Source organism: Pipra filicauda, unplaced genomic scaffold, assembly GCF_003945595.2.
Source record: "Pipra filicauda isolate LSUMZ 115617 unplaced genomic scaffold, ASM394559v2 scaffold33_size4404698_pilon, whole genome shotgun sequence".
NCBI lineage: Eukaryota > Metazoa > Chordata > Aves > Passeriformes > Pipridae > Pipra > Pipra filicauda.
The window spans coordinates 62,342-176,311 of record NW_024104465.1 but is presented as its reverse complement, the minus strand read 5'-3'; the positions used below and the strand labels follow the sequence as shown (position 1 = coordinate 176,311).

At 54.8% G+C, this 113,970-nt stretch overlaps 11 protein-coding genes and 1 long non-coding RNA gene across 20 annotated transcripts; 8 read left to right on the top strand and 4 right to left on the bottom strand.

Moving 5' to 3' along the window:
• Window positions 1-1,663: 1,663 nt before the first annotated feature.
• PEBP1 (phosphatidylethanolamine binding protein 1) lies at window positions 1,664-4,113 on the bottom strand. The gene is made up of 4 exons (XM_027714382.1): window positions 3,926-4,113; window positions 3,489-3,598; window positions 2,794-2,894; window positions 1,664-2,493 (listed from the first exon to the last, which is right to left on the bottom strand). The coding sequence occupies exons 1-4, from the start codon at window positions 4,058-4,060 to the stop codon at window positions 2,276-2,278; spliced, it is 564 nt and encodes a 187-aa protein (XP_027570183.1). The 5' UTR covers window positions 4,061-4,113; the 3' UTR covers window positions 1,664-2,275.
• Window positions 4,114-4,366: 253 nt separating this feature from the next.
• Window positions 4,367-11,860, top strand: VSIG10 (V-set and immunoglobulin domain containing 10). Its single transcript, XM_027714380.2, has 9 exons — window positions 4,367-4,448; window positions 4,577-5,005; window positions 5,220-5,504; window positions 9,021-9,302; window positions 10,089-10,382; window positions 10,520-10,630; window positions 10,892-10,904; window positions 11,024-11,184; window positions 11,305-11,860. Exons 1-9 carry the CDS (start codon window positions 4,367-4,369, stop codon window positions 11,373-11,375), a joined length of 1,728 nt encoding a protein of 575 aa, XP_027570181.2. The 3' UTR covers window positions 11,376-11,860.
• Window positions 11,861-12,509: 649 nt separating this feature from the next.
• Window positions 12,510-15,329, top strand: CFAP73 (cilia and flagella associated protein 73). 2 transcript variants are annotated; one of them, XM_039384193.1, is made up of 7 exons: window positions 12,510-12,984; window positions 13,467-13,602; window positions 13,770-13,874; window positions 13,941-14,132; window positions 14,244-14,465; window positions 14,837-14,905; window positions 15,001-15,329. In XM_039384193.1, the coding sequence occupies exons 1-7, from the start codon at window positions 12,908-12,910 to the stop codon at window positions 15,094-15,096; spliced, it is 897 nt and encodes a 298-aa protein (XP_039240127.1). In that variant the 5' UTR covers window positions 12,510-12,907; the 3' UTR covers window positions 15,097-15,329. The 2 variants fall into 2 exon arrangements, with proteins under 2 accessions (XP_039240127.1, XP_027570182.2); XM_027714381.2 differs by having other exon boundaries at window positions 12,511-12,984; window positions 14,747-14,905.
• A 97-nt stretch (window positions 15,330-15,426) lies between these two features.
• Window positions 15,427-21,249, bottom strand: DDX54 (DEAD-box helicase 54). Its single transcript, XM_027714379.2, has 20 exons — window positions 21,208-21,249; window positions 20,563-20,710; window positions 20,406-20,476; window positions 20,138-20,323; window positions 20,008-20,057; window positions 19,856-19,897; window positions 19,529-19,624; window positions 19,305-19,426; window positions 19,056-19,117; window positions 18,800-18,931; window positions 18,284-18,494; window positions 17,712-17,846; window positions 17,256-17,477; window positions 17,093-17,166; window positions 16,814-17,011; window positions 16,502-16,647; window positions 16,314-16,427; window positions 16,123-16,227; window positions 15,825-15,928; window positions 15,427-15,739 (listed from the first exon to the last, which is right to left on the bottom strand). The coding sequence occupies exons 1-20, from the start codon at window positions 21,247-21,249 to the stop codon at window positions 15,516-15,518; spliced, it is 2,484 nt and encodes an 827-aa protein (XP_027570180.2). The 3' UTR covers window positions 15,427-15,515.
• Window positions 21,250-21,310: 61 nt separating this feature from the next.
• On the top strand, window positions 21,311-25,472 carry RITA1 (RBPJ interacting and tubulin associated 1). Its single transcript, XM_027714384.2, has 3 exons — window positions 21,311-21,543; window positions 21,822-22,722; window positions 23,198-25,472. The coding sequence occupies exons 1-2, from the start codon at window positions 21,311-21,313 to the stop codon at window positions 22,363-22,365; spliced, it is 777 nt and encodes a 258-aa protein (XP_027570185.2). The 3' UTR covers window positions 22,366-22,722; window positions 23,198-25,472.
• Window positions 25,473-27,383: 1,911 nt separating this feature from the next.
• TPCN1 (two pore segment channel 1) lies at window positions 27,384-73,008 on the top strand. 4 transcript variants are annotated; one of them, XM_027714331.2, is made up of 27 exons: window positions 27,384-27,398; window positions 27,686-28,348; window positions 47,340-47,461; window positions 49,918-50,094; window positions 51,375-51,488; window positions 51,729-51,859; window positions 52,381-52,469; window positions 53,037-53,071; window positions 53,670-53,728; window positions 54,535-54,634; window positions 55,530-55,646; window positions 56,505-56,629; window positions 57,864-57,912; window positions 58,118-58,181; window positions 58,829-58,873; window positions 59,876-59,932; window positions 60,022-60,075; window positions 61,474-61,546; window positions 61,754-61,861; window positions 63,078-63,149; window positions 63,996-64,085; window positions 64,811-64,926; window positions 65,597-65,643; window positions 66,194-66,347; window positions 67,783-67,919; window positions 69,107-69,187; window positions 70,313-73,008. In XM_027714331.2, exons 2-27 carry the CDS (start codon window positions 28,237-28,239, stop codon window positions 70,433-70,435), a joined length of 2,451 nt encoding a protein of 816 aa, XP_027570132.1. In that variant the 5' UTR covers window positions 27,384-27,398; window positions 27,686-28,236; the 3' UTR covers window positions 70,436-73,008. The 4 variants fall into 4 exon arrangements, with proteins under 4 accessions (XP_027570132.1, XP_039240100.1, XP_027570134.1 ...); XM_039384166.1 differs by lacking the exon at window positions 27,384-27,398 and having other exon boundaries at window positions 27,601-28,348; window positions 67,786-67,919; XM_027714333.2 differs by lacking the exon at window positions 27,384-27,398 and having other exon boundaries at window positions 27,602-28,348.
• Window positions 73,009-74,032: 1,024 nt separating this feature from the next.
• On the bottom strand, window positions 74,033-79,996 carry SLC8B1 (solute carrier family 8 member B1). Its single transcript, XM_027714317.2, has 15 exons — window positions 79,369-79,996; window positions 78,708-78,860; window positions 78,556-78,608; window positions 78,393-78,450; window positions 78,039-78,144; window positions 77,749-77,916; window positions 77,553-77,660; window positions 77,414-77,470; window positions 77,052-77,182; window positions 76,730-76,871; window positions 76,220-76,341; window positions 75,867-76,020; window positions 75,698-75,778; window positions 75,090-75,154; window positions 74,033-75,003 (listed from the first exon to the last, which is right to left on the bottom strand). Exons 1-15 carry the CDS (start codon window positions 79,519-79,521, stop codon window positions 74,803-74,805), a joined length of 1,752 nt encoding a protein of 583 aa, XP_027570118.1. The 5' UTR covers window positions 79,522-79,996; the 3' UTR covers window positions 74,033-74,802.
• A 1,784-nt stretch (window positions 79,997-81,780) lies between these two features.
• Window positions 81,781-85,950, top strand: PLBD2 (phospholipase B domain containing 2). Its single transcript, XM_027714318.2, has 12 exons — window positions 81,781-81,986; window positions 82,182-82,275; window positions 82,381-82,539; window positions 82,972-83,072; window positions 83,503-83,717; window positions 83,795-83,889; window positions 83,960-84,120; window positions 84,238-84,333; window positions 84,659-84,730; window positions 84,845-84,997; window positions 85,131-85,293; window positions 85,425-85,950. Exons 1-12 carry the CDS (start codon window positions 81,781-81,783, stop codon window positions 85,590-85,592), a joined length of 1,683 nt encoding a protein of 560 aa, XP_027570119.1. The 3' UTR covers window positions 85,593-85,950.
• A 2,431-nt stretch (window positions 85,951-88,381) lies between these two features.
• On the top strand, window positions 88,382-91,829 carry LOC113984348 (serine dehydratase-like). The gene is made up of 8 exons (XM_027714319.2): window positions 88,382-88,503; window positions 88,804-88,990; window positions 89,094-89,133; window positions 89,217-89,356; window positions 90,742-90,830; window positions 90,937-91,164; window positions 91,271-91,395; window positions 91,541-91,829. Exons 2-8 carry the CDS (start codon window positions 88,823-88,825, stop codon window positions 91,732-91,734), a joined length of 984 nt encoding a protein of 327 aa, XP_027570120.1. The 5' UTR covers window positions 88,382-88,503; window positions 88,804-88,822; the 3' UTR covers window positions 91,735-91,829.
• Window positions 91,830-96,971: 5,142 nt separating this feature from the next.
• On the top strand, window positions 96,972-98,265 carry LOC113984349 (L-serine dehydratase/L-threonine deaminase-like). The gene is made up of 3 exons (XM_039384210.1): window positions 96,972-96,989; window positions 97,508-97,693; window positions 97,784-98,265. Exons 1-3 carry the CDS (start codon window positions 96,972-96,974, stop codon window positions 98,081-98,083), a joined length of 504 nt encoding a protein of 167 aa, XP_039240144.1. The 3' UTR covers window positions 98,084-98,265.
• A 1,792-nt stretch (window positions 98,266-100,057) lies between these two features.
• Window positions 100,058-107,486, bottom strand: LHX5 (LIM homeobox 5). 5 transcript variants are annotated; one of them, XM_027714094.2, is made up of 6 exons: window positions 107,244-107,486; window positions 105,225-105,448; window positions 104,471-104,656; window positions 103,693-103,970; window positions 102,335-102,500; window positions 100,058-101,309 (listed from the first exon to the last, which is right to left on the bottom strand). In XM_027714094.2, the coding sequence occupies exons 1-6, from the start codon at window positions 107,414-107,416 to the stop codon at window positions 100,942-100,944; spliced, it is 1,395 nt and encodes a 464-aa protein (XP_027569895.1). In that variant the 5' UTR covers window positions 107,417-107,486; the 3' UTR covers window positions 100,058-100,941. The 5 variants fall into 5 exon arrangements, with proteins under 5 accessions (XP_027569895.1, XP_039240150.1, XP_027569893.1 ...); XM_039384216.1 differs by having other exon boundaries at window positions 103,693-103,955; XM_027714092.2 differs by having other exon boundaries at window positions 104,471-104,524.
• Window positions 107,487-108,626: 1,140 nt separating this feature from the next.
• LOC120323770 lies at window positions 108,627-111,496 on the top strand. Its single transcript, XR_005564598.1, has 2 exons — window positions 108,627-108,892; window positions 110,963-111,496. It is a non-coding gene; the product is annotated as an uncharacterized LOC120323770 (long non-coding RNA).
• Window positions 111,497-113,970: the final 2,474 nt, after the last annotated feature.

Here is a 113,970-nt window from a genome sequence, read left to right as displayed (position 1 = left end):
CAGGGGCAGCAGGGACGAGCCCTCGCCCCCCTCGGCATATTCTTGATTGTATCATAATCATTTTCTGCTGTCGCAGAGAATGTGAATACACTTAAATGAGCCCACAGGATCCCAGTAGCACAAATTGGGCTTTGTCAAATCGTGTATTTTGTGTATAGAAGGAATTTAAGGAGAGCTTTTACTTATTTTCATATTGTATTTTAACTGTTTCTCTGATCAGAAATTTTTTTACTTCTTTCCCCCCCTCCCCTGCTCCCTCCTGCTCCAGCCACCCCCCACTCTCCAGTTCCGTTCCGGAGCTCAACACTGTCTGTTAGATCATCCCAGCCCTTTTGAGTTTCTCTTTTATTTTTTGGGGTTGTTTTTTTTGTTTGTTTGTTTGCTTTGTTTTTGTTTTTTTTTTTTTGTTTGTTTTTTTTTTTGTTCCTCCCCCAAGTCCACCCCCAACCCCATGATCTTGGTCATAAATATTGCATTATTCACACTTTCAAACTGTGTATTTTCTTACAATAAAAAGAGAAAAAAAAAAGGCTTTACTTCTTTTGCATGCACTTTAAAAAAAAAAAAAAACAACAACAAAAAAAAAAAAGGACAAAAAAACCAACAAAACAACAAAAAACATTTTTCAGGTTCCAGGGAAGAGCATGAATAACTGTCAGAGCTTTTAATTATATTTGTAAATAAAAGTGTTCATCACAATGCCTGGCTGTGTCATTGCGGGAGGGGCGGCTCGTGGCCCAGCACAGGTGTGGGGAGAGGGAGGTGACACATTCCACAGGTGTCCCATTCCACAGGTGTCCCTCAGCCTGGTGCTGCAGGAACCTCAGGGCTCCATTCCAAGCCCGTTTTCCTGACAGTGGAGGTTTTCAGGGTAATGGATTGTGGCTTGTTTTTGTCCTGCTTCCAGCCTGAGCAGTCCCAGGATGGATCAGCCCATGTGAGCACTGCTCCAGCCTTAGTCTTGTGGGCCTTGGTCTGGAGTAGTTGGGGATGTTTTCCTGAAAAACCATCAATCCTGTTGAAATGTTTTAATGGCTGAGCTGAAAAACTGCCCTGGGGCAGACACCACCCACCTTCTGGAGTTAGGAGTCCCCAGTTGTCACAGGGCCCCTGATTCTGTCAGACCGTGTCAGTGCAGACCCTTGAGACAGCAGCTTGAAAAAGGGGAGGGAGGCTCCTGGATCCACAAAGTTGAATTGCACTGTCTTCACCTTTTTTACCTCTTTATAGCCATCAGGCTGGACCAAAGGCTCATTTCTGCTCTAAGTACTCAGGACACACCCCCAGGCCTCAGTGCAAAGCTGCTGGAGGAGCAGGAAACACCTGGGATCTGCAGCTTGGCTGGGACTTGGCTTCAGGTCAGTAAAGCTGGTGGAGGCCAAACTGCTGTTGGGGTTCAGACTGGGGGGTTGATGGGGCTCCTGCAGAGGGAAGGAGCCTCCACAGAGCCAGGGGGATCCTTGGGACAGGGACTAAAGGTAGGTAAAGATGGAAAGACATGACTGCTTTGAGCTGTGTCACTCCAGCCATCAGCATATTCCAGGAGTGGGGAGTCCCTGGTACAGGGTCCAGCCTCTTCCCAGCAGGACAGGAGCCCTACAACATCCAGCTGCTCCCCTGAGCACTCCCCTCATCCCCCAAGAAGACAACCAAGCACACCACACACCTTGGTAAGTTTTTAATTGCACTGTGAGCAAAGAGCACGGTAAGATCAGGTCACCACAGGACTGAACAAAACAAAGTGGTCTCAGCTTTGAGTGGCAGCAGAGAACAGAAGTGGTGTAGACCATCTCCTGCCTCCCCCTCGAGCTGCACCTTCACTACAGGAGCGGTGACAGGGAGGCACTGGCCAGAAGTTGAGGGGGGAAAAAAAAAAAAAAGAGGGAGGAGGGAAAGTTTCCCTTATGCCCTCTCCTCTCCTGAAGAGGGAGTCTCCACAGCCAGCACTAGCCCAGAAGTGGTGCTGTACCCACACCCCTGACATCTAAAGCCATCCCAGGACAGCAGAGACACCCTGAATTGACACTAATTAACAAAGGCTTTTGTTTCCCTTAAGCAGATCAGTTTGGAGGGAGTGGCCCTTCCAGGGACACCTGTCAGCAGCTCTAGCTAGGATCATCTGTACCACGGCAGTCAGCACAGGCCTGCACACACGGACACGGAGCAGGGACAGTGACGGGGTTACAGCTCCAGCGGTCAGAGCGGGACACTTGGGTTCAACTCACTAATCAAACAAAACTACAGCGCCGTGCCCGAGCCGTGGGTGCTGCACACCCTACTTCCCCGACAGCTGCTCGTAGAGCTTGGGCACGTAGTCATCCCACTCTGCCTGGTAGCAGGTGCCCGCCACCGGCGCCCCCAGCCCGTACTTGCTGCGGAAAGCGGCCACCTTGAACTTGCCTCGCTTGTCCCCGGAGCGGTTGGACAGGACGGGCTCGTTGCAGGAGAGCTGCTTGGGCTGCTCGTACACCAGCCACACGTAGCGGTGCAGCCCTGCGGGGAGGGAGAGCGTTACCACACCGGGCACCCGGAAATTCCAGGTCCGAGGTGTGCTCTGAAGTGACCCCTGGAGGTGCCTGCGTGCTCCAGGATCGGGAGGCTGAGGATGATGGAGCTTAAGGCAGCTTAGAGAAGATGCACTAGATATGCTCCGTACGTGCTCCTGCTGGGTGTGGCTTCATGCAGCCACGGGCAATCTTGCACGGAGCCTTTCCTGCTGGCTTCCCCCCACCCTTGTGCACTGTGTTTGATCCATGTAGCGCTGCTTGGGAACTGCTGCAGGCAGGTACCAACCTGTTCCCTTGGGAGGCCCGGAGCCAACATAATCCGACATCACGGTCCCGCTGCCCACATTGTTGCCTTTCATGTTGGTCACCAAGAAGTGATGCCACTCCCTGAAAGGAGAGGGCAAAGAACAATCAGATTGTGGCACAATCCCTTTATCACTCCAAGCTGCTGCTTTTCCACAAGGCTGTCAGTGAAGGATAAGCAAACAGCTGATTCCTGGATTGCCAAACCCAAAGAGCAGTGGTCCCAGAGCAGGTACTGCTCCTTTGGGATGCACAACCTGCCAAACCCAGCTCCATTGGCCTGCCTTGTGGCCGTGGGAAAACTACAGCCTGACCCCCAAGAGTGGATGTTCCACAAGCTTCTGAGCTGACCTGAGAAAAGTGAACTGGCCCCAGGTTTAAGACTCTACCACCAACACAGACAAGCCTAACTCCAACTCACACATGGGCCAAATTAGAGCAAGCAGCAGATGCTGTGCTGCTCTAACTGCAACAGATCTCCCAACACCCCTGGAAAGAGCAGCTGCTCCTCCCCATGCTGTCCCTGGCTGAAGGAGAGATGCAAGGACACCGTTTCTATGCCAAGCCACAGCCCCATAGCTGCACCTTAGGAGAAGCACAGTCCCAAACTCCTCCTAATCCTCTCAGCCCAAGAGGGATGTTCCATTTTCCTCAGGCAACCCAGGCTCACTCCCATACCTGAACTTTGGGTCCTTCCTGCTGGGCGCATCAGGATCTGTGAGAACCAGGGTGTAAAGCTTCTGGGGATCGCAGCCATCCCACTCGATGCTGGTGGGGCGATGCTGGACCTGCAGGAGTGACCGCGTTAGCACCGGCCCCGCTGCCCGGGCCAGCCACCTGCCCTGCACACAGGGCAACCTGCGACCAGTGCCGGTTGCGACATCCAAAGAGTTCGAAGTTCATGCCAGCTCGCCCAGGCTGTGAGAGCCACGGGCCTCTGCCCGCGACACGTCCGTCCCTGCATCAGGGTCGACAGCAAAGCTCAGCCCCTCTCTGTCCCCCCGCACCAGGTGAAGCTCCGGCCGGAGCTGCCGCAGAGACGGCGCAAGAGGCCCGGCCGCCTCCCGCCATTTTGCTGCGGCACCCCCCCGAGCGGGGGGCCGGGCGCTGCTCACCTGAGTGGGCGTGAGCACCTTGCCCAGCTCGTCGATCTCAACGGAGCCATACTTGACCCGCAGCGGCTGAGCCGGCTTCTGCTCCACCTCGGCGAGGCTCAGCGGCCCGTCCCACTGCCCCAGGTCCACCGGCATGGCTGTGGTTGTGACTGCGGCGGCTGCGGCGGCTGCGGCGGCGGCTCCGCGCTGCCCGCCCCCCGCGCCCATTGGCGGAGACGCCGCCGCGCTCCGCTCCCATTGGTGAAGACGGACCGCTGGCCCCCCCCACTGCAGCTCTATGGCGCCCCCCGGCGGGACGGGGCCGCAGCAGGCTGTGCCGCCCAGGGAAGCGGGACCCGAGCTCCGGTTACCTGGGGCAGCCCTGCCGCCAATTAGGTTAATTAATAATTAATGTGCCAGGGCCCAGCGGGACAACGCTGTGGGCTTTGAGCGCTCTATGTGATGGCCACGTGCCTTCCCCAGGTGAAACATGTCCTGGAGAAACCTAAAAGATACCTGAATGCTTTACAGGTCTTGCTGCGGGGTTACATAGAGGGGTGATCTTTTATCACTGCTCTTCACGCTGCACTGCCTGTGGGGTGTCTCTAAGCGGGTGAATTACAGAAGCTCTCCGGACGTGGGGTTCGCTTACCCGTTTGGTTTTGCCCTCAGGAAACACCATTTTCCTTGTGTCAAACATTCCCGGTCCATGGGCGGCACCTGAGGGCAACGCCCCGGCCCCGCGCCGCCCTGAGGGGTCCGCCCGACATGGCGGGGGGGGGCGTGAGGTGACCCCAAGATGGCGGGCGGGGCCGGGGGGGCGCCCAAGATGGCGGGTGCTCAAGATGGCGGTGCTGGAGCGGCGGGAGCTGATCCACGACCCCCTCACGGGCCCCGGCGGGCGGGCGGGTCCCCCCGGACGGGTCCGCCCGCTCTCCCTGCCCTGCCCTGCCCGCTCGCCAGGGCGGAGGCCGGGCGGCACCGCCTCCGCGGGGCTGCAGCAGCGGCACGCAGCCATGCAGCTCCCCGGCGGGACGCCGCCGGTACGGTTCTTCCTCGCTCTTTGCGTCTGGAGGCTGGTGCCGCGCAGGGAGGCCGCAGGTAGCACGGGCTGAGGGGAGGGGAGCAGGGAGCTGTGTCCCTTTTCCTAATCTTGTGTCTGCGCTGGATGTTTTTGATCACCTTGGAGATCCCTCAGCAGTCCCCTAACAAGCACCTCAAAGCGTTGATGTATATCAGATATCCCGGTCTTTGCTGATAAAAGGCAACTTCGCCCCTTCCCTACATCCCTAACACTGTCCCTTCTCTTTTCCAGGAACAGATGAAGTGGTGTTTGGGCAGGTCGGAGGAAGCATCCTCCTTTTATGCCGCAACGTCTCCAAAGAGGCAACCGAGGTGACCTGGTTCCAAGGGGACCCGCGCTCCTTCCCGCCTCTCTTCTCCTCGAGGCTCTCCTTACCCCCGGACGTCCGCTTTTCCCTGGTCAACAACAGCTCCCTGAGCATCACGGGGCTGCGAGTGCAGGACGAAGGCAACTACACCTGCAAGGAAGTGCTGAACAAGACGGACCACGAGCACAGGGTCCAGCTCCTGGTAGCCAGTAAGTCAGTCCCACTGACTGAACCTCCTCCCCTCGGTCTTGCAGGTCCCCAAATCCGTCTGGCACAGGTGGAAAAATAATATAAAAAAGGCACAAGGTGGGTTTATCGTGCAAAATCTCTCACAAGCACCAAAACGTGAGTCCAAATGGCCTGTCACAGATCAGGTGTGCGCAATGCCAGCTGTTAAGTCCTCACTATGTCTCTTCAGTTCTTCTTCATTGCTGGTGATAAGTTTTTGGGTAGATCTTTCCCTGTAGCATGTTCCAGGGTGTAGCTGTTCCCTTTGCCTCAGAATCTGGCTGACTTGAGCCTTCATAAACCTTAGGATGGGGGCTGCTGCTCACTGTCTTTTTTTCCCTTGATTGGAATACATGTTGGAAGTAGATGTGCTGTGCCATTCCTTGGTGCCATGGTTTTGGTGGGAGAATGGAGGGTCCCCAGTTGTTGAGACTTACAGGGCAGCCTTCTGCTCTCAGTGGAAGCACCACATTCCTTGGATTTATTGCTGGCAATATTGTCCTGGAACTGCCCCTATTATCAGCACAGGGTAGTCCTTCAGCCCTGTTGTGTCTTTTGGTGTTCTCTTCTATTTCCATCTCTATTTGGTTCATTCATTCTCAGAAATCTTCAGAGCACGTGTGGAAGTTCAGGATGGAGTGTACTCAGGTGGATTAGTTTGCTTACAGCTGCTGCAGGTCCTTCCTGCTTCTGCCAGGGAGCTTTATCTTGCCTGGATTCCTCACGTATTCCATGGAAACAGCCCCCTCCGGATTAGCAGGGAGCACAGGTCCTGTGGCTGGTGCCACTCTTGGTGACTTCAGGATTGAGAAGGAGGAAAATCTGCTGCCAGTTTGCCTGTTTCACTGACCCTCTGTGCCCTCTTGGCCCCTTCCTTTGTTCTTGCTCTTTCTGTCAGCACCTGCCTTGTGTGACCTGTTTGCTGTTTGCCTTCGGGGTGTTCCTTCCTTCTCCGTGTATGTAAATGTTGTGCCTGTTTTGTACAGATTAAATCTCTGAAAGTTTACAGGATTAAAAATTTCCTTCCTGCAGCAAGGAACATTCAGATTGAGTGTGAAAGGTCACACAGAGGTCTGGAGTGAAGGAATCAAACCCCACACTGCTTCAGGGAATATATCACGGGCATGGGTCTTAGGAGGTGGGAGCCCCAAATCTGGAGCACTGGGGCAAAACACTCAGGAGCAAACTGTATTTATGATGTGCCAGGTGTTGGTGCTGCACTCTGAACTTCGTTTATTAGCCTGGAATGAATGTGCCAACTAATTTCCAGCCATGACAAAGGTGATGTGGAACACTGGAATACCCATAAACAACTTAGCTTGGGCTGGAGTGAACCTTTTTGGACACAGACTTGTCACCGCTGTAAACCAACCTCCTGGGACCTGTAGGGGCTTTGTGTGGGAATTACCAGCTGGCAGTCTTCAACCCGTCCCGTGGGTGGTACCCAAAAGTTCTCTTTTTGTTTAAAACTGCACTTAAAAAAACCCCCAAGCAGTAGAGTAAACATTGTAGTGACAGGACAAAGGTGCAGCCCTGCCTTGAGCTGCGGTTCTGTGTTTGTTTTGGATGGGAAGCACCTGGTGTGAAGGAGACTTGCAGTTCCACACCTCCCAGGGATTCCTTGGCGTGTCTGTGTGTGGTTTGATACAAGCACTGTTGGCTCTTCTGTGGGTCAAACAACAGGTCCTTTTTGCCCGTGGTTTGTGCGGTTTTATGGTTGGGGGGGTGGAGGTTTTTAGGTTTTTGGTTTGTTTACGTTTTGGGGAGCAGATCTCTGTTATGTTTAGTCAGAGTTGTTGTGGGAGAGCCTGGAAGTTCAGGATGTAAAGCTGGTGGCTTCAGGAGGTGTGTTCCTGGGGCCAGCCCAAAAAGTGGGCTCTGGCCAGCTCTGGCTGGACATCCTGGAAGGGCTCTGTCCACGTGGACATCCTGGAAGGGCTCTGTCCACGTGGACGTCCTGGAAGGACTGTGTCCACCTTGATGTGGGGCACTTTCTGGTGGTTCAAACTGACAGATTGTTCTATTGACCATACCAGGATTTGGGATCAGTTATGATCCTCCCCAGAGCTGGGACAGAGGAGGTGTTGCAGAGAACTTTCTTGCCTGAGCTGGGTGGTTTCAAAGATCACCCAAGATGTGTGTGTATAGTTCCTGGAGAGCCAAGCCCCAGGAAGGTATGTCCTTATAGCTCACCTGGGGGTTTGCCATGATTTTTTTTTTAATCATGTCATTTGAAAGTCACTTGAATAAATGCTTCCCAAAATAAGCCTCAGGCATTCCTCTGCAACCTCATTGGGGCTGCAGACCTGGTGTGGGGCTTGCTTTGGTCTCATCTCTCAGTGGGGTCTTGTTCAGCACTGGGTTAGGCACACGCAGGGGCACAGCATGTTAAATCTGCCTGGATCAGAGTCCAGGATCTTTGTGGCAGTTAACCAAGCACATGTGTGTGGATCTGTGTGTGGAAGGAGCAGATGGGACTGTGCCTGAAACGTGAGCCCTGCTCTGCTCTGCCTGAGGGGACTGCGCTTGGCTCTCTGTTGGCTTCTGACCCACTCCCGTAGGTATTCCTGTGTTTAATAACATACCTCTCCATGGTTGGGAAGTGGCCCTGGCACAAGGCCAGCAAGGACCTGCCCTACCTGTGTTCTTGGCTGGAGTTTGTCCCCACTGCTGGCTGCCAGAGGTGTCAGGACGGAGGGGAGCACACCTGGTTTGGCCTCATTGTCACTGACTCTGGAGTCACCAGGATCCCTGTGGGCAGAGCTCCTTGTAGCCAGGAACAGCCAGAGATGGGCTGGTGGCTCTGAGAAGCTGGTTACTTGTCCCTGGACAAGAGCCCTGCTGTTTTCCATGTTCCCTTGGGAAATCACAGGATTGTTAGGGTTGGGGGAGACCTCTGCAGATCACCCAGTCCAACCCCCTTGCGAAGACAGGGTCACCTGGAGCAGGTGACACAGGAACTCGCCCCGCTGGGTTTGGAATGTCTCCAGAGAGGGAGGGTCCACACCCTCCCTAGGCAGCCTGTTCCAGTGCTCTACCACCCTCAATGGAAAGTTCTTCCTCGTGCTGAGGTGGATTGTGTGCTTGTATCAATGACAGGGAGAGGCAAAACCTTGTTCTCAGAGAGTTTGCATCAGTGTGACCCCCTTGTAGCTGTGACATGAGGACCAGAGCAGTGTGGAGTTTTTGTTGTCCCACTGCATTTTTAGGTGTTTATCTCATTTCCATTGGATAAAGCTATAGCAGTGATTCTTTTCCTCCCTCAAGGCTTGGCTGTGGGGGCTGTGACAGCCCCTTCTTGGTCCCTGTCGTCTGTCACCCAGAGCTGTCCTCCCCTGGGACTGTGGGACATGGGTCAGGTAGCAAGATTGGCAGGGAAACCAGGAAGATTTTCAAGGGGAATGATGACAAATGAACACTTGCTAGAGTCCCAGCCCTGAGATGCCGAGAGCAGTGACCTGGAAGTGTTTGTGACCGTGTGCTGTTCTTGCTGACAGACGCACCACAGTCAGCCCCGAAGTGCTGGGCTGAGACCTCCTCATCGGGGCTGATGCTGCAGCTGTTTTGCAGCTGGCCTGGGGGATACCCCCACCCCACCCTGCACTGGAGAGAAGAGGGGCACGATCTGGAGAACTCCAGCTGGGTCATCAGCTCCACGAACTCCTCAGACACCCACGTGGAGACACTGAACAGCTCCCACCTCTCCCACCGCAAAGTCTTCAAGTGTGTCGGCAACCATGTGGTCAAGCAGGAGCAGCCTTCATGCACTGTGGAGATAAGTGAGTTGATTTGCTGCCTCATTAACTTAATTTGCCTGCTAACAGTTGGGCAGGTGGGTACTCCAGTCGTTCCCTGCCCTCTGGAGCACTGAGGTGGTCGGGAAAGCCAGGAGGCAGCATGGCAGGGCTTGGCTTGGGCAGGGGTGACAGCATAAGGCACAGACATCCTGCAGCTGAGATCCATCATGGCATAGTTGCAGGTGAACTGTGTTTTGGGTCCAGCTTCAGGGGACTCCAATCTCAGCACAGCAGGGTTTTCACCTGTGGAAAGCTTTTGCACATGCCTGTGTGAAAGTGAGAGCTGGCTTTAGTGCCTTGCTCAGGTTGAGATTAAGTTCGGTAGAGCTGGGGATACAGAAGGGTCGTGTGTGCCCCCAGACTCCTTCAGGCATCTTAGGGATCTGTCTAAAGTGGCTTTTGAAAACCCAGGCTGTATTTATCTCCCAGGGGTTGTCAGGGCTTCACAAGAGCTCTTCTGATCCCAAGGAAACTTCCTGGGCTGCCTTTCTCCTCTCTGCCATCTTCCCTCTGGCTACCCTCAGACCATTCTTCCCTGGGGATATAAAGACAGATGTCAGAAGGGACTGAGCACCATGGAAGCTGCTTCAGGAGGCTCCTGAGTGAACTGAATGCTGAACCCACAGTGCTCACCTGCCAGACTCCTGCCTGGCTCCCTTCTGTTAATGATTATTAATCAGTCAGATGGCTGATTGCTTGTTATGTTAATTGCCTCCATTCCCTCCTTGACTCCTGTTTTTCTTTTCTTTTTCCCCTTGGGCTGTTCAGAAATCCCTTCACTGGAGTCAGAGCCCCCCAAGACCTGCTTTGTGGGTGACAACGTGACCCTGACATGCCGTGTGACTGAGAGCACGCCGGCGGCACGGATCAGCTGGCTGCGGGACATCACCCAGCCAGAGGTGGAGATCCAGCCTGGAGGGAGGTTCCTCATCACCCAGGAGGGCAACGTGTCCCAGCTCACCATCCAGAACTGCTCCCAGGACACTGACGGGGGCTGCTACGTCTGCAAGGCCCAGAACCCCGTGGGGCTGAGGGAGCTCTTCGTCTGCCTCACGGTGAAGGGTGAGTGGGGCTGCCGTGGCAGGGAGTCGGGAGGGGGGACACACCACATTTGCTACTAAGAACCTGCCTTTTCACTTGCACTGGGAATTCCTCATCCATCTGTGTCCTGGTGACAAGCCTGTGTCCCCTCTCCACAGAGCCAGTGAACATTGTTGGGATCGTGGGTGCTGTGGTGGTCCTGTCCCTCCTGGGTATTCTCACCATCACTGGGGTTGTCTTGTACTACAATCCCCTCCTGTGCCTGAGAGGTAGGGATTGGTTCCTCCTTCCTGGTTTATTCCTAACTTGCCTGTCCCTCCAGGTATTCTGGAGTCAGTCAGGGTTGCATGTGTTGTCAGGTCACCTTTGTGTCTGTGCCTTTGTGTGGGGACTGTCCGGTTGCTGGCAGCTCCACATGGAGGCACAGACATGGAGACAGGACTGGCAGGGGTTGTGCAGCCCAGTAAAACCAGTAGCACTGCCCAAGGGGGCTGGTTTCTAACCCTGTCTTTCCCTTCTGTCCCATTCAGGTGCTGCATTCAGGTGAGTGTTGACATTCCTCAGCCCAGTCTGCGTGGCCTCACTAGTCTGCCTTCCTGAAGGGCAGGGAACAGGCTCTCCTTAGCCTTTCAGCCCACCTCCACTTGCTCTGCTGTTCCCAGGCATCCAGACTCAGGTGATGTCTTAGTGCTGGTGGACTCTGAAGATGACGAGGAGGGGAAGGGGGATGAGGAGGCCATGAGCAGCTGCACCAAGCAGGAGGTGATGGCGCTGGTCGATGGGAACAGTGCCCAGGCTGCTTATCTGAACTACCTCATGGAAGGTGAGCCCTGGGGCAGAGCCACCTTCTGGGTGGGTCTTCCTGGAGCATCTGCCAGGGAGGGAGGAGTTCCTGTTGCCTGTTGGCTGTAGCTGAGATGCTGCTGGTCTGTGCCTTGCATAGGTGACGATGGAGAGCTGCACGGCAGGGTCTCTCTACAGGAAGCAAGGGGAGAAGAGACACGAGGCTCATAACTTCCATCCCTCCTCGAGGAAGTACATGGAGCTCCAGCTGGAATCCAGCATCAAGCACGTCCTCATTTGCGTGTGGCTGAGCACAGGCTGTCGATGTCCTGCGACAGGCCAGTTCAGTCAGAGCCTTCCCACTCCTTTCTCCACTCGCCCCTTCCACAGTTTCACTCCGTCCTTCCCCAGCCACGTTTCTCTGTTTCTCTTCTCTCTTCTTGTTCCTCTTTGTCTCGGATGTCCTTAAAACAAGGTGACACCCAGCACGGGCAGGGCATGGGAACAGTAACCCACTCACCTTGGTGCCTGTGACGGACTCGAATTCCAGTGTGGGATTCTGGCTCAGTCCCCATGAGCAGTGCTGGGATGGGGAAAGTCACCACAGGGCCACAGTGGTCCCAGGATAAGGGAAGAAATGAGTGTGCAGGCAGGACCTGGCTGATGCTGACTCTGGGGAGGCTGAGTTGTTTTTATTATAAATATTTTTTCCCCTATTCTGTCTGAAATGTTGCTCTGTATCTGAGTCGGGAGTTAATCTGTTCCTTGCGAGGTGGCTTTAAGGGGGATGCCTGGTGGAAAGGCATGGAAAGCACGATGGAAAGCATGGAGGGAACTTATACAGGGAGGGGAAGAGGGAAGCAGGGTCCACACAGAGGGGATCAGGAGAGCTGTGGGGTGCGTGACAGAGGGTCGGGATGTGCAGGAAGGGTGCAGGGACTGGTCCAGTCTGAGCACCCTGCGGGGTAAAGAGAGGGGTGAAAAGGCACAGAGGGGAGCAGGGAGGGATCTGAATGTGCATGGAGGGAGTAGAGGGATCAACACACTCATGGGAATGGCCAAATGGAGCAGGATGGGGTGGGATGGGGGAGCAGAGGACTCTGCAAGAGGGGACAGGAGTAAACTAAAGTGGGGAGTGGTGTGAGAGAGTGTGTAGAGTGATGGAGGAGGAAGGGAGTGCACACAGGGGGTCTGTGTGTGCAGGTTAATTGGGGGGCATGAGCACTCACATGAGGATGAATGGAATCTGATGACACATGGAGTGGAAGGGAAGCACTCCCAGGGCATGTGGGGAGGGTCATCGTGGGCACTGGTGAAGTCAAGGGGGCTGAGCCATCCCTGGGATGTAAGAACAGTGTGAGCTGGGGGGCACGGGGGGGGGCATACCTGAGCACTTGGTGGGATGGTGGTTGGAGTCTGGCTGTGCACAAGTGGTCTCTGAAGGGCTGTGGAACCCAGAGAGTTCTGAGGGGCTGGAGCAGGGTCTGAGGGCTGGAGGGAATGGAGTGTAAGTGTGAGGGTGGACTGTGGTTAGAGGGCTGAGGGTGGGACCCACCTGCAGCTGTCCCCAGGCAGCCCTGGTGCATTCCTGGTGCCCAGCACTGAACCCTCACAGCAACGCTCAGAGCCATGCCAGGAAAATCCCAGGGAACCGCAGGAGCCTCCGGCTGCCCCTGGCAACAGTGTTGTGTGCTGCTGCCATCTCGTCTGCCCTCTCCCAGCTCCTCCACAGGCCCCGGGGCGAGGAGGAGCCACCGGCTGAGATGGACTTAGACCTGGAGGAGCAGGACCTGGAGGAGCATTTGCGTGAGGCTTTCCAGGACAAGCTACGGCTGCTGCTGTGAGTGAGACCCCTCCGTCCTCCTGGGGACGGGCAGCTGCTCCCACGGTGGGTGCTGCTGGCTGGAGCAGAGCAAGGGGGGTTGGAAACGGGGCCAGCATGTCCTGCGTCCCTGGGGGTCTCAGTTTGTGTTGCTGCTGCCAGGGTGGGTGTCACTGGGTGGGTGCTGTGTCCCTAGGGAGGAGGGCACCCCAGCTGTGGGCTGGGAGGAGGCAGGGGGGTTTGCCAGGGTCTAACCAGAAAGCTGAGGTTGTGCCGTGACTTGTCCTTCCCTGGGGGGCAGCGCTGGCGCTGGGGGTCTCCAGGTGAGGGGAGGCTGAAGCAGAAGTGGTGGGCAAGAACCCGAATGCAGGTAGAGATAACCCTGTGGGGTCTCTGCACACGCGGGGGGTGGCCAGGCTCTGCAGGCAGTGGTGGTCCATGGGGGTCCTGCCCATGCCACAATGGCAGATGCCCCTGCCCGGGTTCTCTTTTCCCTCCAGCCATGCTGAGCTCCGTGCAGCCCGTGGCAGGACGGTGCCAGCGCGGGATGCAGCCACTCTGATGCCCTCCACTCGCGTGCTGCTGAAGAGGCGGGAGGTGGCAGAGGTGGAGCAGGAGCTGCAGAGCCAGCGGGAGGTAAGGGCGGCCCCAGCCTGTTGTGTTCCCCCTCCCCAGGGGTTGTGGCGTGCCCTGGGGACGAGCAGAGAGCCGGCATGTCCCCAGCCGTCCCCAGGCTAGCACCCACCCCTGCCTCGGGTGCGCCAGCACAGCGTGATGCTCTCAGCACCCGGTTGGTCCCGCAGGAGTTTCGGCAGAGGATGGAGCGCCTGGCGCAGCGCCGGGAGCAGCTGGCCCGGAGGGAAGAGGAGCTGCGGGATGTCGCCCTCAAATTCGACGCCTTCCTGAAGGTGCCGGGGCGGGGGCGGGGGCCGGGCTGGCCGCGGGGGCCGCGCTGACCCCGTCCCACCCCACAGGCTGTGGCGGCGAGGCGGGAGCGGAGGGCGGGTGAGGAGCGGGCGTGGGCGGTGGCCCTGGGGGCCGAGGCCGCCCGCCTGCACCGGGAGCTCGAGGGGCTCCTGCAGCACAGGGAGCGCCTGGCCCGGCGCCTGCGGAGCCTCCGCCGCTTCGGGGACTACCTGCGGGACGCGCTGGCCAGCATGGGGCAGGTGAGCCCTGCGGTGCCACTTTGGCGTGTCCCAAGCCCCTTGTGGCGGGGGCCAGCCCTGTCCAGGGCAGCAGCTCCCGCAGCCTCTCAGCCCCCCCCTCCCACTGCCCAGTTCCAGGATGTGCCGGCCATGCTGGCACATTTCGGGGTGCTGGCGGAGGCACGGGCAGCCCTGGCACAGGAGGCAGAAGCTGGGCAGGAACGGCTGGCCCAGGGCAGGGCACGGCTCCAGCGGTACCAGGAGGAGATGAGCACTGAGCTCCTGAGCACCAATAATGAGCTGGCCCAGCTCCACACGCGCCTGCAGGCCGCCCGCCAAGACGTGCTCCAGTGGGTAAGAGGGGATATGGGGTGACCCAGGACCCCCCACCAAGGGAAAGGAGCAGCAGTACAGATCCCTGGTGTCTGCAGAGGGGAGATGACCAAAGTGGTGGTGGTATGCTGGGTTCCACCCCCTGGGCTGAGCTGAGGGTCCCCACACATGCCCAGAAAGCAGCAGCTCTGCATGGGGGGATACACAGCCAGGACTGCTGGGTCCCCCATCCTGGCCTGGGGGGTGCAGGAGGACACAGGGCAGTGGTGGTGGGGAGCCAGGGCTTTGTTTCTGTCCCCTAGGAGTCCTGCTGGGCCCGTGTCCAAAGCACAGCCACCCAGAAGACCCTGTTGCTGGGGCAGATCAAGCTGGCTGTGCTTAACCTCTTCCAGCTCTCCACTGCATGGCTCAGGATCCCCATGGATGTGGCCCTGGAGGACACCGAGGCCCAGTTGGACATGGTCAGTGCAGCCCTCTCCCCTGGGCGGCAGGGCTGGGGGACACAGGGACATTCATGTGCCCGAATGGCTGTGGCATCAGGCTCCCATCTCTGCAGTTGCTGCTCTGCCTGCGGGACCTGACTGACATCTGTGCCATCAGCAGGCACCCACTGCGCCACAGGGGTGCCAGGCTGTCTTGGAGCCAGGAATAGCCCCTGGGAACACCTGGCTGCTCCCAGGGCTTGGGGGAGGCTGCCAGGGCCAGTGTGGAGACACAGGACCCCTGGGGATGGAGGTTGCTCTCTGGTTAACTCCACCACGAGAGGCAACGTGGACAGCTGTGGCACAGGCACACTGGGGTGGCACTGCTCTGGGGCAGGAACAGGGAGTTGCTGTTGGTATCTCCAAAGGTGTCTCCCATCAAAATACATCCCAGCTGTGGAGATGCAGGACTCACTTGTTTTAAGACTGCGCCTGGGGGTGGCCTGAGGGAGGAGGAATTACCCCAGGCATGATGCTTGGAGCAAGGTCAGAGAAGAGTCGGGAAGCAAAACCAGCCAAGTTTTTAATGTCTCCTTCCCTGATTCCCAGCCCAGGTGTGGGGGGAGCGTTGGGGGCACAGTCCCCTCCCCTACATCCTCTTCCTCAGCTTGCCCTTCTTGGTGGTGCCCGCCCGGCGCCCGAAGGCCATTTGCCGCAGCTCCTGCACCCGCTGCCGGTTCCTGGCCTTGAGGCGCTTCAGGCCCCCGCTCTGCAGGAACCGCTGCTTGGCCGCCTTCTTGCGCTGCTTCAGGATCTGCTGCTTGTTCTTCAGCTCTGAGCGCACCCTGCCCTGGGCTGGGGGTTGTGTGGGCCCTGCAGAGTGACACGGCCATGCTCAGGGCGGGGGACAGAGCCAGGGGGGTGATGTCGGGCTCCGTCACTTGCTCTGGGTACTCACCGTGCCCGCGCCTGTGCTTCCCTCTGAACTGCTCCCTGCTGTGCTGGCCTTCGTCATCCTCATCCCGCTCGTCAACCTTGTACTTCTGCTTCCACTTCTCATAGCTGGGATGGGCAGGTTAAGGGAATGTGTGGAGACTCTCCTCACTTGACCTGCTGTGGTGTCTGACTGTTCTCCCTCCCCGGCCCCTGCCCTGGCAGGGGATGGATCCTCAGGAGCAGAGCCCAATGCCACGTGGCTGCCAGTGGGTCCAGCCCCACGCCCCCAGCCCAGGCAGCAGCACCCACAGGCAGGATACAGGTTGTTCTTGTAGGAGCTGCTGATGTAGCGCCCGCTCTCCGTCCGCACCTTCTTCTTGTCCTCCTGGCCTGTCTGCCCCACAAACCGCTTCTTCTTGCGGTCCCTGCGAGAGAGGGGAGTGCGGTGAGACCAGGTGGTGGGACCCCCAGCCCTAATTCTGCCCCCAGCCCATGGCCAGACCCCACTCACCACTTGAGCAGCTGCTTGCTCCTGTTGAGGTTGTGGTTCTCGTCGCCCATGAGGTCCAGGACAGCCCCGGCTGCCTGCTGCTCGAAGGCGCTGCCCTCACCACCCACGCTCAGCCTGCAAGGGGGGTCATGAGAGCGGCCCCTGCACAGGCTGGGACAGGACAGGAGCAGGAGCCCCCCCAAACTCACCCCCGCTCGCTCTCAAAGTCCTTGGGCCGGTATGGGATGTAGAAGTCCTCGACCTGCTGTGCCGGCGGCTGTGGCTTTTTCCTGGGACCATCTTCTCCCCTTTGGCCCCGTTTTCGCTTCTGGCCCACCACATTGGAGAACACGTCCTGCATGGGGACAGTGGAGGGGTTGTGGGAGCCACAACCCCCCCCCAGCCTCCCTGCAAGTCTGTGCACCATCCCCAAGCCATGGCACATTTTGGGGGCACAATTTTGCTGCCATCACCGGGCCAAAGCCACTCTGCAGCAGCTCCTGTGTCCATGACCCTGTTACCTGGAGGTCTTCCTGCTCTCCTTCTCCTTCCCCATCCTGGGGCCCAGGCAGGGCAGGGCACTGCCCTTTGAGTGCTGCTGCCCTCTTCTCCTGCTGCCCACGCTGGAACTTCTCGATCAGGGCACTGTCGTGGCGCCGCTTGGACCTCATGACGGTGCTGGCCAGCGTCCGGGATGTGGCGTTGATCTCGAAGATGGTCTGTCCCCCAGGGTAGGAGCATGATTCCCAGTGAGCCACATGGACCTTCCCTCCCACCCAAACCCAGGCATCTCAACTCACCGCTTTGGACTTGTAGGTTTTAATGCTGTCCACGAACTTCAGCCTCTCCAGCTCAGTGTCTTCGAAGCGAGTGCCTGGGGAAGGTGAGCACGGAGAGGGGCATAGATCAGTTCCCTGGCAAAGGCAACGGGGTCCCCTCCCTTGTCACCCCCGAGGCACTCACTGAAGAGCGGGTGCATGCCCAGCTGGGACACATCCAGGTCCTTGGCCCTCTTGATGGACTCGGGCGAGGGGCCGGGCCGGGAGCGCAGGTATTGCTTCTGGGCGTTGTCGGCGACGCGGCGCAGGCTGCGCAGCTCCAGCGAGCCCTCGTGGTCCGTCAGCAGCAGGCACTCCTCATCATCCACCAGGCTCTGGGGGACACGGCCCAGGACCCCACCAGCGTCTGCAGCACAGGGGACACTGTGTCACCTCCCCAGCACCCACCCTGGATTTATCAGAGCAGCCCCACGGTGCTCAGCAGTGCTCAATCAGCACCCCCAACACCCCGTTTTCCGCATCGCCCCTCTGTGTGAGGGCCAACCATAAGACCACAGACTCCAGCACCGGCCAAGGGTAATGCCCCAGTGGCCCCGTGGCCACTGTCCCAGCTTGGCCACGCAGCCACTGCCTGCCTCACCAGCGGGCATCTCCTGGGCTCCGGCGAGGACGAGGGGGCGTCCCAGGAAGAGGTGCAGGTCGAAGACATAGGGCATCTCATCAGGAGCCACCAGTGAGTAGGCAGTGCCACTCCGGCCAGCTCGGGCCACGCGACCTGGCAAGGGGAGGAGGAGAGTGGGAAACCAGACCCCGTGCCAGCCCAGCCTGTCCCCACCCAGACAGGGACCCACTGGTGTCCCTGGGAGCCCATGCACGTGACAATTACCAGGTGGGCATGGCTGGGGAAGGGGCAAAAAGGAGCCCACCACAGTGCCATCCTAAAGGGAAGGTGCCAGCTCTGCCCCCAAGAGCTCCCACAGTCCAACTGGGACATCGGGGACACTCCTGACACTGCTTTGTCTCCAGCCTGTCCCCTGTTGTCATGACATGGCCACCTCCTGCCCCAAAGGTACCACCACCAAGCCAGGGACACCGGTGCCAACTCAGCAGGCCACAAGGATGGGGAAAACAGAGGACAAGGCACAGCCCACTCACACCCTCCCCGTCACCCTGAGGGACCCCCAGAACCCTGTGTGGGGCACTGGCACCCACCAACACGATGCAGGAACAGCTTGGCCTTGGCAGGGAAGCTGAAGTTGATGACGTTGTCCAGCATGGGGATGTCCAGCCCGCGGGCGGCCACGTCGGTGACCAGCAGCACCGGGCACTTGCCCTGGGAGAACTTGGCAATGTTGATCTTGCGGGCGGTCTGGTCCAGAGAGCTGTAGATGTGGGTGCAGCGGATGCCCTGCGCTGTCAGCAGCTGGGGAAGGGGAGGAAGAGAGACGGGATCCCACCTGGGCATGTGCCCTCAGCCAACAGACAGGGCCTGAGGCTCCAGGTGCCCACTCAGACACCCAAATCCCAGCGTGCTCCACCTCTTTGAGGGGTAGGTGGATGCAGCACCTCCACAGTCATATATGCTGGGATTTCTTCTTCAAGCCACTGAAACAGTGGCAGAAGCTCCAGCAGGGAGCCATATCCATGGCTGAAGACCCCATGTGGGTCTGGAAAGGTATCCTAGGCACCTCCAGGGGTACATTCTGGGCACCTCCAAGTGCCGCTTACCTCCTTCAGATACTCCGTGTGGTGCTTGGTGGCCACGAAGACGACGGTCTGGTCCTGGGGCTTCACCACACTGCGGAGCAGGTGGAGCAGCACGGCCGGTTTGTCGTCCCCGCGCACGTGGAAGAACACCAGCTGTGACAAGAGGGCAGTGCTCAGCCCTGTGCCCCACCCTGTGCCAGCCCTGCCACCCTTGTCCCCTCCTCAGGAGCAAGTGGCTTGTAGGAGGTGCGGGCACAAAGCACAAGGCCCGTCTCACCTTGAGCTGCTCGCTCAGCTTGGACTCCACATCCAGGCGGATCAGCATCGGCTCGGTGAGGCCTGTGGGACACGCGGGACACGGGTCACACGTGGGATGTGCTACTGGGACCAGCCCCACTGAGGGGCTTGGGGACACCAAGCGTTAATCCAGCTCAGTTTTGTCAATGCTGGGCTCAGCCCAGCTGTGGGACCGTGCCGTGTCCCTGTCCCCGGGCTCCCCCAGTGCCACCTGCCCCCTGCTCCTCACCGGCCCGGGCGAACTCGACGAGCAGCTTGGGCAGTGTGGCGGAGAAGAGGACGGTCTGGTGGCAGTCTGGGAGCCGGGCAATGATCTCGTGGAGCTGCTCAGCAAAGCCCATCTCGAAGAGCCTGCAGGGCAGGGGACGTGGGATGTGGCAGGTCCCTCACTGCCACTGCAGGGACACATATGGGGACACTGCCAGCCTCGGGACCCCCCTGTGCCCCACTGACCTGTCGGCCTCGTCGAACACCACGTACTCCACAGTGTGCAGCTTCAGCTTCATCTCCACTGCCACGTGCACCAGGCGCCCGGGGGTGGCGATGATTCTGTGGGGACAGAGGGGGTGACAGGACTGGGGAGGCGACAGTGTCCCCACCCCATGCTGGGAGCAGATCCCGAATCCAACCCAAAGAAGTTCCACAGGAAGATGCTCCAAGGGAACACCAGGACACGTCCCTCAGGCACACTGGCTCTAAACATCAGTGATATCCCTAGAGAGGAGATATCATTTCCAGGGGCCATTTCCCCACCAGATCCCCTCCCTGTGCCCCACTCACATGTCCGGGTTCTCGTGTAGGGCAGCAAACTGGTCCTCCATCCTGTGAGAGAGGGGAGAGGATGGAGTGGTCCAGGGCAGCTCAGCCCCTCACAGGGTTTTGGGGAGGTTTTAGGGAAGCAGGGACCAGTGGGGGGGACAGGGATAGCTTACTTGTCTCCTCCCAGGATCAAGGCTGTCTTCAAGCCTGTGAACTTGCCCAGCTTCAGGGTGAAAAAGAAGCATGTTGGAAACCAAACCCATCGCTCCCATTGTCCCCACTCGCCCCTGCTGTCCCCTGTACCTCCTTGGTGAACTTGAGGGTCTGCAGGGCCAGCTCCCGGGTGGGCGAGAGGATGAGGGCACGTGCCCCGGCCTGGCTGGGCGCCTTGAGCCGCTCGAACATGGGGATGAGGAAACAGGCCGTCTTCCCGCTGCCCGTCCGTGCCATCGCCACCACGTCCCGGCCGCGCAGGATGGCGGGGATGGTCTGTGACACAGTGCCATCACCGTCACTGCCACTGCCCCCCTGCCACCCCTCGGGGAGGGGACCCACCGCCCCCCACGCACACCTTCCTCTGGATGGGGGTGGGCACCTTGTAGCCCTTCTTCATGATGCCCTTGAAGACGGGGTAGCTGAGGCCTGAAGGGACAGGGACAGGTGAGGGGGCGTGGGCAGGAGGGGACAGTCCCCATCCCAGGGACAGCTGTCCCCCGCCCCACACGCACCCATGGACTGGAAGCCCCCGGATTTCTTCTTCTTCTGGTTCTGGGCCCGAACCATGGCCTGGGTGTCCAGCTCGGCGTCAGCGCCATCGTCCTCCTCGGCGGCGGTGGGGAAGGCGGGCAGGGCGGGCGCGGGGACCTGGGGACACGCCTGTGGGGATGGGTGTCACAGTGGGGCCAGGGCACTGCAGCTCTGCACTGCCGGCATCCAGGGCAGGGACATCCATGCTGGGGACAGGGGGTGCCAGGGACACTGGCACTGGGGACATCGCCAAGGGGGACATAGGTAGGTACTGGAGACACTGGTACTGGGGACGTTGGCAACGAGGACTTGTACTAGTGATCCTGGTACTGGGGACACTGCCACTGGGGACACTGGCACTAGAGAGACACTGGCATTAGGGACACAGGTAGGTACTGGGGGCATCGGCACTGGGGACAGCCGTACTGGGGACGCTGGCACACGGCAACTGGCGACATAAGGACGGGGCACACGGGCACCGGGAACGCTGGTGCCGAGGACGCCAGCACCGGGCGCAGCGGGGACACCGGCCCGCGGGGACACCGGCCCACGGGGACGGGCACGGCGGTACCGCGGACACCGCACACGCCTCGGGGCCCTCCCCGCTCCCCCCGTTCCCCCCGTACCGGCGCTCCCCGGGGCTGGCGGCGGCTGCGCGGCGGCGCCATGGCGGGACCGGCGGCGGAACCACGTGGCGGGGGCGGAAGGGGCGGGGCCGGGGCCGCGGCCATGCGGGCGGGGGGAGCGGCACCGGGACCGGCCCCGGGCGGCGGCTCCGCTCCCGCCGCCGCCCGCCCGCCGCGGGTGCCCCGGGGCCGCCGCCGGGCACGGGCCTCCTTCGTGGACGAGTCGCTGTTCGGGCGCCCCGCGGGGGCCCGCCCGCCGCCGCCCGCCTTCGCACCGCCCTGGGCGGCTCCCCCGGCTCCCGCTGCCGGCGGCTCCCGGCCGAGGAGTCAGTGCAGGTGAGCGGCGGCTCGGGGTGCTCCCCCGCTCCTGCTCCCCACGCCCCCGCGGCCCCCGGTCCTGGTCGCCCCGGCCCCGCAGCCCCCGGCCCGCTGTCCCGCATTTCGGGGCTCACCACGCGTGAAGGGGGTCGGTGGCTCCCGGGAGGGTCTGGTGGGCGATCTCAGCCTCCCACGGGGGTCTCTCCCCCCCCCTCGTGAATCCCTCCCCATCCCGCTCGGGTCCCGGTGATGCCGCTCTAACCAACACGTGTCTCTCCGCTTGTCGCCCCGCCAAGGTCCCGAAGCCACGCTCCGTCCTTCTGCGACGAGTCCCTGTTCGGTGCCAAGCCCCAGGGTGCCGCTTGGGCAGCTCCGTGGATGAGGAAACAAGACATAGCCAAGCTCCATACGCTGCTCTGGAGCCCCCCGCCCGCCCCTCGAAACCAGCCCGGCCTTTCCCCCCGCTCCAGGGGGACACCCCTGAGAGCTTTGCACCCGCCAGCCTCTGCCCCTCCGGCCACAGCGGGCTCAGAGCCCGGCCACAGGGGCAAATCCGGTGGCTGGAAGTGTCCCGAGAGCAATCCTTGCTCCGAAGGCTGGGGACCTCCTGTCAGAGGACGTTCCCAGTCTGTCAGCCGGCTCAGCGCCCCCTTGGAGAGGCTTCACCTGGCTTCAGACAACCTCGGGACAGAAAAGTGGAAAAACCAGAGTGCTCCGACAACCCCTGCCTCCTCCGGAGGCCCTCTGATGAGGGGCAGGTCCAAAAGCTTGTCCGGACCTCCTGTGGCCAGGAATGGCAAGGCAGCAGGTGGCTGCAAGCCCAGACCACCCTGGAAGTGATGCCAAATGTCCCTCTGGATGTACATAACAGCCTTAGAACTACCTGAGACCTCCCAGTGACCAAATTTGTGAGGACCCTGCGCTTTTCTGTGGCTGGAAACAAAGGATGGGGCTGTTCCATGCTGGAGGACAAGCCAGGAGCTGGAGGGCAGTGGAGGGCACAACCCCACAGTACCAGAGTGGGGTGGCCTTGGTGGGAACAGCCACTTCCATCAATGTCCAGTTGTCATCAGATGAGGTGTGGTAACGAGTCGGGTTCCTGCTGTCTGCGAAGTCCAGCTGGGAAGTCAGAGCAGCAGGAGACAGGAGTGCCCACAGGGTAGTCCAAGGCCCATCCAGGAGAAGGACCACGCACAGGTACAGTGACAGCACAGAGCGGTGGGGACAGGCAGGGCTGAGCTCATGGAGCTCCCAAAAGAGGGAGCAGGGGGTGCCACCGGGGTGGGGGTCCCAGGTGAGGCCAGCCAGGGCAGCTGAGGTCTGAGGGTCCCAAAGGGGTCCTTTGCTGACCAGTTCTGGGGAGAGGAGTCCTGCTCTGTCCTGCCTGTCACGTGCAATCACAGGATCGCTCGTGGTTGTGGGAATGCAGGTGATCCCTATTTCGACCTCCTGCTTGTGGCAGGTGAGCTTTGGCTTTATCCAGTCGGGTGCTGGAAACCCCCAAAGGTAGAGGCTGCACAGCCTCTCTGGCCCCTCTCCCACTGCTCCACTGTCCTCGAAGCAGAAACTTTCCCTTTATATCCAGTCAGAGCCTTTGTTGTTTCAGCTTGTGTCTGTTCTCATTCTGAGCACAAAGCTTGGCCCAACCCTCATGGACACCTCCTCTTCGCAGGTACTGGGAGGCTGCTTTTAGCCCCCCCCAAAACATTCCCTTCTCCAGAGAAGGAGCCCCATTCCCTCTGCCTCCGTGCACAGGACGTGTGCTCCAGCCCTGACGGCCTTGGTGTCTCCCTGCTGTCCTTGCTCTGTGTCATCGACGCTTTAAGGTCTCCTCTGGCAAGTCTGGAGAAAGGAGGACGAGTTTGGAGATGAGGAATGGCATCACCCTGCATCCTGCTGGTGGTGAGATGGCCCCAGGCTGGGTGGGGTTTGTGACAGAGGAGGACCAGCTGCAGGGATTTTGGCAGCTCATGGTGATGAGCTGCTGAGTGGACACGTAACCCTATGGCTTGTGCTGAGGGTTGTTCACAGCAGTGCCATGCTGTCACCAAATAAATGATCCAAGACAAATCTGGGACCTCATGTATAGTCTGTGGGATGCTGCTGAGCCATCTGGGCATCTCCAAAGACTGAGTAAAGCAGCTCCTCAGTTTCCATCCCTGAGGTGGGAAAGAGCAGCTTGATCTGTAGGAATGTAGGTGGGGAGGCAGATAAAGGACATGGGCTGGGTGACTTGGGGTTTGCAGGCACTGCTCCCTGGGGAGGGAGGCTGTGGGGAGGAGCCCATGAGGTTCAGGGAATACAGGAGAGTCCTGGCAGTTTGGTAACTCCCTCCAACGCAAAGGGAAACACTCCAATACACCCCAGGACACACTGAGCCAGGTTAAGAGCATCATTCTGCCCCCAGAAATTATTTTATTGCATCTTGAGCAGCAGCAGGATTCTGCCTTGACCCACTCCAGCACGTGGAGCTGGAGCCAGCCAGGAGCCTGCCCTGCAGGGATTTTGTGCTTATTTCTTGGCCTTCTTGCCCCCTCCCTTTTTCTTCGTCTCCGGCGTGAGGAATGTCTGGAACAGGCAGCTTTTCTGGATGTGGGTGTTGTGGCTGTACAGCTCAGGTTGTGGCTGTATCCCTCCCATTCCACTCATTCTCCTGCTGTGTCCAGGAACAGCAGGTAAGCACGGTGTGTTTCTCCTTGGGGACAAGCCCTTTCCTGGGTGCAGACAGCACAAAGTACCTCTGGTTCAGCCTGCCAAGGCAGCAGGTACCAGTTCCTGCAAGCTTGAGGGCATTGAGCAGGTTCCTCCTGCACATCCCTACAAAGGGATCCTTTTACCTATCCCAGATCTGGGTAGAATTGCCCCTGGCTGCTGAACTGAGCCTTCCCAAGGGACCAAATGAAGGAAGTGTGCCTGAACGGGACTTTTCAAGAGGTGCCAGGTCTAAATCCTTTCATGCTCCTTTGAACCTCCCCCAGAAAGCCAGGGACAGTTGTGTTTGGGGACCCAGCATTCCTGGGCCTGGTGCTCCACCCACCTTTGGCAGGTAGAAAGCAAGAATAGCCTGATGTTGTTAAAACCTGAGAAGGTGAGTGAGGGTCCTTGGGATTACCTTCAAGCTCTAGGATCTTTCCCTACACTTCCCATTGTGGCAGTCCAGCAGCTCTTCTCCACCTGGGTAAAAACTGGAGGGACATGGAACAACTGGGGCCTTCTCAGAAGAGGGGTTGTGGGTGAACCTGAGCCTGCTCAGCTTAATTTGGAATGTGGGCGCAGTGATGTGCAACCTGTGAAGGCTGTGGGCTGGGAGAGAATCCGGGTGTGATTTGGACACTAGATGGAGACAAGAGGGTTGAGGATAGACAGAAAAGCAGGAACACTGTTCCCCAGCAGCAGGGGGATGAGTTGGATGCAGTGGAGTGAATCATCAGCCCACTGGGGTAACTGCCCCAAAATCTCAACAGCAAAGAACTGAACCAGTGCCATACTGGGGAGCTGGAAACCTTGAAAGGTGGAACCTCTTAAAATGAAGAGAGATTTAATCTGAAAAACAAGTTGACAGGGGCTTGTATGGCCAGTTTGCTCCTACTGTTGTGTTCAGGCTCCAAGGAATCGGCAGGGAAAACTCAGAGCCCATCACATCAGCCACACGCTCTCCTGTCCCAGGGTGTCACCGAGGGCTTCCAGGAGGACAGACCTGGCAGTTCCTCACTATTTACACCACGAGGACAATGTTGGTGGAATAGAAATGGGTTTATATGGGTTGTTTGCATTTTGTTCTGCGATTCTCACTCACGTGGGTGCTTTACTGTTGCTCTGTCTTCTTGTTCTGCCAGGGCTGTGCAGCCCAGCACAAGAGCAAAAGCTGCTCCATTACTGCTGGGCCTGCCCTGCCTGCTGGAACTGGTGCCTGTGTGGAAAAAAAAATTAAATCTGTATAAAACGAGGCAGGGGGAATGTTCATTTTTTTCCTAGCTCCAGATCTACCCTGTCCAGTGTCACTGATGCTTGGCTCAGGCAGGAGTTGTTGATACAGAGGCCTGAATCAAGCTGGGACTCCTGCCTGCTGCTGCTCTCATTTCTCTGCCTGTTCAGCACTGCTATAAATTTCACTTTCCACCTTTCACTCAGCCCTGGCTCCTTTGATTTGAGTCTCTCAGCAAAGTACCAGCTGCTCTGGGAGCTTTCAAAATCACCTGTGCCCAGCCCTAGGTGCTACAAACAACTATGAAAGACGTTTTGGTGTGTGGGCAGTGTTACCTTTGCTCTCCTTGGCCCAGACCAGCTCCCTTGTTTCTCTACACAGACACCTGTGTGTGTGGAGATCTGCAGCAGCTGGTGTGCAGCCCCTCCGACTTGGAACAGTGCTTTGAGGAGCGGGTTTTGGGGCTGAGGCAGGGGATGGGGAGAAAAGGTGGTCTTGTGAAGAAGCTGCTTGCTTGGGGGTTGCAGTTGTGTTGCTGCAGGGCTGCCTTCCGATGAAATCAGCAGAGTGATGAAGTGGAGCAGGGGCACCCCAAAAACCAGCATGTGCACCCTGCCAGGAGCTGGCAGGAGCCAGGGGGTTGCCTGGCACGAGGAACAGCCTGATCTGCAGCACTACAGCAGGTTTAATCTCCTGCAGGACCTTCCTGAGAGCCAGTGCTGCTTCTCAGTGCTCCTGTACAGGTGTGTGGGGTTGTGTCCTGTAGGTCAACACCTCTGCTGGGGAAGCCTGTGGCTCCCATTCCTAATGATGCATCACTTCCCGCTTGGTCTGGGATCTTGAACTTTGAGCCAGCTCCTGCAAGCTGTTGTTGGAATCTCACATCACACTGTCTTGGTAAATCCAGCCCTGGAGGGTGAAGGAAATACCACCGAGAAGGAGAGGGCACATCGAGGAATCAGGTGGGCTGCAAAGGTGTGGGTTGGACAGCTTTGCTCTGGTGTCAAGGGGGATGCTCCAGCCGGACAGAGACTTTTCCTACCCATTCCTAACACTGACAGGAGTCCTGCCGGTGTCAAAATCCATTTCAGCCACCGGGCAGAGCCTGGTGGCTTTACCACTAGGACTGGGTACAGAGGGACTGTCCTGGGGGCTGCCTGTGGGAGAAACGCTCAGCCTGGACCACTGGAACAGGTTTATTCATTATACAGGCTGCTCGCTTCCAGCTTGGGAATCCTCACCTCATCAGGCATGGATGGAATCCCGGGGCCTTGGGATGTGTGTTCCATGGTGGGGCCCTCGCAGCACCTGCTCTATCCGCGGGGCTGGGCTGGGGCGTCCTCAGGGCCGCAATGATCCCTGCAGCCAACGGGAACTGGAACCTGGGAACAGGGACGTCCCTCTTGGAGCAGGGGGAAAGGGGTGGCCCAGCCCAGAAGCTAGTGTGGGGGTCCCGGGGGGAGTGTCCTGGCCCAACCTCGGAGCGAGAAGGGTCCCCGAGGGGGTTGTCCCGGTCCAGCCCAGGAGCGGGGGTGTCCCGGGAGGATCCCGGTCCGAGTTCCCCTCCAGGCTCCCTGGGCCGCTCCCGCCGTTGCCCGGCAACCGCTCCGCTCCCTCTGACCCCCGGGGGCGGGGCCTCAGTGCAGCCAATGGCAGCCTGCGATCTTCTCCCCGAGAACCCACCCCCACCACCTCGGGCCAATCGGCGCCCCCGCCTGTCCTGAGGGACAGCACCGCTACCCAATGGTCAGGCGACATGCGCGATGGGAGGAGGAGAGAGGCGGGATCAACAGCAGGGAGCGGGGCCGGCCTCGGCGCGCGGATTGGCGGGAGATGCGAACGCTCCGCCCTTTAGGGCGGGGCCGTGGGCGAGGCAACCAATGGAGAGGCGCGGGGGGCGGGGCCGCGCGCGCGGGGCGCTGAGGAGTCGCGGTCGCTGCGGGCGCCGGTTCGGAGGGGCCGGGACGGGCCAGGGGGTCCCGGAGGGTGTTCGGGGGGCTCGGGGTGTCCGGGAGGGTCCCGCGGGCACGGGGGGCTGGAGCGGAGCCGGTTTACGCGTGGGTGAGGAGGGCGGCGGGGTCGGGGGGGCTCGGGGAGGCGGCGAGGCCGGGCCGGGCTCCGTGACAGCCCCGTGCCCGTGTCCCTCCCGCCGGGCAGGGGCAGCTTGTGTGGGTTGTCCCCGCGGCGCTGCCCTGGGCCTGCTTGATTTTTTTTCCTTTCCCCGTCACCTTTTAGAGAAACCCGTGACCTTGTGGGGCATCGCGCAGTTAAAAATATCCCACGGGAACTTCATGTGTGCGGACTCCAAGCGGCCTCCGGGGCTCCCTGTTTCCCGTCCCCAGCTGGGACCGAGGCGCGCGGGCTCGTCGGGGGACAGAGCCATGTGTGACGGGGACACTTAGCACCATGCTGGCTCCGGATGCGACAACTCCCGCTGCCCCTGGTGCCGAGGGGTCAGGAGTTTGCCAGGGAACGCTTTTCCTGCTTCCCTGCTGCCCTGCGCTGGCTGGGATAGACAGCCCGGACCTGGCTTTTTGAGTTCAGCTTTGGCATAAATACATCGAGCCCGGCGTCCTGCGTTTTGCTTTTTGGAAAGCAGATAACTCGATCTCCTTTTGGAACTGTGGTATCCAGAGATGGGTGCGTGTAGTGTTATGTCCCTGTGTCCAGAAGACAGCCCCGATGGAGGACTTTCTCGGGATAGGTTTTGACACAAGCGTTTCACAAGTGGGACTGCAAAAGGCGTCATTTAAAGCTCTGGGAGCTGCAGCCTCTGGAGGGACGGGATGGCTGTGAGCATGGACGATGACGTTCCCCTCATCCTCACCCTGGACGACAGCGGGAGCACTGCCTCAGCCCCTCTGGATGACCTGGATCGGGAGGAGCTGCCTAACGAAAGTAAGATCCCTTTGTCATTCCCTGCCCACTTGTCTGTCTCTTTTGTGGTGGCTGCTCTTCCCGGTGCTTGCCAGGGCCTGAAACTCTCGGAGTTGTCTCTCGGCATCCCGGGGCTGCCTGAGAAAATCACATCAGGCAGTTGCTGCTTGTGTTGGTTGTTTGCTCACAGCTCCATGTGACACCGAATGGGCTGGATGGGTCCTACCAGTGCTGTTTCTAGCACACATTTTTGGGTTTCTGTGTGACCTTAAGCCCAACCCTCCTCCACGTTGTCCCTGAGCATCTCCTTCCCTTGGCACTGCCCCACTGCAGTTACCTCATGTAGTATTTTCCTATAAACATTTGTCCTTTACGACTGTTGTTTTGCTCATTTCTTAGTTTACATTCTGATTTTTGCAGTAAGAAAAGTGATAATGGGCCGATAAATGCCTTTAACATTTTTACTGTGTTCTTATCAAACAACCTGGAGTACTTTTGGACAATTATTCCTGCTGGTGCGAGCCCCAGGTGTTCGGTGGGGCAGAGCCAGTCTGTGAGCACTGGGAGGGGAAAAACAAAAGCCACCATCCCTCACCAGCTTTGGGTTTTTTTGTATCTTCATTAAAGCCATCACCCTGCAGCAGGTTGGATGGGTACAGAGATGTGTCTGAGCATGTTCAGGGAGTTTCTGGTTTGCACTGTGTCACTGGACGTATCTGAGCAGTTTTGTTCCCCCCATCCCTGTGACTTCCAGCTGACATTGCAGGTGCATGCACAGGTCTTGTGATCCTGTTCCAGCCCTTTGTGCCACAAGCTGAACATTTGTAACAAAGAAATCGTTTCCTGGCCTGGCATCCTTTTTTTATCCACTTTATTATTCCTCTGTGCCTCTGAGATTTGATTCCTCTTGTAATCAGATGGGTTCCCTTAATTTGCTCCTTCTGTGACTTCCCAAATCAAGAGTCTAAATTTATTGTCTAAAACTAACACTATTTTAGACAATAAAGATTCTTCCTCCCTCCTCCCCCTGTTCTCCCACCCCTGCAGTTGACTTTCCCTAAGCTCTGCTGCATCCTTGCTCCATCCCATCTGTTTGTCTTTTAAAGTTTAGCTCTCTATTTTTAAGTTAAATAAAAGAGGTAATTCTTCCTCCATCCACTGGTGTATTTATAGGATTCCTTGTGACTAATTTTAATCACTCTTCTCTCTTTCTTCCCCCCTCCTCCCATCCCTTCAAAGAAGAAGTGGGGTGAGGCTTAACGTTTGCTTAAAGCCAACACTACTGTGTTAAAGCACAGGCATGAGAATGGATCTATTAATAAATAAAAATACTCCACAATCTGCTTCCCTGGAAATACAGGGAAGTTGTTTAGGGGCCAATTTTGCGCTTCTTAAAAGATTGTGTGTGGGTTCTGAGACTTCATTTCCTGGGATTCTCCGAATGAAACGTCTCTTATTTTGCCCTATGTTTTAATCGCTGTTAAAGTTGGATTTGCTGCAAAAATATAAAGCTTATTCTATGGAAGTGATAGGGAAGGAGCCTTCTGAAGTCAGGGTGGGATGGAGGATTAGAGGAGGAAGGCTGGCATCGACAACTTGAAAGGCGAGTTTATCTCTGAGAAGCGGGAAGCTTAAATGAGTGAGTGAGCACAGTGACACCATCACTGGCAAAAGTAAGCTTGTTTGAAAACCAGGACGTGTGGTGCAGCTTTTCCTCTTTGCCTGCATGGAAAATCTGCTGTGAAATGCAGCGAATTTGTATCTCGTGGAGGCTGTGAGGAATCAAATGTGTCCCTTCTGCTCTGCATCCCCTTTGCTGCTGAGGGCTGAAATGGCATTAACAGAACTGTGTAATGTCGTGTTTTCAGTCAGAAACTTGTCTTTCCCAGGGAAAAAGAGTATGTGAGGAGTTCTTCTGAAGAGAGGCAGAGCCTCCCAGGGTGATGATGAGGACATGGAGAGAGGGAAGCTCAGGAGGCTGTTTCCTTCTGGTTTTGTCTTCCTTTTGCATAAACTCTGCTAATAGAACATTCAGCCAGAATTTGGAGGAACAGCTCACTCGTTACAGGGCCTCACCATCAACTCCTGAGGATTCAGTGGTGGGTTAAACACAGAGCTTTTATTTCAGTGTGTCCCCAGAACAGGCTGGGACTGTTTGCAGTGAAGGACCCATCGTCCTCTCCCAAGTGACACCAAGGGAAAGACAAAGTCGCTGTAACTGCCCTCTGTTAGATCACACGTGTGTGGTTGATCATAATTTTCACTCTTGTTTTGTGTTGCTGCATCCACAAACCTCTCTTAAGTTTTAATCCGTTTTCCTGTCACAAGTGCCTCCCTAAGTGCTGTGTACCTGTGTGGTTCAGTGTATCAGCTCTTGTGTTATTTAAGGAACTTGTTGTGCTTTTAGAAGAAAAAAACCTACCCATGGTGTGGGTTTGTTACAGTCGGGTCCTTGGGTAGATGAATTTGTAGTTTTGGACTCTTGGTGTTGACTGTCTGGAAGTGCAGACAAGTTGCTGGGTTGAAATAAGTAGAAACAGGGTTTTCCAAAAGCAATAGCAGATGTAAAAAGAAAGGACCAAAGTGTAGGAGTGGATATTCTTTTCCAAAGCTTTCAAAAGAGTCCTCTCCTGGGTAAGCGAATGTCTGGGGGTTAGAATAAAAGGAAGCTAAAGGAGAAAATTGTGTGGAAAATTACATTCTTAGGCAAAATGTCCAGCTGCAAAAATTAATCTCCCCAATAATCCAGCTCTTAAGCACTTAATGGGAGAAAATACTTGCATGGGGAGGAATGTTAAACCTCTGCCTTGCTTGGCTTGTGCTGGGATACAGGGCTTCCAGGGAGCTCCCGTTTGCAGCCACCACAAAGGATCAGAACCCTGCAAAGCTGACAGGAATTCAGACCACAGCCAGAGAAATGTGGTCCCTGTGGTGCTGGTGGTTTTCTGACTACACCATGTAGGACTTCAGTGCTGGGTAATTCTTCTTTCAAGCTCCGGCAGCTGAAGGAGACAGAGAGCAGCTCTTTCATCACTGAGTCCACGCTAATGAATGTGACGCTGCCCTTCCCTGGAACATCTTATCTGAGGATCTCTGAGTGCTGTACACGCTCTGATTAAACTTCCCAGCACCTTGCCTGAGGTGAATGACTAACATGAAACTGCATTTCTGTGCCAGGCAAAAAGGGAGCTGCGATCCTCGCGCGGCCTCTCCCGAAATCGTGTTCTGAGAATGATGAGAACCTGCCAGGGTTTAGTGATATCCCATCCCTCACCCAAACTCCTGGGAAGTGTTCAAACAGAGTTCTCAAAATATCTCAAAGTGCAATGTCTGTTTTCCATCTACAAAGGCAGCGTGGATAGCCTTGAAACTCCGGGACAGTGTCTCTCCTTGAGCTGATGGGAACTATAAGCAATAAATGAGTGCACATTGATTTATCCTGTATTAGATCAGGTACAAGATTCTCCTTTACCTCCACATGGAAATTGCTGTGGGCTCAAGTGGAGTTTCAGTGTGTTCAGAGCAGAAAGTACAGCTCCGAGTGTCGGAGAGGGAACAATGGGATATTGTCTGTTTTCCCACACAATAGGTGATGGCAGGGGGAAGAAGTCATCTTTCAACTCTGGGTTTTTACAAGAAAGCAACTGCTTCTGCTATTGAGGTAAAAATTAATTATTGGGGAGGTGGGGGAGCAACTGCAACAGCCAAGAGAGACGTCTTCTAGAAGGATTGCTGGAAAATGGGAAGTTATAACTTTGAATGGGGTTTCAGGTGGGCCTTTGCAATCTCACTTCCTGCTGTCTAAGGAGTAAATTGTCAGGAAAATTAGAGCCAGCCTGGCCTTTTGGGATTGTTGACACGTGCCCCTGTGCCTGTCACTGCTGGGAAGGAGCAGGTAGCCCCAGCTGTGTAAAGAAAAGGAGATTTCTCTGTTGGTGAGGCTGGGGGGGGTGCCCCAGGTTTGCTTGGTGAGGAATGTGGGTGAGGAATGCCCAAAGACTGTTGGTTGTGCCTGTGAAAGTGTACAGTGTGCTGTGCTTCCCAGAATGCTGGAGGGGGCCTCTGCCCTTGCCTGGTGTCTGCACAGTTCCCTGATGGAATGTGTGAAAGGGCTTTCAGCAAAGCTGTTCTTTTTGTAATTGGCTGGTGGAGACCCATGTGATGGTTCTGAACAGTCTAATTACAGAAGTAATGGATGTTGTGTACACTAAACTTGTCTTCTTTAAATAAAACTCCTTTACTAATCCCCAGGTAGACATTTGCTTTTGGGAGTGGCCCAGGATTTGGGGCAGTTAATGTTCTTTTGAGGCACGTGAGCCACCTGGATTTTGAAGTATTTGGTAACCAATGCAACCTGAAGTGATAAAAGTCTCTTCTGTGTTGGATCTGGTTCCAGAACACATTTGTATCAGCAGTGAGAGGGTAAGTCTGTCCATGTAGCTGTCCACAGCTTCAGCTCATCTGAATCGTCCCAGAGAACCACAGAATGGTTTGGGTTGGGAGGGACCTTAAAGCTCATTTCATTCCAACCTCCTGCCATGGGCAGGGACACCTTCCACTAGCCCAGGTTGCTCCAAGCCCTGTCCAACCTGGCCTTGGACACTTCCAGGGATGGGGCAGCCCCAGCTTCTCTGGGCAACCTGTGCCAGGGCCTCCCCCCCTCCCAGGGAAGGATTTCTTCCCAATACCCCATCTAACCCTGCCCTCTGGCAGTGGGAAGCCATTCCCCCTTGTCCTGTCACTCCTGGCCCTTGTAAAAAGTCAATGAATCTCTGCTCTTCAGATATCCTTGTTGCCTTCTTCCTACTGCCACTTCCTTTAGTGCCATCTGTGGATGAAAGAGGTTTCCAGGTGTAAAACAATTCCTAATGGGCTGAGGAAACAGAATAAATACCTGACCTTTGGGGAAATGTTGCAACCACACAAACTCTTAGCTGCTGTGCTTCTTGAGGAACCATTTCAATTGCTGTGGAAGCATTCTGGCTTTGCTACCTTTGGAGGAAAAGAGGCATTTTAAAAGTCAGCCATCTGGCAGATTTAATAAATCCTACAGGATCTGTAGGTTTTGGTCCTTGTGTGGAAGTAAGGGTTTTGAAGGTGGTGATTTGGGCTGGGGCACTGGGTATGAAATGCTGTAGTTAATTAATGTGAAGAAATAAGGGATGAGGGAACAAGCAACTGCTTGCCATGGACCTGGCAGATCCCAAGATTTCCAACAGCCAGGCTCTTAAACAGCCTTTTGGATTATGTGGCGGCTTTCTTGGATGCTGTGCAGGATATTTCCTCACGTCATGGCCCCCAGTTCTACCGATTTGCCTTTAATTAGTTCCAGCAGCAGTGCTTCTGCTGCTGCCTTCAGAGGTGAAGCATGGCCAGACCACAGGACTGGGATCTCATTTTGGGAAGCAGTCGGGTTCTGCTGCTGGAGCAGCTCCTCCCTGTACCTGGGGTAAGTCAGTTAATGTCACTGTGGGCAACAGTCTCACCTGGAAAGCACCAATTACACCTGGTGTGGGAGTGGACAGACAGGTAGGCTTCATTCCTTTGTTATGAAGAGGTGCTGTTTTGCATTGCTGTGCATGATTCGTTTTTCTTAATATGTACCTGCTTAAAATTTATAGAGAGAGGAATTTTTTTCCAGAGCACAAGTGGTAGTTTCGTGCTGGATTGTTGTTTATGCCTCTGAAAGTCTCATTTCTCCAGCCTAACAGCCTTGAATTCTGCAGCTTCTGCCAGGGCTTCTCTAATCCTTTCCTGGCCTAGATGAGTTATAATGAGTGTTTTAAGCAAGCAAAGCGAAGCAAAACTGCCTCTGAGATGAGTGAGGGGTGAAAATCTTGGAAAGGGAAATGAACACCCTAAACATAAGGAGATTATTGTTTTCTCCTTCAGTACAATTCGTTTCCCTTGGTGATGAGCTCTGTAAATACAGAGGAAGGAGGGAAATGCTGCTTTATGGGAGATGTTGGTGTTAGAAATAGTGAAAAATGTGTTCCTGCTCTGGAATCTCACTTGACCTGAGAATTCAGGTTTTTAAGGCAGGACTGTGCTTAAATACTTGCCTGAGAGGGTAGAGCTGGTACCTTTCATTCAGGAGAAACGGCACTGTATTGTCCAAAACTCAAAAGCATTTGTGTGGACACATCCTCACCGTGGCTGTGGGAACGTGCTGCCTGCAGAGGCAGAACCAGGAGCCCAGTGCAGTACCAGGAGGCATCACGGGCTGCAGTTACCGAGGGTATTTTTTTCCAAGCCTTCCTTGTTTTCTGAGCTCTGCAGGAGAGCGGTTTGCACAATGCACACATTGTGTGTCTCACAGTAGGATGCTCTGTCAAACAGAATCTCTGCACTGTTGACTCTTTCACGCAGTGCAAAAGAAAAAATTCCTAGTGATTTCATCCTGAATGCCCCATGCTGTTCAAATCTGAGCCGGTAACAGCGTCTACAAGGTGGAGAAGACTTGGGTTAGTGTTCCATTATCCGGGAGTCAAATGGTTCTTTCTCCTTTGTCGTCTCCCAGAGCACTGGGGATGGAGATCATCTTGCCTGCATGCTCGCTGTAAATTAGGGAGGATGCTGCAGAGTGGGGACAAGGGGTCTGGAAGCTCCTCGCTGCCTTCCTGGAGACAGGAGTGATGACCTTAATGCTTCGAGGGAGGCAGCCTGGTGCCCTTTGTGTGCCTCTTTTCCAGCACACATCTTTTTGGGATGAGAACAGGACAGGGTATTCTGGGTGTTTTCTCCCCGAGCCGATTGCTCTCGTTGGAAGAGGTGGGATGAGGGCACGTGCCATGGCATGGGAGGGCTCTGCTTTTCGAGCAGGTGGTCCTGGAACTATAAAAGACGTTAAGGAGTCTGAAAGTGTTCGAGCTGCAGTTTTAAATCGACAACTTTCCAGCTCTAACCGGTCACTCCTCAGCCACCACAGCTGACTTGGGAACATTTGGCTCGGGAAGCGGAACAACAGTTGGAAACAAATAGTGATTAGTTTTTTCATGGCTTCCCAGGGAACGCGTCGGTTTGTTCGTTTTCCCCCCCTCATTTTTGTGATTCCTGTGGATTTTTAAGGCACCGTAGATGCAGGATGTTCGGTTTAGCCAAGCTTGCTTACTGGCAGATTAAAATGAGCAAAGGCTGAGCACGCTGAGTTCACTCATCATAACCAACATGATGCTTCTCAGAACTTCCTTTGCCCTTGGTATCTTCACCGAGGAATCCTGCCTGCTGCTGTCAGCCCCCCTGCGTTGAAATCCCATTTTACCCATTTGAATGCTGTAAGAAGTGCTGTATAAACTAAACAGGAGCATCTGTGAAGTGGTTAGAGTTGTTGTTGATTGCCTTTTCCTTATTGCCTTCGGGGGATTTAAGCTTGAGTTTGCTGGAAGTAGAATTTATGAGGCAGAACGCTCCATTTCTGATCCTTAAGCTGGGAAAAGTGCGGTGAATTTGATCGGTCTTTCTCTCACCTCCCATGTCTCTGGCTTGTGATCTGGACCTCGCAGGGCTCTCTCCCTGTGTCTTTTAGCATAATTGCTTTTTGCATGTGGAGAAGATGCCTGCTTTTCACATGGCTACTCTCACTGTGGAGAGCTGTAGGAGCAGCTTTAGGATTTCATCCATCTGCTCCCAGTGAGCAGTTCCGCAGGAAGCTCCTGCACCTGTCCTTCATCTGGGAGAGAGGGAAGCGGGAAAGGTGTGTTGGTGTTGATGCACAGCAGCACTGTGGGGTTGCTGAAAGATCCTGAGGATGACAAGAGGAGACTGCTGTGATTTGAATCACAGTGTGGGGGTTTGAAACATCCAGTGCTGCTTTCATAATCATGATCTAGTCGTGTCTGTTTGCAACAAAAGGCTTTTCTTTTCCTGCCCATGTGGGGGAATAAAATTTAGGATGTATCTCTCTGCACAGCCTCGTTAAACCCTCTAATTCTATGGGGCTGGACACTTTTAACTGCTCTTGCATTTCCTATATAATGTGTGTGTCTCTGTTGCCACCTGGGAATGTCTGACCATCTGTATTATATTCCAACTCTAACTGTTTTTCTGAGAACACTTTCACTATCCCTAGTGGATTTGGGAAAGTTTATGGCACACAAGCAATGTGGCCTGTTAACACTTTCCCTAAAATGCACAAATATGTTCCTGCTCTTCGTTAACCAAATGAAGAAATGTCTGCAGACCAAGTGATCAATCCTGAACTGGGAGCACTGAAAACTCCCCAGGGTCACATTAGACTGGTGAGTTGGCTGTGTCATTTGAGGAATAACCAGATGTGGGAGGAGGAAGGAAGGGATGCCATCACAGCTCGCTGTGGGCGTGGGCTCCAGAGGAAGAGGGTGAGGACAGTTTGGGCCAGAACAGTATTTCCAGTCTGTGCCATTTTTTCCATGTCACAGTCACCCTGGCTGGAGGGGATCTGTGCCTGGAGAGGGGCACGAGAGCTGTGGCATAATCCATCTTGTAAAGGCAGTGCTCCCACCACGTGAATCAGCAGGGCCAGCTGGTCAGTGAGTTGGGGAGTGGTGAGTCACTGCTGCTGCTTGTTGCCCATTTGGTTGTTTTTCCTGGTGCTGAAGAGGAACGTGGTCCTACCCGTGTTAAATAAATACTCACAAGCAACTTACTAAGGAGAATTTTGGCATTTGGGGCAGGAGGGTGAAGTGACCAAGGCAAAGCTCCTTTTTTTTTTCAACTACAAGGCTGGTGGCAGGACCTTATCTCAGCGTTTGCAAAGGGGAAGATTTCAAAACATTGAAAATGATTCATATACTGTGAGACAGCACAAGTGCATAGAAAACAAAAATGGTAATGGGAGCTTTAAAGCTGTTGGAGAGGCAGCAAAGAGTCACAGAACAGGCATGTCTAGACTGGCTAACACAGAAGATATATAGATAAATATATATCAAATGAAGACGTGGAAACTGGGACTGGAAGAAAATCAAAAAGAGAAATGTGGTCAGCAGAATTAAAGGTGCTCTAAAGGAATTGAGAAATAAAGACATGTTAAGTGATATTGGCCTGTCAGGAGTTCAGGGTTGAACACTACAGGGAAGCTCAAGAAATACCACATGTATTCTATATTTGCTGAAAAGCCAGGTGACATGGTCATCATGTGGCCTATTCATCCATCCCCACAGTAAATAAAGTAGAGATTAAACAGCTGATTCTAAAGGTCAGCATTTAAAAATCAACAGATGACTTCCTTAAGGCTGCAGCTGAGGCAGCCTGGATATGGCTGTGACAGGGACTTTCTTCCAGCCCCAAAAGGTATTTAGCACCAGGCAGGAGATTGCAGGCCAGCCAGCCAAAATTTCCAGGCAAAATAACGGGAAAACAGCAGTTGCCCTTCTAAAATCTGGATTAAAAGGACAGTTTTTATGTGTGGGTTTATGAAAAAGTGAACATCATATGAACCTGAAGTAATGAACTGACTGATTTTGTGAGGTCACAAGGCAGACTGACAGTGTTTTGGGAGGATGTTTGGTTTTGTTTGATGTGTGTGTGACCAGCTGTAGGGTCACACAGAGGTGGAGAGGGGCTGCCTTGGCCAGCAGAGAGGTCTGGTTTCATGAGCACCTGAGCTGAAAGTAAGCACGTGGGACACTTGTCCAGTGAGATGGAGAGTGTATTCCTTGGGCCTTCCAACAGGGATAATGATTAGGGTGAGTAGGTGATGTTGCCATCCGTGCTGGCTCTAGAGGGATCAATGTTCATGCTTGGCGTGTTTCTCGTGACTTTGCTCCAGCTCATCCAAGGTCCCAGAGGCTTGAAGGTAAGTGTTGGTTGAAGCTGGAGAAATTCAGAATAATGCACGTATTGACAGTGTGTTAAAGTTTGGAACCACCTCATAAGAGCCAGAGAGAGGGTTCTGCAGTGCTAGGAGACTTTTGAAGTCAAAGTTGTCCATTTTCTAAGGATGTGGTTCTCTATGGGGGCTGTAGGACTTGGAATTAAGGAGCAGTTGAGGGAAAACCCTCTGGGAGCTGTTTTGCAGATGTCAAACTAATGGATTAACTCCTTCCTTCCTCTCCAGCCGTTCCACATAACCTCCAGTTCCTGCCAGCAGCGGTTTCCACCAAATGTGCAAAAGTCTTTTTTTTATTAGTGGAGAACAGTTCCACAGCACCAGAGGCTGGGGTTTTCCCTATTCCTTTACATGTGTCCTCCCCTGAAGTTGGCAGCTTCTCTTTCCTGGCTGAACAACAAGGCAGAGGAGATGTGGCAGTGCTGTATTTCAAAAGAACCAGTGTGGTGGAGTCGTGTTCTAACACCACAAAACGCAATTACCTCCTTATTACCACTGTATCACAACAAATAACTTTAATTGGTCTCAGCCTGTCATGGTAAGATATTAAGAGTTTGTTATTTAACTTTTAAATTCATGTCATTTTCTTGCTATCCCTCTCTCTTCAGGGGAAAAAAAAACATCAGTAAGGCACATACCTTGTTTGTGCCTTCTCCATTCTGGTCCTGCTCCAGCACTAGGTGGCTGTGCAGGAGGTTTGTTGCCCAAATTATTATTGGTTTCTCCCATAAGGGAAGCACTTCCTCTCTGCTTCCCACTCCTAACTTTGTGGCTTCCCTGGAGAACTGCTGGTGGCTGGAACTGGCAGTCAGACCTGGCAGCACACTGCTTTTGTTAAAGAGGCCAGATTGCAGCTTAATCAAACATCTTTCCAAACCGCACCAGGGAAATCCAAAGGCTCTGCTTTGGAGAATTGAAATGAGGAACATGCTCTTAAACTGCTGACATTGTGTTGTTACCGATGCCAAAGCAGATCTTTAATGTGTTAAAAGCAAGTTTCCCTTTATGGAACAAAAAGAGGAAATTCCTTCATGTAACAGGATGCGTTAAAGAAATGCTATAGCTGAGGGTTTGTGATATTGTCTCTTTCCCTTTCCGTTAATTCCTCAAATATTATGAATTAGAAATGTGTGTGTGTGTGTATTTCATGTCTGGCCTCTCTCATGAGCCAGAGCCTTAGGCTGGGTTGTCCCTTTTTCATCGAGTTCAGCAAAAACTTCACTATTTCCAGTTGTTTTTTCCATTCATTAGTTGTTTCACAGAGCCCCTCAATGAGCTGTCTCAGTGTGTGTAAAGCCTTTGTTGCTGTGATATGATCGGACTGACGAGATTATGGAGCACATTAGATGCTAAAAAGATGGATAATGTAAGGTTGTAAGTGATCCTTCTGTTGTGGCTTTGGCTTCTCCTTTTTGTGGTGAGGTGGTTCATTTGTTAAGATGAGAAATAAAGGATATGAAACCGGCAGCAATTTGGCTTAATACAAGTGAGATTCTTAATTATATTTTCCTAATGCAACCTAATGCAATCCTTTTGTGGGAGTTTTGCTGATTAAAAACGCTTTGGGTTTGACTTTGCAGCTTTGTTAAGAAGGAGGAACTCTGTTGTTACACAGTCTCGTTTTGAAGGAGTTCCAGCCTGGTTCCAGCTCTCCTTATTTCATGGACTTTCATGTGCAGGATTTAATCCCACAGCTGTCAAAAAGCAGCTTTGTGGAACAGGGTTTAGGCAGGGGGATGGTTTGCATGAGCTGCTGGAAGGCAGTGCAGCTGGGGAGCAAGAGGTAGTGGGGTAGGGAATGTTATCCCTGCAGGAGGCAGCTCTGTGGATTGAGGAGCGATCTTGGGTGATCTGGTGACTCTTGCAGCAGCTCCTGAGCTGTGTGATCTGGTGTATGAGTGAGCCACGAGAGGCTTTTGGGGGTCAGGGCCTCTCTGAGGGTGACAAAGCATCCATCAGTTCATCTTCAGCCACTGAAGTCCCTCATTAACCTAACTGTGGATTCCAAACATCCCCAGACAGGAGGGATCCGCCCCTCTGCCTCTTGCTGCTGCATACTCAGGAGGGAAAATTGTCCTGTGATCAAACAGTTCTTGGTCAAAACTTCCTACGTAACATTTCAAAAGGAAAAAAAAAAAAGTCCCAGAGTGACTCAGGGATGAGATCAGAGGAGAGCAGGTGTCCTGGAGAGACAAGGCGGCAGATGAGGATCTCCAACCAACCGAGCTTGGCTGCTGTAGATGGGTAAAATTATCCCTATTTTCTTAGAAGCCTTTGATTTTTTTTTTTATTTTCTTTTTGTTTTTAATTCTTCCTTACAAATGGCTCTGTTTGTCCCCAGCAGGGTGGTGCAGGAAGTGAATGTCTGAGTGAATCATCCTGGCTCACCTCCCGAGCCGTGGAGCAAACGGTTAATTGGCTCTGCCCCACTCAGAGCAAGAGCTGGCTGGAGCTTCTGCTGGGACAAAACCATTTCCTACCACGCTTTAGCTCTTCTGGCATCGTGTTTAGCTCGTGCAGTGGGAGGTTTCTACATGTGTGCAGTGCAGATGTTAGCAAGGATACAGCGGTCCCCTAATTAAACAACGCCGGGCTTAAGCTGTCTTCGATATAAGAAGCTCAGCAGCACGATTGATAAGAGGCAATGATATATAAAATGTGACTTACCATGCTGAGGGACATCTGCTCCTCCTTCACGAGGACTCAGCTCCCTGTAGCGTGGTGATGAGAGCATGAAGTGAGCTCGTGTCGGTGCCGTAGGAACTCGCTGGGCTCTCGGATCAAGGACGGTCGCCTCGTACCACTGACGGGAAGTGGCAACGTTCATAGTTGGTTTTTTTTTTTTTTTTTTTGAGAAACTTTTCTGTGTTAAATAGGAAGCTGAAGTGACTTTATTTGTTGAGCTTCACAGCAAGTGAGTGCTGTGAGAATACAGTAAAACAAAGAGCCCCAAGGCCTTTGCATATGTTTCTGCTGTGCCGTTGTCTCCAAGGAAGAGCACAACTCAGTGAAGCTGCCTTGAAATATTCCAAAGTATTATTATTTCTCTTGCAACAGAAGGGCTTGGCACTGCTCTCTGTTGGAGATGCCCTTTTTTTTCCTAGGCAACAAACTGATAGCAAATTGTTTAGACTTCCCCAGGGCTCTTAAATTCCTTCCCACAACATCCCCTGAAACAGGACAGGCACTAGGATATTTTGGGCTACAAAGATCATTCCTGTGATGCTCCCGTTGGCACAGCGATGAACTGGCAGTCAAGCAGCAAAGGCAGTGATTTCCCTGTCTGTCTCTCTCACCTCTGAGATGTGTGGCCCAGTGCCAGACCAGCTGTGCTTCCAGGCAGCTTCCAGCTTTTTTTCTCCCGGGGTAGGTGAGTCTGGCTTTGAAGAGACAAACACATGTTCACACCTCAGCACTTGGAAAGGAGCAGTTTCTTATCAGCTATATTGGAGCAGGGAGGGAAGATAAATCCTCTGGAGGTGAAGTTACATGGCATGTAAGCCCTTGGAAGGGAAAATGCCACCACTGGTGCTGGGACAACTCCAACATGCTCGATTAAAATCTTGTCTTTGGGACTGGAGGTGCCTGCACAGCTTGTGTTGGGGAAGGGGAGGCATCTACCATGTTTCCATGTTTTTTCATGGATTTGTGTCTTCTGTAGTGAGTGTCCCATATGGTTCAGATGATGAGAGCTTTCCAAGAGAGAGGAGTGCTTTTGGATGTCTTTGACAGTTGAGTGCTGTCATTCTGCAGCCTTGTTCATCCTCACTGCAGCCTCAGGGAGCAGAGTCACTGAGGGAGCTGGAAACTTCAGCCAGCACAGGGATGCTGCACTGGGACAGGTCTTGTATGTGAGGTCAGGAGGTCCAGGAACCCCGAGAGCACCTTTGATCCTGCTGGGATCTGCCTTCTTCCATGGGCTCACGTTTGGTGCTGTGGAACGCCTGGTTATGTTTGTATTCAACTGAAAGCTTGGGCTCTGTGACTGAGTTTGGGAATTAAATACAGATACAGTCAAGCTGGAGGGTGTAAGAAATGGAGGTGCTGTGCCAGTGAGGAATGCACAGCCTGAAAAGAAATGGCTCCAGTTGAAAGGTGCCACAGTTATGGAATTATAGAATGGTTTGAGGGACCTTAAAGATCATTTTGTTCGACATCCCCTGCCGTGGGCAGGAACACCTCCCACCAGACCAGATTGCTCTGTCCAACCTGGCCTTGGACACTTCCAGAGATGGGGCAGCCCCAGCTTCTCTGGGCAACCTGTGCCAGGGCCTCCCCACCCTCACATGGTGATGAGGGACTGGGACTGAATGGATCACAGAAGGGTTTGTGCCCTTCTCCCTACTCTGGAGGCTCTGGCACCTACCAGCAGGACCCTCGTGCTGGTCAGGTTGCACGGCTGTGTGGGCTCTCCCACTAAACTTGTAAAGGATTTGCTCCCTTCCAGGAAGTCACATTTGCCTTGGACAGCCTGTGCTCCTGCAAAAGAGAAAAATACATTACTCCTGTGAAAAACCATAGCTGGCAAGGTGTTCCCTAACAGGGTTCATGGCTCTGTCCAGAGCCAGGTAAGTGCAAGACATCAGTTCCTACAACGTTGCAGGAAGAAAAGAAAGGGCAAAGTTGGTGCCAGAATATACTTAATTAAGAAGGAATCTGATGGTTAACTGACAATTAGGCCCTCTCTTTCCCTGTCCTTCCCCTTCTCTGTGGCTGGTAGCTGGTGCTCTGTGGAGTCCTGTAGCTGGCAGATAACCAGCTGTCCAAGACAGTGACTAGAGCTGCCTGGAACACAAGTCCTGGACAGCCTGAGCTTTCCCAGCTGCAGGAGGTAATGCCTTCCTTGCTTTTCTCCCTCACTGCTCTGTTTGGTGAATCCCCCTTGCAAGGCCATGTGAATGAAGGTGTGTCCCATCTCCGAAGCCGTGTGTCCTTGGCATTTCTTTTTTTTGCCTATGGAGAGAAATATTACACATGGAACTCGTTAGAGGAACTCACATCTTGCATCTTACATGCACACGTGAAGTGTAAACAACATGAATGACAGGTTTAGCTATGAGAATATTTTTGCTGATTTGAGTCACCTGCCCTGCCTTCACACAGATTGCAGCGTTCTGTCATCACAGGTGTAACTGCTAAAACAACATTACCTGAAAGAGCATTATTTTTCAGCCTTTTAGGAGAAAGCCCCGGTAAGTCCAGTAAAATTCTTTGGAGTCAGTCGAGGAGGTAATTAGGGAATCTCAGTCTGTTGCAGTGTAAGGCCATAAAAAGTGTGTGCTATCTAGAAAGCAGAACATCTGGCAAACAGGCTAATGAGAGCCAGACTGGGGGAGCTCCGAGGCAAATGTAAGAGCTACCCTGTAGAGTTGGGTTATAACTCTTTGAATTTTTAGGAGGTTACTGGTTTGTTGGATAATTTTTATAACTGTTATTTATTTAAACAAGTGCAGTCACCAAACCCCATGAAATTCCGGAGTGACTTCAGTTTGACATACAATAGCTGGCTGGGAAGGGTAATTTATCCCTGGTTCCTCTGGATGTTTTCTGTCCCTTATTCCCCTCTCTGCTCTGCCCTCCAGGTCCCCCATGGCCTCGAGCTCCTCCGAATGAGAGGAATTTGTTTGCTCTCAGCCCATGGAGGGTTTTTCCTTCCCCTAAGCAGGGAATTTGTTTTGCAGAGGGAGAGGTTTGGGCTCTGGAAAGTTTATGCTCCTTCTCTTTCTTTCTTATTTTTTTTTGTTTTGTTTTTTATTGTAATGATGACATATGGAAACTATTTACACAGGAGCATGCTCTGCTGCACTGAATGGAAATGCTGGAGTCCCGGCAGTCTCGTTCTGGATGCCTTGTGTAAGCAGCCAGCTGGTTTTGCTTTTCCTTTTTCCCCCTTTTCTTTTCTTTTTTTTTTTTTTTTCCCCCTCCCTTTCTTTTCAGGGAACGCCTGGGATAAGTTACACGAGTGTGGAAGGAAGTTTTTGCCATCTGTGAACAGCTCAGTCCCTTTCCTTTGTCATGCCCCTTGTACCGCGAACTTCACAAATATCTGTTTTCTTTTTGCGCGCTGGAGATCCCTCGCTGTGACTAACTCAGCACTTTCACTCCTTCCCCGTTCGCTGGTGAGCAAGTTCTGCTAAATGCCAAAAAAATAAAAGAGAGCACTGCACGTGAAGCTTCGCTTTGCCACCACCAAAAGCTCTTTGTGTCCCGCAGCTGAACCTTCCAAAAACTTGCCCCTGGGAACACCCCACTGCTCAGACAGCGAGAGGGAAACATCTCCCTGAGGTCTGAGCCACCTTCCTCAGAGGGGAGGGGAGAAAACGTTCCGTTCTGCAGCGAGCAGAGGAGAAGCTTTTTTTTTCTGCGCGTAGCTTTCCCTTGAGGAAGCTGCGAAATCGAGGATCGGCTTTCGGAGGGGAGGGAGGGAGGGAAGGGAGGGAGCGACTTCGGATCTGCCTCGTCTCCCTCTGCCCGGCTGCGAGCACAAGCGGCTGCCATGCAGTGGAGAGAGCTGCCTGCCATCTACTTGGAGGATTCCGGGAGCCCTGTGGAGAGATCCTCCTATCTCATTGAGCTCCATACTGATGGTAAACGCCGTCGGGGATGTTCTGCAGCACGAGCGGAGCGGAGGTTGCATTAGTCTGTGTCATTGTTATCATGGGAGCAGCTGAGGAAATTAGCTGGCTGGAGGGCTGCCAAGCAAACAGTCAGAGGCTTGCTCTTCAAATTTATTATTATTTTTATTATTATTTATTACCCAGATGATGCTGCTGCCTCAGGGAGGGTAGATCAACCTTCTGGTACCTGATGGGGAAGGAGCTGATCCACAAAATGCAGCTCCCCACTGGAACACTTCACCAGAACGTTTTCTCCTGTCTGTGCCTGGAAAAAATGATGCCTGGTTTAGACAGGAGGAAAACATCTTGATTCCTGGAGTTATTTTTTGTTTCTGATTTGCATCTCTGAGTGTTGTTCTGTATTTGAAACGTTGGTCTCACTGGGACATCTCTTCTGTTTCAGCTGGGAGTCCTCAGTGGGAAGCACAGAGAGGGGTCCTGGTCCTGGGTTTTTGCCGTGGTGTGTCTTTTCCTAGTGTTGATCCTTTTCAGACAGGTTGATTTTTGCAGGAAAACTATTTCAGGGTTAGAGGTAGTTTTGGCACCTTTTGGCAGGGCACAGTGTGTTGGTGTTTAGGTTGAGGCTACAGACCTTTGCTGATTTGGCCACAGTGTGTTTTGATGTTCTTAAATTGTGCGTGTGCTGTAATTTAAAGTCCAGGCTCTGATGGTGATGATGTGCTCCTTTTCTGTAACTCTGGTAAGCATTAAATGTGAAAAGGTTTTGCTCTGAGGCTGCAGTGGGAGGGAGTCTGTGAAACACATCCACAACAAAAGCTTTGTAAATAATAACATTTACGAACTTTTTAGAGCTCTTAATATAACCCTTCTGATTTTTGCATATTGCTGTCATCTTTTAGCTAAAAAGCAGACAAACCAGATGACTGCCATTCCAGTTCTGTGGATAAATAAAAACTCCATCATTCAGTTTTTTTCAAGAACTGTGCTAAATCAAGAGGTGTGGGGGAGGAATCGGCCTCATTCAAACATTTGTCCAGATTTTGAGTGGTATTTTAAGGGTGTGGGGGAAGCAAGGAAGAGAAATAGACTTCATGCTACAGGATTTTCAGCAATCTGAGTGTGCAATCTGGAAAGTCTTCACAAATCCCAGAGAAATGCTATCTTAATTTGATTTGAGGGTGGAAGAGGCAGATGTGTCTCTGCGTTGGTGAAGGGGTTCTGATTTCTTCCCACTCTGCCTTTCTGCCAGAAGCACATGGTGCCATTTCTCTTGGTGGGTGCAGAGTTTTTGGCATGGACTCTTCCTCCACTCAAAGGGTGTTCTAGAAAGAGTGAATCAGTAATTCAGTGAGGATTATTTTGTCACAGCAAATCATCAACAGGCTGTCATGAGAGAGGAAAAGAACCTCATGGTAATTTTTGCCCACTCTCAGATAACAACTTCTAACACAGAGAGAACAAGCTGCCACACCACAGCTCCTGTGCTCTTAAAAAGGGGGAAATCAGCACTTCTGTGCTGGCAAGATCAATTTTACATGTACCCACTTCGGGAACATGAGACACTGGAGGAGGGAAGTCTCTACTGAGAGCAAGAACAACCATGTGGCGTGGGAAATGACTGAAACTCTGGAGAGCATGTGGTCAGCTCCACCACAGGTTTTATCCATGGCCCTAAGCAGGTCTCACTGCTCGGTATTTTTTGTCAAACATACAAAACAAAAACCCAAGTCCCAGAAGAAGAAACCAGGTGTCATTCCCTTTTTGCACAATAATTGTCTTCTGGCATATTTTTCATGTGTCTTAATAGCACTGGGGGCTGCAGCATGCAAAAAATGACAATTGTTGGGGAGTTTATATACATGCCCTGTGTATGTGTAGCTCTGCTTGAGAGTTGCTTTTTGCAATTGAATTGTATTTTTTTTAAATGAAATCTTCACTTATAAAATCTGGTTCAAATGTTCAGTAAAGCATTGCTTTATAATGCTTTGCTGGTGAGAAGGAAACTTTAGAAGTTTCAGAATTAATCTGTGGAATGTGAACAGAAAATTAATCTTGCTGTTTGTTTGCATCAGAGGGATGTTGGTACTTATCAGCATCTATGGGTGTTGTGAGGATGCATTATTTAGTGACTCTCAAGTGCTGTGAGAAATGAGGCTTTCTACTAAAAGTACTGACAGCTTCAGTGACAGTCCTCTACTCCATCCTTCCGTGGCCTCTCCTACCATGAGATGTGCAAAGGCAGTGCTCCTTCAGCAAACCTTCTTTTGTTTTGTGGGTTGGACACCCTCGGAGACTGGGAGCTGTTACCTGCCTGGTTATAGTTTATGAGTGCTGATAGCATGCTTCAAGCATGACAGCACAGATCTCCTGAGCCAGGAGACCTGCTTACTGCATTAAATAGGATGCTGCCTCCTTTGATGATCTTCTGGGAGCATCCCCGTGCTGAAGCGCCGAGTTTGAGTGTCTCTTAAAAGCTCCTGCCTGGGAAGAATCAATTTGTCAGTGTTCAAGCTGCCAGTTCCCTGGCTGCTCTGCCCTGTCCTGATGCCTGTCTCTGATCCCAGTGCCTCCTGATCAATCCCAGCTGGCCTGATTGTGACTGCACGTTTCTCCCTGTGTCCTGATGCAGATGGAGGCAGCTATGACGTTGTCCATGATGCCTCCAGCCCTGCGGCGGGGGACTGCTGCGCTCAGCAAAGCGCCCGGCACAACTGGGAAATGAACTACCAAGAGGCAGCCATCTACCTCCAGGTGAGCCCTGCTGCCTGCTGGACTGTGGGGGGAAATGCTCTTCAGGAGCTCTGGTGGTTCTTGGCTGTAAGGAATGAAGAGCTTCCATCCTGAGGTTAAAAATTTGGTGCTTCGCAAAGGATTCTGCTTGAAGAGTGGGGTGATGCTCCAGAGGGGGTAGTCATTTGGAGGCAACTGAACTACCCATCTCTCCCTGTGTCAAGGGCTGTAGTGGCTGAGGGATTCAGCACGTGTTCAGTTCTGTCACCTTGCCATGGAGATTTTTGTAGCTGGTCATAGATCATCATTTCACCTCTGCGGTGAATGGTCGGTGCTCCCGTGTTCTGGAAGTGCAGGTCCTGATCCTGCCTTGGCCACAGGTTGAGTGGGTGGCCCTGGGATGTTTGTTTAGTGTCAGTCAAGTCCTGCAGGTCATGTAAGGCAGGAGAGAAGGTAGAGGTCTTGTTTTCTACAGGAAGAAAGCATGCTGGGATTAGGATCAGCCCAGGAGGGAAGTTTACTGTATATAAAAAGAAAAAAAGACAAAACCCAAACAAACCTCAGTACAGGAAACACCATCCTTACTTCAGCAAAGGGACCATATTTTTAAGATCACTGTACAGCCTGGTGTAATGAATTAGCCACCAAAACTGAGCTTCTCCCGGAGGTGTCCAGTCTGAAATGATTGCTGGTTCCCTTACTGTCTGTCCCACTTCCTTCTCTTTGTTCCTTTTCAAAGCTCTGCGTGGCAGCTTGAGGTGTTGGACCCAGTTTAGTTCTTTGTTTAAGGCACTGCAAGGTGACAGAAACCATTTGTTTCTCCCTGTTCTGACCCCACGGGACTAAGAAATCTCACTTCCCACATATTTTAAAACCGTGTAGCCTGGACCTTGGCAATACTTGAGCTTCATGGTATGCTGGAGCAGCCCTGACAATGGAATGGTGGCTCCAGCCCCTCCTGGGCTTTTGTTTAAACTCCTGATTATTGGAGCAGCTCTGCAAAGGGTCATTGAGCTGCTGCAGCTCTGATGGTAATGGACACAGCAGGCCTGGCCCTTCAGATGCAGATGATTCTTGCTGCTGCCTTGACCAATGGCCACGATGACACCGTCCTTGAAATGAAGTAGAATCACTTAAAGAGCCTGCAGAGTGTTCATGTGAACAGTAGCTGCAGGCAAGTGTTGTATCTGGATAAGAGGGCTTTGCTGTCCAGCCACGTTTGGAATTGCCTGGCTACCAAGAGGCAGGATTTAGACTGCTTTTCATTCTGCAAGTGTGTTTTGCCAGGCGTGAATGAGAATGCCCTGCTGATCCCAGCCTGGGCTCTTTCAGGGGGGGGCTGGTGTTGATGGAACTCACTGCTGGGCTCTGCCCCGCTCACAATCTGGCTCCCTGACCCAGCAGGGTTTGTTCTGAAACACGAGATGAGCTGGAATAAATGAGAAACATTCGAAACCCTCTTCTGAATGAGTCTGGAGAATGCTTCACTTCCAAAGGAGAGCTTCCTGACCTCGTTATCCATTTGCAATCACAGTTATTCCGCTTTGATAGTAATAGTTTGACTGTCCTTACAGTAATTGCTTACCTCGAAAGATGTTAATTTAAAAAAAAAAAAATCCACCACTTCTTGTGCATCCTTGTGTCCCAGCTGGGCTAAAATGATCTCTTATGACGGTTCTCAAGAGGCAGCAAGTTTCCTGTGAGTGGCAAAGACTTCCTTGCCAGAACTCTTGACTCAAAAAAGAGAAGAAGCTGTTGGGTGGTTCTGCACGAAGAGCCTCTAAATTCTTCCCAAACTAAGTTTCGTCCTAGAGGTAAAAATACTGACGATGTAGCTGTTTGAAAATCAGTCGTAGGCAAAGTGTTGAGATGGAATATCTGACCTTTTAATGTTAATTAAGCTTTCTAGGTGAGAGGGAATGACAAATCAGCGTAGAGGCTTGTTAATTTTTCATGGAGTCTGTCTTACATTCCTGAAGCAGAAAACACTTTGTGGGCTTCAGTGTTTTCTCTCAGACATTTTGCAAGGCCGAGATAAGGAGGAGCAACTGTCAGCCAGGTGCCCTGGAGCTTATCTGGGTGTTTTTGTGTTCTCTTGGAGAAGTTTAATCAAATAAGTCTGTAAATATGTGGAAGTAGTTGCAAGTAAATGAAGTGCTGTGTTTATGTTGGAATGTTGACTGAAGTTTCTTTGCCTGCCTTTATAAACTCTTGCAGCTCTCTTCCTGCTTCTCAAAAGGCTCAAGGGTGTCTGAAGCAGGAGTTTGTGAATATTAGTTAAGTTTTATTACTGAGATATGCTTATGAACAGAAGGGAACATTCCTCAATAAACAGATCAATGGCAGGCTGTAAGTGGGAATAGTCTGTCGGGAATTGTATCTAATCCTTATAAAAATCTCTGTTCTTCATGTGGAAAACTCCGTTATAGCTCTGAGAGTCACTAATGCTGTTCTCTTCTTTATTCCTGCTGCCCTAGGAAGGAGAAAATAATGATAAGTTCTTCACTCACCCCAAAAATGCCAAAGCACTCGCTGCCTACCTCTTTGCACACAACCACCTTTTCTACCTGATGGAGCTGAGCACGGCACTGCTGCTCCTGTTGCTGTCCCTCTGCGAGGCTCCAGCGGTCCCTATGCTCCGGCTGGGCATCTTTGTAAGTACTCTGGGGCAAAATGAAGAACTCTGCTTGCTCTGCAGTGTGGGTAAGAGGAAAAAGGAGGTCAAACAGAGAGGAAGAAGGAGACGCTGAGAGGAATAAGCCCACCTGGCTTGTTCTGTAAGTGAGTTGTCAGCAGATAGGGGAGCCAGCAAAGCTTCCTTTTCCCATCTGATGTGCACAGACCACAATGAAAGCGACACGTATTTCGTATTATCAATTTGTACAGTTCTTAAGTTTTCCAACAGAAGTGTGTGGTTTTTCTTTTTTCTTGAGATAACTCAAGAATCTGCGTGCTTTGGGGTGGTTTTAAAGTCATTGTCAGGGTTGGTGCCGTTACCCCAGCCTAGAACACAAAGATGTCAGCCTGGGACAGGTTGCTAAACTTTCTCCTGTCCTCTCCTCCCAGTGTTGTGAGGACTCTTTTTAGTGTGTGAGTGACTTGAAGTGTTATGTCCAAGCTGCACAAAGTGCAGGTTGAGAGAAGAGGTAATACACAAACTGGTGTGTACCTCTGTGAGTCCACATCCTCTTCATGAGGTCCAACTGTCAGGCACAGTGCTCAGAGCTGCTGTTGTTCATGAGAGAATCTGCTGCTGCTTTTGGAGCTGTTATGGCACCTTAGGACCATGCCAGAGGTGTAAACCAGCCTTGATAACCCTGGGGTCCTCAAAATGAGTCAGGGCTGCACAACTCAGTTCAGGTTTTGAGCTGTGACTAAAACTGAGGTTGTAAGAAAATGCTGTTGTCTTCTTTGTGGTGGATTTTGCATCTTCCAACAGAGAAGGGGCCCTTCAGCACTGCACAGAGCAGCATTGTGATCCAGAGCTTGATCAGGACCCTCTCTGTGGTTGTCCAGAATGTCTAGTTCAAGGGAAAACCCTCCTCTGTGTAAATTCTCCCTGCCTCGGTTCCGGCGTTTCACTAAAAAAATTACAGTCTCAATCTTTTTTAAAAGTGTTTCTGCTCAAGTTACTGGTGTCTTGCCCTTGTGTTTCAAATGTATCAGTAAGTTTTTTGGATGTGTTGCTCAAGTCCAAAAGGGACAAGAATTTCAGGAAAATCTGGCCTGATTAGAGGAAAATTGCACAGGCTTTAATGAAAGCCCAAAGCAGTAAATACAGAAATTTTGAAAACCAGTGCTGTGCTAGCTTTAAAAGAGTGGCCTTGGGTTTTCCTGTGTGCTGTGCTTAGACTGTTGTGCTTCTTGAAAAAGGAGGGGCAGAAGCGTGGCCTTTGCTGTGCTGCTGTTTACAATCAAACCTGTGTTGTGACAGGTCCATGCAACCCTGGAGCTGTTTGCGTTAATCGTGGTCGTCTTTGAACTCTCCATGAAGATGAGGTGGCTGGGCTTCCAAACCTTTATCAGGCACAAAAGGACTATGGTAAAGGTAAGTTGTCAGCGTTTCCTCCTTCAGCATCCAAAGAACCAGATTAAATGTTGGCCTGCACTGCAGCAGAGCTGACATAGCCACGTGTCCCAGCTGCCAGATGATTCATGCGAGATCTCTCAGCTCTCGGGGACACCTCCCATCCCTTAAAGCATCCAAATAAACAGGTGGTCAACGAGAGCTTTGCTTTTCCCAAAAGGAGACTGCAGCTGTGCCTCTCATCACCCCCCTTTTTTGCAGACCTGCGTGCTGTTTGTGCAGTTCATAGAGGCCATCGTGGTGCTGGTGCGCCAGACCTCGCACGTCCGGATCACGAGGGCCCTGCGCTGCATCTTCCTCGTGGACTGTCGCTACTGTGGGGCTGTCAGAAGGTGATGCTCAGCTGGCTGGGTGTTCTGCTGTCGTGCCTGGGGCTGGGCTGCAGGAAAAGCACCCAGATCCTGCAGGCATCCCGGGAAAACCAGTGTCTTTCGCGGGCGTTTCAGATCTTGGAGATATTTTAGTTGTACCTCGTGTGGATTGCTCACAGCACGCCGTGCTGTCCTCACGTGTACAAACCACCTCACAGAGCCCAGCACATGAGTGTGGCTGCATTGCCTCTGCTCCTTGATTTGCCTGTAAGCTGCAGAATGAATCAGAGTCAATCTGAAGAAGGAGAGTTGACAGTGTGACATTAGTATTGTTTGCAGTACCTGAGAGCTGACTGCAAAGGACAGATGGGTAGCTTGGAAACCATCTTATTTTAGCAAGCCTTCTACTTTTAATCCTTGGAGGGAGTGGGAAGAAAACTCTCAAGTGTGATGTGGTGGTGGTTGGTTTTTTTTTTTTCCCCTGACAACCTGGAGGAGTAAACGTGCAAGTTTTAGTTTATTAATGTTTTCTTATTTTTCAGAAATCTGCGACAGATCTTCCAGTCCCTCCCACCATTTATTGACATTCTTCTCCTCCTCCTTTTCTTCATGGTGATTTTTGCTATTCTAGGTAAGTTGTATTTATGGAAGGTGAAGTGATGCTCTTAACCAGTTATTGTCCAAAATCAACACCAACAGCTTGGATGAATATAAAGCTGATCATATGCAGAGTCCTGCCAGGATCTTCCATTTATCCTATTTCATCCACGGTCATCTGGGAGGCAGAATTAAAGATCAAAAAAATCTGGAAGCTGGATTTTAAGGCAATCTGGAAGATTTTGACCTCTTTCAGAGCACAGTCAGTGGTGTGTGTTTCCAACTTCTGCTTCCATCACCTCTTCCTCAGTCTTGTTAGTTTAGTTTACATCCCCACAAATGCAAATGTCTGCAGTGTACCTGGTACAGTCACAACCATACCCAGAAGGTTTGTTTTCCAAAAGGATCAGTGACATCTATTGGCAAATCTCTGTGGAGAAGGCCTTTCAGATACTCCCATCTTCATGGTGTCAGAGAGGACTTACTGTTAGTGTGATCTTCCCTTTGGGAACTGCTTTGCTGCTTGACATTAAACAGACTTTATTTTTGTTTGTTCTTTCCTCCTGTCTCTCCTCTTCTACCCTCTCTGCTGCTTCTTTAGGTTTTTATTTGTTTTCTCCTAACCACTCCGACCCGGTGAGTATCTTGACTCTTTCAGCTGCAGCTTGAGTCTCATTTGACATACCTGAGGCTCAGACATTACTGTGCAGGCTTAGCTTATTCCATGTGATCCCTGGGAGACCAGGTGCCGGCTGCTCCAAGGCTGCCTGGCAGTGTCACCCTGCTTTACCCTCTGCTGGGAAGGAAGACTGTGCAGGGAACTGCCTCAAAGACAGGGTGTCCCAGAGGGGATGTTCACACAGAGTTGTTCCTTGTTCTTGATGTCTTAATTCAGTCAAAAGAGCCACCTGCCACTGTCCCCAGGGGAGGAGGTGTCTGGGTGAAAGCTCGGCTGCTTCCGCTGCGGCGGTCGGAGTCCAGCAGCCACAGGTTCCTGCTGCTGCCCAGGCTGTGGCTTGCTGGGAGTAACTACCACCAAAAAGCATAGATAAGCTTTTGTTTTAACCCTTAAACTTTGTCAAGGAACTTTAAAAAGGACCAGTGCAGAAGTACCTTTCCCTAGGGAAGGCATCGGGGAGTTGTGGAAGCGCGAGTGGGTGGGTTGGTTGTTTTTTGAACGAAATGTCCCCGTGAAATTCTGCTTGCATTTTGTCATGGGAGCTTTTTCTTTCAGTACTTCAATACTTTAGAGAACAGCCTCGTGAATCTCTTCGTGCTTTTGACCACTTCAAAGTAAGTTCATGCTCTTCTATCTCAGTCTTTCCCTTTGTCCAAAAGGAGTCTAGCAGAGCCCAGAGTTTATCTGCAGAAATGCTCTGTCTCCAAACGTGTGACCCCTTTCCTCTGTGTCAGAGATTTCCAGTGTCAGCCTGCATGAGAAGAACTGGTATTTCATTTTGCTTTAGGACACTGTGACCTCAGCTGCAGAGTTATCTCTGAGGACTCAGACTGCTTCATCACTGTGAGGGCAATAAGGGGGGAAACAGCTTTATTAGGCCTTGGCCCAGGAAGGGAAAGTTACTGTTTGTGCTCCTTTGTCAGCCAACAGTTGGCTGTTGAGAAGTAACTTCCTATCCCTCTGCTTCAGTTCACTTATCTGCTAGGAAATTGGTATAACAACAGTGGGTAAATATTGGTCTGCTGTCAGGGGGAGCTCTCATGATTAGGAAATTAGCAAAGGATGGAATGAATCTGAGGTTGTAACACACTGAGGCTCTATTGCTGTTGTTGTTAAGTATCAAAGCACAACCCTTAGCCACATCACAAATCCCGTTTGGTATTTGGGATGTGAAAGGAATTTGAATTTCAGAGTGCTTTCCTTATTTATTTCTTTCCTCGTGCCCCCATGTTCTTGCTGCTCGTTGCTGGGCACAGAGTTCTGTGTCATGAGCAATGACACGTTTTGCAGAAATGTGCAGATCTTTGGATGTGAGTTTACACACCACCCCCACCCCCCCGTGTCCTGTGCCTCTTGCCTGTGCAGTGGGAAGTGTAACATGAGCTATTTGGTGCTTAAACTTGTGTCCTTTGGGGTGCAGTTTCCCTGATGTGATGATGCCATCTTACGCCCGGAACCCCTGGTCCTGTGTCTTCTTCATCGTGTATCTCTCCATTGAGCTGTACTTCATCATGAACTTGGTGAGTCCCCAGTGAAGCTCCTGACTTCTCTCTGCCTGATTTTGGAGCTCATTGCCCAGCAGAGTCTTCCCCACTCCCAAAGAAGTGGCAGCTTTGCTACAGACAGGAATTGAACTAAATCACAGCAAACCAAATGATACGAGCATCTTTCAACTTCTCTCACATTAATATCGTGCTTGGAGTGACATACTCACTTGCATGGAATTTATTGTCCTTCTCTGTCTTAATTATTTATCATAAAATGGCATTTTATTATCTGGGCTCGCCTGAAATACTTTGTAAATCAGTTTGAAGGGGATGGAATTACTCAGTGGGGCAAGGCTTGAGTGCTGATCACTGCAGTGCGAGAGCACGGCTGCTCAGGGGAGGATATGAGTGGTGGAAAAGGGTTTGCCAAAGGAGTTGAGGAGTTCTGCAACCCAGGGTGAGGGATTTGATGCTTGTGGTGGGCTTGGATTTCACTGCTTGTGTCCTAGATAGAGGGTTAGCTTTGACAGTTGTTAGCCAGAGCTCCCTCCCTTGGCAGGGCAAGTGCAGAGAGCAGCCCTCAAAACCTGCTTTCCAGGAACGTTTTAGCAAACCTGACCCTGTTTTCTGTTGGCACGTGTGTGGTTTAGCCTTAGCTGTTAAAACCCACTAGCGAGTGTTGAGAGGCCAGAAACACCTGGACCTCCTCCAAAAAGTGGATGAGTGTGTGTGCAGGGAGCCTGAGGATCCCTTTGTGGGATCCCTTACGCCAACGAGACCTCACTGGCTCCGTTCTGCCTCAGCCAGCGCTTAGTAAATTCCTACTGCAGGCAGGCAGGATATTCCCACCTGTTTGGGAAGCCCTGGCTCAGGTAGCTGCAGAGCACAAGGATCAAATCACGACTTTCTCTCCTGTCTTCCCTCTCAGCTTCTCGCTGTGGTGTTTGACACTTTCAATGACATCGAGAAGAGGAAATTCAAGTCCCTGCTGCTGCACAAGCGCACGGCCATCCAGCACGCCTACGGCCTGCTGGTCACCAAACAGGTACAGGGCTCTGCCAGCTGCCTTAACACCACCCCTGGGCTGGAGTGGTTAAAGGGCACCTTCCAAAAAAGGTGATTTATGTCTGTTGGTTGTAATGATACTCACCAGGGGCTACTGGTTTTTGCATTTGTGTAACTCGGTACTCTGAATTTCAGCCCCGTGTGAGGTTATGGGGGTGGCTTGATAAAATCAGTGAGATTTTTTTCTGGAGTGAATGTGATCATTGCTTTCTCTCTGATTCGGTTTGGGTCACTTGAGGACTTGCTTGACTTACTCAGACACCAGTACTGAGGAGGGGTGGGTCACGCAAGTGAAGGTACAGTCCAGGTGCTGGATCCTGCACGAGTAAATGGTGTAGAAATAGAAGTAATTCACCTACAAACAACTTTTTACAAGCACTTGGGAGAGAAGGTTGATTTCTTGCTTAACTTGTGGAGCAGCATGAGAAATAAGGCCCAAAAATAACTAACCCACTTCTGGTAGATTAGTTCATGATTAGTTCACATGGCTGATAGTCTTTAAAAAGTGCTAGTAATGGGATCTGTTAGGCTGTCTGCTAATTGCCCAAGAAGAGGGGTTGAATTCTACTTGGGGTGCCTGGTTGGACAATTTTCAGGCAATGGGACAACAGGGAACAGTTCTGCTTTTGCTGGAGGGACCAGTTGCCAGGAGAGCTTCTGATCTCTGTGCCCTGAGATAAGTTTGATACGTTAAAGTAATAGCTTAGGGTACTTTGGGGGCTCAGTTATAACGTATGAAATCCTGCTTAAAATAAATCCACAGTGAGAATTAAATGCCCTTGCCTCTGCATACTCCTGCCTGATGTCACTGCTTATGACAACATTCCTTTGTTTCCAGAGGCCATCTGGAATTTCCTTCAGGCACTTTGAAGGGCTGTTGCGGTTCTACAAGCCTCGGATGTGTGCCAGGGAGAGATATCTCACCTTCAAAGCACTGAATCAGAGCAATACTCCTTTAGTCAGGTAGGATGGTGTTCCTGCTGCACCCAGAGCAGGGAGGTTGCTCCACTCCCTGACGTTTGGCTGGGCTTCCTAGCGGGTTTATGGAATGAGGGTTGTTGTCTGAGATGTGGGGACAGAGTTATGCGATCCAAGGGATTTGTCTGGGAAGCAGGAGGGGTGGGTACCCTGGGAGCTGAGGTTTTCCTTCGGAGGTGATGGAGTTCCTGCATGCCCTCTTGTGGATACAACGCTGTGCTGGCACTCACAGGCAGGATCTGCTTCCCATTCCTGTGCCAGAACAGAGGAGCCAGAAATTGGGGAACAGCACTAGAGCCTGCGAGGAGATTTCTTCACACAGCGCAGCCTCGCAGCTTAACAGGTTTTTGCTTTTTTCCAGCAACTGGCTGTTCCCCCCAGGGTTTTGTTAATTAGAATCTGGTTCTGCTGGTGCTTTCAGGGCTGCCATTCTCTGTGTTATGAGGCAGAGAATTGTCATTCTGGTGGGTGGGTGCAGCTGACACCAACCAGCAAGGAAGCAGAGGGAATTAGAGCAGGAGATCTTCTCCTCCTTTTCCTTTGTTCTGGCCACAGCCAGGCTTGGAGTGAGTCTCCTATGAAACTGGTGCTGATGCTTCTCTGTGAAGTCAAGTGCCACGGAGAAGTATTGAAAACGGCATAGGGAGAAAGGCTGGGTTCTTAAATTTAGGCACCTAATGACACCAGTAGGAGTCTGAGAAGTTCAACATCCTCGCTTTCAGACTCCTAAAAGCTGTTACAGGCCTGACCCTGAGCACCTAGACAGGCACTCATGTTCTATGAGTTTCTTTGCTTTTGTGTCCTTTTTTCAAACTTCATTGTTACCTTGAAAAGAAAATGTGCAAAGATGTTAGAAAAGGGCTGTATGAGTAATTAAGGCAATAGTCCAAGATGTCTTCGTGAAGAGCAGTGCAATCTCTATCCCTTGGAGTTGTCATCTAAGCCTCAGGTCTTTTCTTTCAGTGGTAAAATTCTGGAGTTCAGTAGAGTCAGAGTTTCCTTTAAGGGTTGAAGTGTTACAGAGAGGAGATTCTGGCTATTGTCAGTCAGGAACCTTTGGCCAGACCGGGAAGAGGTCAGTGTTGAGTTCTGTCAGTTGTGGCTGCAGTTCTAATAAGGAGTTAATAACTTCCAGGGACTCTCTGCTGATGATGACAAGGACACTTAAGAATCTAGTCAACCTCAAGGCTCTGATCAGATTTTTCTTTCTGTTTTGCAGTCTAAAGGATTTTTACAATTTCTATGAAGTTGTTGGCTTAAAATGGAAGGTAAGTCTTTGTTGGATGGAGAAGAGGGGAAGTGTGTGTGGGAGGGAGAGCAAAGGAGACCAGTGGTTAGAGAGAAGCTGGGTAAGAAATAAAGGCAGTTGAAAAGAAGCAGATGAAGGGGATAAGGTGGGTCTCCATCCCTGCCCTGGTTTTTTTGTGTGGATGTAGCACTGGCTGCTGCTGATCGTGGCTGTTCTGCTTCCAGGCAAAACGAAACCGCGAGCACTGGTTTGATGACCTTCCACGGACAGCATTCCTCATTTTTAAAGGTAACAGGCTGTGTTTTCATGGCAACACGTGTTCAACTAACAGGAAATCATTTATTTACAAAGACAGGGCGCTCTGAGGGGACTTTCTCTTATGTCCCTGGTAAACAGCTGAGGGAAGGCCTGCTAACCAATTCCCTGTGTATCCAGAGCCTCCAAGGCCAGGGCTTTTTAATCAGAGCCTCCAAGGAAGATTTCTGTCCTGTAAATATTCCCCATGCTCTGACCCAAACCCTGGCTTCCTGAAAATAAGAGGCTTCTTGGCAGAAGCTCCATAGTAAATCAGCCCCTGAAGTTGTGCAGGACTGTATTCCCTTCTCAGCACAGAGGTTAGGTGGGGATTTACAATTGCTGAATCCAGGAGAGTTTCCAGAGTTTCTCCATATTCCAGACAGCAGTGACTGTGGAGAGGGATTCAAAACTAGTACATAGGGACAAAAAAAGGCACAGCAGAGGTTAAGGATAGTGAGTTCACTGCTGCTAAAATTTTAGGGGACATTTGAACTTAGTCCCAAAGAAGTAAAATTTAATAATCTGCTGATCTGTTCTGCTGAGGATTGGTATGAAAAATATCCCTGGGGGAAGATAGAGGAATCTATGGTATGGAGGACTGTGCAAACATTTTTTTCACCATACTTTCCTTCATGCAGGCATCAACATCCTTGTGAAGTCCCGTGTGTTCCAGTACACCATGTGTAAGTAGAAGTAATGAGCTCCCTTGCTGATGTGGGTCTGGTGTGCTGTGTCTGTGTGGTGTGGCCTGGGCTGTGGTCTGAGCCATGGCTCGTGTACAGATTTTGGAGTTTTGGTGGAGAGGGAGGGAATTGTTTACTTGTACCAAGCTGCAGCCTGGGCTCTCAGCTCTCGCTCTGGAGAGGCTCCCAGGGTCACTGCACAGCACTCCCGTGGGTCTGGCATTTAGGTAGGTTGGTGGTTAGCTTTCCCAAGCTTGGGGGTTTTATCCATCAGCTGAAGGATGCTGGATAAGGAACTGCCTTGCCAGTCAACCACATTCTGTTTGCACTCCAGGAGGTGCAAGTGTCCTCACTGCTGGAGGGATTGCTTGGCAGCTGTGCTGCCTGTGAGGAGGAGTCTGTGCTCCTCTTCTCTAGAGGAGAAAAACCGCTTCCTCGTGGTGCTACCTGCTGTGTTGTAAATGATCTCTTCCTACTCAGTAATTTGGAGCTTTTTTGAATGTTGGAGGAGCAGTTTTTGTAAATTGGGATGCTAAACTAAAGAGGGGGGATGGAGTGAGGTCTGACTGAAAAGAAGTCCTGCAGCTTCAGATTTGAATGCTGGGGAGCAGTTACAGATCCAAGTGGAAAGGACTTTGTCCTGCACTGTTGGGGACCCAGTGGTTCTCAAGGTCTTGTTCCAGAACTAGGAAGAAACTGGAATACACAGCTAATAATGTGGCAGAATATAAGATAATTATGAGTAAAAATGATTGAACATGATTCAGACTGTTGTTTTGGCTTAGTTTTGTTTCCTTCTGAAGATAAAAGCAGTGCATCTGTTAATGGCCTGGGAAAAGTCAGGGTAGAAGACTCTCCCAGTTTATGAGTTCTGTTTGAATTGAATTGGAAACAATGACCTTGCCACTTGTCCCATAATACTGTACTTTTCTGTTAGGCTAGGAAATGGATGTCCTCTGGTCCAGGAGTGGCTTTGCTATGGGTTTTTACTTTGTTTTCCAGATACTGTGGTGGCTGTGAATGGAATTTGGATTCTCGTTGAAACCTTCATGCTGCAAGGTAGGAAACATCACAGCTTGTTTCTTGACTGGGATGCTGGGGGGTTGAAAAAAGGGAAGGCTAGAGAAAGCTGTTCTTTTGTCTTGCAGGAGGGAATTTCTTCTCCAGGAATGTCCCATGGAGCTACATAGTCTTCCTCACAAGTAAGCTGATGCCTCCCAACAGAACTGTGTCATTTCATGAGGATTTGGGAGGGGAATTGAAGTTATAAATTAACCACAGGCACAGAGCCTGCATCCAGAACAATGCTGTGCCTGGCAGGGATCACCAGCATCCTCTCAGCCCTCTGTGAGCACTGCTGCACTGCCCCACAGCTCTCTGTGTCACGTCATCTGGGAGCCTCTTACCCCTGCTGCAGCTCTGCAGAAGCTGCTGTGTGCCTCTTGGAGCTGCTTTGAGCCCAGAGAGCAGAGAAGCCTCATCTGTCAGGCACAGCGTGCAGAGTGAAAAGGTTTCCAGGCTTGTGATGGCTCTGTGGGAGGTTGCTCTGTGCTGCACCAGCTATTCCAGGAGGCATTCCCAGCTCTGATCTGGTTGCAGCTGCGAGCTGGCTCTCTGCCACACACAGCAAGGCAGGCCTGGTGGAGCACAGAGTACAGGGACGTGCTGAGGAGTCTGAAAGCACTGGATGAGCTACTTGACAAGCTGAATTTTCTAACTGAGCATCATCCCCTCCATGAACATGTACCTTAGTCTTCCTTTCCAGCCCAAGTATAAACAATTACATCTTCATGTGCTGGTTCATTGCACTGTGATGTGAATTCCCTTCCATGCTGCTGACAATGTCTCTTGTTCAGGGAGAAAACAAAGTATAGCTCCATTGAATCAAAACAGTGTGTACAACTGCAGCAGGAGGTTCTTTGGGAGGTTGCTACCTCTTATGTGACTGCTGGGGAGCTCTAGTGCTTCCCTGGCCATTAGTCTTCAAAACACTCGTTATGGAAGTTTGAAGGCAGAGGTGCTCTGCAATTCCTCTTTTCACAAGGATGTTGTCATCCAGCTCTTCCCTTTGCTTCTCACCCACCTCTGCTCCTTGGAAGCTGGAAAGAAAGATTTTGGGATGACATCCTTGCTGTTATGATGTTCTTTAACCTACAGGTCCTGCCAGAACAGAGTGTGAAGTAAATGGCTCTTCCTTGAAAGGATCTCTCTCTCCCTGTAGGTCAGGGTGAGGCTATGGGATGTGGATATGTTCCACAAAAATAGAAGGAAGTAATAAGGCAGGACTGAATTCCCAGCACCCCTTTCTGGCTTTTGCTACAGAAGCTTGTCCCTCAACATTTATAGCATGTTTTCCAGCTAAGTGTTTTGTGCACTGTTCTGGAGAGAAGTCACCACGAGGAACAGGAAAATGTGTTGATTTGGAGGGGAAATGTCTCTTTGGCACCTCACTGAGAATAAGGAGGGTGGGTGGGAGTCTGTTAAACCTCTGTCAGAAGTTCTGCACTAAAAGCACCACACATCCATGAGGACAAACCTTCTCATGAGCCTTCCTTGTGATGCTGCTCCTTCCTGACCATGGCTCTCCTCTTGTCTCACAGTCTATGGTGTGGAGCTGCTCCTGAAGACCACTGGGCTGGGGCCTGTGGAATACCTGTCCTCAGGCTGGAATCTGTAAGTGCACACTCACGTTTTTGGGTTAGAAAGACCCAACTTTTGAGTCTTTAAGCCTGTAAAGAAGGCCGTGAGCAGGCTTTTATAATTCTTCTGCCCTTGGCCTCGTGCATCTCGTTAGGCTGGAGCAGCACCAGTAGCTCTTCTCTGCAGAAACACTAGTGATAAATCACTGCTCTTACTTTATTTTATATTTTTTCTTTCCAGCTTTGACTTCTCAGTCACCCTGTTTGCATTTTTGGGGCTCATGGCACTGGCTTTTGACATGGAGCCGTTCTACTTCATCGTGGTCCTGCGGCCCCTCCAGCTGCTGAGGTGAGCTGGGAAGGCTGGGGGGGGATCCAGAGAGAAGGTGGGAGGAAACAGCCAGGCTTGTTTTCCATCAATCCCGTTGGGGACCGAGCTCCTTACCAGGAGAGGGCAAGGATTGCTCTGTGGGTATGTGACCATGGCAAGCAGGAATCGCGTGGGGTAATGAGATTAGCCAGAGTTATCAAAATGAACGATAACAAAAAACTTGGGATGGGATATGAAACCCCGTGCTTTGGAGCTTAAGCTGATCTCTAATAGAGATCAAGGGATTTACCAGGGGCAGATTATCCTGTGTCTGCCTTCGTGGGGTTCTTACACCTCCTCTAAATTGTCTGATGCTGTTCAGAGAAAAGCTCTTCTGTCAGGGTGAGACGGCCTGAGCCAGTTTAATAATTTCCATTGAATTACCAGAAATTACAGTTTTCAAAGGATGCTGCTTTCTAGGGTGAAGTACAAGCCCTGCTCTAACTGCACCTCACACTTTAAGCAAGACCACAGCCTGTAACCTCTCTGCAGCTCAGTGAGCAGGGGCTGATTAACCCTCTCGTGTCGAGGTACATTCACCTTCACAAACGCCTCAAGAGCCATAGAAGGAAGGGATTTGAGGCAAAATGTTTTGATAAAAACAAGCTAATGTAATTTAACTCTTCAGTGAGGATTTAAAGAACACTTTATGACACTCAAGGGGGAAAAAAAAATGTTTTCTCAGTTCGTCCCCTGCCAAGGCCTGTTTGGCAGCTGTGTTTCTCTGTAAAGGCTGATGGAGATGCCAAATCTTAAATTAGCAGGCACAATGTAGTTTTCTTTCATCAATTTTTACTGGGTCATGGGGGAAACACAGAAAAGCTTGTGTCTGAGGGAAGGAGGAATGAATCCTGACCCTGTACACAGGACTAGTTTAAGTTCTTATGATTTTTAGGTTTTTTAAAGAGCTATTTATGCATCGTGCTGTGTAAAAAGACACAGAGACTTTTTTCCTTGAGATCCTCAATCCTGTAAACACTTAGCTGAATGTGCCATAAACAGTCAGGTGGGGCAGCAGGGCATCATTAGGTGAGTGGAGACCACTTGAGCAAGAGCAGACCCCGTGAGTTTGGTGTTGGGAAACCTTGCTGTCGCTGAGCTGGGAGGAAGAGAGAGCTGGGATACCCCCTTTAACTGTTTCCCCTGACACCAGGAGAGCTGCAGGGTGGAGGTAACTCCTGACTTCTCTTTCCAGGCTGTTTAAATTGAAGAAGCGCTACAGAAACGTCCTCGACACCATGTTTGAGTTGTTCCCTCGGATGGCCAGGTACCAACTGCGTGTCTTTGGGTGGTGGTGGGGAGTGGAGGTTCAGTGTCCAGGGCTGGGATCAGGACAGGGAGCTGTCAGACCTGCTAAAGGGATTTATGCTCTGATCTGCTGGTAGGTCATTACTGATTCTTCACTGTGCTGCAATGGGGTGTTAAATCTTCCACTTTCTTGGAGCAGTATATGATAGGCAACACTCCAGCACCCTGGGCCTCCCCCTGCTTTTGTGTTAAGAGCATAACTAAGAGTGAATGCTTGTTTTAATTTTTCTCCCCCATCCCAGCTCTTGCTGAGAGGGGAGGCCCATTTGGGAGGAACGTTGGCATGAATGTACTGAGCCCCAGATGTTTCCCTGTCCTCAGCAGAGCCACTCCAGAGCATTATTGAAGTGGTGGGGCAGAGGGAGATTGGTGTTTGAGTGGGGTGTCCTCAGCCCTGATTCCCTTGCAAGGAGGTCTGAGCAGAGAGTGTTGGCTGGAGAGCCCTGCTCCTGGCACAGTCCCTGCACCCGAGGATGTGGAGAGGGCAGAAACAGTGTGTGGTGTTCTTTGTTAAAGAAACTGTGGAGAGACATTTTTGTAACAGAAAAGGACAGACTGGGAGGGAATCCAGGCTGCTCTTTAGTTTCTCTCTTCAGCAAGTGGCAAGTTCTTTGTCCAAGGACTTCTTGAATGAGAGCAGGCAAAGAACTGCAGAGCCACAGCAGTATGGGAAGGTTGTGTGGGGTTTTCAGTGCTGCTTCCCATCCCTTGGAAATTCCTTCCAGAGCAACCAGCCTGGGATTTTGTGTTTCCTTGCCTTAGCAACTCTTCAGTAGCACAGTACTCTTTCTGTTTTTGCCTCCAGTCTGGGTTTAACCCTGCTGATCTTCTACTATTGCTTTGCCATTGTTGGCATGGAGTTCTTTGCTGGCGTGGTCTACCCGAACTGCTGCAAGTGAGTACCTCAAATCCATCCCCCTCAGCAGTGCTTTTGGTGCTCAGCAAGCAGCAGTGAGCTCTGGCAGCTCTATTTCCCTGTGGAGAAGGGGCCAGAGGATGGGGCTCAGTGGGGTTTTTGTAGCTCAGGGCGACACGTGGTGAAAATGCAGGACATGCTTCACTTCTCTTGTTCCATCCCTGGAAGTGTCCAAGGCCAGATTGGATGGGGCTCTGAGCAACCTGGTCTAGTGGAAGGTGTCCCTGCCCATAGCAGAGGGGTTGAAATGAGATGGTCCTTAAGGTGGTCCCTTCCAACTCAAATCATTCTGTGCTTCTGTGATGCCAGAGTTGCTTGGCCAGATGTATTAAACATTTAGACCTCCCTTTGTACCAAGATGAATTCACCTGGTCCTGTAAGCTAAGCTGTCCTGTGCCCTTTTCATCTTAGATTATGACAAACCACTTGGGAATGCCAAGCTTTAAGGCTATGAGCCAGGGAGTCCAACTCAAACTCTCAGTTTCTCTGGTGTAATATTTGCAGAGTGGTTAGAAAGTCTCCATGTGCTCCCTGGGCTTGTGCTGAGCTGTGAAGGAAAGGGAATTGCTTTCAGAGGAAAAGTTCAAGAGGTAGAAACTGCCCCCCTGCTCACCACCTTCTAGGGGGGTTGGTATTTATAACCCTTGAGATTTTCCTTGCTTTTCCAGTCTCTGCTGATTCTATGTCCTGGTTTCTCCAACCAGCACAAGCACAGTTGCAGATTCCTACCGCTGGGTGAATCACACAGTTGGCAACAAAACAGTTGTGGAAGAAGGGTATTACTATCTCAACAACTTTGACAACATTTTGAACAGCTTTGGTAAGGGCAGTTTTGTGTGTAGCAGAGATTATTCTGTGTTCCTGCAGAGCTGGATGGCTCTGTAATGCTGTAATGCTCATGTGAGCCTGGGACTCTCCAAGAGTCCTACTAATGCACCTCAAGCACACAGCATCCTGCACTTTCTGTCTGGAGAACTCCAGCTGACTAATTGTGCCGTGACTGTTTTGCAAGGTAGGCAGATGTCTCTTAAAGCCAGCTGGAAGCCATCAGATCTGTTCTGGCTGGTGATCAGACCAGACTTCCAGAGGTGTTTAAGGAGGGCATTAAGTCACTGCCCTTCTAAAGAACCAAAGTGATGCCAATACATTTCTCTGAACCCACTGATGAAGAATAATTTGGATGTGTTGATTACTCTCCTTGATTTTTTCTAATATGTGAGCAGAGATGCTTATGTCCTGGAGATTTCAGAGGTCTCCGTGCTCCCTAGTGAAGAGAGTCAGGTCTGTTTCTGATTCTTTTCAGAAATACAGATTGAGCCATGCTGCTCGTTCTGTGGGTCTGACCCCCTTTGTCTGAAGCAAAGATGAGGGTTTGTGTTGTGTCTCCAGATTTGCTGGCTGTCTTGAAACTTTGGTGTCTAAAAATCACTGTAAAATAGGTCAGGATGGATAAAGCAATTGTCTGTATGTTTTCTCTCCCTTCTGTACAGTCACACTGTTTGAGCTGACAGTTGTCAACGACTGGTACATCATCATGGTGAGTAAACCTCACCTACCCTGTGTGCACAGACAGCACACACTCTGCCAGTTGAGCTGGGTTTTCCACACCACCACTGCTTCCTTCCCATGGTGATTGGAATGGGCTCAGTATCGTCACTTGTTGCCACTCAACTTTTGGTCCTGATTATTGGGTGGCATTTGACCTCTGGGATGCTGCTGGGCACAGTCTTGTGAATCTTGACCAGCCTTCAGGCCAGTTTTCACAGTCTGGACAGACAAAGTCGCTCTGTGCTCCAGTTTGTCACCCTGCTGTCTGAGCTGTGTTCTCATGGCACAGTGGCTCTCACAGCCACAAGCCTTGAATGATCTGTGTGTTTGTATACAGAAACTTCTCCTTTTTAGCTTGAGGGGCAGCTTATCTGCAAGGACCAGGTGGGACACTGAGCATTGCACAAGCAGTCCCTGGGGCCAACTGTGAAACCACAAAAGAGAGAGTGTGTTTATGCTGCTTTATGTCTGTTGTCCAGCAGTTAACAGTGACTCTCCCTTCTTTTGTGCACTGCTGATGTCTTCCCTCTCCTCTTCAGGAAGGGGTGACATCCCAAACTACTCACTGGAGCCGTCTTTACTTCATGATCTTCTATATTGTGACCATGGTGGTGATGACAATCATTGTGGCTTTTATTCTGGATGCTTTTGTCTTCCGCATGAACTACACTCGGAAGAACCAAGATTCAGAAGGTCAGAACTGGGGGCTGGTTAACCTAAAACATTGTGTCTTCTCTCTCTGGTGCCTTATACCTGTAGGAGAGAATGGGATTGGCCAGCAAACACCAGATATTATGTCTTAGCCTGGCTTCCTCAGCTAATTCTTTTGCTTTTGTGTGATATTTCTATCTGGTCTTTCTGCTCTGGCCCTCATCTCTCCCCCAGCCCTCCCCAAAATGTGTGAGTGGGTGGATGGATGTGTTTTTTTATATATATGTGTGTGTGTGCACACCTACAAACTTCAACTACTTGAGCCATTTCAACCAAATTACTTGAAAATTGGAAGTCTGTGTTCGTTTCATGAAAGAAACATTACAGCAATGATGTAGCAAAGCTCAACAGCAAACCTTACAGGAAGGGAAGATGACTTAATTTATTTTAAAACCAATTTCCCTTTCTCACTAATGTGCTCACTGGCAGCAGAATGTCTCCAAGTGGCTTTTCCAGCATCCAGGCTGATCCTGGTGGTTTGCCAGCTTTCTTTGCCATGACATGGAGGACAACAGACACTGCCTATCCGATTCTTTCCACACTGGTGCTGGTTTTGGACATGCCTTTCTGTACCCTTTAGGAACTGGCAGTGACTGGTCTCTCTCCATCCCCTTGCCCCTGTGAACCATCACTTTTACTCCCTGTCTTCTGAGCTGCAGGTGTGAAACTGCAGGTACCTTCATAACCTGCTACTTTAGGTGCCAAAACCACTGTCATCTCTTGTAGCCCTTCTCCTGCTGTTCCTTCAGGGAATCTGCACCCAGACTTTTCTATTAATTTTCCATGTAGAATAATCTTAATAATTCTTAACACCTTTCTGCAGGAAGGAGCTACAGCTGCTGCACTTAGACATTTAACAGCAGAGAATCTTCCCTGCAGAAATGTGATGAAGGCCCAGGACCCCAATTTTTTTAGGTGCCAGATCAAATTTGTGTGGTGCATGGCAGGAGCCAGGAGTTGGAAACACTTGTCATTGTGATCCCTCTTGCACCCAGTTTGAAAGGAACAGTGAAGGACATTGGTTAGCTCTGAACTCCCAAGCTCTTTTAGGCAGATGAAGGTCAAAAGGCAACAACTCCTGTGTGATTATTTGCTTTCTTAATTTACAGGCAAGCAAAAAGCTACAAGATTTATTTTTTTTTAAGTTACTGAGGAGCCTGATGATTTAAAAAGTTGAGAAAATGGTTTGGGCCAGAAAGTTTGCTGGCCCTACACACCAGTTAACTTTTTCCCTGCCTTGCTGGGGGTCAAGGACATACATGTTCTAGTCACAAGAGCAGGTACAGGCTGTACCTGACCTCTGACTCAGTCCTGTGTGCTTTAGACTTTGCCTTCCAGGGTTATCAGATTGGCTGATGAAGCAATGCTCATCTTGGAGACCTTTTTTCCCCCCTCTTTCTGTTTCTTGCCTGTCCAGAAGATAATGGCATCGTGCTGGAGAAGGAGATCTCCAAGGAGGAAGTGATTGGTGTAATCGAGCTGTACAAGAGGAGTTCAGCTGCCACTGAAACAGCTCAGCTGCAGAAGATCGTTTTGCAGATGGACAAATATGGGGTAGGAGGAAACACAGCAAGTTCTCAGCTTCAGGAGATGGGGGGCATGCCAGGGCCACAAGGGCCTTTTGCTGTCTCAAGAGAGAAAATCCATGTGCCTTCGAGAGCTGAGCCACTGGAGGGACTCTGCAGCATCACAAAGTTTTGCTGCTCTAGAAAAGTAGCAGCTGAGTCTCCCCTGCTTTCTGAACAGCCTTAGAAAGGGCTTGTCTCTAGTCCCTCCAGACTTCCCTTAGAGCTGTCCTGGCCCAGTGCTGACTGAAAAAAAAGTATATTTATTTTTACATTGTCTTGTAATCCTCCTCTGTGCCATCATGCACTGAGGCTTGGACAGCCCTGGAGAATTATGCAGTAATATGATGGCATCGATTCCAGGTTCTTTTCTCCATGGCATGACTTACATTTTCATTCTAAAACAGGATGGACAATTGGGAGAATGAGCTCTTGTCTCAGATCTGTTGTCTCATGCATCTGGGAAGAGCTTAAGTGGTTGTTGTAATAATAGCCATTATATTCCTGTATCACCATGACAAAGGGCAGGTGCTGCAGCCTCTCAGGTGACCTTTATTTGCTTTGATTGGATTGGTAGTTACAGGCTGGGCCCTTGTTCACAGACAAAGCTCAGAATAGGGATGGAAATACTGATCAGAAGCAGTTTTAAAGACAATAAACCAAAGCAGGAGGTTGTCCTCAGCCTTGCAATGACGATGCCAGACCTGAGGTTTCTTTTGCTTCTCAATCCTGCTCATATAATTTCATATGGTCAGAGCATAATTCTGACTTCAGCTCTCTGTTTACACAATTTCAGAGGTCCAGCCCCACTCAGTAAATGTTCTTAGATGAGATCCTCACTGGAAGGTTGGGTTTGAGCCTTGTTCCAGGCACTGATGTTTGTGTTCATCTAACTCAATTAAGCACCACTGACAGACACATCCATCCCAGCTACCTCTCCCTCTGTAGTCTCTGGGGATCTGCTCAGTGTGATTAGTCTCAGCTGCAGTGGGTGCCTGCATTTGTACCATTGATGTGCACCCTAAAATGCCTTTTTCCCTTGACAAGAGGAGCCCAGGATAACCTGAGTTCATCAGTGGGATGATGAAGGATGCCTGAACTTCCAGGACTGATCCTGTGAGCTGCTCAGATTAATGTCTCTTTTGTTTTTTCCTCCTCCTTCCCCCAACTCTTCAGCAAATGTCAACAGTGTTTCTGGGACGCAGATCAAGGACCAAGAGTGATTTGAGTATGAAGATGTATGAGGAGGAGATACAGGTATGTGGGCCTGAGCTGGAGATATTAACAGGTCTCTGTGGTGAACAAACCATTACCTGGAATAACAATCCACCCCTCTGAACACAGGAGACTGCCTTCCTCTGGGAGCAGGCAGCTGTGAGAAGGGTGGGCATCCAGGAAGTGTAGTTCAGGTTGATCCTTTCTTGCTCTCAGTGATTTTGTTAAACCACAGAGCACATCAGAGCCTCCTCAGTGGGTCCAGGTGCCCAGCTGGGCAGGTGTGTCACTGTAACCACACTCAGGGTGTGTGCAGGCACTCCAGCTTGGCTGAGCTCACCTGGGCTCCCCGGGTGTTTGCTGGGGCTGTGAGCACATGCCTGGTGCTGCCTGGGGCTTGGCTGCTGAGCACAGGGTTGCTAAACCCCTGGAATGTGTTTGAGCTTAGGTGTGTCTGTCTGACACAGAAACCAAAGGTTCTCCCAGGCAGTGCTGCCTGGTTTGCCTCCAGAATAGCAGGCTGAGCAAAATGGGAAACACGTTAATCAGCTGATTGCCTGGATAGTTTAGCACCTTCCTGCTTGTGCCCTCCGTGGTCAGGAGCTTTCTGCCATGGATTTGGTCACTGCCCTGCCAAAGGTAGTTGAAGGTTGTGGGCTAATTAGTACTGAAAGGATTAATCTTGTAACCATTTGAATCCGTCCTTTGTCGCCGGGCAGCCAGCTTGGGATGAGTCTTCAGTCTCCCTAAGGAAAATAAACATGTTTTTAAACATTATTTACCACGGGACTGAGTGATCTGCAGAGAAGCTCCCTGCCTGTTCTTCTTGGTCTGTGATTCAGGGATGTGACATGCTGCAACACAGGATTGGGAGCAGCTCTGCAAATCCCAGATATCACGGGAACATCGATACCAGAGCCCCTGGATGTTCAGGAGGGACATCCTGAGAGAGGGGTGTTTCCTTGCCCAGGTTTGCTTGGACTGTGGTTGGCAAGGTCTCAATGCATCCATCACAATTGGGCTGCAGTTAACAGGGTCATTCCAGGAGTATCCAGGGCTTTGGAAAGAGCCCTCTGTGCCTGAACAAATGTGCCCTCACACGGCAGAGTCACCCAAGGCCAGTGTGGGGCAGAGCCTGATCCCTGTGTGTTTGGTCTCCCGTTGCAGGAATGGTATGAGGAGCACTCCAGAAAAGAGGAATCTCAGACACCACTGCAAGAGCCTGCATCTGCTTCCAACAGCTCTCTGAAGCCCCTGAGCCTCCGACAACGCTCCCAGACTGTCATTTAGGCCTAGCTAACGCGAGCCGCCTTCTATGCAATAACCTAGAGTATCCCTTCACAGTATATTTTGGGATGATGTATATAGACCTGTCAGTGTACTGGTTTAGGGTTCAAATCTCTTCCCCAGCAGTGGGTTGCTGAAAAAACCAGAGGCCCAGGGGGCTCTGTGTAAGGCTGCTGCACACAGGTTGAGCAGGGTGAACATTTTGGACAGAACAGAGCCCTTGTCCCTCTGAGCCACTTCCCAGGCTCCAGCCTGCTGCCTGTTCCTGCTGCCTGTCTTACCACTAACAGACCGTGGGGAAAGGGATGTGTAATCTATTAACAGCAGGGAATTTGCTGGAGTCACCTGCTTAGTATTAAAACCTTGGCCCTTTTTGAAGATCCCTCTTGCTTAAAGGGTACCATTAACCTAGGAATAAAAGATCAGGGAGTGAGTTTTTCTTCTCCACCTTCCTTATGCAAAGAAAGGGGAGGTGGTGTGAAATCTCAGCACTTTTGGAAGAGCAGACTGCCTTCCCCCTCCTTTTTGGCACATGTAGATGCACTCCCTGTAGTATCTCCAGCTCTGATTATTGAATTTACCTGTCCCTGAGCAGTTCTGAGGCAGAGCCGAGGGCCAGCACCTCATCATGTTGTGACCATAAGTGGAATGGGGGACTGGGGACACAAACTCTGTCTCTGCTGTAGCCATCCAGTATCTGTATTGCTGCTGGTCAGTCCTGCCCGTGGCCCTGCCTGAGGTTGGGGTCTGCAAACCCCAAAGCTCCTGTCTCTGCTCTGGGGTGGGTTTCTGCAGCACGACGTGGCTGTTGGCCTCTGCCACTTGGCCACCTGCTCTGCAAAGGGCAGACCTCTGGCTGGTCCTTAGCTCAGATAAATGACTGGAAGGAAGAAAGCAAGGCTTTTCAGCTCCAAGTCTGGCTTATTTCTGCCTGGCTCTAGGCTAAGGAGAGCTTCAAACAGTCCTGCTGGTTAGTGCTTAGCCAGGTCCTTGCTCTGTGCAGGTGAGAGTCCCAGCACCAGCAGTGTTGCTCCTCCCTTGCTCTCACCCCTGCAGAAATGTTCCTCAGGCCAGCAAATGTCCACTCAGTGGGATCTTGGGAAGATCCACTGAAGAGTTTTACCGTTCCTCTGAATTTTGGACACAGGAGGAACATGGAAGACAATGATTCTTCTTGCCCATCAGCTTTTCTGCCGCTGGCAGGGAGGCTGCCAGATGTGGCAGCTGAGGGCTGGGAAGGAAGGGGGAAAAAGGGATCCCTTCCCAGCTCTGCCATGTTTGTTGTGTGATTGTGGCAGGTTTTGTCATTGCTCATGTTTCATTTGAACCTGTCTCTCCAAGTCCCTCTTTTCCCTGTCTTTTCCCTGTCAGCACAGAAAGTGCTGAGGGATAGAAGTACCCAGCAGAGGTTCCCCTCACCTCTTGCTGTTTGGTCTTTCCTCAGGTTTGGACTAAGAGCAGAGCTCGCTGGGGAAGCTTTCTCCTTCTGCTGGGTACCTCAGGCAGTGGGAGATCTGTGTCCCCATTCCCCTTGTCCCACATCCCTGTCTTTTCCTCACCAAGTGGCACAAGGGCAGTGGGAGAGGGCTGATCCTACCCAGGCAGCTCAGGAGCATTTCCTGGGTGGATGAGACAGAGGTAGGCAAGACAGAGCTGCTTCTGGAAATCTCTCACAGCACGGTGGGAGCTACGGGATGGAAGGAGTGGGTGAGCAGCTTTCCATGCAGCACACACCAGTGGCTGCTCCCAACCCTTGCCAAATTCCCTGGGTGCCTCTTGGCAACTCTTTGTTTCCTTTCTGTATACTTGCAGGTATGAAACAACTTCTGAACCGTGAAGGACCTTAAAGGGCTGTTTTCCAAACCATAAATTTGACCACAAATTAACGAGCAGTGCAGTTGTTGCTCTTGCAGTTGCTCTGCGTGGAGTCGCAGCCCAGGAGGTTTATCCAGATTAGTCCTGGGGCTGGAGGAGATGGTGTTTATTGTGCTTTAAGTTATGGGCGGGATGAATGAGCATTGTGAAGGTTAGGGGGTGAAAAATGTGGCTGTGTTTAATCTCCACATTCTCCTGGCAGGGCTGTCAGTGACTTTTTTTGGGGGGGGATGTTTTCTGGGTGTGAAAGGAGCTGTGGCTCTAAGCTGTACTGAGGGGGGCACTGACCTGCTTATCATGCAATAACAGGGCTCTGTGGAAGGCTTGGGGTCAGGGCACAGGTGCTGCCTCTGTGGCTTCATGCCAAGGTGTTGATCCACCCCCACGTACCCACTCGGTTAATTATTTTTGTAAACCAAGGAGGGTGGCAGGAGTTTGCTTCTTCCATATGACTTTGGAAGGAAACAAAGTTTGAGTACGGGGCATCCCCTTCTATTTATCCTCCTCTTTCCCCTCCACCCACCCCCACACACAGACTAATGATGGAGACAATCATTTTGTAGGGAGCACGGGAGGAAGCACTGCAGGATTTTGTATGCTGGTGTTTTGTTTATAAAAACGATTTTATGGGTATGTCTGTCAAATGTTCTCTAGATTTTTTTCAGGCGCACTAATAAAAAGCACCCTTGGCTTTGTAAAGGCAGCGGCTTCCTCTCTTCCTTCCCTGTGTTATTCCAGAAGTGGGGTTTGGCCAAGCTGAAGCATTTCCAGCGTTTGAAGAGGAGCACTGCCCGCCCTGCCCTCCCTCTCCAGTGGCAAGTGCTTGCATTGGGAATATTTTGCATGCGTGCCCTGACGAACTGCTCTGAATTCCTGTTCCAAGGCATTGCAAAGCCCGGCTTCCCTTCTGCCCTCCCCCTGCCAGTTTTTTCCCTAAACATCAGGATAATGCTTTCAGTTAAGTTTTTTAACTCTGCAGGGTTAAGGCCAGAAGGGGTGTTTGACCCTGTGCCTCTGTTGCGGAACGTTGGCCCCGCGGTTTCGACTGCTGTAGCCTTGCTGGGTGGAAGGAAGTGGGGGTTGTCTCCCAGATAATTCCGGAGCAGGTTCAGGGCAGAGCCAATAGCTGCAGGCACAGGGAGCGTTATTTTTTGTGAAAGCCCTGGTTAGAAAAAGGAGAAATGCTCCAGGGCTGCTGGCACCCCCAGAAGGGAGCAGGGACTGGGTCCGGCGGTTGTGCTGCTTGCACAACACCCCCACCTCTCCCGTGGGGCAGTGAGGTGGGTGTCCCTCTGGAACAGCACTTTGCTTTCCAGCCTGTGCTCTGTGGACGCTCCTAACTGGGAGCAGAACCACGAGCCCGCTCACTGTGCTCCTCCCCTGGGACCGCGGGCAGCCCCTCCCGTGTCCCTGTCCCCAGGGACTGAGCAGTGCCTCTCACCGCCCCTGCTGACCCCTGGCATGGCCGTGACACATCGACCGTGACACATCGTTTCCCAACGTGAGGGGACGTGTGACTGCTCTTGGGACAGCGGCTGCTGGTGAACCCAGAGGAAACCACTTTCCCAGACCCTGGGGAAAACCGCCCTGGGTGGCCTGGGGTGTCACTCCCAGCTCAGCCCCCACTGTTCCCTCTGCCCTGCAAAGGCTCCACGCTGAGTAAGGGCTGTGTCACGCCAGCACAGGGCAAGAGAAATTGCCCTCGCAGCAAACAGAAGCCAAGGCTGGGTTTGTGAGTTTTTTTTATTGCAATATTTTTACAGTGTCTAAACCTAGTCCTGCCAGAGGCTAACACTGTGTCGAAACTTCCAGGTCCTTTCCTACAGCTCTACCCGCCCCAGGAGGAGGAGGAGAAAAGTAGGATCTGAAACTCGGCTTGAAAAACATCTCTAAAAAAAGCAGGGGAAACCAGCCTCCCTTGGTTTGGTGTTTGTTTTTCCTCCAGCTTTGCTTGCACTAAACCCAGCGCTGCCCTGGAGCGCTGACTCACCTTAACCCTGTCTGGCTCTGCCCCAGCTGCTATTCCAGACCCACGGTGCCAACACAGAGTGTCCTTTAGAAGGACAAACATCTGCTTGGACTTTTAGAGTTACCCTGTGTTACACAACGGCCCCAGCCCTGTCCTGGACCAGCTGGATGGAGGTGAGGAGGGGAAGGTGAAGCGGTTGAGGAGGTAAAGCCTCTCTTCTTGTGCCCCCAAACCAGAGCTGCCCCATCCTCTGCCCCTGCCACTGGGACCAGAGGCAGCCAAGGTCTCGACCTTACTCCTGCCCAGGGCTGCCATGAGTTAAACAGATTAAACAGAGCGAGCAGAGGATGTGGCCAGTGACTAACAACTCCTCTCTCTAACCACAGCCATCCTCTTTTATGAAGTGAAGGCTGAGGGCTGGGCTGGCACCTCCAGCAGCTCAGCTGGGGTCAGGGTGCCCTTGTACCCCTGGCAGGGACAGGGGAGGGGCAGAATGAGATCCAGGGCTGGATGTGATCCCCTGGGGTCAGTCAGAGGTGGAGAGATGGATCACCCTGAACTCGGTCAGCAGGGCCACGCAGAGGAACACCAGGTAGTAGGTGATGAGGCAGACGCCGTAGGCCTTGCCCAGCTGGAAGCACTGAGCTGGCACCGACACGAAGGAGAAGACCAGGCTCAGCCCCAGGGCCCCTGCCAGGACCCAGACCAGGAGGCTGTCGGGCTCCAGCTGCCAGAGAGATGGGGAGTGATGTGGGGTGACACCGGGGTCCTGCTGCCAGCCTGACCCGTGTCACCGTGTCGCTGCAGCCTTACCTTCACCAGCGGCTGGCTGCTGCTCATCTGCAGCAGGCAGCCCAGTCCCACTCCAACCAGGATGTCTGGAGCACGTTCAGGATGGAGACACAGCACAGGAGACCTCGGGGCAGTGACAGAACCAGCCACATCCCTCCCGCCCTGGGGAGGGGCACAGCACCAGCCTTCCTCCTCCTCCTTTCTGCACCCCATGGTTGTTGCCTGGCCCCAAAGCATTCCCCTGCTTGTGGTAAATACAACCAGGAGCAGTTGAGGAGGAGAGGCTTCAGCCTGGTCTGGGGACCCGCCAGAGGGAGGCACAGGCTCTGTCTTCCCCTCTTTCCCTTTGGCAAATCCCAAATTTGCCAGACTCCAGCCCAAACTCCCACCCTTCTGGGGCTGGGAGAGCCACGGGGACAGTGTGGTGCTGATGGCTCCACCCTTGCAGCTCACAAATACCACACCAGTCCCCCCAGACCGTGAGGACACCGAGGAGGTTGCCAACATCACTGGGGCTCTGGGCTGGATGCTGCCCAGCTCCTCTCCAGGGGTCCCACAGGACCAGGGCCTCTCCTGGGCTGTAGGCAGGGAAACTGAGGCAGCCCCTGCCCCTGGCACCCAAAGGATACTGAAGATGATGCCCCCGAAGCAGGCGGAGAAGGCCATGCGGGGATAGCCCTGCCGTGCCATGGTGAGGTCGGAGAAGGTGTCTGCAGAGGGAGAAGGGGAGACCTTGGGGGATGGCAGGGGGACCCCAGGGTGTGCCTGGGGGGTACTGGGGCACAGCAGAGCCCTCACCACCGATGCTGTTGCCCCAGGCCAGCAGTGTCAAGCCCAGCACGGTGTTGCTCAGCTGGAAGATGATGCCCAGGGTCCGCAGGATGTTCACCAGCTCTGTGGCTGCGGCGTTGATCCACATGGCACTGGCCAAAAACCCAAGGAAGGCAAATACCTGCCAGGAAGAGGTGCAGGCTGGGCCCTGGGTACATCCCACAGGGCCCTGCCCACCTTCAGCCAGTCATATCCTTCCTGGGGACACTGGGGAATGGGAAAGAGGTCCTGGCTCCTGCTCTGCCCCCAGGACCCTCAGCCCAGACCAGAGCAGGCTGGGTTGGTCCCCAGTGGGTGTTCAGGGCTGGAGGACACCTTACACAGTGATATTTGGGCGGCTCCTCATTGCTTGTGGTGATGAAGATGATGATGGCCAGGACAGAGCCAACCAGTGTGACCAGTCCCCAGACTGGGAAGACGCCCTGGATCTGGTACAGCCCATCTGCACGTGGTGAGGAGAGGGGACATCAGAGCAGCTGGGGCAGGATCTGACCAAACTCAAGGTAGGAGGTAAAGCCTTGTCCTCTAAAGCCACCTCTATCCTAAGCCCTCAGAGGGCTGCTCCCTTCAGTGCCTTAGTTTCTCCAGACAGGCCAGGCCTGCTCCATTTTTACTCCAGGTCCTGGATGCTGGGGGGCCACCCCAGCCCTGTGAGGGTACATCCAGCTGCAAATCAGCTGCAAACCAGGCCCCCAGCTTGGCTCTTCACTGCCCATTCTCCCTCCCCAGAACAGGGAGCCAGCTCCAAGGGGCTCCTATAGTCCCCAGGGCTTTGGTGGCCATCTCAGTCCCGTCCCCTCCTGGGAGCTGGGAATGCCCTGGACTCTTACAGGCGCCCGACTTCAGGGTGAGGATGCAGAGCAGGGGGCTGGTGAGGATGTGCAGGCAGTTGAGGGGTCTCTTCCAGTTCAGGTCATCCTTGTCAGGGTCCACAACGGGAACAGTGAGCAGCAGCACCAGCTCCACGGGCACCTGGGGTGAGGGACCCCCAAGCTGAGACACCCTGTGAGGTGCCCTGTGACCATCCCCAACCCACCACACAACCCACCATCCCCACTCCAAAGCCTGGGGGGGTGACACAGCCTCAAGGGCCAGCAGGGTTGGGGATGCCCCGTGGGGGGGCTTCTCCTGGCTCATGTCCCCCCTACTCACCCTGAAGGCCTTGAAGAGCCGCCAGTACCAGGGCTTCCTCCTCCACTTGCGGTAGTCCAAGGGGCTGAGGGCCGTGGTGAGGATGCGCAGGGAGGTCTCCTGGGAGGGGAGCAGGGGCCGGTACTCCTCACCTGAGAGGGGCCACAGTGGCTGAGCAGGGTGAGGGGGGGTTCCCTGGGCTCCCCCAGCCCTTCCAGCGTGGGGCTGCAGTGCCCTGTGTGCCTCCAGGGGGATCCACCTGCCCCAGGGCAGCAGCACCCGGCCATGCCCACCCCATGGACTCAGTCACACATGCAACAGCCTGGAGGTCTCTGGGACCCCCGAGGACAGAGCCAGCCCCAAGCCCAGCAGGAAGAACATACCATAGTCACTGCTGTTTGTGCCTGAGGGCTCCGGCTCTTCGGAATCCGTCGGCATCTCTGCGGGGAGGAGCAGTGGAGGGGGACAGTGGAAGGAAACCCCGACACACCCGGGGTCCCACCACAGCCAGGTGGCCCTTACCTGGCTCCCAGGGCCCGGGGGGGGCCGTCCCGTCCCCCCGCTGCCGCCGGTGGATCCAGGTGCAGAGCACCACGGTGACGACGTAGAACACGTACAGCCCCAGGTAACCTGGGAGGGGGGAGTGATGGGGGGGGGGTTATGGCACCCCCAGGCTGCTTCCACCACTCCCCAGCCCCAGCACCCCCCCAGCGCTCACCCAGAGCCTCTCCCAGCCTGATCCTGCCGAAGTAGAGGACCATGAAGGTGAGGAAGACGGCCAACATGTAGAAGATGACATCCCTGAGGAAGGGCCTGGAGGCGGCCGTGAAGGGCTTGACCAGGGCAATGCCCCCGGCCACCACCGTGGTCACGAACACACCGGCACCTGCCAACGCCACGGGACCCTCTCAGTGGTGGGAACATCCCACGGCTCCACAATGTTCCCCCCAGACACAGGTCCCAAGCCAGCAGCTCCCAGGGAGGAGCTGGCAGTGGGGGTCCCCTTACCAAAGATGGCCCCGATGGCCAGCCCCGCTGTCCGGGGGTCGGAGAAGGCCACCACGGCACTGAAGACATCCGGTGCCCCATTTCCAAAGGCCAGGAAGGTGACGCCATGGAGAGGGCACGTCAAGGAAAAGGCCTGGGGGGTCTCTTCCCCTGTGGGGACGCAGGGGGGCTGCGCATTCCCACCCAGTGCCAGCACACGGCCGCTTGTCCCAGTGCCTCCTCCAGGTTCACGCTCCGAATTGATTTCCCCTGGCACGGTGCCAAGGGGACACAAAGTGTCACTGTCACCTCCTCTGCCCTGTCCCCACATCCCCCCCTCCCTGGATGAGGTCCCATGTGCTTTGCCAAGGATACTGCCACGTTGTGGGACAGCTTCAGGTTGGTGGAGATGGCCGACAAGTTGGGGCAGAAGCTGGAAAGGCAGAGAAGGAGGCGGAGAGGGTTGATGGGGCTGCTCGGAGACCATGGGGCTCCTGCTCACCCCGGGGACTGTCCCCTACTCTGCGGGGCCACTCACAACTTCTCTGCTGTCACACCGAGGATGATGAACAGGTACAGCAGCCAGAGAGCCTGTGGGGTCAGGGGTGGCACAGAGAGGGGTCAGTGGGGTCCCCACCCCACGCCCCCACAGCGGAGCATCCCCCAGCACTGCCCTGCTCCGGTCCTTACATAGAGGGTGACAGCGAGGGGCAGCAGCCGGGGGGGGAAGACGCAGAAGACCCCATTGAGGTAGTCGAGGAAGCCCCCGTCCATCCGGCAGTCGGGGTTGGATCGGATGAAGCGGCACCACTCGGAGCTGTTCTGTTTCCGAACCTCCCAGCACTGCGGGGCAGAGCGGGGACTGCTCAGCCGGGTTCCCCGAGCCCCTACCCACCCCGAGCCTCCCCTGCCCCCCCGGAGGGCTGCCATCGGGCACCCTGAGGTGCACTGCCCACCCCGAGCACCCTCCACTCCCACATCGGGCACCCTGCCCCTCTGCGGGGCTGCTTTCGGCAGGTCACCGTCACCCCTGCCTCAGTTCCCCCGTCTGTGCTACATGTACGTGGGTGAAGGGCTGTGCCAGGGCCAGCAGGGGTGGAAGCCCTTGCCCACACCCTTGTCCCTGTCCCCACACAGCCCCCACCCAACCCCGGCCATGGGAAGGCGCCGGCCTGGCAGGCGGTGAGGTTTTAGGAGGAGAAAAACAGCAGCGGAGGAAATCCTGGTGAGATCCCAACTGCGATGGCGGGGAAGGGCAATCGGGGACGGGACGGGACGGGATCCCACTACCCCGGCAACACCCAAATCCCTCCCGCTTCCCCCCAAACCCCACCGCAGCCCCCAGACTCACATCCAGGCCCCGTCCGTGGCTAAGAGCATCCCTCCCGGGAGAGACCGTGCGCCCCACGTCCAGCAGCAGCGGGGTCCCGGCTGGCTGTGCCCCGGCCAGGCTGAGCACCCCGGCCAGCCCCGCGGCCCCTTGCCCCATGGCCCCCTGCCCCATGGCGGGGGGCAGCACCGGGGGGCACCTACCGCCGGCAGCAGCCCCCGGGGGGAGCGATCGGGGACTGCTCCCGCACCCCCATCCCGCGCTCCACGTGCGGGGCGAGGAGGGGTTAAAAATTAACAATAAAAACCAGAAATTATTATTTAAAATAAAAAGAATTAAAAGGATAGAAGGCAGAGCCCCCCGCGGGCAGGCTGAGTCCTCGCCGCCCCGCCACGTCCCCGCCGGGGGGGGGGCTCAGCCCCGGGGCCGCCCCGAGCTCAGGGAGATGGGGGTGGGCACCCACACCCCAGGCAGGACCAGGGGACCTGAGGGCACCCCCCAAAGCGGGGGGGGGGGACGGGGAGACCCCGATGCGGGGGGGGACGGGGACCCCGAGGGGTGGGGGATACCGGGCAGGGATGCGGGGAGATGGATGCGGGGGTACCCGGGGACCCCACCCGCGGCGCGGACCCACCGTGTCGGCGCGGCCCCGCTGCCGTGCGCGGGCAGCTGATCCCCTCCGCGCCCCCCCCGCCTTAAAGGGGCCGCCACCCTTCGCCCTTAAAGCGACAGCGGCACTTTCCCACGCTGGTGGCGGGGTGGCGGCGGAGGGGGGACACGCGCGACTCTCTGCCCCATCCCGTCCCTCTCAAGCCGGGACACCCACCCTGGGTGCTGCGCCCACCTACAGCCCCCTTTGGGGTGACCTTCTGAGAGCGGGCGAACTCATCGCAGGCACGGCCGGGGATGGTGAACCGGTGCTGCGCAGATCCCTGTGCCGGTGGCTCGAGACAGAGGGGCCGGGGGTGCTGCTGGTGCCCCTCTCCGCCCCGGTGTCCCCCGCTCCGGGACACCCCAGCCTCGACCCTGCCCTGTGCAAGCCCCCGAGCCGTGTTTCTGGGGGGAGGATGTGCAGCTTAACCCCCATGGCTGGAGCCTCGATATCCTGATGGGATTCAAGGATCCATGTCCCACCCTGGCCAGCCTCCTCAAAGTCGCATTCTGCCCTTCTTTCCGGAGAGAGGGGAAAGGAAGGAAAATAAAAAACATAGGCAGTGCCCAGCTGTGGGAGCATCTCCCAGGGGTTCCCAGGTCCCCCCGCTACCCAAAGACCAGTGGCACCCACTGGTGGAAGCCTTGGCCCCGCCAGGAGCTGGCCCGGGGCATGGCCCCCAGACCCCGCTGGGACAGGGATGCTTTCTCAGTCGGTTTTTCTGGTTTTAGGTCAAATTTGGGTGCTCGCCGCGTGTCCCTGTGCTCCCCTCTTGGCTTCTGCACCCGGCCGGGTCTGGGTGCCCGGGGTGGTCTCACGCAGCGCTGAGCACAGGAGCGGGGACAGGTGGGCACTACTGGGAAATTAACCGCAGCAACTGGGAGCTGGTGGGACGTGCTGGGCCACCATGTGCCCACACGAGCGGTGCCTTTGAGGTGCCGCCCTGCCCAGAACAGCCCCGGGCGTGTGGCATCTTTTCCACCTCCACTGGGGGACTCTCCGGGGGGACTGTGTGCAGCCCACCGTGACTTCACCACGCGAGGCCGAGCCCTCTACCCCCGCCCCCCGGGACACCTGTTCCGCAGGGAGACTTTGCCCGCCGGAAAAGGAGGAGGAGGAGGAGGAGCGGGAGGCAGTAAACAGGTGCCGCCCGCGATTGCACAACGAGGGGCTGCGGCGGGGCTGCGGCGGGGCTGGGGCCCACAGGGGGACCAGCACCTCGTGTGTTCCCCTGCCCCGAACCCCCGTGGGGCCCAGTCCCCCCGCACCAGCCCCAGGTTTCACGAGCCGCCCTTGGCGGGCTGCACCGGCTGGGGCTGGACCCCACAGGGCCATGCGTGGTCCTTAATGGTGGGACATGACTGGGGCTGGGGGGGCGACCTGCACACATCTCCCGTGGGCGTTGGGGGGCGTTGAAGTGGGGGCGTGAATATGAGCGTGGGGTCATGTGGGAGTACGATAGGAGGGACGCAGGCTGTTGAGGGGCTGCGAGAGTCCCCAATCCCGCAGGGCCGGCTGGCGGGACCAAGGTCACGCCACAAGACACGCCCCAAAATCCGCCCCTACTCGACGTTCATCCCACGGAGGGCTCGCTGGGGGCGTGGTCACCCCGATCGCCCCGCCCCAACAGGACCCGCCCCATTCATGTCATGGCGGGACCGCCGAAGGGGGCGCGACCAAGTTTAAGCCCCGCCCCAACAACACACCGCCCCATTCATACCACGGGGGCGTGGCCTCGCCCTGGCCCCGCCCCATTGGCCCCGCCCCGCGGTGTCCCCACCATGGCGGCCCCGGGGGTGCTGCTGGCGGCGGCGGTTCTGCTCTCCCCGCTCCTCTCCGCCGGACCGGCCGGGGCAGCCCCCACCCCGGCGCCCCGCAATGTCTCCGTGCTGCTGGAGCCCGGCTCCGGGCGGCTGCGCGTCCTGCCCGGCCGCCTCCCCGCCGCCGTGGCCTGGGCCAGCCTCGATGACCGCATCCCCCACGTCGGGTAGGGACGGCACGGGCTGACCCGGGTGGGGACGGGCATGGAGCCCAGCGGGGATGGGTGGCGGGGCTGACCCGGGTGGGACGGGACGGGGGTGGCATGGAGCCGAGCGGGGATGGGTGGCGGGGCTGACCCGGGGGAGCCTCGTCCCACCCATCACCCACCCTTGACCGCCCTCCGTGACCGTGTCCCCCCCAGCTGGGCCTTCCTCGAGGTGACCACCAACGCCTCGTACAATGACAGCCTGCAGGCCTACGCTGCCGGGCTCGCCGAGGCCGCTGTCACCGAGCAGGTAAGGGGTGACCCCTCCAAAAATGGGGCCCTGGAGGACATGTCCCCTTCCCTTCCCTCTTTCCCCGGCTGTCCCCCGCCGGTGACGCCACGCTGTGCCCCCCAGCTGATGTACATGCACTGGATGAACACCATGGTGGGCTACTGCGGCCCCTTCAAGTACGAGAGCGAGTACTGCCAGAAGCTCCGGGACTACCTGGAGGCCAACCTGGGCTGGATGGAGGAGCAGATGGGGAAGGGGCAGGACCCCGAGTACTGGCACCAGGTGAGGATGGGGTACCCCCACCCCAGGAGAACCCCACTGCATCCTCCTGGGATAGCTGGGGCTTCAATTCAGAGGCGGGGACAGGGCAGTGAGATGTCCTGGCTGGGCTCCAGGCAGGATGACAGGGATGTGGCCACGTGGATCCTCCTCCCTGGGGCGAGAAGAAGCGACTCGTGACTTTCTCAGTGCTGGAGCTTCACGTGCTGCCTTTGGGGTGCCCAGGGGGTGACTTGGCCACCCTTGGGCACGGGTGCTGAGTCATGACCTTGCTGACAGTGACACTTCCCCCTGTGCCTCTTCCTGCCTTTGCAACAGCACTGGGACCCACTGGATCTGCTGCGTCCCCTGGGGGAATGGGGGAGCCCATCCCCCAAAATCTCTCACCCCTCTTCCTCAGGGAAGCCGGGTGCCAGCTCTGTCCCCTGTCCCCAGGTGCGCCTGGCCCTGCTGCAGCTGAAGGGGCTGGAGGACAGCTACAACAGGCGCCTGGACTTCCCCCGGGGCAGGTTCACCCTGGCACCCTTTGGCTTCCTGTAAGCTCCTTCTTGGAGGTGGTGGAGAGTGGGAGGTGGTTGTCTCAAGGTGTGGCTGGGGCATCCTGTGGGGACAATTCCTGCATGTCCAGGGACAGCCAGTTCTGCTCCCAGTTCACCTCATCCGTGTTCTGTGGTGCTTGTCCTCTGCTGCTGGGGCAGGATGGAGCCAAGGCAGTTTCTCCTCCTCCCCACACCGTGATCTGGGGAGTGGGTCCCCCCACAGCTCCTGCCTCAGTTTCCCCACTGCTGTGCTCACCCTTCCCTCCCTGATCTGACTGCCAAGGTGCTCCCAGCACAAGTGCCTGCATTAGTGTGGGATGAATAAATGGCTCCAGCCTGGATGGACAGACAGAGAGCTCTGAGCCAGCTCAGCTCGTGTGCTGGGATGTCCCCCACCTGGTACCTCATATATCTTGCTTCCCCTCAGGCTGCTGCAGTTGGGGGGTGACCTGGAGGACCTGGAGTCTGCCCTGAACCGCTCCTCCCCGCAGCGTGTGCTGGGCTCAGGCTCCTGCTCTGCCCTAGTGAAGCTGCTGCCGGGCAATCGGGATCTCCTGGTGGCCCACGACACCTGGAACTCCTACCAGTCCATGCTGCGCCTCATCAAGAAGTACACGCTGCCCTTCCGCGCCTCAGCCGGCGGTGCGTGGGCTGGGCTGGGGGGGCTGCACCTCACACCCCCCTTCTGATGCTCCCCTGCCTCTACATCCCCCCTCCAGGCAAGTCTCAGATCCCCGGGAGCATCCAGGTGTTTTCCTCCTACCCCGGCACCATCTTCTCGGCGGATGATTTCTACATCCTCAGCAGTGGGTTGGTGAGTGGCTGTGGCGCTCGGGGACCCCTCCCCGGCCCCGCTGCCCTGCCCCTCACTGCCCTCCCCGCAGGTAGCGCTGGAAACCACCATCGGGAACAACAACCCGGCGCGGTGGAAGTACCTGGACCCGCGGGGCAGCGTCCTGGAGTGGCTGAGGAACATCGTGGCCAACCGGCTGGCCCGCAGCGGGCCCGAGTGGGCCACTGTCTTCCGGCGGTTCAACAGCGGCACGTGAGTGGGGTGGGATGGGGCATGGGAATTTATCCCCAGGGTGAGGTGGGACTGGATGGAGAGTCCCTGGGAGGAGGCTGGCTGCCAGAGGGATGCAATTCCTGTTCTCTGTGCCAGTTACAACAACCAGTGGATGGTGGTGGACTACAACGCCTTCACGCCAGGCGGAGCGAGCCCGTCACCGGGCGTGCTGACCGTGCTGGAGCAGATCCCGTGAGTGACCCCCTTCCTCCCTGAGCAGCAACTCCTGCGCTGAGCTGAGCCACAGTGGAAGCATCTCCTCTCCCATCCCTGTGGGTTTGGGAAAGCCCTAGGGGTCATGTCTGCCCCAGCCCATTGGGTGGGCAGTGGGAAATGGAGATGTGGTTAAAGGCTCTGGGGATGCCTGTGTAGAGGTGATGGGTGCCCAGCTCCCCTGACTGGGGTGGAACACGGTAAGGACCTCCAGCATGTGTCCCAGCCTATCCTAAGGCATCTCTGCTTATCCCCACTGGATCTTTCCTCTCTGCTCTGACCGATGCTCTTCCTCCCAGCGCAGGGGCCTGGTGGTGGAGGCTGATCTGACAGAGCTGCTGTACCAGCAGGGCTACTGGGCCAGCTACAATGTACCGTGAGTGCCATTCACCCCATGCCATCCACAGCTGCCCCATAAAGGGAGGCAGTGCTGGGCCTTGCCACCCACCCCTCTGTTGAATGCTGACTCTCTGAGTCGTCCCCCCCCCAGGTACTTTGAGGAGATCTTCAATGCCAGCGGGAACCTGGAGCTGGTGAGGAAGTATGGAGACTGGTTCACCTACGACAAGAACCCACGGGCCCAGATCTTCCGCCGGAACCAGACACTGGTCCATGACCTGGACTCCATGATCCGCCTCATGAGGTCTGTGCTGGGGACCCCCCAAACCCGGCTGTTCCACACCCCCCAGGGCTTTGCGACCTTTGGGTATGATATTTTTCCATCGCTGTAAATTTATGTCTTCCCCGTGACTCACTCCTGGCCCCTCTCCTGGCAGGTCCAACAACTACCTGCAGGACCCTCTGTCACGGTGCAGGGGCTGTGACCCCCCCCAGAACGCCGAGAACGCCATTTCTGCCCGCTCTGACCTCAACCCCCCCAACGGCACCTACCCCTTCCCTGCCCTGCGCCAGCGCTGCCACGGCGGCACCGACATGAAGGTGGGGCATTCAGGCAGCCCCATTAGGGGGGATCTCCTCTTGCAGGGGGCACTTTCCCCTGCAGCTCCCCCGGACTGTGCTGCCCATTCCTCTGTGCTGATTCACACCCTGTTTTGTCTCCCCTGCTCCAGGTCACCTCCTCGGGCATGGTCCCCTCCTTTGGGCTGGTGGCTGCCAGTGGCCCCACGTGGGATGATGTGCCCCCCTTCCGCTGGAGCACATCCCCCTGCAGCTCCCTGCTCCACATGGGCCACCCGGACCTCTGGACGTTCCCCCCGGTCAAGGTCCACTGGGACTGAACAGGCACCCGTGGGCTGATCCTGTCCGTCCATCAGTGGGTGTCTGTCCTGTGGAGGGATCCCTTTAGGGGTCAGCTGGGTGTGGGGGCACCGCAGCTCTGTGATACCCCGCCCTCCCCTGGCTCTCTCTGCCTCTCAGGTCCCGGTTGTGCTGTGCAGGGGGCTGAGCCCCCCATTCTCCCTCCCCACCACGGGGCTCTCTAGGCCTGGGACCTGTCCCTGGGTGCTGACACCTGACTTAGGAGGCTCTTCCCAGAAAAAAGCAGGTCCTGGGATCCTGGGGCAGAGAGGAGGGCAGTGAGCTGGCGTGGCTGTGACAAATAAAGCGCTCTGTGGTGGTGGCGGTGCTTTGCTCTCTGCCGGACTCTCGGGTGGCTGCTCTGAGGGTTGGGCTCACACTGTGGTCTTGCCCCCCCCCCCATATTAACAGGGTGATCCTGTTTCTCTGAGGGTGGGAGGGTGTGTGCCCAGCCAGGCCGGGCTCTTTTGGGGTGCAGGCTGTGGAGGGTTCTCTGCTGCTGCCTCAGGCTGGGGACCGGTGTGGGGCAGAGCTGCTGAAATGGGGAAGCGCCAGCGCTCTCCCTGCAGGAGTGGGAGACCATCCTCATCCCTTTTTTCTGCCCCTCTCAGGCACCTGTGTGCCCCCATCCCCAAAAGCCCGGCTGCAAAATCCTCTTGGGCAGCAGGTCCCTTGATCTGCCTCGTTAGGAATAACGAGGTCATTAGTGGGGGATTAACGTGCTGGCTCGGCAGGGCTTTGAAGGTGTCAGATTCCCAGCAGGACTGGGAGCCCCTGGGGCTCCGTGGGGTCTGCAGGGGGGTGGGATGCAGCAGGTCTGGGCTGTTGGGGTGCTGTTTGGCACCCCAAAATCTGGGATGGGTGCACTGGACAAGGCAGGGTGTCCATAGCCCACTGTGTGGGGAGGTGCTGCAGGTAAGGCGGGGGTGGCAGAGCCTGTGTCCCCTGGTGTCCCCGTGGTGTGTGGGCTCCTGTGGCAGGGGGAGCTGCTCGAGGGATCCCTGTGCCTCAGTTTTGGCAGATAGGAGATCTCCATCACCAAATGAAGGAGTAGCAAGGAGGGACAAGCACACATGCTAAGGACAGGGCATGCTGGAATTGTAACAGTGGCTGGGTTGCTGCTTCCCCTCCGTTTTTGTGTTTTGGGTTTTTTTTTGAAGTGGAAACCCAAAAAGTTGTTAAATATCACCTCAGCTGCCATGGTGTTGTCACCCAAGGACTCTGGCCAAGGGAAGTGATGGGGTGACAGCCTGGCATTGCCTTCCTTGGGGCAGGGATAGAGTCAAAAGGTGGCAAAGGGGGGAGGAGGAAGTAGGTGTAGTGTGGAAAAGGACTCTGAAGCACCCCAGGGCTGAGCTGACACATGGTGGTCTCACCAAGGGGGTCCCCAGCCTCGTCTCTGTGAGCTCTTGGGAGCTCCTTGCACCCCTTCCCCAGCTCCTGCCACCAAGGGCCCAGCCCTCTCCCATCCCATCAGGAGTAGGGCTGCCCTGCAGCTCCCACTGCCTGTTAGCAAGAGTGTTCCCAGGGGCATTTGCAGCACAGTTTGGGTCAGGGTGTCACTGAAAATCAGGACTAAAACACTCTTTGTAGTATTAGAAAGCTTTATTTGCACTTTATTTTTGGTGCCAGGTGTGTGAGGGACATCTCTTCCTGTCACACACACCACGACTTTGAATCAGTGGTTTATTTACACTATAGAGATAGTCAACCTGTTTCTTATATAAAGGCTGGACTATGTCAATTATTTCCCAGAGATTATTAGCTTAATAATTATTTCCTTATATGAAGTTGTTCACCTTCAGTCACCTAACCAGAGTCCTGGTCCTGTTTGATATGGAGATGTTCATCTCCAGCCACAGCACTAAGACCTCTGGTTCCAGCCTGATATGGGTTTGATAAGCAAGCCCGTGCATTCAGATACCCAGTGCATTAACTGTATCAACTTTTAGCTACTCACTGGGTAACAAGGGGACCAAAATCAGATATTCTGTGCCTGTTTCATTGCTGTCTGCCCGGCAGTGAGTCAGAACTGAAGAGGGTGGGGATATTCCCAGTGCATCCCATTTGGCTGTGATGTGCATGTGCCAGCTGCTGTGCAGTGTCTCCCTGTTGGGATTCCCGTGCAACCTCTGCTTTCAGACTGTTCCAGCTTGGCCCTCTCCAAGGGGTGATCAGGGGGCACCTTTGTAGGGGGGTCCCCCTGACCCAGAACCCCTCCTGACCCTCTGCTGGGTGCCTGGCATGGCCATCTGAGGCTGGTGGCCTCATCTTGGGGGGCTCATACAGGCGGAGGGACTGAGCCTCCCTGGGATGTGCAGCTCAGACAGGATTCCGGGGCTGCTGTGGGGTGTGGGGCTTGGCAGGGTGGGCACAGGGGTGTGATGGCTCATGTGGAGGCAATAAGTGTTATCTTATGTGGGGGTTTGGGGTATGCAGGCTGCCCTGGGTCAAATGGGCAAAGTCCTAAAATCTGCTGGGACATGTTCCTGGTTGGACCTGAGAACAGCCAGTGCAAACCCTTAAGGACCCCCAAAATCATTTGGGAGCTGTTTCTCCCCTTCCCCATCTCCTGGGTGCCCACATCCCATCTCCCGAGCATTCAGAGGGATCTGGCTGGCAGGACCACACGTGCCTGTCCTGGCCAGGACACCCGGCAGCGCGCCCAGCCATGGCCAGGCGCCTTCGGCATCGGTCCAGCGTCGCGGCTGTAAAACTCCCACAGTGCTGAGCAAACAGAAGGGCCGGGGCAATGTCTGACCGCCGCCCCTTGCGCTGCTGAGCACAGGGACCGGCACGGCCCCTCCGACGTCACCTCTCCCTCTTCTGTCCCCCAGACTCGGCGGCGGGTGAGCAGCCGGGGACACGCAGCGAGGCCCCAGGGGACACCAGGTAACCCCCACCCTGCGGCGACCCTGGCTGGGTTATGGGACAGGGCGTGCAGGGGGCACCTGCAGGCACCGGGAAATGAGGTCCAGAAGGATGGAGGAGGGGATGGCACAGCCTCACCCGGGGCTCTGACAGGGAGACCCCATAGGTGCTCCTACATCCTGGAGCTGGCAGGAAACACTGAGGACAGCCCTTTCCCTCCTGAGGGGCTCCTGTGCCCCACACCGAGCCTGGGGTGGGCATCGAGGCTGTGGGGTGGACCGATGGAGACGATCTGGTGACTCCACCACCTCTCCCTGGCAGAGCATCCATCACCAGGGCCATGGCAGCCCAGCCTGGTGGGGGCCAGAAGCCCTTTCATGTCGTCTCGCCCATCCTGGAGAGCCTGCCCCTCTCCAAGGCAGCGGGCACCAAGGTCTTCATGAAGCTGGAGAACGTCCAGCCCACGGGCTCCTTCAAGATCCGGGGCATCGGGCACCTCTGCCAGGAGGTGAGTGTGGGCACGGCGTGAGCAGGGAACTGTTCCTGCCCCCATGAGGGACATGGCAGGTGGACACAGGCAATCCCTTCCCTCTTTTTCTCCCACCTTTCAGGCTGCCAAGAGGGGCTGCCGCCAATTCGTCTGCTCCTCAGGTAACTCCATCCCGAGCTGATTCCCTGAGGAATCTGGGGATGTATGGGGGGCCAAGCCCTGCCTGAGCCACTGCTTCCCACAGGGGGGAATGCTGGTATGGCAGCAGCATATGCAGCCAAGAAGCTGGGGCTGCCCATCACCGTGGTGATCCCCAGCACCAGCGGCCCCATCCCCAAGCGCAAGCTGGAGGAGCTGGGGGCGACCGTGGAGGTCTATGGCAAGGTAAAAACTGGGGCCTGGGGGGGACCAGAGGGGGCTGAGCCTGACCTCAGCCTGCTCAGTGATGCTGGGGATGTGCTTGACATCCCATCCCAAAATGTCCCTCTCCTGCATCTCCTGCACCCTGGCACGGCAGCAGGGTCACCCTTGGGACCCCCACCCGTGGTGACAAGGGACACATCCCTGCGGTGTGAGGGCTTGTAGTGGGTTGACCCTGTCTGGACACCAGGTAGCCACTAAAGCTGCTCTCTCACTCCTCTCTGTAACTGGACAGAGGAGAGAAAAATAAAACAATGAAGGGTTCAGGGCTTGAGATAAGGGCTGGGAAAGGTCACTCACTGATCACCATCACAGGCAAAACAGGCTCAAAGTGGGGAAATTAATTACATTTGCTACTAAGAGGATCAGAGCAAAAGAGTGAGCAGTAAAATAATCTTAAAAACACTTTCCCCCCACCCCTGCTTCCTTCTAAGTTCTACCTCCTCCCCACCAGCAGTGCAGGGAGACAGGGAATGGGGATTATGGTCAGTTGTTATTTCTGCTGCTGTCAGGGAGAGGAGTTGGAGTCCTTCCCCTGCTCCCATGGGGTCCCTCCCACGGGAGACAGTCCTTGATGGACCTCTCTGGTGTGAGTCCACCCCTCGGGCAGCAGCTCTTCCCAAACTGCTGTCCCGTGGGTCACTCCTCCATGGGGTGCAGTCCTTCACCAATGAGCTGTACCAACATGGGTCCCCCACAGGGGCCACAGGTCCTACCTGGGAAAAACCTCCTCCAGCCTGGGCTTCCCTCTCCATGGGCCGCAGGTCTCTGGCAGGACCCCGCTCCATCCTGGGCCTCCCCCGGGGTCACAGCCTCCTTCCTGCATCCACCTGCTCCAGCAGGGGCTCCTCCATGGGCTGCAGGGAGTCTCTGCATCCCAGTGCTCCTCCATGGGCTGCAGGGGGGTCTGGGTATCCTGATGCTTCTCCATGGGCTGCAGGGGCACAGATGCCCACCCTGGTCTGCACCATGGGCTGCAGGGCCTCAGCTCCGGGACCTGGAGAATCTCCTGCCCCTCCTTCTGCACTGACCTTGGTGTTTACATTGTTGTACACTCTGCTCTTCCCTGGCTGGAATCTTCATCCGCACAATAACTTTCCGTTCTTGAATATGTTATTATCCCAGAGGCGTTACTGCCTCTCCAGATTGGCTTGGCCTTGGCCAGCGGCTGGAAGCCCATCCTAGAGCTGGCTGGCACTGGCTCCACCAGACAGGGGAAGCTTCTGGCAGCTTCCAACAGGAGCCACACCTGTAGCCCCCCTCCCACCCCTGCTACCAAAACCCAGCCACAGAAACCCACTACAGGGCTGTGTGGAGCCCTTCTGAGCCCCCACTGCCCTCCACCCCAGGCATTTGATGATGCAAACAAGAGAGCCCAGGAGCTGTTGAAGACGGAGGGCTGGGTCAGCATCCACCCCTTTGATGACCCCTTGGTGTGGTGAGTGCTGCCAGGGCCCAGCTCCCACCCCTAATTCCCATCCCTGGGATATGGGCTGGCTCGGGGTGCCCCCAGGCTGTATTCTCCTGCCCCCCTTGCCCTGCAGGCAGGGTCACACCAGCCTGGTCTGGGAGCTGAAGGACTCTCTGGAGACCAAACCAGATGCCATCGTGCTGTCGGTGGGTGGTGGGGGGCTGCTGGCTGGTGTCGTGGAGGGCCTGCACCAGGTGGGCTGGCAGGACATCCCCATCATCGCTGCTGAAACCCACGGAACCCACAGCTTCCACGAGGCACTGAAAGCTGGCCGGCTGGTCACCCTGCCTGAGATCACCAGGTGAGCAGCCACATGTGCAACGAGCAGGCAGGGCTCAGCCCAGCTCACTGAGGGGTCCTGAGACCACCCTGACCACCTTGTCCCACCTTGTCCCCTCATGTCCCAGTGTGGCCAAGTGCCTGGGAGCCAAGACAGTGGCAACGCGGGCGCTGGAGTGTGCCCAGGAGTGCCAGATCATCTCCCAGGTGGTGGAGGACACAGAGGCTGTGAGGGCTGTGGAGCAGTTCCTGGGTGAGTGGGGCCAGCTGGGCATCACGGGGGTGATGGGGACACCACCGGCTCTTGAGAGCTGCTGGAGTCAGGGTGCTGGGGGCACCGTGTGTCTGCAGGCAGTCCCTGCAGGTGTCGGGATGTCCCCGTGGTCTCGTCCCCACAGATGACGAGAGGATGCTGGTGCAGCCGGCGTGCGGGGCCGCCCTGGCCACGCTCTACACGGGGCGGCTGCAGCGGCTGCAGCGAGAGGGGAAGCTGCGGACCCCGCTGGGCTCCGTGGTGGTCGTGGTCTGCGGGGGCGGCAACATCAACACGGCACATCTGCGAGCCCTGAAGAGCCAGCTGGGGATGGAGTGACACCCACCCCGAGGCAGGGGACGCGACAGAGCCTGGCTGGCACCCTCTGCTTGCTTTCCCTCCGAAATAACCAAAATAAAGCCTGGTGGACGCAGGGCTCGACTCCTCCCACAGCCTTCTCCAGCACGCAGCGTCCATACAGGGATGGGGAAACCGAGGCACGCGGGGCAGATGAGCCTGGGGCTCACATTGCAGGTAGGGCTGGAGCCGGGGTCCTTCCTCTGCTGGCGTCCACACATCCCGCTCTTCCGCTGGGACATGCCAGGTATCCTCCCCTACACGCCCCAACCCTCCATCCTCCTCCTGTCCCTCCCCTGCTCCTCCCCGGGCTGTTTGGGCTGGAACTCCCCACCTCGATTAGCAAGCGCTCCCTCTCTGCCTAATTGCTTTGCTACTGTCTTTCTGCATTATTATTCTAATGATTATTAATTATTACACTCCTCTGCCGTTCCTGCCGTGCTGGCTGCGGTCAGACAAGAACAAGGCGCGCGGCCGCGCTTGTTACGGTGATTTATGGGCGGAGATCCCCGGCCGGGTTTAACACCCGCAGGTTCCAAGGTGCTCCAACACATGTGGGGGGGTGTGTACTCCATCCTGGACCCCCTAAGATTCTGGTTTTTTCTACTCTTTTTCCCATCCCCTCCCTTTCCCTCACGCTTTCCTGCTCTCCCCCATTCCCGCTCTGTACTGCTGTGTTTGCTTTTAACTCTTTGCTATGGCACCTCCTGGGGTTTTTTGTGTCCTCCCAACATTTCTCCCCCTTCCTTCCTCCCCTTCCCGGGCAATGTGGGGTCTTGCTCCCTGTGGGCTTCCTCAGCTTCAGCTGGTTCCCCCACTGAGCCTGTGCCCTGAGCATCACCCAGTGATGTTGGGCAGGGTGCCCCAAACCCCTTCTCACCCTCCTCCTTCTCCCTTTTGGAGCAGAGGGGGCCCAGCCCCAGGACCAGCTCTGTCCCCCAGATCACTGACATGCCCCCACAAAGCCCTTTCCCCTGCCCTGGCTGCCAGGCCGCCAGAAACACCCTCCTTGCCTTTGGCCCCTTGCCCCCCCCATACCACCTACCAGTCAGGCCACCTCACCCAGGTGCTTCTTGGAGGCCAAACCCCCATAAATCAAAACTCTGCTGCTCCATCGTGAGCAATATCTTATGTAAAAAGGTGTTCCCAGGGAGCACCGAAGGCTGTAGAATCCTATTACGAGGCACACTATTAATTATAAGGAGTCAGCCCAGCCTACTCCAGCTATTTTTTATCCCAGGTCCAAAACCTGATTACTTTCCACCTTCTGCAGACCTTCCCCTTCCAAAAAAAAAACCACAATGACAACAACAACAACAACAACAACAACAACAAAAAAGGCAAAAAGGTCAGGGGAAAAAAATAAAAGCACTGATGTTTGACCAACAGCTTTTAAAAAAGGAAATTATTCCCAGGACTGATGCTGCTCCGGGGGGGTCAGGGCAGTTGGGAGCTCACGGTGGTGTTTTCCCAGTGCAGTCCCATTGAAAGGTCACTGCTGGTGGGGACGTGGGCGTGACTGTGGGGTTTGGGGTGACTCCCCTGAGCACCCCAACAGGGAACTTTTCCCTCTCCTTGCCTTGATGAGGGAGCACTCGGGCTTTGGGTGCAGGCTGGGGGGATTGGGCTTTGGATGTCCCTGGCAGGGATTTGGAGGTACAGGTTATCTGGAGGACACCCCAGTGGGAGTGGCATGGCCCCAGCTGGTGGGGGGTCACCTGTGGTCACCCTGCAGCTGGAGACAGGCAGGAATCCCGAGTGCTGGTGCCTTCCTGGGACTGCTGGGGGGCTGGCTCCAGTGGGGACCCTCTCTGCCATGGGGATCCCCGACTAAGCTGTGATGTTGTACCTCAGCCCTGGCTGCACTGGGGACCCCAACCCCAGGGTTGGCTCTTGCACCCAGCTCTGAGCTGTGAGTCCCAACCAGTAAAGGTCCTCTGAGCCAGGGGATCATCCCTGTTCTTGGTGGCTGCTCCTGGTGAGCCCCATCCTCCTGCACCAAGGCCCAAACCCCCCGGGATGTGGCAGCTTGGAGCAGGATCCAAGATCCTTCCTGCAGCCTGTCCTGTGCTGAGCCCCAGAGATGTGGTGCCCCAGCAGCCTGAAAACAGCCCTCAGGTCTATGCCTTGAAAATAATAATAATAGTAATATTAATAATGATGATAATAGTAATACGATGATAATTTGACAATAATATTTTAATAATATTATTTTATTGAAAGTGTTTTGGTATTATTATTTTATTAACGTTTTATAACAATATTTTAATAATATTTTAATAGTAGCACCGATATTTTAATAACGACAATACTTTAATAATATTATTTTAATAATATTATCTTTTAATAATAATATTATTTTTAAAAACTTGTCTTAACAGTAACAATAATAATTAACAGCATCAATAATATTACTATTAATAATATTAATAATTATTATAATAATAATACCAATAATGATGATGATTATGATGATGATGATGATGATAATAATAATAATAATAATAATAATAATAATAATAATAATAATAATGTTCACCCAGTGAATGACGCTGTGTTCCACTTTATACTGCTCAAAAATGATGCTGGGAAGGGTTTATTTACCAATATATCGCCCCGTCCCTACAAAAACCTCCCGTTACCCAAAGCCGATCACGCCAAAGCTCCGCCTATAAAGGCGTGGTCACATTAAGGCCCCGCCCCAACCCACTCTATTTATATATTGGGGCGTGGTCTCGCCGAAGCCCCGCCCAAAACACGGCCCCGGTCGCTGCAGGGGGCGTGGCCTTCCCCGGCTCCGCCCCCTCCATGGCAGTGACCCTGCCCTCCTTTTTGATCCCGTCCGTCCGTGGGTGTCTGTCCTGCGGGGGGATCCCTTTAGGGGGTGTGGGGGCACCGCAGCTCTGTGATACCCCGCCCTCCCCTGGCTCTCTCTGCCGCTCAGGTCCCGGTTGTGCTGTGCAGGGCGCTGAGCCCTCCCCGTGCCCCTTCCCTGCCGGTCCCAGCGCCTGTCCCTGGGTGCTGACACCTGTCTTGGGGGGCTCTTCCCAGAAAAAAGCAGGTCCTGGGATCCTGGGGCTCGCCCGCGGGGCAGAGAGGAGGGCAGTGAGCTGGCGTGGCTGTGACAAATAAAGCGCTCTGTGGTGGTGGCGGTGCTTTGCTCTCTGCCGGACTCTCGGGTGGCTGCTCTGAGGGTTGGGCTCACACTGTGGTCTTGCCCCCCCCATATTAACAGGGTGATCCTGTTTCTCTGAGGGTGGGAGGGTGTGTGCCCAGCCAGGCCGGGCTCTTTTGGGGTGCAGGCTGTGGAGGGTTCTCTGCTGCTGCCTCAGGCTGGGGACCGGTGTGGGGCAGAGCTGCTGAAATGGGGAAGCGCCAGCGCTCTCCCTGCAGGAGTGGGAGACCATCCTCATCCCTTTTTTCTGCCCCTCTCAGGCACCTGTGTGCCCCCATCCCCAAAAGCCCCGGTGTAAAATCCTCTTGGGCAGCAGGTCCCTTGATCTGCCTCGTTAGGAATAACGAGGTCATTAGTGGGGGATTAATGTGCTGGCTCGGCAGGGCTTTGAAGGTGCCAGATTCCCAGCAGGACTGGGAGCCCCTGGGGCTCCGTGGGGTCTGCAGGGGGGTGGGATGCAGCAGGTCTGGGCTGTTGGGGTGCTGTTTGGCACCCCAAAATCTGGGATGGGTGCACTGGACAAGGCAGGGTGTCCATAGCCCACTGTGTGGGGAGGTGCTGCAGGTAAGGCGGGGGTGGCAGAGCCTGTGTCCCCTGGTGTCCCTGTGGTGTGTGGGCTCCTGTGGCAGGGGGAGCTGCTCGAGGGATCCCTGTGCCTCAATTTTGGCAGATAGATCTCCATCACCAGGTGAAGGAGCAGCAAGGAGGGACAAGCACATTGGTGCCAAGAGCAGGGCATGCTGGAAATGCTGCTTGCCTTCCTTTCTTTATTTTCTTAAAAGTGGAAACCCAAAAAGTTGTTAAGTATCACCGCAGCTGCCACGGTGGTGTCACCCAGGGACTCTGGCCAAGGGAAGTGATGTGGTGACAGCCTGGCATTGCCTTCCTTGGGGCAGGGATGGAGCCAAAGGAGCTCCACCAGGAGCAGGGTTCCCCTGGAGCTCTCGCCTCGCTCGGTACCTGCCAGCAAGAGTGCTCTCAGGGGAGCTTTGAGGCAGAGTTTGGGTGAGAGTGTCACTGAAAATCGGGACTAAAACACTCTTTGTAGTATTAGAAAGCTTTATTTGCACTTTATTTTCTGTGCCAGGCATGTGAGAGAGAGCTCTTCCTGTCACACCCTTGAATTAGTGGTTTATTTTCATTATAAAGATATTCAACCTGTTTCTTATAAGAAGGCCGGACTATGTTAATTACTTCTCTGAGTTTATTAGCATATTAATTATTTCCTCACATGGACTTGTTTGCCCTCAATTACCTAACTGAGAGTCCTGGTCCTGTTTGATATGGAGGTGTTCATCTCCAGCCACAGCACTAAGCCCTTTAGTTCCAGCCTGATATGGGTTTGATAAGCAAGCCCGTGCTTTCAGATACCCAGTGCATTAATCATAACTTTTAGCTCCTCGTTTGGTAACAAGGGGACCAAACCCACATATTTTGGGTTCTGTTTTGTTGCCGTCTGCCTGGCAGTGGGACAGAGCTGAAGAGGGTGTGGAGGTTCCCGGTGCACCCCATTTGGCTGGGATGTGCCTGTGCCAGCTGCTGTGCAGTGTTTCCCTGCTGGGATTCCCGTTCAGCCTCTGCTTTCAGACTGTTCCAGCTTGGCCAGAGGGACAGAGAAACCTGCGGGGCTGGGACCTTCCTCCAGATCCCACCTTCCTCCTCCTCGCCCACTGGGGACAGAAGGTAGGACTCTCACCCTGAGGGTGGTCACTGGGGCTGGGAGATGAGAAGGGGTCCCAGAGGAAAGGGGGATCTCTGCCTGTTTTGCCTGGGGGCTGCTGGACCTCAGATCTGGGCCAGGCTCTGGCTGGGTCCTTGGAGTAACTCCTCTCCAAGGGGTGATCAAGGGGCACCTTTGTAGGGGTGTCACCCCTACAGAGACTCTTCCTGACCCTCCACAGAGTGGCTGGCATAGCCAGCTGAGGGGGCTCATCTGGGGGGGCTCACTCAGCTGGAGGGGCTGAGCCCCTCGGGATGTGCAGGTTGGACAGGTTTCCAGGCTGCTTTGGGTTGGGGGGCTTGGCAGGGTGGGCATAGGGGTGTGATGGCTCCTTTGGAAGCAGTGAGTGGGGATTTGGGGTGTGCAGGCTGCCCTGGCTACACTGGGGGTCTGGACCAAATGAGCAAAGTCCTAAAATCTGCTGGGACCCGAGAACAGCAAATGTAAACCCTTAAGGACCCTCAAAATATTTTGGGAGCTGCCCCTCCTCTTCCTCCATCTCCTGGGCACCCACATCTTGTCTCCTGGGCATTCGAAGGCTGATGGGATTTGGCTGCTGGGGCCACATGTCTCTAGCAGGACACCCAGCACCGTGTCTGGCTGGGTTAGGGGACAGGGTGTGCAGGGGGCACCTGGAGACACCTGGGATGTGGGGACCAGGACGATGGAAGAGGGGGTGGCATAGCCTGTCCTGGGGCTCTGGCAGGGAGACCCCATAGGTGCTCCTACATCCCAGAGTTGGGAAGGGCACTTGGGACAGGTCTGTCCTTCCCAAGGGACTCCTGTGCCCTGCACCAAGACTGGGGTCAGCCCCGGGGCTGTGGGGAGGGACTCACGACTCCACCACCTCTCCCTGGCAGAGCATCCATTGCCAGGGCCATGGTAGCCCAGCCTGGTGGGGCCAGAAGCCCTTCCACATCATCTCAGCCATCCCGGAGAGCCTGCCCCTCTCCAAGGCAGCGGGCACCAAGGTCTTCATGAAGCTGGAGAACGTCCAGCCCACGGGCTCCTTCAAGATCCGGGGCATCGGGCACCTCTGCCAGGAGGTGAGTGTGGGCACGGCGTGGGCAGGGGGCTGCTCCTACTCTCATGGGAGACACAGCCATCCTCTCCCCTCTTTCTCTCCTGCCTTTCAGGCTGCCAAGAAGGGCTCGACTCCTCCCACAGCCTTCTCCAGCACACAGCGTCCATGCAGGGATGGGGAAACTGAGACACGCGGGGCAGACGAGCCTGGGGCTCACATTGCAGGCAGGGCTGGAGCCAGGGTCCTTCCTCTGCTGGCGTCCACACATCCCGCTCTTCCGCTGGGACATGCCAGGTATCCTCCCCTACACGCCCCAACCCTCCATCCTCCTCCTGTCCCTCCCCTGCTCCTCCCCGAGCTGTTTGGGCTGGAACTCCCCACCTCGATTAGCAAGCGCTCCCTCTCTGCCTAATTGCTTTGCTACTGTCTTTCTGCATTATTATTCTAATGATTATTAATTATTACACTCCTCTGCCGTTCCTGCCGTGCTGGCTGCGGTCAGACAAGAACAAGGAGCGCGGCCGCGCTTGTTACGGTGATTTATGGGCGGAGATCCCCGGCCGGGTTTAACAGCGCTGGTGCCTTCCCGGGACTGCTGGGGTGACGGGGACCCCAACCCCAGGGTTGGCTCCTGCACCCCGCTCTGAGCTGTGAGTCCCAACCAGTAAAGGTCCTCTGAGCCAGGGGATCATCCCTGCTCTTGGCGGCTGCTCCTCTTGAGCCCCATCCTCCTGCACTAAGGCCCCGGGTGCCTGCACTGCCTGGGATGTGGCAGCTTGGAGCATCATCCAAAATCCCTCCTGCAGCCTGTCCCGCCCTGAGTCCCAGAGATGGGGTGCTGCAGCAGATTGAAAACAGCCCTCAGGCTTATGCCTTTAGTTTTTTAACAATAACAATAACGGTAATAGTAATGGTAGTAGTAGTTGCAGCAACCAGTGTTCACTCAGTGAATGACCTTGTGTTGCATTTTATACTCCTCAAAGTGATGCTGGGATGGGGTTACTTACCAACACATTGCCTTGTCCTTAAAAAAAAAAAAACCATTACCTGCTAACACTGACAGCCTGGAAGGGTTGGAGCAGAGGGGAGCAGCCAGCTGTGCTCCTGCCTCAGCTTCCCCACCTGTGAAAAAGGGAGAAGGTGCCTTGCTTGGTGGGTGGTGGGTAACCAGTGTTTTTGTGATGGTCCCAGCTCCTGACTGAGGGGTCCCTCGAGGCTCGGCCTGGCTTGTTGGCCACTCTGTTATTAATGCCAGTAATGGTATAGGAAGGATAAATTCCACCACTTGGCTGAACAGAGAAAATATGCAGAGAAGTGGCTGGCTTTCCATAAATCATCAGTGCTCCATGCTACAACCGAGCCAGGACTTAAAATTCAGGTCAGGAGAGAGGGACTCTCGTAAGCCAGCAAGGGAAGGTAATTTATTCTGTTTATATCGTTTTACTGCAAGACAAGGGGGGGCGAAAACCTCTGCCATGATTTTGCATTTTAAATATTGGTTCAGAGCTGCAACCTGCCTTGGACTTTTTATTTTTGTACCTCAGAAATCGAGGGACAGGAATCATGAGAGAGGAGGGGAGTGAACTGGGGTGCTGGGGGAGGAGAACCCCCTGATGCCCTCGGTACCCCTTAGGGCAAATGGGGCAAAAGCTGCCGATGGCATCGATGGACCTCCCCTTTGGGATGTCCCCTGTTGGTGTCCCCCTCCAGCAGCCCTACTGACCCCCATGGCTGCTCCATGGGGATGCTCTGCCAGCAGGGCTGTGGGTGCCCCTGGGCTGCCTGGATGGGCCTTGGGGGGTTCAAACAACACGTGCCAACCGGGAGAAAGGAATCGTGCATTGCGCTGTCTGTTGTGGGGGAAGGTGCTGAGCTGGGTAATGTGCCCCCTCCCAGTGCCAGAGAGCTGGAGGAGTGGGGGAATGGGGGGACTGGGGTACCATGTGGGCGATGCAGCAGCATCACCTTGTACAGGGGCCACGGCACCTGTTACACCCAGGGGAGTGATGGGGGGCTGCTCCCCCAGGCCCCACACAGGGCTGGAGGGCAGTGGTGGAGCAGGGCAGCCCTGCCAGCAGCGCTCGTGGTCTTGTCTTAAAAATAAAATAAAATAAAATAAAATGAAAGGGACAGGTGACCGAACAGTAGGTAACTAAAAGGTTTTTTATTCACATTGAACAACAAGAGCCATTCACACTAACAGCCTCTGCAAGAGGCAGCGGGGACAGGAAACCCACGACGCTTTCAGAAAACAACTTTTTTTCCTTTCCTTTTCCATTCTCCTTCCTTTTTTTATCGCCCCCTCTCTATCCTCTCACCCCCCTCCCCGGTGCCACCCCCTCCCTGCCTTCAAAATAGAAAAATTCGGAGCCTCCGATGACTAAAGTACAATAAATAATCAGTAAACACAAAAACATACTTTATTTGTTTCTCCTTTATACAAAATAAAGAAACTAGAAGCAAAAACTATAATACATCCTTAAATTGTCGGAGCCTCTGGGAATTGTTGGGGTGGGACTCGGCATCGAGGCTCGGGTGTAATTTCTGCTGTTGTGGTTGAGTTGGTTTAGTTCTGGGGTTTATTGGTTTTTTGTTGTTGTGTTTTTCCTGTTTCTACCTCTTTCTGGTGTCTTTTCCACCACGTGGGAGCCCAATCTCAGCCAGTCACTGGGGCAGCCCTGGGCCTGGCCCCCCCACGACCCCCCTTCTCCCCATCACCAAAAACCGTGTCCAAACCCACCTTCTCCTTGGGGATAAAATGGGAACAATAAAAATAAGGGCAGGGAGAGGGGCCGCGGGGGTTATTCCTTCTGTTCCCCATTCCCCCCCTCCCACGACGTGGCAGGGCATAATTAAAAAGGATGCTAATTAGCAGGGGGAAGCCCTGCCCCAGCCCCTCCTCCCCTGGTGCCACCGGGGCGGTGGGACCTGTGTCCAGGCGAGTTCAGCTTTGGTCCAAGAGGTGGTCCCGACACCGGCGGGGGTCTTCAGGGCTGGGCACCATTCATTGCTCCCCCCCCCCAAGTATTGGGGGGAAGGTGCCGGGAGGGGGGAGGTAGCGGGGTGGCCCCAAGGTCCCGGGGGGTGCAGTGGTGGGGAGGGTGGAGGGGGGATGCAGGGACGCGTTTTGGCACGGGAGGGGGCTCTTTATCCGACGGTGGTGATGTGATGCGCCCTGGTGCGGGGTGAGGGGAGGGGGGACACGCGTGGGCCGGGGGGACGAAGGGGGCGTTTTCCCCCTGCACACACACACGCGTGCCCACGCCAGGCCTACCACACCGCCGCCTCGCTGAGCTCCGGGTTCGGGTGCGACAGAGCCCCGCTGTAGCCGCTATTGCTGGACATGGAGAAGGGGGGGCTGGGCCCCCCGCTGAAGACCTCCCCCGGGATGGGGTGCAGCGAGCCGGTCATCCCCGGCTCGGGGCTGGGGGTGTCGGGATGCGAGATCATATCCGTGTACCTTTGGTTTTCTGAGGAGTGGTGTCCGCTTAGGGGGGGCTCCAAGGGTCCCAGGGGTGTGGAGCCGGGTCCTGAGTTCTGAAGGTAGCTGGAGTCGGCCGGGGACTGGGCTTGGGAGGGCGGCCCGTGGGGGAAAAAGTCATAGTTGCCTCCCGGTCCGTAGTAGTCCCCTTGGTAATCTGTGGGAAGGGGGGGGAAAAAGGATGGATCCTGTCCCCTGGGGCCAAAGACCTTCCAAAATCCTGCTGCACCCCATCCCAGCCCTGTCCTGTCCCCTCCAAAATATTACTGGCTCCCAGGATGCGGGGCCCAAAGAGCCAGGTAGGATTTAGAGCCCAACCTGAGAGAAATAAGCCTGTCCTAAGGGCTGCCGTGCCCGTCACCCTCTCTCTGCCCAGACTGGAGGAGGGAAAGGCGGGGAACGCAGGGTTGGGACAGCTGAGGGGGTGAAAATGGGCTCCGTTTAGTGCTTAATTAATGGGGGAAAGTTATATATATATATATATATATATATGGAACGGGAATAGATATATATAAAGAAAATGGGGGCAAATAAATATATAGTGGGAAAAATATGTAATGGGAAAAATATAGAATATAATAGGAAAAATATATAATAATATAATGAGAAAAACATACACACAACTGGAAAAATGTATATAATAGGGGAAAATATATACATAAAAGGGGAACACACACACACACATATATATAATGGCGAAATTATATGTAAGTTTAAGCAGCCTGGAAGGGATCTAGAAACTAACTTTAGGGCATCAAGGGGTGCCTGGAAAGCCCCCGGTCAGATGGGAGGCTTTGAAAATGCGGCTTTTGTGGGGGGCTCTGTGGGGAGCGGGGGGAGAGGGAGGCGCGGGGCCGCCCCGCTGCGCCCATCGCGTCCCGTCGGGGCGGCGGGGAGGCAGCAGTGACCTCCCATATGCTGCGGGCCCCGCGAGGTAATTGGAACAAATGCGGCCTGAAAGGGGGACAAAAGCCCCGCAGCTGGGGCTTTGTTCGCGGGAGAGGGGCCCCGCAATGCCGGCGGGGCGCGGGGGTGCGTGGACGTGGCTGCGGGTGCGGGGATGCGGCCGTGAGTGTGTGCGCGAGGGCAGGAGAAGCGGAAAATCCTCGGAGAAGCGCGATATGGAGGAACAAAAGGGGAAGGGGGACACACAGGGCAGGGTCCCCGCGGCCGGTCCCTCACCTCCGTAGTACGTGTAGGGGGTCGAGCCGAGCATCTCGGACTCGTCGAGGCGGCCGCCGAGGGGCCGCATCCTGCGGGGGCTGCGGAAGAAGGCGTGTCGGCGGGCGCCCAGCGCGCTCAGCTGCTTCATCCGCCGCTCCTTCGACCGACGGTTCTGGAACCAGACCTGTGGCCGGGCCGGTGTCAGTGCCCACCGGGAATGGGGGAGCGGGGACCCTTCTGGGGCAGGGACATCTCATCCCACCTCCCCCCCAAATCTGGTCAGGGGAAGTGTTGGAAATCTTGCACCCACCCAGGGTTTTTCAACATTTTGGGTGTTTTTTTTAATGACGCTGAGCCCCCACTCTTCCTGCTGCTTATACCCCAAAATGCGCACTCCCCAAATAACAAGGTTTATTAGAATCCTGCCCGTCTCGCCCCCAGCTGCATCCCCACATGCACATCCTCAGCCTATCTGTCCCTGCAAAGGAGAGGCCAGCCGGAAAATACAGAAGGGAGAAATTTCCCCTATGGATACGGGGAATAAGGGAGGAAAAGTGGGAAGGAGAAAGGGGGTAGGACTGTGGATCGCGGCAGAAGCAGGCGGAAAGCGGGAAGCGGGGAGATAAGCACCTGCAGCAGCAGACAGGGAGTCAGAACAGCCGGCAGTGAGGATGGAAATGAAAGGGAAAAGGGGAGATGTGGCCACCTCTCCACGGACATCGCCTAATCCGAACCGCACGCCTCAGCAGCCTGGTGGGGTGTCTGGATTATTGTCCCACTCCCCCAGGGATGGGGCAGCTCGGGAGAGCGAGCACATCACACTCCTGCGGGACTTCTGCTCCCCTCTGCCAGGAGCCGGGAATGGCAGCTCCGCTACCGGCAAAGCCGGAGAGTCCTCCCCTATTAATGCCTCTATTAAAGCCCATTAATCCCTACATTTCCGCAGGGATTTTCTTCACAGGGGCAGTGCGGTAAGAAAGTGCCGGCTGCCTGCAGAGAGCAATAGATGCTCCTTGCTTCCACAAGGCTGGAGCATCCAACTCCTGGCGCGCTGGAGATCCTGCTCGGCCCCACGGGAAGCCACGCAGGCTGACGTTTTGGGAATGGTTTTCATCCCTTCCCATGGGGTGGGTGTATTAAAGCACAGGGTGGGGGATCCCCGCTCACACACGGGAGAACGGGAGTGGGAGCAGGGCTGGGCCTGGGGTGACACTCGCAAGGGACAGATGGCGTTCCCTTTTCCCCATTCCCTGAGGGAACAATCTCGGTGTCCCAACCCCTTTCCAGCACCTGGGGGAAACTGTCACAGCCTTGAACTATCTGGGCTCCTACCAGAACCCCTTCTCCTCCCTCCCGGCAGCCTGGGGCTCTCCTACCTGGATGACTCTCATGTTGAGGCCGGTCTCCTGGGCCAGCTGCTCTCGGATGTGGCGGGTGGGTTTGGGGGTGGCGGCGAAGGCAGCTTTGAGGGTCTCCAGCTGCTTGGCTTTAATGGTGGTGCGGGGCCCCCTCCGCTTGGTGCCCGAGTTCTGCTCCTCGTTCTCGTTGTTGGTGGTCTCCTTGTCCGAGGAGGTCGAGTTGTCCGTCTCCTTGGTGTCGTCCTGCATGGGGTCCTGGAGATCCGGGGACAAACTCCTGTCTGTACATGAGGACACTGTAAAGGAGACCCAGAGAGGAAAGGAGGGGGGCGGATGACTTAGGGGAGAGGCTGACCCCCCTCTTCTCTGCCCTCCCCGGCCCATCCAGCTCAGCTGCTTTCCAGGAGAGGAGTTGGGAGGTGCTGGAGAGCAATAGGGGGTGCAGATCGCCTCTGCCCCCCTGATACCCCTAAAGCAACAACCCCCCAACATCACGCAGAGCTCCAGGCAAGCGCTGCCCGATTCAGCCCTGTGCACTGTGTCATGCCAGCCGGGGGGAGCTGGGGAGGGGGCGTTCCCCAAGCCCACCGCAGCCCCCCACGCTCCCCCTCTCCCCCCTGCGCCTTTTACACCGGGAAGCGGGATGCGCCGCTGGGAAAAATGAAACTGGTCCCTTTCGGGGTTTGGGGGGTTCCCAGTCACTGCCTGGAGCCTGGCTCACCCTCCGCCCCCAGCCACCGATCCCTCCCCCGGGGACCCTGCAGCCAGCACCCCCCCAAGGCCAAGCTCTACTCGCCTCGCTCACAGCAGCGGCCCCACTGACTGGCGTGGCAGGATCCGGCCCCGGGTGCTGGACGGAGAGAGAGCCCACGGAAGGGGGTGAGCAGGGGCGCCCGGCATGGCTGGGACAGCAGGAGGGGGCCTGGCCCTGCTCTCCTGATGCAGAGACAGCTTCCAAGGAAGTCAAATGGGAGCTTTGCCTCTGGGTGAAAGGAGGCGAAGGATCAGGCCCACGGCGCGGGGGGACAGGGCATACTCGCAGGGGGGCTCCGGGGCGGGGGGGTCTCCCGAGCCAGTCCGGAGGGTGGTCCTGGTTCCCCACCGCCCCGCATCCCCGCTGCCGTAGGGGCCGTGCGTGGGGCAAGAGCCAAAAGGCGGGGAGGGGGGGAAGAGCTCATCCCACGCGTGTCCGCATCCCTGGCGGGGGAGGGGGGGTATCACAGAGACTTCCACCCGCTTTGAAAGCTTTCACCCCAAATCCCTCCCTCCCCACGCGGATCAACTGGCTCATCCCACAAATCCAAACCTCCTTCCCGGCCAAGAGACGCCTCCGCCGGGAGGTACCGGCAGCTCGGGGCTGCTGCCTGGCAGGCTCGGCGCTGCCCGCTCCTGCCGGTGCCGGAGGCAGGAATTACCGGGGGGGTCAGGCTGGCCGCGGGGTGCAGCCCCTCATCCCACAAATCCAAACCTCCTTCCCTGCCAGGAGGTGCCTCCACTGGGAGGTGCCGGCAGCAGGGACGGTGCGGTGCGGCGGGCTGAGCCGCTCGTACCTGAGTTGAGGCTGCCTTCCTTCAAACTGGGAGAGTTCAAATAATCCTCTTTGCAAACAAATTTGTTCTCGTCGATGATATAGAGTTCCTCGCCCGTGGAGAGCTGCTTGTTGCAGACCATGCAGGTGAAACAGTTCAGGTGAAAGACTTTATTCCGGGCTTTCCGGACGAGGTCGCTGGGGGAGATCCCTTGGGAGCAGCCGGCGCATTTGGTACCAAACCTCCTGGGAAGGGGGAGAAAAGCGAGAGCTGGAGCCCCGGCGGCGATGGGCTGTGTGTGAGCCGTACCGAATCCCCCTCCTCAAACCCCATCGCGGGAGCCCGATCCTCCAGATCTCTCCCTGGAAGATTTAGGGGAGCAGGCGAGGATGAGAGGAGGATGAGGAGAGCCTTCATCCCCGCGCAGCCCCGGCACTGGGCTGCGGGGAGAGCGCGGGTCTGGGGTGATCCCACATGAGCATCCTCGCCCGGATTTGGCCCCTGAAGGATGGAGGGGAGAGGGGATGGCGGGGGGTCCTTTCGACGCTCCGCAGGGGGGGATTTCTTTTAAGTCGGTGCTCCCCGGGAGGGCAACGGGGAGCTCCGGCCTGAAAATCCCGGGGAGAAAACGGGGCTAATCACGGCCAGAGATGGAAAAAGGGAGAGGCGGGTGCGAGGGGCAGCGCGCACCCAGAACAACGGGCGGAGGAGGGGGCTGAGCTCCTCAAGGTAGCCCGGGGTCCCCAGCGCCGCGTCTGGTCCCCAGCCCGTCCCTCTCTCCCGAGGGGGAATTCTTCCAGGTCGAGGAGAAGGCTTTGCAAATCTCCGATTATCTTTTCCTTCCCAGAGCGGGTTTGTTTGATTTTTTTTTTTTTTTTTTTTGTTCGTGTTTTTTTTGTTTGGATTTTTTTATCAGGAGTGCCTTTTTAAAAAAAAAAAAAAAAATATTTCCAGGGAATCTGAATCAGCTGGGAAAGATCTCCCAAGGTAAAAAAAAAAAAAAAAAAAAAAAAGGAAAAAGAAAATAAACGCAAACAAATAAAAAAGCCAGAAAACCTCCAAAACAAAACCCAAAACCCTACAAACCCCCCAAATAACCCCCAACAAAACAACAACAACAAAATAATAAAATAATTAAAAAAACAACAAAGGAAAACAACAAAAAAATTCCACTCAAAAAACCCAAACCAAACAAACAAAAAAAAAAACAACAACAACAAACCCCCCCCCCCCCCAACCCTCAAACCAACCAAACAAAAAAACCCCCCAGAGACAAAAAATCTGCCTCCAGAACCGGGAGCGGGGGCTGTCGCTGCGTGGTTCCCGAGGTCCCCCTGGGCTGCCAGGCCCCGGGGCGCCAAGCAGGGTCGCCCCTTTTTCCCCTCCGGCCGCGGCACAACTTCTGCCTCCTCCGCTGCTCCCCGTGACGTTGATGTAGTGAGAGCATTAGGAGTCATAAGTCATTTGCCCCCCCCTTCCCATCCCGGTCCCTCATTTCCTCAGCGGCACCTTATCGCGGTCATTAGGGGCGTTTAAGATGCGGGTCCCCTCGGGGGGACGGCGGGGGAGGTTTTGACCACCGATTTCACCGGGGCCTGTGGTGGCGGGAGGGGGGGCGAGGAGCGCCAGGCCGGGTCCCGGAGGGGGGGACCCACGGGGCCGCAGCCGCGGTGCCCACCGGGGCCTGACGCGACGGGGCGGGCGGCGGCACCGGCGGAGCGGGGCCCGGGGCTCTGCGAGGAAGGTCATGGGGAGACTGGGGAGGGGGGCACAGCCTCGCTGCCCCTTCCTCAGGCTGCAGCAGCGGCCGCAGCGCAGCCGCCGGGTCCCCCCCGGGGCTTCCCCGGGCCGGGCACTGCTGCCCCGTGGAGCGGCGGGGCAGGCTCGGTGTGGAGCCCCGGCAGGGAGGGACGGGAGGGGAGCTGAGCTCCCCCAAAGCTCCGGGAAGACCCCAGGGAGGCAGCAGAGCCCGGGCTCGTTGTGAATCTCCGCGCCCTCCGCTGCCCGTTGGCGGGGTTGGAGTGGGGGGTGACGACTCACCTGAAAAAGTCATTTTTGCAGTAGAGTTTCCCTTCCCTGGAGAAGCATTTCTCGGTCAGGTTGCACTTGCACTCGCAGCACTGGACGCATTTGATGTGCCATGCTCTGTCCAAGACGTTCAGTAGGAACCGGTCCAAAATCGGCCTCTCGCAGCCCGCACAATGCACCATCATAACCTCCGCCGGGGGATGGAGACGCGCAAAAGGAGAAGCCAGACCCGCGCCGGCACACGGCGGCGGCAAAAAAAAAAAAAAAAAAAAAAAAAAAAAAGGCAAAACCCTCCCCGCTAACAGGGGAAAATAATATAAAATAAAATAAAATATATAAAAAAAATTGTAGGAAAAAAATAATAAAATAAAAAATTTAATAAAACGAAATTAAACGAAAAGAAATAAAATAAAAAGGAACAAAATAAAAGGGAAATAAAAACAAAATAAAAAAAGAAAGCAAAATAAAATCGAATAAAATAAAATAAAAATTAAAAAAATATAGAAGAGGGAATAACAAAAAATTCAGGGGAGGGGAGCGGGGCGGCTGTCAAGTTCTTCCCCCTCTTCTCTCCGGAGCCTCGACGACGGGAGGGAAAAAACGACGCCCCCCCAAAAAATAATCCAAACCACCCCCGAGAAATAATAATAACAATAATACTAAAAGCCCCCCCAAATCCCCCTCCGGTGCCTGCGGAGCGGCCCGGGAGCCGCCGGAGCGGCGGCCGCGCTGCTGGCGGGCTCTGCGGCAGCGGGCGCGGCGGGAGGGGTGCATGAACCCCCCCCTGCAGCCGGCAGCCCCGGTGCCTCGCTGTGCTCCGCCGCCGCCGCGCCGCCACTCTCATGCTGTCCCCATCGCCAGCTTTGTCCCCCGCCTTAGTAATTCGCGCATCCTTATTCAGATTTGGTGACGTGGCGGGCCGCGTCAGCCGGGATGCTGCCAATGGCGGGGCGGTAGCCATGGCAACCTCTTAATTTATAGCATATCTAAATTGGCTCCAGCCTTGTGCTTGGCACAGAGGGAAAAAAACAACGCGCCTCTATTGTTGAGGGTGGCTTGTACCTGGGCCGCGAAGTGAGTACGCACCTGGCTGGGGGGCCGGGGGGGCACCGCCGAAAAACCGCCGTCCCACAGTTTTTCCTTTGATTTTTTTATTTTCGTTTGTTGTTTATTTCTTTTAAAGGAATGCTCGGGGAGGAATCGGGGGGTCCCGAGTTGCTCCGGGGGACGGCATCACCTGGTTTGGGGGGTTTATATTTGTTTCGTACGAGGGGGAAAGATGTTTCTGTCTGGAAGAGCAACAAGTGGGGAAAAAAAAGAGAGGGGGTGGATTTGGGAGGGGGGGAGGGGTTGGTGGGGACGGGGAGGGGGCCGGGGGCTCCTTCCCGCAGCGTAGTGGGATGAAAAGTTCCCCCGGAGGTATGCGGGCCCCCCGACCGCCCCCCCGCCTTTGTCCCACGGGCCCGGCGCACCCCCCGCCCCTTCCCCGCTCCGAGGGGGGAGAGGGCGCAGGGGGTGGCCCGGGGGGGTGGCCCGGGGGGTGTCCCGGGGGGCGGCGGGCGCTACCCCCTCCCACACTGTGTTTTCTCTTTAATTCCAGGTGCGGCCGAGCTGTGACCCGCGGGAGGGACGGGGGGCAGGACCGGACCCGGCCGGGGGAGGTTATGAGGGGGGGGATCCAGCCTGGGGCCGGGGGGCTGCTGCCCCATCCAGGGGCTCCCAGCGGGGTCGGTGTGTGGGGCGGCCACGCCGCCTCTCCCTCCATTTCCCGGGGATTTAGGGAGGGGATGGGGTGGCCCTGGGGCCCGGCCGTGCGGGGAAGAGGAAGAAGGCGGTGGGGCAGGTAAAGGCCGGACCTCCATTCCCCTTCTCCGTCTTTTTCTCCAGCTAAAATCTAAAATTTTGTATATAAAAATATACATATATTTTCTTCTTCTTCTTCCTCGCTCCGGCCCGGAGCATTTCGCGGCCGCGGAGCATCCCGGAGCCGGGAAACCCTCCCGGTACCGGCAAAAAAAAATCCACCCCAAAAATCTTAACGAACCCGCCACGGCACAAGGGTATCGTCGGGAAGTGGAGGACGTTTTGTACGTGCCCGTGGGCGTTTGTGAAAAGAGCGAGAATCGAATCAAGAAAATACACAGAGAGAAGAGATTCGGGGGGAAAAAAAGAGAAGGAAAAGGGAAATAAATAGAGAAAAACCACAAAAGAAATCACAGAAGGAAAAAGAGAAAATGGGTGCGGAAAAACATATAGAGAAGGGAAAAGGAAGTAAAAGAGAAAGGGAGATTGAAGAAAAACAAATCAACGGAAACTAAAAAGAAAAGGAAGGAAGTAAGATGAAATGGAAGGAAAAACAACAGAAGAGGAAGGGGAAATAAAAGAAATGAAAAGAAGGAAAAAAGGAATAAATGAACGAAAGAAAAATTAAATATAAATAAATAAGGGAAGAAATAAGACGAGGAAAAATGAAGAAAAAAGAAGGAAAGAGGAAAATTAAACTGAGGAAAGAAATAAAAAGAACGGAGAGAATGAAAAAGAATTTAAACCAAAAAGGAAGCGCGAGGGAAAAGCTCCAGACCGAGCGAGCAAGGAAGAGGAGGGAAAAGAAATACAACAAAGACAGAAGGAAAAAATCCAGGGAAGAGAGAAGAAAGAAAATTAAAACTGCGGCGAGCTAAAAAGGGGAGAAACGGGCAAGAAAGGCGAAGGCACGGGAAAGAGGAGGAGAAGGGACCGGATTCGCGACCGATCGCGGCCGCGCTCCCGTCGGGCTCTGCCCAAGTTTGCGGGAGTCCCTGGGCTCTTCTGGGGCATTTGGAAGCCGCGGGACTGTGTGGGGCTATGCGGGGGCCTCTCTTGCCGCAGCCTGCACGGATTTCGGGAGGAGACCCGAGGGCAGCGCGAGAGCGGGGACAGGCCACGGGGAGCGCCGGGAGCACCGGGCAGGCCCCGCTGCGGCCCCGCAGCGCGGAGAAAACCCGCGCGGCTCAAACCCGCCGGGATGAGCGTATGGAGTCCGTGGAGTCTGTGGAGAGCCGCGGCGGCACCCGTGTCTGTGCGGGGGAATATGCCCGCGCACAGGACCGTCTCCGCACGCACACGCGTGGCCGTGAGCCCGCGGCAGAGCCCCGCTCGCAGGCACCGCGGGCTGCCCGTCCCACGCGGGAAGGCGGGCGCGGGGGGGGCGGCTCGGGGTTGCCCCACGGAGTGCGGGAGTGGGTGTGTGTGTGCGCCACGTCCCGCGCCGTGAGGCGCTCCTATGGGTAATCGTATGGATAATCTTAGGTGGCACGGATGGTCCGCGAAGGGTGCGGGAGGCGACACCCGCACCTTCGCTTGTGCCCGCGCACTCGCGCTCCCCTCCCGCGGCCTTGCGCGCCCCCGTGTCCCGCTCCCACGGCCCCGAACACGGCCGTGGTCCCCTTCCCTGCCGCCCGGTGCTTCCCCAGCCCGCCCCGCCACCGAGCCGGGACCCCCAGCTGAGGACCCCCATGCAGAGGGACGATGCCGGGGGGTCCCGCTCCCCGCGGCCGCGCTCGGCTCCCTTTTTCGTTTGAAAGTCAAGGAATAAATAAATCCAAGGGGAAGGGGAGGAGGGAAAAAAAAACCACCTCACAAGCCCCAAGCAACACCCCCCTCCCAGCCACATTCCCTCATGGTAACAGATGGTAATTCAGGCCCCATAATACCGCCTATATGTAACTAATAAACCTTTTGTGTTTTAACAGGGTAATGCGTGGAGAAGCAGCGTCGCTTATACAAGATGTTGATGGAATTTACTATATTATTAAAGGAAAAAAAAAATCCCCTTTCAAGAATAAAGTGTATCAACTTACAACACAACAGACGGCAGAGGGATAAGTGAAACAGACAAAAGACAAACAAGATAATAATCTGTTTCCAATCAGTTAAGCCCTGTAGAATTTGTAATACGCGGTTTGCATATTCCCCCTGTGTTTTGTAATTAATTATCTATCTGTTCGGATGCTCCGCCGCCGACTTTGTGGATATTTCCAACTATTTTGGGGGTTGTAGGCGGCGACCTACGCGGTGAAAAGGAGCGCGGAGGAGCGCGGAGCGGGGCCGGGCTCCGCGGCTCTGCCCGGCCCGAGGATGCCGAGCCCGGGCGCGGTGGGAGGCGGCGGCTCCGCGCCACTCCGCGCTCCTCCGGCGGGCGAGGCTGCTCCCCCCGCGCTCCCCTCCTTTCCCCCGGTAAGAGGGGGGACGGGGCAGGTTTTAACATTAAACAAACCCAGCAAGCATCTCCTCGCCGGGCCATAGGCGTTTCTGAGTGACTGCGTTACAAATTGTAAATTTAAATAGCTCACAGGATTCATTACCTCCCGCGTCTGATTTCACCCAGCCGTGAAAAATTGTCCTGGTGTACCACTGAGAAAGGGTTTGCTGCAAAGAGCCACAGTCTAATCACCAGCTTTCTCTCGCCAACAAAAGTGTAATTATTTTGTTTTGGGTGTAAATATAACCCACGGTACAAAAAAAAAAAAAAAAAAAAAAAAAAAAAAAAAAAAAAAAAAAAAAAAAAAAAAAAGAAAAAAGAAAAAAAGAAAAAGATAAACCTCCAGCAGCGTCTGAATGCATTACAGGGCTGTTTAAAAAGATCCGTCCTAAATTAATACCAAGGTTAAAAGGGGAAGGCAGCTGGGACATGGAAATTTCCGTATTATTGGGGCGGGGGGACACGAGGTGAGTGTGAGTGTGTGTGCGAGTGTGCGTGTTCACAGCGCCGGCAAACAATGCGGCACCCCCGCCCCGCGCACAAAGCCCCACGCAGCCCCCACGGTGCCAGCCGGGCCCCCCCGACCCACAGCTCCTTTCCTCCCTCCTCCCCATCCCTCGCCAGGGCTCCGGAAGGTGCCGGGCAGAGGGGATGCTCCAGCTCTTTGCTCCCCACGGGTGTTTATGGAATCGCCGGGGGGTGTGAAAAAGAAAACAAACAAACCAGCCCCCGCGACCCCACCGCGGCCCAAATGCAAACGAACAACCGGGGGATTTTTAATTTGGGTTTTCCCCCCGCTTTCTTATTTTTAACGGATTTTTTGCTTCCTTCCCTCCGAGCTCCGGTACGGGGTTTCGGTGGAAGAAAAGGCACAAAACGGACGGCGATGCCGGCAGCAGGGAGAAACCGCGGGAGAGGCGGAGCGGCCGCGGGACCGGGCTCCTTTGAGGCGGTTTAACGGGGGAAAAAAAGGGAAACAAACCAAATCACACACGCACATACACGCGCGCACACACACAAAAAAAAAAAAAAAAGAAAAAAATCCCAAACAAAAGTGAAGACACACCAAAAACCTCGGGCGGGGGCAGCGGAGCGGGTACCGCCGGCGGCCACGGAGCTCGGAGACCCGTCGGTGCGAGCTCGGTGGGGAGCGCGGCCCCCGGAGCGCCCCGACACCCCCCGGGACCCCTGCCCGGCCGGAGCTGCCGCTCTCGGGTTTGGGGGGCAGCCAGAGCCACCGAGGTGCCGCTTATCCCTGCTGTTCTCACCTTTCCCCAGTCGCCTCCCGCCCCCCCATTGCCATTTTTAATCAGTCCCCCTTTCCCCCCCTCCCCCCACCGAGGGTCGCGGTAATTGGTGAAGCTTTAATTGCCCCCCCAGCCCCTCCTAGCTCCAGCACGATCCTGGGGCCGCATTCCCACCTCCCCGACGGCTCCCCGGGGCTAACCCGCCCGCGGCTCGGGGTCCCGCGGCTGCCGCTCCCCGCGATGCCGAGTCGCGGGTGGGCAAAGCCTGGCTGTGAGCAGCGTGTGCTGCGATAAAACGAAGCGGAGACAGGCAAACCCAGACCTTCGGAAACTTAGTGACTTGAGGGGCACGCGGCAAAGAACTCGCTCCAAATTTCCTCGGGTGATCCCCGGCCCGCTACAACCTCCCGTCGATGCGACCGCCCCCCCGGAGGGGCTGCTCGAGCCGTTCCCACCCGCTCCCCCCGCCGCCTCCCCGCTAATGAGCGTGTGTGTTGACACGGCGAGGCGATGCCCCCGTTTGCTTTTGTTTGGGAGGTGTGAAAGAGGGAATCTGCATGAGAAAAGCCGGCGGCAACCGCGGAGCTCCGCATAGCAGCGGCGGGACGGAGCGAGCCGGTGCGTGGGGAGCCCGCCCTGGCGGGGCAGAAGCCCCCGGAGCGGGGGGGTCGGGGGGCACACGGCGGGGCAGGGCTGAAGCCGGGGGCTGCGGTGCTGTTTGCAAGGCAGGGAGGGGAGGGGGGCTCGCCCCTGTGCTCCCGTCGGGGGTCGGGGCTGAGCAGGGCGCTGGTATCCCCGGGTACCCCCCGCACACGGGACCTCCAAAGCTGGCGGGGCGTGGGGTGACCCCCTCAGGCTGCGCCCCCCGGGTCTTCCTCCCTCCTTTGGATTCGCTTGGGAAACAGGGAGGGGGGAGCGCACGGCCCGCACCTGCGGGCGGGATGAGGGATTACAGCGCTCCCGCCTCCCTGCTCACGGGCACCGTGGGGCGACACGGGGGGGACACACGGGGGGTCTGAGCGCGCCCCAGAGCCTCGCGTACCGCCGGGCCAAGGGGGGCTACAAGGTGGGGGGGGCAGCTCCGCGGGAAGGGGGGAGCGGTTTACCGGGAAGGGTGAAGGGAGGAAAGCGGAGCAGGGACGCTGCTCCCTCCCTTCCACGACCCGAGTGGGCGCGGAGTCCCGCGCCAGGACGGATCTGACAGCGATGCCTTCGGCAGGGCCGAGCCCCGCGATGGAGGAGCACTTCTGGG

Excerpts from the sequence above, each read along its gene's own strand:
- DDX54 (XM_027714379.2), bottom strand. The coding sequence starts at position 21,249 with ATGGCGCCGCCGCGCAGCCGCCGCCAGCCCCGGGGAGCGCCG. Across the intron at positions 16,648-16,813 it reads GAGAGCAGGAAGACCTCCAG|GACGTGTTCTCCAATGTGGT; the intron begins GTAACAGGGTCA and ends GTCCCCATGCAG. Across the intron at positions 15,740-15,824 it reads GAAGCACAGGCGCGGGCACG|GGCCCACACAACCCCCAGCC; the intron begins GTGAGTACCCAG and ends GTCACTCTGCAG.
- LOC113984348 (XM_027714319.2), top strand. The coding sequence starts at position 88,823 with ATGGCAGCCCAGCCTGGTGGGGGCCAGAAGCCCTTTCATGTCGTCTCG. Across the intron at positions 88,991-89,093 it reads TCGGGCACCTCTGCCAGGAG|GCTGCCAAGAGGGGCTGCCG; the intron begins GTGAGTGTGGGC and ends CCCACCTTTCAG. Across the intron at positions 89,357-90,741 it reads CCGTGGAGGTCTATGGCAAG|GCATTTGATGATGCAAACAA; the intron begins GTAAAAACTGGG and ends CCTCCACCCCAG.
- SLC8B1 (XM_027714317.2), bottom strand. The coding sequence starts at position 79,521 with ATGGGGCAGGGGGCCATGGGGCAAGGGGCCGCGGGGCTGGCCGGGGTG. Across the intron at positions 78,145-78,392 it reads AGCTGTCCCACAACGTGGCA|GGCGTCACCTTCCTGGCCTT; the intron begins GTATCCTTGGCA and ends TGCCCTCTCCAT. Across the intron at positions 76,021-76,219 it reads AGCCGCCCAAATATCACTGT|GTATTTGCCTTCCTTGGGTT; the intron begins GTAAGGTGTCCT and ends TCTTCCTGGCAG.
- LOC113984349 (XM_039384210.1), top strand. Across the intron at positions 97,694-97,783 it reads TCGGGCACCTCTGCCAGGAG|GCTGCCAAGAAGGGCTCGAC; the intron begins GTGAGTGTGGGC and ends CCTGCCTTTCAG.
- PEBP1 (XM_027714382.1), bottom strand. The coding sequence starts at position 4,060 with ATGCCGGTGGACCTGGGGCAGTGGGACGGGCCGCTGAGCCTCGCCGAG. Across the intron at positions 3,599-3,925 it reads AGGTGCTCACGCCCACTCAG|GTCCAGCATCGCCCCACCAG; the intron begins GTGAGCAGCGCC and ends TCACTCCTGCAG. Across the intron at positions 2,895-3,488 it reads AGGAAGGACCCAAAGTTCAG|GGAGTGGCATCACTTCTTGG; the intron begins GTATGGGAGTGA and ends CTCTCCTTTCAG.
- CFAP73 (XM_027714381.2), top strand. The coding sequence starts at position 12,908 with ATGGACTTAGACCTGGAGGAGCAGGACCTGGAGGAGCATTTGCGTGAG. Across the intron at positions 12,985-13,466 it reads GACAAGCTACGGCTGCTGCT|CCATGCTGAGCTCCGTGCAG; the intron begins GTGAGTGAGACC and ends TTTTCCCTCCAG. Across the intron at positions 13,603-13,769 it reads AGCTGCAGAGCCAGCGGGAG|GAGTTTCGGCAGAGGATGGA; the intron begins GTAAGGGCGGCC and ends TTGGTCCCGCAG.
- RITA1 (XM_027714384.2), top strand. The coding sequence starts at position 21,311 with ATGCGGGCGGGGGGAGCGGCACCGGGACCGGCCCCGGGCGGCGGCTCC. Across the intron at positions 21,544-21,821 it reads CGGCCGAGGAGTCAGTGCAG|GTCCCGAAGCCACGCTCCGT; the intron begins GTGAGCGGCGGC and ends CGCCCCGCCAAG.
- TPCN1 (XM_027714331.2), top strand. The coding sequence starts at position 28,237 with ATGGCTGTGAGCATGGACGATGACGTTCCCCTCATCCTCACCCTGGAC. Across the intron at positions 53,072-53,669 it reads CTCCTAACCACTCCGACCCG|TACTTCAATACTTTAGAGAA; the intron begins GTGAGTATCTTG and ends TTTTTCTTTCAG. Across the intron at positions 67,920-69,106 it reads TGCAGATGGACAAATATGGG|CAAATGTCAACAGTGTTTCT; the intron begins GTAGGAGGAAAC and ends CCAACTCTTCAG.
- LHX5 (XM_027714094.2), bottom strand. The coding sequence starts at position 107,416 with ATGATGGTGCATTGTGCGGGCTGCGAGAGGCCGATTTTGGACCGGTTC. Across the intron at positions 103,971-104,470 it reads GGGCCGCTGCTGTGAGCGAG|TGTCCTCATGTACAGACAGG; the intron begins GCGAGTAGAGCT and ends TCTCCTTTACAG. Across the intron at positions 101,310-102,334 it reads CCCCTACACGTACTACGGAG|ATTACCAAGGGGACTACTAC; the intron begins GTGAGGGACCGG and ends CCCTTCCCACAG.
- PLBD2 (XM_027714318.2), top strand. The coding sequence starts at position 81,781 with ATGGCGGCCCCGGGGGTGCTGCTGGCGGCGGCGGTTCTGCTCTCCCCG. Across the intron at positions 84,121-84,237 it reads CGGCGGTTCAACAGCGGCAC|TTACAACAACCAGTGGATGG; the intron begins GTGAGTGGGGTG and ends TCTCTGTGCCAG. Across the intron at positions 85,294-85,424 it reads ACGGCGGCACCGACATGAAG|GTCACCTCCTCGGGCATGGT; the intron begins GTGGGGCATTCA and ends CCCCTGCTCCAG.
- VSIG10 (XM_027714380.2), top strand. The coding sequence starts at position 4,367 with ATGGCCACGTGCCTTCCCCAGGTGAAACATGTCCTGGAGAAACCTAAA. Across the intron at positions 4,449-4,576 it reads TTTACAGGTCTTGCTGCGGG|GAAACACCATTTTCCTTGTG; the intron begins GTTACATAGAGG and ends TTTTGCCCTCAG. Across the intron at positions 5,006-5,219 it reads GCCGCGCAGGGAGGCCGCAG|GAACAGATGAAGTGGTGTTT; the intron begins GTAGCACGGGCT and ends TCTCTTTTCCAG.